The sequence below is a fragment of the Epinephelus moara genome, chromosome 14 (assembly GCF_006386435.1).
Source record: "Epinephelus moara isolate mb chromosome 14, YSFRI_EMoa_1.0, whole genome shotgun sequence".
NCBI lineage: Eukaryota > Metazoa > Chordata > Actinopteri > Perciformes > Serranidae > Epinephelus > Epinephelus moara.
In genome coordinates, this window is record NC_065519.1 from 24,499,733 (window position 1) to 24,642,370 (window position 142,638).

The 142,638-nt window shown below is 41.4% G+C and overlaps 9 protein-coding genes and 1 long non-coding RNA gene across 18 annotated transcripts in view; 5 read left to right on the forward strand and 5 right to left on the reverse strand.

Annotated features, from left to right (window-relative positions):
- Nucleotides 1-2,819, reverse strand: part of LOC126400622 (KH domain-containing, RNA-binding, signal transduction-associated protein 1-like) — a 5,433-nt gene extending 2,614 nt beyond the window's left edge. For all 3 annotated transcript variants that reach the window (XR_007570990.1, XR_007570991.1, XM_050061484.1), the window contains exons 1-6: nt 2,462-2,819; nt 1,818-1,945; nt 1,184-1,300; nt 930-1,076; nt 648-775; nt 152-419 (exon numbers count right to left, since the gene is read on the reverse strand). Coding sequence is in view for 1 of the 3 variants with exons in the window: in XM_050061484.1 (XP_049917441.1) it covers nt 152-419; nt 648-775; nt 930-1,076; nt 1,184-1,300; nt 1,818-1,945; nt 2,462-2,612 (939 nt within the window). In the remaining 2 variants the exon portion in view is untranslated. The remainder of the gene's footprint in view (nt 1-151; nt 420-647; nt 776-929; nt 1,077-1,183; nt 1,301-1,817; nt 1,946-2,461) is intronic.
- A 1,397-nt stretch (nt 2,820-4,216) lies between these two features.
- zbtb8os (zinc finger and BTB domain containing 8 opposite strand) lies at nt 4,217-7,916 on the reverse strand. The gene is made up of 7 exons (XM_050062180.1): nt 7,730-7,916; nt 7,435-7,459; nt 6,907-7,028; nt 6,722-6,804; nt 6,265-6,317; nt 5,003-5,039; nt 4,217-4,808 (listed from the first exon to the last, which is right to left on the reverse strand). Exons 1-7 carry the CDS (start codon nt 7,809-7,811, stop codon nt 4,722-4,724), a joined length of 489 nt encoding a protein of 162 aa, XP_049918137.1. The 5' UTR covers nt 7,812-7,916; the 3' UTR covers nt 4,217-4,721.
- Nucleotides 7,917-7,952: 36 nt separating this feature from the next.
- Nucleotides 7,953-14,223, forward strand: LOC126401095 (histone-binding protein RBBP4). The gene is made up of 11 exons (XM_050062179.1): nt 7,953-8,102; nt 8,896-9,043; nt 9,152-9,297; nt 9,786-9,959; nt 10,050-10,165; nt 11,221-11,381; nt 11,504-11,630; nt 11,751-11,828; nt 13,148-13,282; nt 13,370-13,480; nt 13,646-14,223. Exons 1-11 carry the CDS (start codon nt 8,087-8,089, stop codon nt 13,706-13,708), a joined length of 1,275 nt encoding a protein of 424 aa, XP_049918136.1. The 5' UTR covers nt 7,953-8,086; the 3' UTR covers nt 13,709-14,223.
- Nucleotides 14,224-14,368: 145 nt separating this feature from the next.
- LOC126401337 (syncoilin-like) lies at nt 14,369-16,882 on the reverse strand. Its single transcript, XM_050062530.1, has 4 exons — nt 16,406-16,882; nt 14,738-15,148; nt 14,531-14,655; nt 14,369-14,451 (listed from the first exon to the last, which is right to left on the reverse strand). The coding sequence occupies exons 1-4, from the start codon at nt 16,880-16,882 to the stop codon at nt 14,406-14,408; spliced, it is 1,059 nt and encodes a 352-aa protein (XP_049918487.1). The 3' UTR covers nt 14,369-14,405.
- A 2,758-nt stretch (nt 16,883-19,640) lies between these two features.
- On the forward strand, nt 19,641-60,622 carry LOC126400934 (uncharacterized protein KIAA1522 homolog). 5 transcript variants are annotated; one of them, XM_050061936.1, is made up of 8 exons: nt 19,641-20,206; nt 34,012-34,321; nt 53,090-53,236; nt 53,416-53,459; nt 53,569-53,704; nt 54,303-54,413; nt 54,585-58,634; nt 59,595-60,622. In XM_050061936.1, the coding sequence occupies exons 2-8, from the start codon at nt 34,036-34,038 to the stop codon at nt 59,654-59,656; spliced, it is 4,836 nt and encodes a 1,611-aa protein (XP_049917893.1). In that variant the 5' UTR covers nt 19,641-20,206; nt 34,012-34,035; the 3' UTR covers nt 59,657-60,622. The 5 variants fall into 5 exon arrangements, with proteins under 5 accessions (XP_049917893.1, XP_049917895.1, XP_049917894.1 ...); XM_050061938.1 differs by having other exon boundaries at nt 34,012-34,309; XM_050061937.1 differs by lacking the exon at nt 19,641-20,206 and adding an exon at nt 20,899-21,015.
- A 1,515-nt stretch (nt 60,623-62,137) lies between these two features.
- On the reverse strand, nt 62,138-65,768 carry si:ch211-67f13.7 (uncharacterized protein LOC565426 homolog). The gene is made up of 8 exons (XM_050061931.1): nt 64,870-65,768; nt 64,682-64,794; nt 64,497-64,603; nt 64,196-64,370; nt 63,978-64,092; nt 63,316-63,395; nt 63,138-63,226; nt 62,138-62,950 (listed from the first exon to the last, which is right to left on the reverse strand). Exons 1-8 carry the CDS (start codon nt 65,329-65,331, stop codon nt 62,304-62,306), a joined length of 1,788 nt encoding a protein of 595 aa, XP_049917888.1. The 5' UTR covers nt 65,332-65,768; the 3' UTR covers nt 62,138-62,303.
- Nucleotides 65,769-68,693: 2,925 nt separating this feature from the next.
- mfsd2aa (MFSD2 lysolipid transporter A, lysophospholipid a) lies at nt 68,694-85,646 on the reverse strand. Of its 3 annotated transcripts, none has more exons than XM_050062058.1 (14): nt 85,417-85,646; nt 83,670-83,798; nt 82,927-83,051; nt 78,801-78,924; nt 78,630-78,708; nt 78,392-78,543; nt 78,196-78,286; nt 77,316-77,431; nt 75,566-75,649; nt 74,033-74,116; nt 73,824-73,936; nt 71,334-71,477; nt 70,902-71,078; nt 68,694-70,638 (listed from the first exon to the last, which is right to left on the reverse strand). In XM_050062058.1, exons 1-14 carry the CDS (start codon nt 85,498-85,500, stop codon nt 70,596-70,598), a joined length of 1,545 nt encoding a protein of 514 aa, XP_049918015.1. In that variant the 5' UTR covers nt 85,501-85,646; the 3' UTR covers nt 68,694-70,595. The 3 variants fall into 3 exon arrangements, with proteins under 3 accessions (XP_049918015.1, XP_049918014.1, XP_049918016.1); XM_050062057.1 differs by having other exon boundaries at nt 68,694-70,641; nt 85,417-85,644; XM_050062059.1 differs by lacking the exon at nt 85,417-85,646 and adding an exon at nt 85,066-85,342 and having other exon boundaries at nt 68,694-70,641.
- Nucleotides 85,647-90,053: 4,407 nt separating this feature from the next.
- LOC126401397 (uncharacterized) lies at nt 90,054-91,090 on the forward strand. The gene is made up of 3 exons (XR_007571066.1): nt 90,054-90,173; nt 90,582-90,702; nt 90,996-91,090. It is a non-coding gene; the product is annotated as an uncharacterized LOC126401397 (long non-coding RNA).
- Nucleotides 91,091-108,085: 16,995 nt separating this feature from the next.
- LOC126401298 (protein L-Myc-1b-like) lies at nt 108,086-111,658 on the forward strand. The gene is made up of 3 exons (XM_050062468.1): nt 108,086-108,372; nt 108,848-109,475; nt 110,198-111,658. The coding sequence occupies exons 2-3, from the start codon at nt 108,932-108,934 to the stop codon at nt 110,791-110,793; spliced, it is 1,140 nt and encodes a 379-aa protein (XP_049918425.1). The 5' UTR covers nt 108,086-108,372; nt 108,848-108,931; the 3' UTR covers nt 110,794-111,658.
- Nucleotides 111,659-125,775: 14,117 nt separating this feature from the next.
- Nucleotides 125,776-142,122, forward strand: LOC126400789 (cytosolic 5'-nucleotidase 1A-like). The gene is made up of 6 exons (XM_050061735.1): nt 125,776-126,286; nt 130,058-130,225; nt 130,454-130,583; nt 138,385-138,507; nt 138,594-138,778; nt 139,168-142,122. The coding sequence occupies exons 1-6, from the start codon at nt 126,158-126,160 to the stop codon at nt 139,537-139,539; spliced, it is 1,107 nt and encodes a 368-aa protein (XP_049917692.1). The 5' UTR covers nt 125,776-126,157; the 3' UTR covers nt 139,540-142,122.
- The last annotated feature ends 516 nt before the right edge of the window (nt 142,123-142,638 follow it).

Sequence of the window (142,638 nt, forward strand, 5' to 3'; positions counted from 1 at the left end):
AGAAAAAAAACAAATTTATAGTTAGACAATGTCAGGTGAGTCGCGACCACTGCTATCAAAGAACCCACACTACATCAAGCAAGACATCACTACCATTCACTAAAAGGCAATCCATGTGAAAAGTAGAATCCAGGGGGGAGTGGAAACTTACATAGTCTTCATAGGCATCGGCTTTGGGCTGTGATCCTGAAGAAGGACCCTGGTGTTGCTGGTGAGACATGGCTGCAGCGGGGAGCATCCTTGGAGCCCCTGCTGCAGGGGGTCTGGAGCGGGGAGCTGAGCCTCCCCTGTTGGGAGCAGAGGCTAGTCCACCCCTACCAGATGGTGCACCTCTAGGACCGTTGCCCCGTCCCAATCCTCCCCGTGGGCCTCCACCACGCATTGTTCCTCGAGGGGCCCCACGTGGCATCCCACGCCCCCTGTGGAGAATAAGCAGAGTTGTAAAATGTGATCAACCACAAAACTGATGAACAAGAGGCTACTTGGTGATAATACAATAGCAGTGCATAAAAACAGTGTCTGCATGGTGTGAGCATTTTGGGACATGGTTCCAATGAGAATGTGTTTGCAGATATTAACAGGCCAATGCAGTGTGGTAACAGATGATTCTACAACGTGCAAGAAGTCAGTATGAATCAGGGTCCTACCTTGGTCCTCCAGCACCAGGTGGTCCACCTCTGCCCCGTCCCATATGACCACCACGCCCCCTGCCTGAACCATCCTGGGATCCATTCAGGAAGTGAGGATCCATGTATGGGTCATGCTCACCAGGTTCCTATGAACAAGACAAAAACAGTCAATTATGCATGACATTCCCCTGTGGCAGCAGGAGGAGAACATGCATATGCATGTTATATGCATGGCATATAAGGAATGCAAATCTTAAGTATTAAGTACACAAACTGTTTCAGTGATTGTGATGCACATACTGGGATAAGGAACTTCTTGACCTCCTCCATGGCATGAGCCATGCGCATATAGGCTTCTGGTATGGGTGCCATCACCTCAATGAACACATGCAGCTCCATGGCCAGGTGAGCATACTTGGCCTCACCACCCTTCCTCAGTTCTTCCTCCTGGTGAGCAGATAAAATGTAAATTATAATTAAGAAACAAAACATCACAGATTAATAGACATCATCCCTTCAACAGTGTAGCAATGAAAGCTTGTCTGTACACATACCTTATTCTTGTCCCTCATGGAGCCTTTACCCAGGACAGAAATCTTAGCGCCAGTCTCTTCCTGGAGTCTCTTGATTGTGCTGCCCTGAGGTCCCAAAAGCTTACCAACAAAGTTGACCTGTAGGGGAATTGTATTACGATTCATTACAGTTAGCAAAGAAAAGCAGATCACAGGTCAACATGATGGCAGGAAGTACAGTCTGTTCCCACATTAAATCACGTTATGAGAGTCAAATTTGGTACAAAAATGCCCTTATCGGCTCTGCAGTAGTGACCACAGCCCTTTCCTCACAAGCTGCATTTTTTTAGACTACTGCGAAATTGTTCACGCAGAAGCAAGCTTAGTAGGGCACTGAGCGCATGACTTGACTAATTCTGGGACAGCAAGCTGGAGGAGACAGGGGTGCTTTGATCAGATAGACAGGATTAGTCTGATAGTGCCACATGCTTATGCAAATTGTGCCTCCATTAAACGTGTTTAACCCAAGACTAAAAAAAAAAACAAAACAGGATGAATCAAATGTCCCACTGGGCACCAGTCATAAAATGAAGCATCCTTTGCAGACGGATAACGCCTAAGGGACACTAAACGGTGGTCAAGCCCTGAATTAGAATAGGAATAAGGAAACACTCACCCTGGGGTACTGCTTGGTAGGAATGAGCACCCGCTCTTTCAGTTTGAGATTCTTGGTGGCAAACAGGTCCAGATAGGTCTCCTTCTCTGTCTCTTTCTTGGCTTCACCCTTCTGAATCCTCTCAATCTCTGCAGGAGAAAAATGTTTGTAAGCATGTGCAGACTCAATGTCCAACTGACCTCGGGATGATCTTATAGGGGCCTGCGAACCAGTCAAATATGAATTTTTCACTACCCATCATAGTCTTTAGTGCCTTAAGCAACACAGTTTAAACGTTAATTGCATGTGTGCATTACGTAATACATAATAAATGAAGCGCCCTGCAAAAAAAACGAGCCGAATTGAAGCTATTCAGTGAACTACGGTATTAACGTAATTAACGGTAAACAAACTGTTCATTAAAAACACAAAAGTAAATCAACATCCTAAACAAAGTCGAGTGCTTGTAAATTAAACAAAACCTGGTGCATTTGAAACCAAGAGAAGTTGACCCACATCGCTACCACGTGTGTATTACACCATTGTTCAGGCCTGTACCGCCCGCTGTCGTCTCGCTCAAAGAAGAAAGAGACTAGGCCTCGCGCCATGCTAACGTTAGCTCGTCTGTTAGCTTCGATAAAACCCAAGAATAAAAATCAAATTACCTGCAGAAATGAGTTTCATGGCATGCGTGAACGATGAGTCCAGGCTGTCCTTCTCAGCCAGGAGCTCCGGCAGGTATTTGGTGTCTTCCATTTTGCTATTCTTCTGCGGGGTTGACTCTATGGCGGACTCAGAAATGCTCGCTTTGCTCATAACGCGCTAGCACGACCAGATTAACGAACGAAGCCTCGCTAGGTCCGTTAGGTTCGCTTTTATCGATACTACAACTGAGTAGATAAAGTTGATTCCGACTGCAACGCGATAAATGGTCAAAGTTGCAGAGCCGCCCGGTGTCACTCCGTCGTAGGTCGCTCCGCTCCTTTCAATGGACAAAGGCGGAATGGCGCAGCTGCATTTCAGCGCGGTGGGAGGAAGAAACACAGGAGAAGACAGTGACGTCACCACCGGAGCGCACCAAGGTTAAGATCATAGGTAAAGCCAAAGTTGGGAGGAGCAATTTGCCCCCAGTGCTCTGCTCATTTTCTTTCCAGGGATCAGGTGAGGTGGGTGCCTCTGTCACAATTTATAGTTGCAATCATAACTGCAATATCTTCATATCATCAGCAATTAACACACCTCTAACAAAGGGAGTCAGCTTGGGAGATAGGCTTATTCCTAGGTTAATGAAAATGACCAACTAATACTGTTTTCCCAAATGTTGACTCTTATCCTATTTGTGTATATATATGGAAATATTAACTAGGCCTACATATGTGCCCAACTTTGTTTTTTCCCTTTCTTTATCTACACACATCTTTGCCTCATGCATCAGCTGGAACAGGCAGCAGGGGTGTGCCGTCTTATTATGCCAGTGGCATGCCATTGAAACAGGTTGTAATGGATCCAGCATCCTCTCCACAATGGAAATTTCCACCCTGTCCTACACTTGCCAGATTCATAATGTCCTGATTGCAACCTTTGTTCAAAATCTTTAGCGAGTTGATAAACGTCACATTTTTAAGTTACGTTAGTGACAAACCCCTCAGTCAAGTTTTCTATTTTTTGGAAAGTGTCTGTGGTGGTCATCTTGAACCTTTAAAATGGCTACCACCCACACCACCCCCTGTTTATAGCTGGATCCCTCATGATAAATCAATTTGGCTTCTGAGATTAGTGGCCAATTGCCTATTTTTGAAGCCCAGGAAACAAATGAGAACATTTGCAACACACTAAACATAGAAACCGATGAATGTTAGCCTCCATAGTAGCTATGGAAGCACAATGTGCTGCACAAAGTGTGAAGTAGAAGTTGCATACACAAAATAAAGTCAACAAATGACCATAAAAGTGAATCAAATCCATTAAAACTAGGAATAAAACCTCATGAAATAACAATTAAGATGAATTAACCAATAAAAGATAAGAGACATGTGACTGAGAACTGATAAAAAATTGTTGAAATTAAATAATGCTATAAGTAGACCACCAAAATAGGATAGTACATATAAATTACAATAAATAAAATAACTAAAAACAGTATAAAATAACAGCTTAACAACTGTCAATGGATGGCCAGTATGTTATTAAACTTTATTGAAGTTACTGAGTCCTGCAGATTCTTTGGCCCAGGCATTTTTTTAATTTCAGTTTAAACATATTTGTAGCACAACTGCTTTTGTCTGTTGGCATGCATATTTACTATTTTTATGCTATTACTTGCTATAGACTCAAATGTAAAACTCTATAGTATAGCGTTATACATTTGAGGCTCCTGTTTACTGCATTGTCCTCAAAAATGACCAAACATCCACAAAATATTCAAAAGCAAGATTTTATTTTGAGGTACCAGTTACCATTTAATCATCCCGAGGAAGAAAAATAAACATCAGTAGATTTATTTACAATGACAAATAAGGCACCAGCACAACTGAAATGTGATAAATAAGAATTTTCAAAAGCATTTCCAGTAAAAGCGGGTTGACAAATGTGTTTTAAAAATGAAATACATTGTTTTACATTTACTATGCTTTAAAGTAGAGTTCAATTAATTACATGGCTTTGTGATTTCTGTAATAATGTAGTTTATAAGATATCAGTGTCATATTGCGCATCTGTATGTATCAGAGAGCTCTTCCATCGTGCACCCATAATCACAAGAAATGTTGGGAAATGCTCCTGTTTGTAAACAGTTCAACTTAAAAAGTAGAAAAGCAGATTTTACAAGTCAATAATCAGTGCCTCAGTTAAAAGGCCAGTTAAATTGGCCGAGTAGATATTCCAGTTCCATTGAACCAGGAGTGCAGTCTGCCTCTGGAGGTGTCGTCAGATATCAATGATGGCAAATATCTCTGGCTTTTCTTTATCGTGGATCTGCATTGCGGAGTATGTGATGGCTTTCACCTCAGTCCCCTGGATTTACAAGACAGGACATAACACTTTGAATAGATGCAGTTATGTGTCTTTTATTTTACATAGTTCTTCTATGAGTGTCAATGACATAAAACATAAGGTAAAACCCTCCATAGTTTTATTACATAAAGGATTATAATCTGAATAAAGGGATATTCTACAGTGACATCTTTAAACAAGCTTTAGTGTCTTACCTGTGGATGCTTTTCCAGAGAGAATTCCTCACCCCAACTTTAATAAAGAAAAGAAAAATGACCACATCAGAGAGCAGATTAAAGGAGATATATAAAACAAAAAAAATAGAAATGATAAATTATTAAAAATTAGACAGTCGAAGAAGATAACAAAAATAAGATAAAGGGGGAGGAGAGGGCAGCCAAGGTGTTATGGAAAAACTGCAGTTGCTTTTGCAGAGGAGCACATGGAAGTTTTTAAAATCTGTAGTAAAAGGTTTTTTGGGAGAGACAGGTCAGATGCAGTACTCTGATGTTTATTATCTATGCATGTTAAGTGTCCCTCCCAAACCTTAAAACCCTTTAACTTTACTAAAGGAGCAGATTTCTGGTAGGAATGCAGGTGTCTTCACAGACACTGATGTGACTGTATCAGCGTAGTCATCCAGGTTGTCTTCATTAAGATCTATGGAGTCCATGCAGCCTCTCGGACTCTATAAGGCCTTATAGGCCCATATTATATATGTTCTTGTTTCCTTTTTAGATGCTTTGAGCTTTTGTTACATGAGGGAACGAGAAGGATGAGGAAGTGATCAGTGGAGCGCAGGTGGACAACTTAAATGCTTATATACTGGTCTGCTAGCAGTTGTTGTCCGGAACTGGTAGTTTTCCTGAAGAAGGATATACACCCCAACCGGTATTAAAGAGGCAATTTCATGAGGGGAGAAAAATGGTTTGGAGTAAATACAAAGACTTTCTGGGTTAGGGGAGCATTTAGACACAACAGTCACATCAGTGCACAAACTTAGTTTAATGTAGATTATTTCTCCACCTTTGCTTTAATGACTCAGAGGAGTTGTGGACTACTCTGTGCAGAGAAGCCTGGTAGATTGACTGCAGCGTTGGGAGTAATGTACATTTGTTTTAAAAAATTTACCGGTAAGTACCTGTCTCTGAGTCGAAGCCCTTGAGCGTGTTGCCTCCTATTTACTTTGTTGTGGGTATTTGATTCATCATTATGAGCGGGGTCTGTTCATACAAATTTCTTTGGAGTGTGTAACAGATTCAGCAGAAAATTTTGTGAGAGGGAGCTTCTATTAAATATAAGTTTGTTTTCAAAAGTAATCATGGTGGAGTTAATGGGGATGAGTTTAGTAAAGAAAAAAATAACAGGACCCCACAACACTGTGGCTGCCTCTTGCGGAGTCGTTATTAAATCTTGTGAAGAGGTGCTAAAAAACGGAGGCATTGTCGTGTCAATGTGAAAAGTTAACCAAACTTACCCAATGGAGCGGATTTTGAAGTTCATTCTGTCTATGTGTAATACTTTGACCTCCTAGTGGATAGATGTAAGATATAATGGTGTTAGAGGAATAACATACAATTGACAAAAAACAAGATCTTAACATAGTCTGTCCATCAAACAACAAACAACATGCATGTTGTGTAAAATATGCACAGTAGTGTATTAACAAGCAGCTGTGGCACATGTTGTGATATAAATCTCCTTCAGGGTCACAGGGCTCTAAAGGTTATTCCAAAATACAGTCAATTTTAAGGCAAGCACAGACACACAGTCACAGAGTGTTGTACCAGTAGTGAGTTAACAGTCTGCAATCTCCACCCATGGGACAAGTTGGTAACAGGCAAACACCACAAAGAAAAGACCAGGGCCTGAATAAAACTGCGACTGTTCTTTCTTTCTTCAAAGCCACCTCATAACTGACCAACAATACTCACCCTGGGAACAAAGAAGAGATCTGCACAAAACTTGTATAACCAGTCATCTAGGAAGTGGAAAAGAAGAGACTCCATGTCGTCACCTTTTGAGAAGGGAGGAAAAGTATGCATAAAGTTTAGCTTCAGTGATCTGGAGAAAGCATGACTGAAACGATTGGTCAGTGATAAACTGGCTTTACTCTCACCCTCTGATTCAACCTCAACAGTATCAAGTGGTTCTACTGTTTCCGTGTCCGTCATGTAGCCGAACATGCCCATGGCACACTGCTCGAACGCCTCCTCTAGAGAGCTTCCCCAGGAGTGGATTCTTGGAGGAAGAGAGCAGAAAATATGATCGTGATGATTTATGAACAACAGAGTAGGGCTGCAACGGTATGAGATTTTCACAGTGCAATAACTATCGCAGGAAAAAGTGTGGTTTCACAGTATCCCATTATTACAGAATTTATATTATTTTCAGTCAGAATTAAGTTGTTGAAGTTATTTGAACAAGCATTTATTGCTATAATTGAAATTAAATTGTTGCTATAATTACTGCTTAAATAAAGGGGAGATTCTCTGTCCAGTTGCTTTTTTCCCCAAATACTGTAGATAAGCAAATGTACACAATATGATAACTGTCAACTTGTATATCACTGTATACCTTAAAACCGGTATATTGCTGCAACCCTACCACAGACAAACATTTCACTGAGATATGAAAACACACTCACTGTACATCTGCTGTATGATCCAGATCTGTAATAGTGAGACACAAGGTGACAGGATGAGCCAGAGCATGCTATTAAGACAAACTATATATGACTATATATGTAAAGTTAAACTCTGTATGGCAAATGTCACTTAATTTAGACAAACAGTTTCATTGGATTAATCAAATTAGAGCATCAATATAACATTAGCTACAGTTAGCTAACTTTAGCTGAGTGTGTAAAGAGTTTCTTATAGTTTTCTATCATAGTAAACAAGCTATGCTAGCTACATTATTCATCATAACTTCGGACTTACACTCATATTTCTTGTTAATAGGCGGGTATTTTGACTTCGTAGCTTTCTGTGCCTCTGTCAGGTCGAGCTGACGGTCGTCCATTGTTGCTGTAAGTTCGTTTAACGGTTTATAAAGTGATAACGTCTATTCGTTACCATGCTAGTTTCTTACAACCGGTTGCAACATGTATCTAAAGGAGGGCGTTCCGGATGTAGTCATGCGTTGCAATGACGACTTCCTTTCAGTTTTTTGTTGAACGCTGATTGGCCCATCCTGTTCTACGGAGTTGGCGCCATTGCGAGCCTCCGTGCTGTCTACAGAGCTGTCTCTGAAGATTTTACACTCTTTGCCGGTTTAAGTGGTTTAACCACGACACAATGGCGGACAAGGACGGTAATAGCGTTCACTTTTATGAAGTAGCTGGTTAAATATGTGTGTATGTTGTTCACAGTGATAGAAAGTAGCACTCAGGATGTACCGGTGGTTGTTGGCGCGCCAGCCAGCATCACCTTTCATTGTTAAACACCAGCCAGCTAGCTGTTAGCTGTCGTTAGCTACTAGCAGGATGGCTATGCGGGGGTTTTAATTTACGAGTTAAGTTACTTAAACACATGGAGGGACGTATTAGGCTCTCCCTCACGAGCTCAGTATAATTTTGTGGTTATTTAGTTGACTATAGCAACGTGTGCTAATGTTATCTCATCAGCAAAACAAACACTGGTGCTGGCAATTAACAAGGAAAGACTTTGCTGAGTAAGATAAAACTTTATGTCCATATCTATTTAATCCAGGCAAATTACTATGAGATGCTGAATGGCTGTTATGGATCATATTGTTACTGTACATATCATCTGTCACTGTCAATATAACTCCTGCATGCTGTGTATACAGTATGTAAATATGTGCACAACACTGTATATAATCATCCAATCTAATTTTGTTCCATTTTTATTTTCATTGTTGATGATTTTTATACATATTATCTATATAAACACCCATTTTTTTCACATACTTGTGTACATAATAGTCCTGTCTATGTTTTACCTCTGTTTGTCCAGCTTTGTGTGTCTGTTTAAGTACTTTGAGAGTAAAAGTCTTTGTATGTGTGTGGATACTTGGCCAATAACTGTGATTCTGAGAACTTTATAACGTAACTTTGTGTCGCTGGAAAATTTGACTTCTGCAGCTGCGTTTGATGATGCTGTGGAGGAGAGGGTGATCAACGAGGAGTACAAGATCTGGAAGAAGAACACCCCTTTCCTCTACGACCTGGTCATGACTCATGCCCTGGAGTGGCCCAGCCTCACTGCCCAGTGGCTGCCTGATGTCACCAGGTAAGAGGAGATTTGATTCACGTTGACATCCACCAAGACATGAGAGAGATTTGATTTTCTTACACGAACGACTATATGATATATATTTTAATTCATCCCACTTGACAGGCCAGAGGGGAAGGACTACAGCGTGCACAGATTGGTTTTGGGAACACACACTTCTGATGAGCAGAATCACCTTGTTATTGCAAGCGTTCAGCTCCCTAATGATGATGCCCAGTTTGATGCATCACACTACGACAGCGAGAAAGGAGGTGAGAGATGATGTGTGCATGGGAAGCTGTGTTGTTATAAAGATTAGAGTACACTGTATGTTGTGCCTAGCTGCTTATTGCACAAAATGAATTGATTGATGGATAAACTATGTTCTCAAATGTTAATGCCATATAATCGTGGCTTCAATTCCTTCACGGTGCCAAGTCACATAAACTAATTCACATTGCAAGCACTAGGCCCATGTAATATATCAGTATTAATATAATTCTCATCCATTGTCTCAAACAAGTTCCTGTGTTTGAATATTGTGGCAGTTCTTCTCAATGAATGAATACATTTAAATCTTGCTGAAATCTTTAATGCTTCAGAAAATATAGGTACGTATCTTTGTTTTAGATTACATTTTAGTTAATAAACTGCTATAAACCGTACTTGTATGTAGTGTACCATTAGAAGAACAAAAATTTTCTTGGACAAATACTCTTGTGCAGCAACCATCTTATCTAACTGTTGTCCTTTATTTCAGAGTTTGGAGGCTTTGGATCTGTAAGTGGGAAGATCGAGATTGAGATCAAGATCAACCATGAGGGAGAGGTGAACAGAGCCCGCTACATGCCGCAGAATCCTTGCATCATTGCCACCAAGACCCCCACTAGTGATGTACTGGTCTTTGATTACACAAAGCACCCTTCCAAACCTGGTAGGATTACAGCCACAATACATTTTCTGATGAGTTTTCAAGTGTTGTTTCGGTGCAATTTTTGAAACATTGTTTTTATTTCTATTAAAGATCCTTCGGGAGAATGCACCCCAGATCTGCGGTTGAGAGGCCACCAGAAGGAGGGTTATGGCCTCTCGTGGAACCCGAACCTCAGCGGCTGCCTCCTCAGTGCGTCTGATGACCATGTAAGCAACCTTTCACAATATACCTGAACTCTTCTGTCTATAGTCTCTCTTCCTATTTTACAGCGTGTTAACTAGAACCTTGTGTTTCCTGTGGCTCATGTTGAATATTAAAGTAAGAATGAATTTGTTACTTTTCTACTTAAAAGGAGAGTAAGGATCTTTCAAATTGGGTTGTATGTGGCACCTACCCATGGTCAATGTATTACATACAGTTTGGATAAGCAGGCAGGAGTACAGATACAGAAGTTAAGCAAAAAATTAAGTACCAGTTTAAGTTTATTATTGTTTATTTAGAATATCTTCACCACTTTACCTTGCTGCCAGACAGTAATTTCAGACCTGGAGCTGAAGACGTTATGTTGCGTTCTTCAAAGCCAGACTCCATTTAGAAAAACAGTGATTTAACGTCACTGAACACCTGAGCTGCTGAGCTACCACTGCCTCAATCAGTTAGTTTGTTTGTGTTATTGTGTGACTTTGGTGAATCTGAACTAACCATTTTAAAACACCTAAGTCACACAATAAAGCTAGATAACTAACTAATCGAGGCAGCAGTAGACCAGCAGCTCCCTGTGTTCAGCATGCTTAAATTACTGTTTTTCTCAATGGAGTCTGGTGGCATTGAAGAGCGCATAGATTGGAGACTGAGGCTGTGAACAGCTTCCCTGTCAGAACGGGATGTCTTTGTCAAGGTAACATGGTGAAAATATTCTAAATATAGCATACACTTAATCATTTTCTTTTTAAAGTGGACCTTTTATAGGTGGCTAAAATACATTTTGCAGCTGCCCCTGTCCACACGAATAAGCTACTTAGCTCCCATGGCAATGCTCCTGTCTGCTTCTCTAAACTTTAGGGGTGCCAGCCTACATCTTTTGCAGGTAATACACTGACTATGGATAAGTACTTCATGCAACCCTACTTAAAAAGATCCAAGCTATCTCTGTAACTAGTCTTTTATTTGTGTTGACCTATCTGTTGTTGTTATGGCAAAGCATTGTGTAACTTTTAATTGTTGTTAATACGTTTTCTACCACTACTCTGCTCTTTGACAGACAATCTGCCTATGGGACATCAGCACAGTGCCCAAGGAGGGAAAGATAGTGGACGCCAAGACCATCTTCACAGGCCACACAGCAGTGGTGGAGGATGTTTCCTGGCACCTGCTCCACGAGTCGCTCTTTGGGTCCGTGGCGGACGACCAGAAACTCATGATGTGAGCACCTCTTACGTTGGCAACAAAATATGTTAACAATGTGATGACTCAGAACAATGAAAGCTAAAGTTCTGTTTCATTTTTCTTTCTTAACAATGGTGCTTTTGTCTGTTTTGGCACAGCTGGGACACGCGCTCCAACAACACCTCCAAACCCAGCCATGCAGTAGATGCCCACACTGCTGAGGTCAACTGCTTGTCCTTCAATCCCTACAGCGAGTTCATCCTGGCCACTGGCTCTGCCGATAAGGTGGGTCCACTCTTTCTCTGTAGAGCTGTTACAAAGCATGTTGCCATCTGGTGATGTAGAATCTGTTCTCATCTTTTACGAGGGGAATCATTTAAAGCTGAAGCTACTTTTTATTTTTAGACTGTGGCTCTTTGGGACCTGAGGAACTTGAAGCTGAAGCTACACTCATTTGAGTCGCACAAGGACGAGATCTTCCAGGTAATAAGTTACACTCTGATCAGTTACATTCATCTGAAATAGTTTGTTGCAGAGTTATTGTTTGGCTGATCTGGAGTTATGTTTTGTTTTAAATGTTGGCAAAGAAAATCTGACTACAGCTCCAGATGGAGTAGATTCATAAGAAAGAAAAGACGACTTGTAGCTCATTAATCATGTCGTGCAGTCAAGCACACATGCCACTGCTGAATGAACCTTACACTCCAGCCTCTGTGACATCGAGCATGTTAGAGTTGTTATCCACCCGATCTGATTCCATGGAGTTGTTGTAAACACCCACAAACAAACCGGCCACAGTCAGCCAACTGTTAGACCCGTTTTATTCTTGTTGATTGTGCCTATTGTTTTTTCCTTTTATTAGTGCAGTGGGACAAAGTACAAAATGATGACACATTAGACAGATATAGATGTAACAAAGTATACAGACAGTAATACCAGACAAATGGAGATTATTATTTGAATATGGTGCAGATTTGTAGTTGTTTTTGTCGGTGGGAGTATGGTTTGTGCATGTATGAAAGTGTGTCTTATATTCATATATGCCTAACTGAAACCAGAGGTATGTGCAAGGAAGAGAAGAGTGAAATAAATAATAATAATAATCTTAATTCTAAAAAAAAAAAAAAAAGGCAGATGCTATTTGCACCTAGGGTGTAAATAGGCAATGTGGCTTTTTACATTCGGGTGTATATGACCCCGCCTCCCATGGGCGCATGGGGAGTGAGGAGTCTGAGAAGTCCAGCGCTCTTCATAAAACATTCAGGACGCCACAGTTTATTATACACTACTGAAGCTGCTCCTCTTTTTGGAACCGCTGCGGAGTCTGTAATAATTTTGCTTTCAGCCATGCTTGTTGTTTCCGTGGGTAACAGTATGACTTCAACATGTCAACAAGTTCAAATATCACGAGTATCGCAATATGATTTTTTTTATATGATATTAAAAATGATACTGGTATTATCGTGAACGAAGTGATATGGCACTCCCCTACTTCCAACCATGACACGTCAAAGCGATGAGTACTAGCCATTCACAGATCTCAGTGGGATCCATAATAATGCGTCATAGAGATGGTTGTAAATAGCCGCAGTGTGACTGTTGTCACCTGGGTGCAAATAGACACTCCGAAAAAAAAAAAATTACATGTGCACATACACTCATATGTACAGTATACATATATCACTAATAAAATAGTAAAGACAACTGTGGTTCTGTTCAGCCAGGGAGAGGCAGCCAGGCCGGGTTTTATTTTTAGTTTTTCGTTGCAGAAATGTAACATCTGGCCCATCTCTACCCAACAGGTTCAGTGGTCTCCTCACAACGAAACCATCCTGGCCTCCAGCGGCACCGACAGGCGGCTCAACGTCTGGGACCTCAGTAAGATTGGAGAGGAACAGTCACCAGAGGATGCTGAGGACGGCCCTCCTGAGCTGCTGGTCAGTTGTGACAAAAACCATCACTGTGTGTGTTTTAAATTGTATTTAAACTGCTGTACTGATCCCTCCTGCTCTGTCTCTCTTTAGTTCATCCATGGCGGACACACAGCAAAGATCTCCGACTTCTCGTGGAACCCTAACGAGCCATGGGTCATCTGCTCTGTATCAGAGGACAACATCATGCAAGTGTGGCAGATGGTAAGAGCTTTGTGTGTCACATGGGGGCGTCTGAGGTACATGAAATTATGTGGGATTATAAGGAGCAACAAGTATCAGACGCAGTAAGGATATAACATTGAAGTGCATTTATTAACATTGAGCAGCAGTTACAGTGAATATGCTTCTGAATTGTTTCTTGTACAGGCTGAAAATATCTACAACGACGAGGACCCAGAAGGTGCAGCAGATTCAGAGGTCCAGGCATGAGTCCTGTCTCCACATCTCTTCATTCAACCTGCTCATTAAAAATGGATCCATTTTCCAGCGCTGGGTGCATACGCAGTAATCTCTTTTTAAAACACATTTTGGGCAGCAAAGTTTTTTTGTAGAACATTTAAACAATAAAATGCTGTCATCACGTCCTAAGGTATTTAAAGTCTGTATTGGTGAGATCTCTTTAGATCTTTGTAGTTTCTCAAACTCCCAGTACTCAACTCTGGCTCGTGATGAAACCAACACAGATGTGTCCAGTTTTCAGGTTTGCTTTCTGATGGTTTTATTTCTTTCTTCCTGATTAGTTGTGCTGACATCATTTCTACAAAGATCCATTTTTAATAAGAATTGTACATATTGTAGGTTTTTCTGGTAAATTGCTTGATATTCATAGTATGAATTTTCCAGATTGTCTTTGTCTCTTTATGTGTTGTTTTTTTTCTCTGCATTTTTTCTGTGTTCCATCTAATCTCTTGTGTACTTAAGTATATTCATAATAAAATATTTACAGTAAATCTGTTTGCTTTGTTTCTTGGCACAGCATGCCAGATGTTAAGTTGTAGTAAGAGTCATTTCTGCAGAAGCAAAAACAAATTATGCATTATTTGTTATCTTTTCTATATCCAATTTAAATGCTCTACTGTGGTTTGGTCTGTGTGTAAGTACTCAAAAATATCCACTGGAAACAAAATCAGGGATCCTCCTCTGCAGTGGCTTCACTAGGTTCATCTCGGCCTCTATGAAACAACACACTTGTTAGTCCTGATGTCACAGTTCAAATTAAAGTAAAGAGTAAAAAGCTTGGCGTAAACCCACCTCAGAAATGTCAGCTCTTTTAAAAGGCCATTATTATAATCCTCCAGAGCTGTCTTAGATTTTCTTTGAACTTCAAACTCCACTTCTAGTTCTCTCAGGGTTTCTCTTAATCTCTCCACAGTCTCCTGCAAACAGAGAAACATCTCGGTTGGTCTCGTTTTACCAAACATCCTTTCTTGACCTTCTACTTGACTTCGGTCACTGTACCTTGTGTTGTGTGACGCTCTCCTCCCTCCCCCTCTCCATCAGAGAGATCCTTTGCTCCAGACACGCTCTCTGCACTTCAAGTCTCTGTATATCATCCTTCAGGGGCCCCAGCTTGGTCCTCAGATCCGTAGCCTGCTCCCTGCTCTTCCTCAAGGCGTCCTCCCCAACTTGCCTCCTCCTCAGCAGGGCCATGAGCCGAGGCTCGTACCAGCCCTCCAGTGCCCTCACGCTGCCGCTGAGCCGTCGCTGCAGCCTGACCGAAGCCTGCCGGCACTGGCTGACGTCGCTCATGGCCCTGGGCCTGCGCGCCTTAGAGGCCTGGTCCCTCAGGGTGTTGAGCTGGTTCTGCTGGGCCTCCTGGAGCTGGGACAACTCCTGTGTGAGGCTTTCAATGTGGGCCTTGAGCTCCTCCTATGGATGAATAAAAACAGAATACACAACACTCTGGCATAATTGAGCAAAGCAGTAAACCAAGATGTGCAGAAAAATGCAAATTGTAGAGGACATTTGTTAAAGATTTCACATAAGTCAGCAGGTGATTAAACAATTAGGCAAGAAAAACATACATATAAATCTACATCCTACATATTAATTGTATACAAGTTATTTCAAGTAACCAACATGTCTTGCTGGTCATACATTTTTATACATGTTAAATTGTTTTAAAACATTTTTAAACTTACAAAGTTCATGATTTTAGTTCCTCACTACAGCTGTTGTATAAATTAGTCACAAAAATGCATTTATTTTTTGTGCATCAAGTTTAGCATAATTTATTCTCGTATGCACAACAATTACAGAGAAGCAGTTATTAATTTAGTTTAATTTAATTTAATTTAACATTTAGATCTCAGGCTCCCTCCAAAAATGCTCTTACAGTATGTAGGAAAAGAAAATCAAGCAGTCATTCCTGATTCTTTCTTTCTTAAACATGCACATACTGCTCTAAAGCCATATCCACTTTATCTCATTTAAAAAAAACATTTGCATACCAACACATGGTCATTTATTTTTAACTCCATATATGAATTTTACTGTTTTAAGAGCTGCCAACTTTTGAAATTTTAGAGCCTTTAATTTAATCAAAAGAGGTTTTTTTTGGTTCCTGATAGTAGTTTAAGATACTCGTGGGTCTCTATTGAAGTATGAAAATATATTTCTGATTCCTCCGCACCTCTACACAATCTGTAAGGTATGAGACTATTATAAGTGAACAATATAAGATGCATAATTATAACATTTTAAACAGTATTTCTATAGAGATAATGTTGCTTTAACATGATTTATATTTGGTTTCCAGCATAGTGTGTTGTATGTTATCACTCCCAAAATTTGGACTTCATGCACTCTCTCAGTCTAAACATCATTTATTGTAAGTTTACTTTGTAGATTTCATTAAATAATAATTAGTTTTCTGCTACATGCCTTAAATTCAGTACTGACCCCTTAGGTTTGTTGCAAATATTAACTTGTTTTTTAAAATGTTGGTTATAGTATCTGCTGCAAAACTTATTTTTCACTTGAGACAAATTAAGAAAAAGGTTAAATTTACAGAAGATTATCAAGGTGGAATATTTCTTAAACTCCATACAAACAAGCCACTACTATCTGCTATGACTAGCTACAGTCAATCAGTCCTCCGGGAGTGATCAACCCTGTGGTTCCTACCTGTGTGACAGCAGACTGAGCCACCTCGTGCTCCTGTTCAGCCAGCGTCACCTGGCTCTGGATGCAGTCTCTGGCTGTGGCAAACAGTTTCCTCTTCACCTCCTTCACTTCCTCATAAACAGCTACATAATCCAGCTGAGCCAGCGTGAGCAGCCTCCGTGTCTCCTGCAGCTTCCCTCTCAGGTGCCCGATAACCCGCAGAATGGGTTCCTGGAGACCGAGGAGCTCTTCTATGAGCTCGTCCCTCTGTGTCTCCAGGTGGGACACTTGCTGGATGCAGTGGTCAAAAAGTCGCCCCAGGTTGTTCATGACTGCCTGGTCCATTTGTAATTGGGGATGTGGTGTACGCTCATCCAGGGGAATGATGGTCTCTGTGTCAGAGTCAGTATGGTTGCTGTGTGTTACATCTTCAGCAAGTTCAATGTGTGAGTCCTCAAATGCCATGTTTGTACCATCCTCTGCTGTTTGCTTGTCCATGGCCTTCTAAGAGGCTAGGAGAAAGGAGAAGGAGAGAACGACCGTTAATCAAGTGACCCAGTGATAACTGATGATATTGTGGTTTTGACATCCCTTTAATCTGCTCATTCTTTTAAGGCTGTTTTGCATCACAAAGCAAGTTAAAGTCAATTTAATCATGTTGAAACTCCAAAGATCACACACACTAGAAAACCTTAAAAACCTCCACTGTCAGAATCTGTATCTGATGAGCAACACTTCATATTAACTTATATTTCTACTTACTTTGTTCGGAGATGACAGTCCTGACAGCTACGAGCACAGCTTGCTTTAAACTTTAAGGACAGCTCTTCAGTGTGTCTGTCTCTAGCAAAACAGAGGCACACTTTGTGTTTATTAATAACACCGGAGGCATGGGGGAAACTCTATCTAAGACTCTCTCATACCCCCCCAGGGGATCACAAACTGTGTCAGTGCTGAGGGCAGACTGGCCTACATGCTCTGGATGCACCAGCTAACACATGTCTGGTCCAGCCTGGGTGGCACAGAGAGCTATTTATATACAGATGTTTGTATGTGTGTATATAAGAAAGGGGTGACATCATGACTGAAAAGTGTTTTGAGCAGTAACCTTCCTCAACTTTCTGCCTTTTGGGCCTCAGACGACTGCTCAGGGAGAGGAGGTGGTAACATTAGCCGCTCTATTCTTTTAATAGCTTTCTTCAGTACTGAGCTCAGCTGCGGATAAAGTTTGCATGGCTCATATACAGTATTTGTTTGTAGTGTTTTGCATACTGCCCATCAAATACATCACGTACAAAAGGAAACAAACACACATCGCCACACACAAGGATACGCAAGGAGGAATCTCATGAAGCAGGCAATTTGTGTCATATTTTGTATCATATAATATGCCATATTCCACATGGAAAAGAAACCCCATTAAAATAAAGATAAAGAACCCCCTGTTGGTTTATCCAAAGTGCCTTTATGATAACATGACTGCATCATCTGTGTCCATGGCAACATCGTGTCAATGTAAAGATGGACACCACTACTGGAGGTAATGGAGGACCACTGGGACTGATAATTGAAGGATTACATGCTTAGAGAGAAACTGGACTGCAGGTGACACCCTGAAATAGTCTAATATGGCTTCTCTTGAGGTGACGCAAGCATTTTATTTTTCAATTTCTGATAAGTTTCTATTTTCCTGTGTATATTGAACTGAATATGCATGTCTACGTACGATGAACTTTCATATAACCCATGTCTAATTTTTTTTTTTCATAAATAACAAATAAATAGATATTGACTTACAAAGGTGTTGAATCAAGACATACATGTAGAGACAGTGGGCGGCCACTTATCACACCACAATATGTTTCTAGTACTTGTTCAGACAAAGTCAGGCCTAATGTTTGAGACATATATGAGCTACTTCATGCAGTTCTCAATAAAAAAATCCTTCTGGGTTCTCAAATTAAAAGTCTCCATTACATAACTATTATATACCAAGTCAATCCATTCATCAACACTAGGTATTTCTTTTTCCTCCATTCTAGTTCCTCCAATCTGATCAGGTACATTGTTCAATTTTATTTTGATATGTTTATGTTATTTCCTGGTCATGTTCAGTGTTTTAATTGTTATTATTTTAATTTATTTTGATTTATTAGGCCTCTGCCCTGGTGATAGCCATGACTAAAGGCATTATGTTTTCACGTTGTCTGTCTGTGCATCCCATTCTTGTGAATGCAATATCTCAAGAGTGCCTTGGGGGAATTTCTTCAAATTTGGCACAAACTTCCAATTGGACCTGAGGATAAACTGATTACATTTTGATGGTCAGAGCTCAAAGGTCAAGATCACTGTGACCTTGTTTGCCCCATGCCCATGAACATGACATCTTAAGAACTCCTCGAGGGAATTTCTTCAAATTTGGCACAAACGTCCACTTAAACTCAGGGATGAACTATTAGATTTTGGTGGTCAGAGGTCAAAGGTCACTGTGACCTCACAAAATATGTTTGTCAAGATTTTTTTTTTTTTTTTTGACAAAATTTCACACAAATATCTAACAGGGTAAAAATTAAGTGATGACATTTTATACCCAAAAGGTCAGAGGTTAACTTCACTGTGACACCATAATGTTCTGCAAAACCACTTTTCTGTCCATTATTGAACATTATCACACAGGAACAGAAGGGAGAAATACTGAACCATATTGGTGACTCTAAACTTGGTTTGGGTATCCACCTTGAAACTGTAAAAATCTTCTGTGCTGCAGGGTTGAAGATGTGTGTGACGCATCAACATTTTAGAATGTGCAGCTTCTTTGCAGCATCATCCATACTTGAGGCATTGTCAGATGTCATGGCTACATGAGTCTGGACAGACACGTAAAATATAAACTGTAACTGCAACTTGACAGGTTTGCATATGCATATAACTGCAAGGCACTAATTCCAGCTTTTATACATATTTCCATATTGTGTTGCTTGTATATATAAAACCTGATAAATATTGTCACCCTTTGTAAAGGAAACTGTCAACTTATGTTGAAATGTGGGAAATAACCAAATAAAGAAAGTTAAAAAAAAAAGAAGAGCTAAATGCAATGTATGTCCTGTCTATGAATTAATTTGTACTTACATTGTGTGCAATATTTATTTATTTATTTCCTTTGTGTGGAATAATTTTAACTTATTTTATGTTCACAGCAAAAGTTGTCACTGCTCACTGCATTGTATTTATTTACAATGTAAAAGGAATTTAATTGAATTGTGAGACATTATTTGTCACTCATATTTTATGTATGTAAACAGCTAATATCCATATGTACATACACATTCATAGCATTTCCTCAGGGGACATTTTCTTTACATAAAAAAAGCTGTAAACACAAGCCGAGTGTGGGAACGGTAAAGTCCTCCTTGCACTGTGTCACTTGCTGTTCCGCCATCTCACCGCTAGATGTCCTCACAACACCGACCGCAGCCTCGCGCCCTCACCTGAGCGCGCCCAGGCTCCTCCAGGTGGGAGCTGCAGGTCGACACCAACTTCACTTCACTTCCTCCCTGCGGTCCACTGGAGCGTCCACAGACAAACAGCACGGGGCAGTGGGAGAAGTAACTTCAGCCTCCATCCACACGAAACAGACCCGTACCCGCGGGTACACACACATCCAGAGTCCCGTCGCTTCCTCAAGTGCTTCTCACGGAAATGGTTCACCTGAAGTTTCGGTGAAAGTTTGGGAGTTGGGGAGGAAGGAGACGCAGCGGGGAGACGCTGCAAATGGAGAGAGGGTGAATTAACCCATCTGGATCAGCAAAGTTCAGCAAGGTATGAGAAAGTTTTCTTTGTCGTTGTGTAGCCTATGTTTGAACAGAGAACTGCAGTCATTAGTAGCCTTTGATTCCTTCTCATAAAGCCTGCTAAACTTTTCTTTGGCGTGGTTAATGGTGAAAAATACACTTAAATGTTGTTTTAAATAGCTTAAATCACGGTTAAATAACATTAGGATTGACTGAATCAGCTTTCAAGTATGTCTAAGTACATTTCTAAGTGTTGTCTGATTAGTTTACTACAGTTACTGCTTTATAAAAATATATAGGATAAGATCAGACTTAAAAATAAATAAATTACTCCCCACATATTAAACCAGTGTTCCCCAGTGTAATCAGATAAAGCGAGTTCTTGATAGATGACAGGAGATCCAGGTTGAGTATAGGCATGCATGGAAAACTAGGTGTGGGAGATTTGCTTAACTTGGCCTTGAGGGATCCCAAGCAAGAGGTAATTTAAGACCTGCAGTGCTCCTCTCTGCTGATGACAATGAAGACTATTGTGTTCTTCCCCGTCACTGACCCAGCAGCATGGGGCTCTGACACTTGGTTTAATCTATGCCAGTCAATGACAGGAGTCTGCTCTTACATAGATCCATTGCTTGTTGATTAACCTGACAGAGATAACATGCTTCTGAGGGGTCTCCCCCTGTCCCCTCTCTCTGTTTGCCCGCCACCTCCTCTGCACTTTGGACTGGAAGCTTCAAAGTCAAACTTTTCTGAAAACTCTGCAGCATTTCCATCGATCAAGGGTGGTTGTTGTTGTTTTCAGCTCCATGGATTCACCTTTACCTCTTGTACCCTCTGGTAGGTGAGGCTGAGACACAGCCATTTGTTTAGAAAGGGTGTGTCTCGTACCGGTGCTCCTTCTTCGCCAGCCATGCCATGCCAGGGCTTGTACCCATGGAGATTACAGGTGTGTTATGTAAGCATTAGAGGCAGAGCAGAGCCTGGTGGATTCCTGAGATCCAGAGGAAAATGAAGGAAGAGACGAGGTGAGAGATGAGGGATGGGACAGGATAAGGCGGTTGTGGTGCAGCCTGGTAGGTTTAACTTTCATGTTGTTTACTGTGTTTATCTGTCAGGGATGAAGTGAAGTGCAGTGGAGGAAAGGGGAAAGCTGGTAGTCAAGAGGAGGAACAATCCGTGTTGTAATGGACAAAGACACATGATTATGTGTGTGTTAGGCAAGTGGAGTGTGTGTGTCATGCAGGCCTGCGATAAGAGGAGACTCCTTCCTGATGAGAGTGCTGTTAATCAGAAGGATTAGCTGATGAGTAACTAATCAATGACTCCTCATCAACACCTCTGATAAATGTAATCAATAGCTGTTAGGGGCATGATGGAGTTTGAGTGTGTGCAAACATGCCTGCTCATTTCTGATTTACTCCCTCCTTCTTTCTTTTCTTGTCTCTCTGAGAGTTCACATGAGTTCTGGTCCAAACTGGGGCCATTCTTTTATATTCCCACGATAATTTTTTCCTCGACTGCCGTCCACTCAGGCAACTGTCAGACGGAGTCAGCTGCAGATTGAAAGGATTTGAAAGCAGCTACAGAGTTTTTGTTTTGACTGGGGTAGAGCAGAGACACAGAGATGCCAGGATGTATTTTTAAACCCCCAGTGTCCAGCTGTGTTTGTTCTTCGCTGCAAACTGGTCACCGCTACTGCATAACACTCTTTCTTTTTTCACCCGTGACTGACCTGTCAGTTCAGGGGTCTTAAGCTCCACTGAGGCTGCAGTCCTGACTTAAGACCCCTGGCAACCCCTGGAAGCAAAGCAAACAACACACTTTTAAGAGCTCTGTCGCTGTCTGTGCTCGCTGTGGTCTCTTATGGTGCCAGAGAGGAGTTAAATGTGTGTTGTTTTTCTGTCCTGTTTTTGGAAAGAAGCTAAGATTAGTGGGATTCAAACAGTCACATTGGAGGAATTTTACTTAATGTATTTCAAAATCTACTTAATGATACTTGACAGAGGTTGACCAACATTTGTTTGTGCATCTATATCACACACCTAGGGATGGCACGATAAGATTTCACCACATTAAAAAACACTCACAATGAGTTGATCGTGGTGAACTTCCATTATTGGGATATTTGTCAATATCATGTCAAGACTGTTGGGCAACCAACAATAAAAGCGATCCTGCAAAAACAGGCTGCCTACTCACCAAGCTTAAAAACGCAAAAGATCCTAATACAGTCATTGGCATATTTCATATAGAATGATATGACGACGAATGTTCACCAAAAAGATGTGTCCTTTATGTGATGCAATATAAATAATTTAAAGTGATTCCAGTATGTTTTAGTGCTGTTTAAGGGTTTTAAGCATAATTTGATGATTATTTGGAATAATGGTGTGAATTGTAATCATTTTGGCCAGGATTATTGTAACATATCACACACCAGTAGATTGTTCTTCTTATGCACTGTTGACATCCACAGTATATGTCAGAAGCTAGAAATATTAGAGCTAAAATGGATTAATGGATTAGATGACGAGAAAACTGTTCGGCAATTATTTTGATCATCGATTACTCTTTTAAGTAGTTTTCAAGTAAGAATTATTTGTCTTATTTGATAGTAAACAGAATATCTTTGGGTTTTTGACTGATGATGAAATGAAACATGAAATTTGAAGATGCCTCCTTGGACTATGGGGAATTATAAAGGGCAATTTTTTTTTTTTTTTTACTTTTTTTAACATTGACAAAATCATATATCAGGAGAAATACTAGCAGACTAACTGGTGATGAAAATGATCATTAGTTGCAGCCCTAAATAAAATAATTTTAGGTACTGAGGCTTGTAATATTCACAACACATTTAATGCAACTAGCTTGAGATTAGCTGGCCAGTATATCAATATTATATTGATACTGTGATTAGATTTTGGATATCATACTATTGTTAGTGTTGTCTTTTCCTGGTTTTAAAGGCTGCATTACAGTAAAGTGATGTCATTGTCTGAACTTACCAGACTGTTCTAGCTGTTCTATTATTTGCCTTTACCCACCTTTCCATTGCATCCACATTACTAATAACTATGTATCAAAAATCTCATTGTGTAAATATTTTGTGAAAGCACTGATAGTCAAAAACAATATCATCGCAATATCAGCATTGAGGTATTTGGTCAAAAATATTGTGATATTTGATACTCTCCATATCGCTCAGCCTTAGTTCAGTTATATTGTAGGAAGTGCTGCTGGCACCAGTGTATTGATACTGCAGGAAATGAATATTGAAACCGTTTAAAATATTCCGAATCAATATTTATCGATAAATCAATATTTTTGACAGCACTACAACATGGTTAAAAAAATGAGCCAAGTTGTGTTTCTATGCTCAGATCATTTACCAGGAAAATAAAATCCTCAGTAAAAACTGTAATCTGTGTGTAAACATGTTTTTTATGCTTTGATAGATATTTTCTCACATGCTTTATTAAAAAGAAATCTGCCCTGTTTCCATAGAAATAAAACATTTGTGACTCCCCTGTTAAAAAGAAAACCTAGTGAACAATAATCTCAGTCAGAGCACACAACCCCCATGTTATAATCTTATCAGAAAATGACTCTCATGCGCCAGCCATTATCCTTTTTCTTTCATGGCTCCGTCTCCTAGGCCACTGTACTCTATGAGGGATGTGTGGCAGGGTGGGAGGGAGGGAGGGGGTGAAAGGGAGAACATGAGGGGCGGAGGAGGAGGAGGAGGAGGAGGAGGAGGTGTAGAGGGGGGTGAAAGCACATTTGGAGTGAAGAGTTCCTCAGTCGGTAATTATCAATCTCTCAGGAATGCGGCCGCTGCTCTTACCAGACAAGCTGCTGCATGGCTACAGCGGCCTCGCAGCACGCCAACTTGCATTACCCCGTCCACAGATCTCTGTGCACACACACACACGCAGCGTCTATAACCTCAGTGAGTTCAGTTACATAGCGTTTTGGTTTATTTGTGTCATTATTGTCTTACGGTGTTTATTTTTATCACTGTCATTACCTACATGGTCTTTTTCTGAAACTGTATCCTCTCTGCAGCAAACAAAGGGACCACATAATGTCAGCAAGGGCTTGTCTTTCAGTCCAAGTCCCTCACCACTGTGTGTTTATGCTGATATGTTGGTATGGAACCAAAGTGTAGGAAACTTGTGGCCACCCTGAAAACCCGGGATTTCTAATGAAATTTTCATGAGCTCTTCGGTCTCATTAGCTTTATTTCTAGTGATCCTCTCCGTCAATGCTAAACTACTTCCCTTAAGAAGGGAAATCTCTCATTGACGCCTGAAGACTCCCACAGAGCTCTCGTAAAAAGTTCCTCCTCAGTCATGTCAAAACTCCTCAAGCCGTGGAATTGAGTATTTCCAGTTTGTGCCTTGGTGGCCTTATCATCCATCACAGTACATTTCTGGTTGAGTGTTTGAGCGCCAGTGTGCAGAGCTGCAGCCCAGACGAGGGTTGCTTAATTCTGCTCCCGAGTAGCAGCGCTCGTCTTTGTTTGATAATGTCTACAGAAGACGGCCAACGCCCTGACTGATGCCTGCAGGTGCCACACAGTAACACCAGTTTTTACGCCGCTGAACACTCGCCATGTAGTCACGGAGTCACTTTGAGTGCGGTTTAAAAACTGTTATTGTCCAAACTGGCTGTTACTGTAAAGCCTATTCCGGTGACCTCAGCAGGAAGACCAGAACAGATCCGAAACTTCCTCCAAAAAACCCAGAATATTAACCTTGTTATCTGTTTTTTATGCAGAGACTAACCACATTCAGCCTGACCTTAACCTTGCTCACTGACGGCTAAATCATGCCATGTGAAACCCCATAGCTCAGGCGTAGATGTGAATGGCCTCCTGGTTAAACTGAGCCAGTCCTAATTCAAACAAAGGTGGCTGCCTGTATCACTGCCACTCCCTCTTGGCTTATTCCCGTGAGGCATTGGAGTCTGCAACGTCAGCTTCCCTGTGTGACTCACTGCAAAGTTACAGTTCCTGGAGACCCTCCCTCGTCCCCCCTGCTGCTGCCTGTGAAATTCACATTGTTCATATTTGCCAGAGTCGATAAGGGTGTGATTACACTTGAGCATGAAATCAGTATTGTGAGTTGACCAAGGTTTGGGCTTCTGTGCCTCCATGGAGTTTTTTTTTTAGGCTTTCCAACTCTACATTTGAAAGAAAAATTGAATTTTAAACACTTTTTATGACACGTTTCAACCTAATTCTTTTCCACATGGGTGTAGTTTGCCACATAAAGCAACACAATGGGTGTCAAAAGCATGTACAATCATAGGAAATTAGTTCAAGGGCAGTATAGCTGTCCCAGCTGTCTTGTGGACTAGATCCCTAAAACAAATACTGACAATTATTTGCTGTTCCTCTTTGACCTGGATCTGGCGAGGGTGTGTACATGCTTAAGTCACAGAAAGTGGTTTTCAAATATAACGAGAACTGGCTTTCCGTCATTCTTTTTACACAGCAGTTTGTCAGAGAAAAGTACAGTAGAGCCCGGTGTGAGATGGAAATCTTTGGCATGGATTTGGGTTTGGATTTGCACAGTAAGCTTCGCTGCTGTGCTGTGCTCTGCTCTGCTCCAGGCAAGGCAGGTGTCAGTGCACTGCTCTGCTTTAAGTCTATTGACCCACCTGCATAAAAAGTGGAGGACACCCACATATCCTCTGGAATTTATGTCCTTGAGCTCCACTCCAGGACATATAGCTGTTAAAAGCGCACAGACGATAGATGTCATTTTTAGATATGCTCGCAGTCTATTTAATGACAGTGTGTAAACTATTATCAGCCCCAGTTTACTTCGTGCTGATGTGTACACACTGCTGTCTATGTCAGATAATCAGTCAGTGCGGCAGGTATTGACACACTGCGTTGAGGTTTGCCGTGTTTGAGCGGTGCCTCCTGTCCAATGCGAAAGCCTGCTGTCTTTTTGTAAAGGATAAGTAAACAGCATGTTGGAACACATGCCTGCTCCGGCAGGACTGGGGCTGGGCTGGGAAACCACAGCGGCTTTAGTGTGTGTGTGTGTGTGTGTGTGTGTGTGTGTGTGTGTGTGTGTGTGTGTGAGAGAGAGAGAGAGAGAGAGAGAGAGAGATGGAAAGAGAACATACAACTTTTTTGTTTGTAAATCAGCTCAGGGCATATGACTTGATCATGATGTTTCTGATGATATGATACACCCTGATGTGGTGTACTTAAAGGATGTGGTGGATGTTTTTTAGTTAGGTTTGTGCTACAAATCCTCAAAAACAAGTCCGATTTTAAATCCTCCTTTTATGCCTATAGTTTGTGTATCAACTTTTATGAATTGAGAGGCGTGGTCCGGGGTTAAGTAATTGCTGGGACAATGAACGAACTCTGTAATTAAGTTGTCGGCCAGAGTGGTTTAACTTTGAAGAGAGATTGTGAGTCCAGGGCCGACCTTATCCCTAAAGCCATATAAGCAGTTGCCTAAGGCCCGCTGGTCTCTGGTGGCCCCCTAGAAAAGATATTTTTGAAGAGACAGTAATAAAATAGAAATTGAACTAAACAAAACAAAAACTGACAACATTTTGTGTCGTTTTTGCCAAAAATAGTGACAAAACGGTCAGCTCAGAGACCAGGGAAGTTAACTGTCACCTACAAAACAAGTGCTCCCAGGATTCTGTGGTTAAAAATAACGTTTAGCAGCTGTATAGACCGAATCACAAAGTTTATTCCGAGTATTCCGTGCTGAAAACCCCCGCATCACGTACATGAACTCAAATGACACCAAGCAAGCATTGCCAGTTAGTTAGTTTTTAGCCACGTAAAAAAGGCCTACCAAAAAAGGCCTATCAATTTAAGTGTGCACTATATGTAGAGTTTTTCACTGCCTTTGTATCAACGCCACCAGACTCCATTGACAAAAACAGAAATTTTACAAAGCAGAACACGAATGCTGTGTCGCAAATCGCGTACTTCTGTACTTACACTTACTATTTTGAGTGCATAAGTGCGTTCACACTGAGAAGTATGGAAAAATGCAGTGCACTATGAGTACCCTGATGGTGCACTCAAAACAGTCAAGTTGTTGGGTGTGGAACTATGGACACTTCTCGCACTCAATGGTCGCCATCTTGGCTACGTAGCGGAAGGGGAGGGACCACTTTTCAAACTGGAAATGGTGGCCGAGGACTGTGCGACTGTGAACGTCGCTGCATTGTACAAATACATGTGTTTTTTGCACTAAGCACCACTATACTGTTGTCGGATATAAGCCAGCAGTATGTTTATTGGGTTAATTTAGCAGTCTGTAATGATTTGGTACCACGAACGATAACGCAAATGCTAATCTTCATTAATGTGCACTGTCCCTATCCAAATGCTAGTTTGCTAACTAGCTAATTTTCGGTGAGTGCACAGTGGCCATGTTTGGTTTGAGACAACACTACCCTGTCAAAATTTGCGCACTACGCCACTGAGTACATAGTGCACATAGTATACTACATACAAGTATACTAACGGAAGTATGTGATTTGAGAGACACCATTAGTGTCTGGTCTACCATGGCCTCCATTGGTTAGTATGTAAGGCAGTGCTACTCAACCTGCAGCCTGTGGTCCGTATCTGGCCCCCAACAGGGTGCTGGATGCCACCCCAACCATTTTCTAATTCACAATAAAAATAAATTGACTCACACTGGGGATTATATTTGTACTTTTAACACTCAGAAGGTGCCAGAGTGCATAAAAAAAGTACCAAAATGAAACTTTTTTATCAAAAAAAGGTGCCAGGGAAGGATCCCCCACACCCTTTAAATCCCGGAAACACCTGTGCATACATGACTGGCCCCTGGTCTCCTGTCATTTTGCAAAAGTGTTCCCCAGACAAAGCAAGTTGAGTATCCCTGATGCAAGGAAAAGCGAAGCAAATATTCAAATATAGCATACACTAACACTGATATTTATTTTATTTATTTATTTATTCATCCACAGCGGTATGTTGCTTAGCTTCTGTGCTGGTAGATTTGGTTTATCAAAAATGGCAGCATTTAACTATGTATCTTTAAATGTTACAGTTACGGCTGAAAATGAAACAGAAATCAACAAGTCTGTGAATTTTTCTTATCTCTGCAGTTGAAATCAATAGCTACCTGTTAGTGATTGATGTTGTTAGTGTGATGTCACAGGTATTTGGCTAAATCAATAAATATGACAATAACGAAAGTCAACACAAACTGGAATAACAGCCATCGCAAGCTATTCTTTGACAGTTTGCCAGCACTGCAGCCCATAATTTCACTTAAATAAATTACGTTTGGCGGTCTGTTTAAGAGGATCATTGGAAGGGTCAGGGGGTCGCAGACACACAAACTGTATTTATGTTGTCTATTTAAAGACAGCGTTGCTGCTAATTGGTCCCATTTTAGTCTTTATGTGCTTACTTGTACATTATATGTGTTTAAACTAGTATTTACAATACATAAGTTGGTTCATTGTCGTGTGAAGAAGTGGCATGTTAGAACGAGGAGGGCCCCAAAACCTGTTTAAGGCCCCCAAAAATCTAGGGCCAGCCCTGTGTGAATCTAAAGCTGTTTTGCTAAAGAGAGGATTGTGACAGTTACCTTTAGATAAACCCAAGAGATGTGCCTTTTTTAGTGAGACAAATGTAAAAACATAAACAGACGTCATCAAACAAACAGTGAGAATTTCCAACGACACTCCACTGTCTACGTCACCTCATTACATTTGTTTGCTGAACTGAAAATTGCAGGTTGTTATGGGTAACCACAGCAATGGTGGCATGAGTCAACTCCTTGTGACTAGACTGCACAGACAGCGGTCTGCTGGGTGGTCCTCCACCGTGTCCCAGAGCTCTCAGCATTACTCTGGTCCCTCTGTGATGGAAATAATACGAGGAGCTGTTGCACTCAGAGCAGCCCCGTGGGCTATAAATGAATGAACCGGCCCCCTCTCCTCCCGAGAGAGGCGTCTGATTATTGGCGACTGTAGCCAATACAGATGCGCGGATCTTAGTCATGCCCAAATGACTGTAATTTGGAGCAGGAGAAACACAGGGCTTAGTGCGGGGAGAGGCCTGGTGCTTTTCTTCAGAGAAGATGGATGCTCTTTCTTGTTACTGGCCTTTCACTACAACTCACTCCTCATGTCTAACTCCATACTCCCTGTGCCACATTGGATGTGCAGCAGTGGATAACAAGTTCAGCTGGGCTGCATTAAGATAACAAATTACTCCTAAAACACCCACATATGTATAAAGTTTAGAAAAGCATTTAAGTACCTCAAGTAGTCATCTTAAGCCTCTCATATGGGGCTGCATACCTCTCTCTCTGGACAGGGCAGAACCAGATTTAACTCTACTTTTCAGCCTTACTAGAGGCATTGTTGAGTCTGAAATATCTCAACTAGGGATAAGAGTTGATAAGATTTTATTGATACCAGTGCTACTATGGATTCTACTTATCGGTCTGATTCTTTATCTATCCCCTTATTGATTCCTGATCAAATATCTGTGTGAAAAAATGTAGGCTGTTTTATTATCTCTGAGTCTGAACACTGTGTATCTGTGTAGCTCTAATGTTATTATAACACAGGATATTGACCCTCAGTAATGGACGTGCTGCTCGGTTGGGAATAGGGTTGCAGCAGTATACCATAGACCATACACCATGGTATTAAAATTAGCGGTTATCATACCATGTACATTTGCTTATCTACAGCACTGAAAAGTATTGCAGTCGGACAGGTAATCTCACTTGTGTGTGTATCTCCTGTCTTCCACCGCTGCTTCTCAGACGTTTTATATATACTTCTCCTAAAAGAAATGGTTTCAAGTTTCAATTATAACAAAGCATTTAACCAAAAACACTTCAGTTTCATTCCTTAAAGGGTCATTGTAAATAATAATCATAATAGGCTAATGGTCGAATATCCTACACCATGAAACTTTATTTTCTGAGACGGTTATTGTACCATGAAACTAGGGCTGCCACTAACGATTATTTTCATTGTCGACTAATCTGTCGATTATTTCTTCGATTAGTCAACTAATCATTTTATCGAAAAATGTGTTAAAATGTTGAAAAATGTCGGTCTGTCTCTCCCAAACCCCAAAATTATGTCATCTAATGTCTTGTTTCATACTCACGCCAAAGGGTTTTAGTTCACTGTCATGGGAGAGTGTGTAAAGCTGCCAATATCTGAACGTAAGAAGCTGCAAGAAGAGTATTTTGGGGTACTTTTATAGTACTTCTCTATGAAAAATAACTCAAACCGATAAGTCGACTACTAAAATAGTCACCGGTTATTTTAATAGTCGATTGGTCATCGATTACTCGACTAATCATGGCAGCCCTACATGAAACTCTTAGACCGTTTCAACCCCGGTTAGGAAGCAATGCCACTCATGTAGAGTATCAAATACATGGCGTTCTTTGAACTGAAGTCCATGTTGTGTAAAACGATGTTTCAGCATATCCTCCTGAGACCCTGTTTCCTCATATGGGGACATCACATTTGGGGTTTACTGGACCTTAAACTTCATTCTGCTTACTTCAGACCTGCTGTCCTCGTTTGTGGACACTGTTTTGTGCCATCTAGTGGTAGCAAAACCACAATACACTAATTCATGTAAAAACAGGATGGCAGCCGTCTCTGCCAAGTCAATCTGCTGCCAACCCCGATACAAAAGGGGACAAGGTCCAAAACCTGATTAAATTTAATGATTGAAATGATTGTTTGCGGTTAAAAATATTTGTAGTTTGATATGCCATACAAACTTTTTTGTACTACGAGCTAAGACGTTGTTGATTAGAAAGTACTTGTTAGGCAACATTCGGACTTTATTATCGTGTCACTTGAGGATATTGGGACTTAATTATTGTGGACAATGTTTAGTTTTTTATACTTATCAGGTCCTACTGATCCCAAATAGCTAGTTAAATAACTAATAACAGTTCAGGTCTCAGGAGGATATTGCAAGTGTTTCCATGTTTACTTGAAATGATCATTTTACAGACATTACAAACCGCACTGTTGTCATCTTTCCTCTTAAAATGAAGCCTTTGGAGTGTCTCTTTCTGTCCACCATGATTCCTTTTCATTGCAAGTTTCCAGCAGCATAAATGCATGGTTTTGATGTCATTTGCTTGTAACTTGCAACTGTTAGAAAAACATGCCAGCATCGATAAAATTAATTGATAAGCTCAAAAGAATGGATCGGTCAATTTGGAACCGGTTCAACTGCAACCTGTTCTCGATTCCGTCCCCTGATGTCAACAACTATTTGATGGATTACCATGAAATTTTTCACTAACATTCATGGTGTCCAGAGGATGAATCCTTTTCACAAATTTAGTTTGTCATCCATTACTGAAGACATTCCAATCAGTTTTTTTGTGTAGTGCTTATAACTAAATGCTGGCATGCTAACATGCTAAAAGATGTGAACATGGTAAACATTATACCAGCTAAACATCAGCATGTTAGCATTGTCATTGTGAACATGTTAGCATACATTTGCATTTAGCAATGTTGGGCCTAAGTGCAGCCTCACAGAGCAGCCGACATGGCTATAGAATTGTCTCTACTTTAACTACACAGTAAAGACCAATGTCTGCCTGAGAAACTACATCAGTTGTCAGTTTATTAGGTACATCTAGCTAAAACTAATGCAGTCCAATGCAGCAGTCCTGCAATAAATCTTTCCCTTTATGAATGCACAGTTTTGTTAAAACTGTCAAGATTTGACTGATAAAAGGTAAAGTTATGACCAATGTTGAGAATGTAAGGCATCTGGCTTTAAATAGTGCACATCTGCTTGAAAACTTTCCATACCATGCATCCAAACCAGAGTCCTCTAACTCCTCATCAGAACTCCCCCTCTGCATTACACACAGCTTTGATGATGAGAGGCAGTTTGGAAAGTCACATTTGTAGTCCTCGGAGAACATGACATAGGTTTCTGTGGTTTAGCTCCATGTCTCGTCTGGGGCAGGAAAGTATTCCTAGAGACTGTGAAGGGAGATTGCTTGTATTGAGCACATGTTGCTTGTGCTAGAAATCTGCCTGCAGTGTTTTTCATGCATGACTGTGAAGCAGCATAGCAGCCAAAAACTTTTCATGAACTTTGTCGACAGCAAATCATCCAGGGCTTTATTATAATTCTCTCACTCCGACTCGGCTCCCACCTTCCTGCAGTCTTTGTGTGTGCTTATTTACAAGCCGCGACTCCTGTCATCTTAGGAGCTTGCTCCTACTTTTAGCCTGTGATTTGGAGATAAGTATCTAATAAAGTGCGCAGCTGGAAGAAGCCCAGTGTAAGCTACAGATCCCCAGGAGCAAGGCTGGGAAACCTGCCTTAAAGTCGTGGAGTTCAACAAGGTGAAGGGGTGGAGGAAGTCGATGAGCTCATTCTACTGAGAAAAAAATGAAGGAAGACAATGGAACATAAAAGTGATCGTGAATCAAAAACTACACTGCTGTATGAATGGACACTGTTTGTTAGAAACACCTCGGTGCACACTGGCAACTGTTTATTTTGCTGTTCTCTAGCTCTTCCCAGTGTGCCGTTGTGCCTGTGTGTAAGAGTGCAGGAGCCTCACGGGTGCGGCTTTGTGAATTATGACTCCATGTTATGGAATGAAGGGAGCGGTGCCAGTTCTTTCTTTGCAGAACTGTGAAGTTTGGTTTAGAGGCAGGAGGGGGTCTGTGTAGGCTGAGTGTGTGGGTTGAGTGAGCAGTGCCCACACAGACAAACACAAACAGACATATACACACACAAATACCAACTGGGGTTGTTGAAAGAATAAGACTTTGCAAATGTCGGACGCTGTATTTATTTGCACTACAACACCTCGCTTTGCTGACAAGCCTTCTCCAAAGCATACTTTAAGTCTTAACTTGTTTTAAAACCTCACAACCACTTCTCTTCAAGATGAAAAGACTCGCCTGGAAACCTGTTTGGCATAATCCATCATCTTGAACCTTGGTGCTTTTGTGGTGCATTCAATAAAGCATCAATATCCCCTACATCAATTGCGGAAAAAGCGTGCACATAATGAGCTGTGTTGTTGGGAAGTCAAACCTGGAAGGTAGACAGTAATCAGATACAGTAATTGTTGTAAGAACACTGAATTTGGCAGCTTCCTGAGCTAGAGAGGGTTTTTTATACACCGGCCAACTCTCAAATATCGGATGTTGTGATTTTCTTGAGCAGAACAGTAAGGTTGGTTTTCATAACAGCCCCTGCTTGCAACTGCACACAATGACAGGGTATCTCTGACAAGAAATAAAGTTGACATTTTGTGTCCTAAATTGTGATATGAGCCTCCATTTAAGTGGGAATGGTAGTTTTTGCTTTTCATTGTTACTGAAAGAAATATAAAAATGATGATGATGTGACTTTTGCTGGGGTCTCTACCAAACAAGTATGTTCCCTTATGTCTAGAATATGATTTTTAGGCCGGGGCAGCTTTGTAGCACCATGATGCGTCATTTTAATGGTACCGTTGTGACACATTTTACCTTTATCAAAGAATTCTAGCTCTGGTGATTTGAATATTGCACTGCAATATAGCGATTTCAGTAATATTCTAAATAGTTGTGGAGCCCTACTGTTATGGGTTACCTAATGCAAGGTTCAGGTCTGTAAGTTGATTTTAATTGCCACCAGTGGAAGCCAGAAATGTTAAAAATCAATCAAACAATATGGTGTTTAGTATGTCTCCCTGAGTGTTGGCACATATCATGGTTTGATAATGCTGATGTTGATGGCTAAAATTTAATTTCAGCCTCCCCTCTCTTCTCTCCTCTTTCCAGGACATAGCTCCAGTGTGAGGTGGTATGTCAAACCGTGACTCGCTAGGGTTCGGGGAACTGCTTCCCCAGGATGTGGTTGATATTTTTGCCCAGGAGAAGCATGGCAAAAGGGGCCAGAAGAAGCGCAGCCACTCCCTGGGCCGGGCTCTGGGCTGGCTGAAGGGCAAGAAGAGGAAGGAGCTCAGTGCTAAGGGGCAGGGCCTGGGTCTCGGTCCTGCACTCGACTTGGCTTTGGATGGACACCCTGCTGGGCATCAGGGTGGACACAAGGGAGGACATAAGTCGGGAAGGCCACAAGGTAACGGTCATGGTAAGAGCCTACAGGATGCTCAACAACCATGTTATCCCCTTAAGTATTTTATAATGGTGTTTGGGGCTACTATCTGACAATATTTTCCATTTAAAAAAAAAACTGTTCATGTGAGCACACCATAGAAAAATTAGGTGGACCAACTCACCAGAAATAGACCACACCCACTATCATTGTAAAGGTTAACACACTTTTATGAAATAAAGCATTAATCTATTGGGAAAAAGAGCAGAGACACTCTTTGACACAGCAAAGCCATATATTTAAAGGAGCTGTATACGACATTCAGTTTATTAATATAACAGCAAACAGCTGTTTTCTACATAAAGACATAGTGAAGTAATGGAGTCCTGAGCAGAAAATGAAGTCACGCTCCATCTGTGTGTGTTGTAGCCCAAGCTTCTCTGTTCTTTTGTAGTAGATGGTCCAGCTGTGTGTGCACATTAATGCATGTGAACCCCTGTGTGTGTGTCCCATTGGCTAGCTAATCGTCACTGCTCTGCTCTGCGCTCATACGGCAGTTACAGTTGATAATGCTGTCCTGGCCCATCGAGGCAGAACAGCGTTGTCGCAGAATCATTGCACCCACCCTTCTGCTGCCCCTCCTTGTTAACACTCTTGGCTCCGTTAGCACTGTTGCCATTGTTAGCGCTGTTCATGTTGTTAGCACCGTTAGCTGCTAGCCGCCAACTCAGACAACTTCCTGTTTTTTGCTCGCTAGAATATAGCTCACTCCTTTAATGGATGTGGCTATTGATTGGGCTGTCCTTTACTTGTTTGATCCCGAGATGAGATGTGTCAAGATCTGTCGGGTGTACCGCCTCAGCCAATCAATTTTCCTGGGAAAACTCTGACATTTACTTTGTACTGTCCAGAAGGCCAGTGGTGTCATTTCACCAGAAAATGAGACTCAGCTTGCAGAGACTCGAAACCTGCTTCAGGTAGCTAATTCAATTGCAGTGAACAGTTTATTTGCCAAACCTATGTCGCCCTCGGCGTCTGTCTTGCTCATTACACAATGTAATAATAGAGCTGAGTGAAAAATAAATTGCACACCATTTTGAAAGTCGATTAATTGCTAGTGCCAGCAAGGAAGCCAAACACTGGGTTGTTTCAGATTCTCAAATGTGTAGATGTGTTGCTTTTTGTGTATCTTTTGGTCATGGGCTGTTGTTTGGATTAAACAAGGAGCTCTGGGTACTTGCAATAGGCTATTCTGTCACTATTTTCAAACATTTCTTGTAGTCTCAACAATTAATTGAGAAATTAAATAATTTACATTAATTAAAAATAAGTCATTCATTGCCCGACAAAAGAAATACAATTTCACCAGCTGGGAATTAGGTTTGGATGTAAGAGCATCTTTGAATGCATCACCAGTCTCTGCTATACAAGATAGTTACCTCTGACACATACTCAGACTCGCAAAAACCAAACCATTCAAGTAACAAATTATTAAACTGTGATGAATGAATCTCTATCAAGGCCATTCCAGTTCATTAACATGCTGTGCTGATGTGAAAGAGACTAATGGGTGCCTGCAAGGAAGGAAAAAACCTGTAGTTCAAAATAAATATTAGTAAAGTAAAGCTTGTCATTACCATGTGAAGTAATTTGTTGCTAATGAGCTAAAACCCACAAGTGGCCCCTCTGACTTCTTGTTGTCCCAAATACAACAGAAACCCAGTTCTCTTTCACTCAATGGAGAGAGGGTTGCCTGAGGTTCTTTAACAGATTTATATTTTGAGGGCTTATATGCTTATAAGTATAAATTGTTCTGGTACTTTCTAACTTGTAATTACATTTGCATATATTTTTTATTCCCTTGTCTCAGATTCCAGTGGGTCCTCTTGTCGTTAAGATGCTTTCTGTCCCTCAGGCAGGTGGTGTGATCTCAGTTTCATATGAATATATCATCTTTGGGTGTGGCCTGTCTTGCAGGGGTTTAGGGGTAACTGGGAAAAGAAGCTTGAGCTTGATGTGACACATGAATTGTGGGAAAGAGGCGTTAGTCAGGGTAAAAGCTACATCTTCACGTGCCTGTCTAAGTTAAATTCAGTTTAAGGTCCTGCATAGGGTTCATTTTATTAAAGCCAGGGTTAATAAGTTGTTTCCAGGTACAAGTGATACCCGTGGTCGATGTGGCTTGTCACAGATGGATCATACTGAGTTCGGGTTAACTTTTTTAATACGTTAGACAAAGCCCTCAATATTGCACAAGAACTTTGGAGATCCTCTTATACCATCCAGTCTCACTAATAAAGATTCAAAGGTTGTTGCTTTGGCCTCACTCATATCCTGGAGACGGTTACAGTGGAAAAGCTGGAATCCACCCATGTCTTTGTTCATTTGCCAGTTCCTATAAAAGATGGCTTCCTATTATCTCATATGTAAATACTCGTACCTCAACTGATGCATCAATGCATCCATTCTTTGATGAAAGCACCTTGAGCTTCCCTCTAATAGTACTCCCCTCCCTCTTTTACTTCATTTTATTCACTTTTTGTGTGCATGATATTTATTTTAATTAGTCGTTTGTATGCATGTGTTTCTTCTCTGCCTCTTTTTGAGAGTTTGGGATGGGTGGAGGGGTCAGTCTTGGAACCCATCAGCTATCAATCTGACGACGATAAGATTCTGGGGGCAATGGCCGATAGTTTGGGAGATCTGGTGTAGCCAGTGGATATCCAGGCCATGACTTCCTCTTCTGTGGGCTGGTCATTTCGGCTAATCTCTATAAACAGATATCTGCACATGAATGCAGATACATTGTAAAAAAAAAAAGTAATATAAAGCTAAGTCGTTGTCAGATGATAGCTGATGGGTTCGGAGATTGCGTTTCGGTCAATGCACTCCATCTCTTTACATGGACCACTGAAACTTGATACTGCTCAGACTACCTTCGGTCTACAAACATAAAATAGAACACTTAGGGTACCAAAATCTTGTCCCGTTACCCACAGATTTTGCATTTATATGATGATATGTGTTTTTCAGAGATTAGTGGGCAGTTAGAAGAAGATGATGTTTTATTTCTCTGTTTCAACACACCAAAAAGTACTTTGCGTTTGACATTGGTGTAATACCGGATTCTAGAAACAAAAATTATATGGGCAAAAAAAACAGTATGTTATTTCCATGGCCTAGGAAAGTTCAATCAATATTTGTGAACATGAGCTAATGTCTCTCAAAGCCAGAAACCAGAGAAGTCTCAAACGTGTGATGTCATAGGGTGTAAAGTCTGGAGCTGCTCCACAATAAATGGGAGCCTGATTTTGTGGATCCACAGAATGTTTTTTCTTTTTTATACCTGAATTAGCTTTATTCTAATGTAGTGTTCCTCAGATCATTACTCTGGGTGCTTTCAGTGTCATCTAGAACATTCCCAATTTATTGTCTGTGGAGCAGCTCCAGGCTTTACACCCTATGACATCACGAATTTGAGATTTAGCACTCTAGTTTTTGGTTTGTGAGAGAGTTGTTCATGTTTACCTCCATTTTTGAACATAGAAACAACATGTATGAATTTTGAAAATGGGTGTAGCTCCTCTTAAAAGACATTTCTGTAGAGAGTAGTCTATCTCAGATGAGTAGGAAGACCTTCCTGGGAACCAGTCGAATATGCTGCTCCTTGGCTCCCAGGCATGTGTGTTTGTTCACTGGGGGGATGTTTGAACAGAGTGTCTTCCTACTCCCCTTCTGAACTTAAGCTCACTTTGTTTGCCGTGAAAAGAAATCTCTGTCTGTCCTGTTCTGTGACACCATCACTTAACTTACCTGGTCTTCAGGTTACGTGGAGGGAGAAGTGCTGCACTGTGGCGTACATCCACGCAGGACACGCGTGAAGTGGATGGTGTATTTTATTTCAACCTGTGTGCAGTCACACGGGTACACATACACCCAGACAAGCAACGCTCACACACAAAGTGAATGCAAAAAAAAAAATTCACACGCTCCCAAGGAAATGGCAGCAATGTACTTTTCCCAGAGCTGTGGGACCTTGTTGAAGCTTGCACATGTGCACTCGCATGTCAGCATGCTGAACTACACCAGTCCTGTTTTCTCTTTGTGAAAACAGTTTTTTTTTCCCAGTGTGAACTCTAAGTTCTAACTTTAGTTTAACACCCTCATTAATCACACCCTGATGCAGTCAGACCTGAAACACAAAAACATCAGCCAGCAGAACCTTGTTCTACTGACAAGCCTCACACAAAAACAGAAAGGCGAACACAGTTTTGGGCCCGGGCTGTTTTATGTGTGTTTGTCTGCCAGTGTTTGTGCAGTCTTGGCTAATTGCCGCACAGACACAGAGGTCCCGCCCGGTTCTTTTGCTGCGTCTTCTCCATGTGGAACTTGTAGTTCAGCGGGAAGGGTGTCGGTGGGGATTTCCATGGGATTCAAACTCATTCACACAGTCAAACTATACCCACAACAGAATATGTATAAACACGTTTTCAGTCATATCTGTGGCTTTTGGTAGACGGTGAATGCATAGACAAGTGCGTCAGCAGTACAGTAGACTGCATTACACAATCTTTGCACTACGCTATGCTACTTATGGTTAGTTACAACAGCAGTGTGAGCCTAAGAGTTTTGTAAGAGAAAGTAAACTGTGACGACAGATAAGGTATTTCTCCTCTGCCAAGGTCAGCTCAGAGGCTACCTCCCACATCGGACTGAAGCCATGAATTCTTCTTTCACTTCTCTAAACATGCACTCAAGAAGAATTACTGAAAAAAGTAGATTTCTGAATTTTTTTAAAAGTTGGAACCAACCTTTAAACATTGTTTTTATAGCAGCCACAATGATTTTATTCTATATTTATTCCCTCAAGGTAATAGGCCTCAGGGTAGCAGAATTATGTCACCACAACACTGGAAGTGTTGCCTATTAATTGTGAGTTATGTGCCAGGTATTAACATATGCTCCCATTGAGCCCTCAGCGAACAGCGTGTTGTGTGTGGCATGCAGATTGTTGGTGCTGGCAACAGACCGCAGCAAACTCCTCGCCAGACGCTTCCTCTGATTAGAGAAGGAGCTCAGCGAATTCCCAAAACGCATCCAGAGGAAGTTTATTGCAGGAGGAGCAGGACACGGTGCAATGTAACACACTTGGCCAGAGAATTGAATACCTCCAGCTGAGCCCCTGATGATGATCTGTATTGATGCCAGAGGGGCCTCCTGCCCACTAAATGCCTGGTATGGCAGGCACAGTGCCAGTTAATTAAAAGCCATGCCAGGACTGTTACAGTGAGGGAGGAACAAGGGGTTCTGTTTTTCCTGACCCCTTCACTCCCAATGTTCCTCCTCGACCGGGACACTGGTACCCCAGAGGATCATGTGTGTGTGTGTGTGTAAGTATGAACGCCTTGGTATCAAACCTCAATGTCATCGCAGATACTAAGTATACAAAACAACATCAGAAACGTCTTTTCAAAATAGTTTTTACATGATGTTGTTTTATTCTTAGTGGATGCTGAAGTTCATAAGAGAACTATAAATCACCATAACAGACCATTTTAAAGCTGAAATGATTAGTTCATCTTTCATACACGATTAATTGTTAAGTAAGTTCTTCAGTAGTAGAAATGCCAACTGTTCCCTATTTCTAGCTTCTGAACTGTGAGGGTTTTCTCCTTTTCTCTTTATACTTGACAGTAAACTGAATATGATGAACAAATTTGGGCAGTTTGATTTAAACAGATACTGATAACCGATATTTACCTGCATCTCATGGCCGATAACTGATACGATAACCGATAATTTCACATTCTTGTATTTTAAAAATAAGTGTATAACCTGTAGACAAACAAGTAGCTGTGTCTCACACACACGCAGCCAGAGAGAGATGTGCTCCTCACTGGGTTGCCAGGTAACAATACAAATAACTGTAGCATCACATGGCTAGCAGTTATAAATAACTTTAACAACAAAGTCGAGCTTTAAAAGCTTGGTGTTGGATGTTAGCTGCTGCCGCTAATTAGCTTGTGCTAACACTTTGGAGACGGTCCTTCAGCGCTGTGTCTAACCTGTGTCGGGCTGTTGGAGATCAGATCCTCAGGGCAATCCAGTTGTCTTCCTCTGGAACTGTGAAAGACATCCACACCGTGACATGTTTGGACCTCTAGACAGTGTGCTGTAGATGTTGTGACTCTTCTCCTTTGTTTATTGGTGGCTCGCAAACCAAGTTAAAAGGTACATGTACCGCCACCCACTGTGATGGGTGTGTACATGCTGCCCTTGTTAAGTCAGTGAAAGCAGCCTGGCTTCATATTATTGGTGCTGTTTTTCCAGCTAGAATTTTAATTATCGGAATAATGCATAATTATAAAAATGTCCCATTATAATTTATCGGCCCGATATATGTCGTCCATCCCTAGTTTGATCACATCACCTTGAGCTCTAGGAAATTTTATTCATTTAATTTTGTGTTATTTTTATAATTATGTGACATTCAATATACATTTTATTTACTCAATTAACAGTGGTAAATCTGCAGATTAAGGGACAGTAAAAATAATCGTTAGTTGCAGCCCTAGACATGGATATATTACAGAATAGGTCTAACAGGCCCAGAGGCCCATAGAGCCAGGGGGATCAGGGACCCCCTAAGCCAGAGCCTCTGCGTGAAGTTGCTGTTATTAAATCAGCATTTTCCTGTCAGAGGGCTCAGTCACTCATGTCAGTAACAGAGCCCCTCCTAAAATAAAATAAAGGAGTAGCTTTAACAATTCACTTTGAAGTTCTTACAGGAAAAAAAACATAATGAAGCATTTTAAGTGAGTGTTTCGTTTCCAGTCAGTTTACCTGTAGGACTGTAGACGGGCTGAGAACTCTGTACAACATGGGCCCTTCATCTCAGTGGGGAGAAGAAACAACATGTTGTACCTGTCCTGCAGTGGGTGGGGTGGGGCTAAGGCACTAAACAATATCACCGCCAACTTTTCCAAAAACGCATCAGTACAAAGCAGCAAAATCTGTTGTCTCTTTTTTCCCCACAATATTTTTTTAAGAACACAGTGTACTCAAATCTTTTCCATTTCCCAATACTTAGGCTATGTATAACCTAATTAATAGTCAAAGTGAATCTACAGTTGCTCTTAACACATCCCTACTCAAACTGGAATTCAGATTATTGAAATTTTTGGGGGGTAAATGTATTTTCTTAAAAGATTAATGCACCAAATCCCACTCTGAAAATGGGGATTTTTCAGAGACTTTATTTTTAGGGAAAAATTGACCAATTGCAGTGTGTCCGCAGCACTGAGTATTGAAAACTGTCACATACTTAAAGCTGCCATTGAATGTCTGGTCAGATTTGTAATCTTGATTATTTAATCTTTAATCTGATATTTCCTAACTTTGGACTGATACTATTAACACATCAGACAATTGAATCTGGCCGTGTGTTTGCTTTTCAGTTTGATTTAAGGATGACAAACAGGTTGCTATAGATTTTCTGTATGGGACTACTTTACCCTTTGCTCTTGTGGTAATGCATTTTTGTAAAAAATGCATTACCACAAAACCTTTGGAGTTTGACCAGAGAGGAAACTGCACAGTAGCAGTTTTTGGAGGTGATAAACTCTGGACCTCCTGGACCTTTCAGTGTGGAGATCCATTAACTCTGCGTTGTCTTCTCTGATTACCTGTGCAATGATTCATCCTGAGCTAAAAGGCCAAAAGATTATCTGTCGTCATGTGTTTAATTTGCTTCCATTTGTCTAATTCCTTTGTTACCTGTCTGCAGATGTGGAGGAAGTTTCCAAACTACTAAAGTAAATGCCCAGTAAAAGTCCTGCATTAAAAATGTTACTTGAGTAAGACAGTATAATCGAATGTACGTAATGTAGAAAAAGTCAAAGTACTCAGTGCAGAAAAATGTCCCCTATGACGGACTCATGCATTAATGGAAAAGCAGGATTTTACTGTTGTAGTTGGTTGAGGCGGAGCCCACTTTGAACTATTTACTGCTGATTATTTTCATGATGGATTAATCTGCTCCATCTGCTGCTTAATCTACTGATTGTTTGGTGTGTAAACATTCTGCAAATAGTGAAAAATATCGACACAGTGACCCCGAGCCCAAAGCAACAGCCCAAATCTCAACATTATTAACAATATATTTAAAGTGTTAAAATGATTAAAAGGAAAAGCGGCAAATCCTCACATTTGTGAAGCTGGAACTGTGACGTATTTTTATATGAAAAATGATTTAAACAATTATAAAAATAGCTGCTAACTTATTTTCTGTCACTCAATTGCTTGACTGATAATTTCAGCTGCCCTTGTATAAACTGTTGTCGAGTTTTATTCATCACATAGCATCATATTTTCCAACTGAAATATGTTTTTTGTGTAAAAATCTTAATTTGTAAAGTACTAAAGCTTCCAGATAATTTTAGTGAAATAAGAGGTACAATATTTCCCTCAGGGATGTCGTGGGAGAGACGCAGAAGATGCCATTAAAGGAAAGACTCAAGTAAAGTACAAGTACCTCAAATTTTATGTACAGCACTTGAGTAAATGCACTTAGTCACATTCCTCCACAGCCCTTCTGACAGTGATTTATGTCCCTGCCGTGCTGTCACTTTACTCGATCCTGTGTAAAACTAGAAGATGGGCCTCTCTTACGCAACTCTGGCAGCTCAGATCTTGCCTCGGCTTCATAATGGGCTCTGAGAGGAACGGCCTTGGTTTGGTTAAATGGAAATATGGTGAAGTGAAGACTGATTAGGTCATACAGTCCCAGGAAGGTCACCTGTTACACTCCCTCGGCGATTCCTCACATTCCTGAGCGTAATAAAGATAGTTCTTTGAGGAAGTTAGAAATAGGGAGCCCTTTGTGTGTGAGTGAGTGTTTGGCATATACTGTATGTCAGGTGACGGATCACGGGAGGCATTTTATTTGACTTCCTCTGTTGAATATTTTGTTATAGACAGTGTATTTATTTAAGGTGCAGACACATCAAACAGACATCAAATATCTTGTGGCGACGAAGGCCGACACCTCACATCATCTGTCTCTTGGCCACAACGTTGCACTTGAACACACCACAAAGACTATAGCCAATGGTCAACTACGAGTACGTCCTGGGAAAAAATAACTCTGCATACAGACGGCAGTAATCTGTACTCAAAAAGGGAAACCTAGCATTGTGGATATGCAAACCATTGTTAGGATATACACATGAAACAAAGCAGTGTTGCTGACCATTTTCACACCACTCTTCTTCTGTGTTTGCCCTCTTGACTTTAGTCATTTGCTTGCTTTCCTCACTTCTGTTTCTTTCTCCCTCCAACATTCTCCACCACCGATTCAACAGGGTCAATTAGCCGAAAAGCCGCAGACTAGTGCTAATGGTGCGGGACACGCTGCAAAAAACTAGGGTCACAGACGCTTACTGAGGGCATCACCTTGACTGATGGCTAAACAGCAGCCAGGGGCCAGATGCATAAAACTCAGTGTAGATTCACGCACACCTGCATGAGCCTCATTTCCACACACACACATTTTGCCATGAATTGATGTAGAAACGCCCTTAAACATCCGTCTGCATATCGATACTTGCGCCCGCTCCACCATTCATTAGACCTGTCAGTTAAAAATACAGTTATGAGAGAGCAATTTCACTGACTGTGTTGCATTGGCGAGGTTCTCCTACAGAGCTGGAGCAGCTGTCATCGTGCACGGCTGTGGATATTTGTAGCATCTGTGTCTGTGTCACAACTCATCACGTTTCTGCAAATCATCATTGCATCATTATTATTATTGAACATAAGAAGGATGATCAGTGATTCATTCATGATACTCATGTTGAAACTGACTTTACAAAATGCTTCACAGGATAAATGATCACTCACAGGGAGATGAATCACTCAAAAATGATTTGATATTAACTTCATAAATGTGCCTTTGATTGACATTTTACAGAACACTGTGCAGCCTGCAAAACACTGACAGAATCAGTGAAATTAAAAAACAACTTAAAAACAATATCGTCTCATAATTTATATTTAATCTTGTCCATATCATATAACCCGCAGCTATCTCAGCTAAAACCGTGTGTACACCTGGTCCAAAGAATCTGTAAGGTGTGCACATTATCATGTGTGGGAAAACACACACGCATTGTTTTTGTGCGTACATATTGTTCATGCATCTGGCCTCTTTTGTGTCAGGGCCTTGATTGCATTATACCATAAATCAGGGAAAGGTGTTTTCATGGAAAATAGAACTTCATCTTTGGGATGGCAGATAGTAGAACAAGTTAAGACTGATGGAAAACTTGCAACACATTGTTCATTTAGGGAAGTGGAAGAAAACAAGGAGGCAGCAGGGCACAAGTGACAACATCCTTATTTAGATTCAGCTGGAACATACACACTGTCATGTGCAGTGAAATACACACAGGAGCTTTGGGGATTTTTATAAAGAACAGTAAGGCTAAAAGACAACATCAACTGTCGTTTCATTAATTGAAATTAATATTGCTTTAAAAAAGTGGTGCCTTTAATGTTGTTTCCAACACTGTGGTTTAGTGTGTGTGTTTGTAGTTGTGTCGTGATGATGAAACAACAACCGTAAATGGCAGGAGAACAGGTTTGAGAAAACTGGCATGTGATAACGTTTCACTTTCTTGCTCTCATGGCGGGTAGTAAACAACCAGTCCGCCTTTTTATACACTGTCACATGACGGAGGTGAATCAGTCTGATTATTTATAAACCACTTGTTAATTCTGTCATGTGTATTTGTAAATTAAAACATCATAGTGGAGTGAGGATGGGGTTAACTTCTGTCGTACTTTCAAGTACATTTTGTCACTTTGTCTATAAGATATCTGAAAATTTAGCTGACGCATCACAGACGCCCATCTGCTGAGCTGTTATTTGAGAATCAGGCTGATGCTGACGTCGTGGGAATTTCTGTACTTTCTTGACTACCTGTGTAGTAAACAGTCGCACAAATGCTTGCTTTTAATCACAGGGTTTTGTGGGCATTTACTAGGATTTTGTTTCAATAGGTGAAAAGTCACCACGCCCGAATGGCAGAGGAGATCACGTTAAGGTCACTCAAATGGTAAGAGAGGTTTGCCCTCCAGTCCCAACTGAATAATCTGCTCCGGTTTCATTTAATCAAGTTCCTTTTATTCTTTGCAGTGATCTAATGTTTGGTGTCAGTGTTACCTAACTAAGCAGGATGGCCAAAAGCAACAGTTATTATTTATGAAATCATACATTGTTTCATTGTCAAGATGTGAAGATGCATTGTTACTGTGGCTGTGCACCGACTGCACACACTGTTGTCACGAAAGGAAAATATTTGCCAACACACTGTGGCAAGTCTACAGAGAGACAGACAAATATGTGCTTGGAAAATTTTGTGAGTCACCAGTCGTGACTTTTGTAGTCAAATCAGGCTCTTTTTGAGCAATGGGGCTTACTGTAAAGACTTGACATTCACAGTTCCATTGGTGAAGATAACTTTGTTGGTTTTACTTCACTACTGAAACAGAGTTTAATAAAGGTGCACACAGAGTTGGTTGTTCATAGTTTTCCTCTCTGAGTACACACTGTTCTGACACGATGCATTCAAGGACTGGAGCTGTGATAAGCCTGCTGGTGTATAATGGAGGGACTTGCCCAGTTTACATCAGCACAACCTGGTGATTTAGTGCCCAGGGGTGTTAGGGAGGTGATCTACTTTTCATTTTTTGTGAAGATGTAGAATTAATGGTAAACAAGAGACTACAGTTGTGCTGGCACCTCTGTGAGGCTGCATGAAGGTTCAGCACATGAACCTGGATACTGGACCCCAAGATGGTGCCTATTCATTCCAATAAGATTTGCTCGTCTGGTGCATATGCAAAAAAATTTTTGCAGCTGCAAGTAGGGGTGGGGGAAAAATGGATATAGCATAGTAACACGATATTTTTGTGTGGCAGTATTGTATCGGTACACGGACGCCAATTATCGATTTCTTTTATTGTATGAATTTTTAATATTATGAGTACAAATTAAACTTTTGGTGGCCTAATACAATAATAAATTACTTTTTCAGTTCACCAGATACATTTTGCTGCAATAAAAATCATCAAAGTGAGATGGACAGACTGAAAACTTTTTATCGTATTAGATTTTGGGACACAATTTACAGTTGAAAAAAAGGTAATATATCACAATGTATTTATCGCAATACTCAGCATATTGCAGCATTTTCGATATCGTAATAATATTGTATCATGATTTAAATATCGTGATAATATAGTATCTTAGGGCCTCTGGTGATTCCCACCCCTAGCTTCCAGTTTTACTTCCAGGGTATGCTGCCCGCTGGCCCTGCCAGCGAGTAGGCCTATCCGCTCGTCCCTTGGACTTGACATTATGATAGCATCATGGATTTTAACATCACTTTTCTCTGCTTTAGGGAAGTTTTAGAAATATAAATCCTCCATAGATCAAAAATTCAGAATAGAAAACGAACAAGCTCGCATTACGCAGCGGCAGCATTTATTGGTCTGGTGCGGCACAGTGCATCCCAGTAGTTGTAGGTTTTTACCTCTTGAGCAAAGGTGAATGCCACAGTCCTTTTTTCTGTTTTCTCTGGTCTGGTCATTTTCAAAAGTATTTGCATCTTTGTACTACATAGACAGCCCACTTGTATGAAAAGACCATCTTTTACAGCAGTGAAATACTTTTTTAATGAGCCTACAGCCATGCTAGCATGTCTGTGAGGCTGAATGTAGGCACTAGGATGGGTTGAGCTAAATGCTAAAGCTTAAATACACCGAGTGTATAATTTGTGTATACTCACTCTTGTTCTACTGAACGGACTGTGAAGCTTTTGTATTGTCTGTAATCGTATGTAGCAGGGGGCCTGTAGCAGCGCTGTGCTTGTGCAAACAAAGTGGCCACCTGCAAAATAGTAGTGACGGTGTGTTGTGTGCACCTTGAGTTTATTTCTGGAGGTATCTGATACATGCAGGCTCGCTGGTGTATAGACTGTGTTGTCTGACAGTGAATTGGAGTGTAACTCTGCGTGCCAGATGATGCAGGTGTATCTGTTACCTGGATTGTTGTCCTTGTCACACCACGCTACGTCCTTCCTTTCTTCCAGCCGGGATGTTTATATTTTATTCATTGAAAACCAAGAGCGTGAAAACAGTCAATGGAGCACACAGGCTCTGACCAGGATGTGTCCAGATGAGACTGTGCATACTGGCTTTTAAAGAAACAGAGAGCCCCTCCAGCTCTTTCCCACTGTCATCACAGTGCGTCGAGTTGGGTTTGTGCTGATTAGAGAGGCTTAAGCACCTGGCAGACAGCACTCTCAGAGCCCGAGAGAATGTCTCTGCATGGCTGTCTGCCTGGTGGTGCAAAACAAGAGAGAGGGGCAAGTTAGGGCAGGGACGTTAGGTGTGTGTGGGGCATTTGCATCTGTTTGATTCCCATGAAGCGGAGCTAAGTAAGAGTCACATCACGTCAGTGGTAGTTTGTCTGCGCTAGTGTGTGTGTGTGTGTGTGTGTGTGTGTGTGTGTGTGAGTGTGGGTGCGTGTGTTGCTCCATCTAAAGCAGGAATCTTAAACTGTTGTCTTTTACAGTAAAGTTTAACTTAATACATTCTGGAGCAAACAATTTGTCTTTTCCTCTCCTCTTTTTTTCTGGCATTCTGCCTGCTTTGTAAATGACGCTGTTAGAGATGATATAGATAAAATATAGACAGCATCTTCACACAAAAAAAATCAGTTGTCCATCCCCTTTTGAAACTAGAGCACCTAGTATATGTCAGACAGAGCTGTAGCCACACTGAGGACAGTGAGGTCATGTTCTCGGCATTTTTTTTTTTCTTGGAATTTGGGGGTTTACACTCTACAATTAAAATACAATAACGTGGGCACTTCACAGTATCTCTACATCGCGTAAAGTAAAATTTGGCATCTTTTAGGTGATAAATAAATAAAAATAAAGGATTCTGTATTTCCTTACTAGAATTTTGCTGTTGGCAGTGTGGAGTGGGCTGAAGGGGACAGTTCACCCTAAAATCAAAAACACACATTTTTCCTTTTAACTGTAGTGCTATTTATCTGTCAAGATTGTTTTGGTGTGAGTTGCAGAGTGTTGGAGATATCGGCTGTAGAGATGTCTGCCTTCCCTCAGTTATAATAGAAGTAGACGGCATTTGGTTTGTGGAGCTCAAAGTGCCAAAAACTACATTTGAAAAACTCAACAGCAATGTCTCTTTCCAGAAATCAGGACCCAGTTACACAAGATAATCCACAGACCTTGTTGTGAGCAGTTTTATGTAGTTTTGTTTTTGCCGGACTACACTCGCCAACGTATCACTGCGCAGCGTGAAGCTTCCGTCTACTGTTTGCACACCTTTTTATCTTGTGCTGTCACAAGCACAAGCCATTGTCTTGTCCATGAGTAGATGCATGCTTTCTTTCTGCACTGTGATGCAATTGGTGGGTGTAGTTTGGTTGACAGAAAATAGTTCCTACATGAAACTGCTCACAATGAGGTCTCTGGATTATCTTGAGTAACCAGGTCATGATTTCTGGAAAGAGACACTGCTGTTGAGTTTTTCAGATGTATTTTTTGGCACTTTGAGCACCACAAGTCAAGTGCCATCTTGTTTCATTATATTGGAGAGATAGCAGGCATCTCTACGGACGATATCTCCAACACTCGGCAGCTCACACCACAACAATGAAGACTGATAAAAATCAGTACAGGTAAGAGGAAAAATATGCAACTTTAATTTTAGGATGACTTGTTCCTTTAAAAACCGCATATAGACGTCATGGAAATGTCGCAGAAAATATAACATTTTACAGAAATGTAATGAAACAGTTTCCTGAATTAATTAAATATGGTTAAAAGATAATAGAGACTTGGACTTGTCCTTGTCCTGGTAAATCAGGCTACTGCTGTTCATAGATAAACTGTCTGTGCTGCCCTGTTGTCACAGTTAACTAAATGTTAAATGATGAATTTGTATGCTCTGATTTAAAAGCCTTGTTAACAAAATGAAATGAAAAAAGAAGGTTAAAATACTTCTTGAGTAATTTCTCGGTCCTTCTATTCTAAGCCCAAATTGATTCAGAACTCAGTGCTCCTAATCTAAAACAGGTAGTCAGAGCTAAAATGTACAAAGCATTGCCATGGTTGCAGATCATAAACACTCTTCATCGCCGTCTGTGTCACTGGGTGTAATTTGTTTACAGGAGTTGATGACGCAACACATCTCCTGAACCCTTCTGTCTGTGTTTACTGCCAGGGAATCCATATTTCACCAAAGCACACTTACTAACAGATGTTTGCTGAAATGTTCTATTTTAAATCCATCGTTATTTACATGTCATAAAATGTAATACATAATTCCCCTCTGGATCTGATTGCACATTGTTTTTCCTCATTAGAGGCTGAAGTCTGCAACATAAATCCAGCACTCACGTAGTATCACACCCATTAGATTCAGTCTGTTTATCCAAATCCGAGATGTAAATAATCACTACTAGCCTGTTAATACGGTCAGCTTCAGTGACAGATGGTGTGTTTAATATGTCAGTGATAAATATGGACACAATTACAATGTGATCACAGAACCAGTGATAATAGGAGCCCCTCATTAACGTGCGGCCGTGCCCCACCCACCACTTCAGGCCTCTCCAGTCAGTGTGTGCTGTCATGGTAACCAGATAAGTGTTGTCCTAGACTGACTTGACCCCACACATGCATATCAACTTTCTGTTTACGTCTTTAGGTTGAAACCTGCACTTAAGGGAGTGGAGTCTGTGTGTTCAAACACCGTTTTTTTCCTATTTGTCACTGGTAACACATGCGATTCATTTCTTTCCTTTTCTCTGTAAACTGCTTTTGTCTTGAGTCACTCGCTAGGATCACGACCATGAGAATGTTTTCCATTTGTTCAGATGGCATACATTCCATGTCATGTCTGCTCAGCGCACCAGGAAGTGAACAAACCCCCTTTAGCCGCACGTGAGTTTGAGGTGTCTGAAATAGAAACTAAAAGAAAAAAAAGGAGAAGAAACAACAGAAATCAACTCAAGAGCAGCATAAAAGTTTTTTTTAATGCGTCTCCAGATCATAAGTTTAACCTCTAGATAGCAGCTCCTGATTAACTGAGTAATTTAAGATCTGTCATCCTCTGTTTTCATGCTGCATAGTAACTAATCTAACGTAATGTTGCTGGGAACAATAGAGAACATTTTTCACATGTGTGACCATGTGCTGTGGAGCTGAGGGCCTCCTGTTAAACATGGTTTTAATCTTGTTTTAGAAATAGATTTTTTTTAAATCACTTACTCCCCCTTGTGGCAAAACAAAAAAGTTATATATCATAATAAAGTCTGGGGAGGTGAAACTTCCTGCTTTAATAGGGTTCAACAGGGAAAATGGTGTCTGATCTAACAAAGCAGTGTAGTGTTATTTATTAACAGTGAGGCTCAAGTGAGAGGGAGCCACCTGTGACGCAATCATACCTCAAAATCCCTAACAACAGCTTTCCCCTCAATGTTTACACGCGTGATGTCAGTTTCATCTGTGCCCTGACTGACCAATCCGGGGCGGGCGTGCCTGCAGATGGGGGGCAACAGTGGGATGCTGGGTAGCTTGTTGAGCAGCGAGTGGGGGAGATACAGCAGAGAGGGGTGGCAGGAATTAGGCTGCTGAGGATTAGTGTCTGAGCTCTGATTGTCCATTGGCTGTAGAGACCTTTAACACTGTATGGACATGAACTGACAACAACAGCTTCATCAATAACAAGCAAGGCTGTCATTGTGCCGTGATCTTTCCGGGATGTTTTTTGAACTGACGGACTTTAGATCCTCTTTTCTTTAACACAAGTTGGGCGTAGATTTGGATTACTCTATCAGAAACTATGGTGGTGCTTCTGACCAATAACTCTAGTACTAATTTCTACTGCTTTCCAACTCTCTTCAGGAGGAAAGGTGAGTGAAAGCAGCACAATTATTTAAAATTACAAGACAACAGCCCTGATTGGTTCATGACTGAAACCAATTGCTCCTGCCCTGATTGTTTAAACTGCTATTCAAGTATGACCAGGACAGGCTGGATGAACTGGCTCGCCGAGGTCAGGCAGTAAAGTAATTTAAGTGTGGACAATCACTGCTGCTGTGGACCATAAAAGCTACTGTTTGTTATGTTTACTCCCCTCATGTATAATATGCTGTGATTTTTAGTCTCACTTTAGCAAATAATACTTGCTCTAAATTGCAGGAAAAATAGATTAAGGGTTTGGAAATATGCATATTTATAGATAACTGCGTATCAGGAGCACCTGTAATGCTGTTACAAAAGAGACAGTGGTGAAAATTAGTGGTGATCACTGAGCACATGGCTGCTGAGGCTAATTACAGCACGGTCTTACAGTGACAGCGCCGACAGTAGAGTACAGTAGGTGGCTAAATGTGGAGCAGCTGTTACATAAAAGTGTCTTAGCCAAGTGTTAGCCCGGTGATGCCAGACATGGTCGTGGTAGCGTGAGGACACCACATTGAGTTCAATCGCATGCTAGTTGGTCAGCTAATGTAAAGCTACTGTAGTTTTTTTAGTATCTATCTTGATTTTGTTTTGCATTTGAAATGTAGTAGACAGAGCTACTGTCTCAGGAGATAGAAAAAAAAACATTTAAAAACTATTTATAGTTCCTCAAAAAACACCTAAAAATTATAAATGGCAACCAAAAAAATTAATTAATTAATTACAAATTCATTAAAAGGCACAGATACAGTATCTCTTTAGCTACATTCACAATAAAATTAGCACAGCACAGTATCACTTTGGTAATTAAAATGAGTAATTACAGGAGCACATAGATTTAAGAAACGCTGTCTTTCTGTGCATGGAGTTTTCCCATTATTTTTCCATTGACTATACTCTCAATAACCTGTCCTGCTATTGATGTAGGGTGGGTGGTGGTGATTTAAGCCAGGATAGAATTGTATTTTTTTTGCCACCGATAAAAAAATATTCAGTTTGCTTTAATCCATAGCTCCATTAGGGATTGTTCCTATTATATAACACAGTGGGTCTATTGTCAAATCAGTGTTTGAAGTGGTCAGTATTTCTGTATGAATCCCCTCCTAGTATGACTTCAGTTTAAGACAATCCCCAAAAGTGTGTGTGTGTGTGTGTGTGTGTGTGTGTGTGTGTGTGTGTGTGTGTGTGTGTATGTGATCTCCAACCTGTTGCAAATGCAAAAATGACATTAATCCATTCAGAGTTTGGACTTTCTAAGAAAGGCTACAACTTTAAAACCAGTAACTCAGAGTCATTAGAAGATAATATTCAGGTTTTTGGAGTGTAAAGTAATATTTTTTAATGACGCACATGACTCAAGTGTTACATAATTAGACTGTAGCATTTTAATTAGTGTCCTCACTGTCTAATGAAGTGATACTTGGAAAAAATGCGTAACACTGAGCATACTTTCCGACAGTAGATTTTTTGATGTGATAATCCCGTCTTAAAAGTCACTGTCAGAGTCACTGGAGTTAAAGCCTGTGTGACTGGAAGGAACGAGTTCAGCCTTCCTAATTCGCATACTCTCATGTAATTAACCTGCGACCATATTTACTGTTCCTGTGCTTAAATGTCCCTGACAGACACTTGAATGCTCTCATCCTGTCCATATGGCCCGTTTATCTACTGTTACAGTAACACAGAGCTTTGAGTTGATCCAGACTGATCCCCTCTCCTCTCCCTGTCTCTCTACTTTAAGCTGTCTCCAAGCGAGATGATGATGATGACAAGACTCCGGCACCCCCGGAGTTCCAGGAGAATGTGTTCATCGAGGCCAGCAGGCCCAAGTACCTGGAGAACCTCCACACTGAGGCCCTGGAGGGATTGAAAATGATGCAGCAGGAAGGTACAAAGCACTCTAGTGATGCAGTATTACATCTGTGCACTAAATTAGAGGTGTGCCATGCCAACATGTTGACAACTGTCTGAATATTGCTCAAGAGGGTGTGTACCAGAGGATATAAACACTGCTAAGGATTTTATTTGTTATTATAAATCTGCAGTCAAATGTTTCTCTCCTTGCAGAAACCAATAATGTAGTGGAGTTCCAGGACAATGAAAGCGCGATTGTAAGTAACGCATCACAGCCAGATTTTATTTTCTTACACTTACAGCAAACACACATTTCTGTACAAGTGATTTTCATTTTTTTACAAAAATATTGTCTCTTTTTGCCAGTCGACAATAGGGACCAACACGGACAGGGAAGATGCTGGATTTATGACAGACAGTACGATTGCTGACACAACTTCTGTTGTCTCTGTACAATCATCTGTGTCCACAAGATCCTCCCGCTCTGGGCTCACCAGGCAAGGTAACCACAAGCAAAATACTATTTACATCTCGTCTTGGTCATAATACAACAAACAGTGATGATGGAGAAGGAGTGTGTAAAATTTTGGGGGATTTAGTGGCATCTAGTAGTGAGGATTACAAATTGAACAATTGATTAAAACCAATAAAAAACTGAATGGAGACAGGCTGCTAGCCTAGCACCTGCAAATGTGTGCTCACCTTTTTTACTCTGATAACTTAAGATCCAGACCTTTAGGATATCATTAACAGGAGCTGAATTACACGCAGAGATGTTTTCCTCTCAAAAACAAAGGGACACTGTGATTGAAACCAGCAAAAACACGTAAAAAACACGTTAAAAAATCAGTGCCTTTCAAATGCAGCTTGTCACAGAGGGGCTGCTAACTACGGTCGTTGACGCAAAAACACGAACACTCCTACAACGAAGCCACAGTTATTATTTCCTTTGATTATACACTAAAGAAAACATTCTCATTTTGTATTCCATTTCTGCTAATATATCCCCCGAAATCCTACACACTGGACCTGCATTAAATAGGTTAGATGTGTAGTGTATTCACTTTACATTGACTGTTTTCATGCCTCTGTGTGCCCAGGATCAACATTCAGACCCTTGAACTCTGGGGAAAAGCCTGAGAAGAGCAAGAAAAGGAGACGACACAGGAAGACTGTTGGGGGTATCCCACAGCATGTCCAGAGAGAATTGGGTATGCACCTCATCACTCAAACGTGTTACTTACAAAAGACACATGTCTGTGAATTACTAGTTTAATTGTATGTGCTACATTCAGAAACATCATGGAAAATAAATGGTTAGATGATTTGCTTGCATGTCCATTTACTTAATAATAATATGAACCTCTCCTGTCTTGTCTCAGGCCTGGACAGAGCGGGTTGGTCACTGACTCAGAGGTTAGATGAGGAGCAGCTTTACAATGGTGAATCTGATATCAGCCCAACCACTGATGGGCCACAGCAGGCAGCACAAAGGGGAGCTGGTACCAACTCTCCCAACATCAATGTCATGCATCCCCTCAGCAAAGAGAAACTTGAGCAGCTGGGTGATGCTCGTCATAGGGATGACCTGGACCTGCTGCATCACCTGAACCCTGACTTGTCAGATGGGGACAGGCCTCATTCCCTGGCCGTTCCTTGGATGACCACTGCCAACAGTCTCCAGCCGGAGCTGCCTAGTCCTGTCATAACCACATCACCCCAGGCTGCCTACATGTCCAAAATCATTCCCAATGCTGTGTTGCCACCGTCTGTCGACGTGGTGGAAATCAGCCGTGGACGGAGTCGTAACAGTGTCCGCACGGTCAGCAAGAGCAGCCTGCTGCTGTCCAGTCCAGCCTCCTCCCGTGCTTCCTCCAGAGCCTCCAATGTCACCTCCGCTTCCCGCCAAAAACCTCCCAATATGTCCGACAGCTCTTGTTGGAGCAACTCTGAGTCCTCAGATACCTTGGTATCTGACTCCTCAACCATCTCCAGGAGCAGCACCCCCAGGCAGAAGAGGTCACAGAATGGAGATGCCTCTGCTAAAGAGGACAAAAGCAGTGTTCACTCCTCCACCAGCAAGGGTTCAAAATGCACCTCCAATGGGAAGGTCATTATTAAGGAAGGCGAGGGTAAGAAAGATGGGTCGTTTGCACGTAGCCTCTCTGTCATGAAAGCCAAGAGGGCTCCTCCCCCTCCGAGCCGCTCCTATTCTCTTCACAATAAGATGAAACGACGGTCACGTGATCTGGCGGAGGTCAGGATCAACTCAAGGGAATCTTCATTACAAAACATTGCAACGTCTGGTGAAAAAGAGAAAAACAAATCAGGATCTTCTCCTTTGCCCGCCAAACCTGTAGACAGCCCTGGATACAATGCGGACACCAGTTCTCTGGAAGACTCTACAGGTTCTGCATCATTCAGTCCCCTCAGACCCTATCTGCCTGTACAAAAGACAGAGGAAGCTGCAAAGGTTGATGAATCGGATTCCAAAGATGCTTCACAAGAGAAAAAGGAACCCCTAAAGGAGAATAAGCTAAGCAAAACAATCTCTCCGTCCAGTGGCTACTCCAGCCAAGATGTTTCTAAGCAGTCCCACAGCTCATCTCCAAGGCACAAAAGAGGCATCTTTGCAAAGCTTCAGAGGTTATTTCCTGGGTCCTCTCCTGCTGCTTCAAATGCATCCTCTCTCACCAAGCCAGAGGATCCCAAACCTGACACCACAGTCGATACTGTCAGTGACAGCCCTTCTGTGAGGGCCTTGAGAGAACTCTTCAACATCCCTCCACCACCTAAAATCCATGCACCTCCACCCCCTCCTCCAGAGGTGTGGGTTCACAGCAGGCGCTCCATTGAACTGCTCCTGGGACCACCGGTCCCCGACAACCTTCAGGCCATCATAAAGAAGAATCCAAAGGACAGGAGACAACAGAGGCAGTCTCCTCCTGCATCTACAGAGGGCTCTGTGAAGAGCTTGGTGGTGGAAAAAAAACACAAGAATCCGGCTGTGACAGTGGAGTCCGTTGATGGATCATTACACGTGCAGGAGATAAAGAAAGTTCAAGAAAGTGGTATTTTGAGTGCAGAGATTCACAAAGAGAATGACGAGCGACTGGCTGAGCAAAATGTTGATTTGGAAGGAAACAGCAAAGTGACAGAAAAAGATGAGAAAGTAAGAGTAAGTGACATTATAAACGGGATGTTAGTGAAGGCTGTAGAGAAACGCAAAGGAAGGCTGGCAGCACTGAAAGAAGACGAAGCCAAAAAGAAATCCACACAAGCCACAGAGCTAAAGACTAACACAGATACGATACCTGCTATTTCATTAGCACGCATTCCTCCCCAACCCCCAGCCACTGTATCCCCTGAGTCATCCTGGCCCCCACCACCTCCACCAATAGCACCAGCGGGCCTTAATGGGCCTGATGACGTTGATTTCCCTCTTCCGCCCCCACCAATGTTCAGTGAGGTGGGGTTAGTTGTACCTGTGCAGGTTCCACCTGAGAGGACCATTCCTGGTGGTAACTCCTCTTCTACAACTACGTCTGTAATATCAGTGGTGAAAACAGAAAGTGTTAGGGTGACCACAGAGGCTGAAACACAGAAGCCCAGTACATCCGTTGCACCTACACCCCTGATTATCCCCCCTCCCCCGCCATATTCAGCTCCCCCTCCACCAGTTAAAAAAGTCTCCCCTCCTACAACTAGAATGGTCACTCCTCTGCCACCAATTCAAGAGGTCTCTCCTCCGCCACCACCAAAGGAGGTTTCTCTTCCACCACCTGAAGAGATTCCTCCTCCACCACCACCAATAGAGGTTGTACCTCCACCACCAACAATAGGGGTTTCTCTTCCACCACCTAAAGAAATTCCTCCTCCGCCACCAATAAAGTTTGCAACCCCACCACCACCAAAAGAGGTTTCTCTTCCACCACCCAAAGAGATTCCTCCTCCGCCACCAATAGAGGTTTCACTTCCAGCACCACCTAAAGAGGTCTCTCCCCCTCCACCACCTGAAGTTTCACCTTTGAAGCCCACAGAGCCCTCTCCTCCACTTGTTCAAGACATCTCTGTCACACTGGTTACTGTGGTATCTCCTTCACCAGTTAAAGAGGTCTCCACTGTGTCCACTGAGGAGGTTTCTCCTCCATCTTCTCAAGAGAATGCCTCTGAGGAGGTGACACCTGCTAGCAAGCACACTCCACCAGAAAGTATTCCACCTCCACCACCCCTACAGTCACAACCGAAGTCATCAGAGCAGGAGACTGATCTTCCACAAGAGAGCATCCCATCCGAGTCTGAAACTAACCCAGGTTCATCTAACAGTATTCTCACTCCCCCTCAGAGTATTCCCCCTCCGCCTCCCACAGAACTTCACCACCAACCTCAGGTTGTGCCTACGAACATTGATGTTCCAGCAACCCAGGAGGCTTCCCCTTCACCACCATCTGAAGCCCCCATCCCACCAGCTCTAGAAAACTCTCCTTCACCAGAAAAGGCCCAAGAACCTGATCCTTCTCCACCTGTAAACATTCCTTTGCCTCCACCCTTGCCTGTGCAGGGTCTTGCCAGCATCAAGCTGCAGCCTTGTCCTGCAAGCACAGAAAAACAAACCCCTGAGGTGACCTCTGCCCCTGTTGTACAGGAGGGATCCACTCCCATTGTTACCCCCTCCCTTCTGCAGATGGTCAAGCTGCGGTCAGTCAATAGCAGCCCTGAGCCTCCTAAAGCTCAGGAGCCACCAGAGGCTGAGGTCACGATGAGGGAGCAGCAGCCCAGCAATCCAGTCCCAACTTCATCTGCCAGTGGTGAGGCTCCTCAGAAGCCCATCAGAAGGTCTCTGATCCTCCTCTCTCCCGGACCCTTCTCTCCACCATCCACCTCTCCGCCATCCACCTCTCCACCACCCACCTCTCCACCTGCTATAGTTACCGCACTACCAGCTCTGCCCAAGTCCCAATCCGTTTTGGTTCCACCTACATCTTCTTCCGCAGTCATCTCCCCTACAAAAAAGTCTCCTCCTGCCATGATGGCTTCTCCCTCCATGAACCTACAGGAGGCCATCCGTCTGAGGACAGCAGCCAGATCCAAAGAAGGCCCTGCATCTCGCCTCAGCTTGCACTCACCAACATCACCAGTAGACCTCCGTAAGTCCCCATCCCCCTCCAGCACAGCAAGCTTTATCTTTGCCAAGAGCACCAAGAGGGTGGTGATTGATACCAAGCAGGCACCAGAGACCATGGCGACCATACAGAAGAAGGTGGAGGTTTCCTCCCCAACAAAGGTGGCGAGTGAGGCAGAGTGGGTGAAGAAGGGCATCAAGGTGCCACCACCTGTTGCAAAGAAACCCAAAACGAAGGGCAAAGAGATTGAGACCAGTGAAGGGACGGCGCAGACTGCAGGACAGGAAGCACTGGAAGAGAGTATCAAGAGTAAGAGAGATTTTTTTTTACAAACCAGAAATAAAACTCATCAGAATTAGACTGGACAAGAATCCATACAACCACGCTGTGAGGCTGTACTTTGGCACAGCATTTCTTTGAGCTAAATACTAATGTTGAATGCATGTTGACATGCTCAAAATAGCCATGCCATCATGCTGGTATTTATGTCACATTCACGTCATATAATTTTGACCATAATTATGAGCAACCAAGTCAGAAAAACAGTTCACGTCAGCTCCCAAATTGTAATTTCGGCTTGGGGGTCCTCCACCAGGAAGTTTTGAGCCACAAATGCTGAATGTACTGCATAAGGGTGAATCACGAAGTTGTGCTTTTTCTGCATCAATTTATCTTAATGCCCTTAATTTTGTCAAAATAAAAGCCCTCTGCTACTTTAATGTTTTTATTCAGGAGGGCAAATGCAGGTAACGGGAGGTTTTCCGGTTCTTTCTGCATGACAGCAGCTTTAGCAGGATTAATGTTTATCATGCTTAGTTTGTTCGCATGCTAACATTGGCTAATCAGCACTAAAAGTACTCACTATGTAGAATGGCCCATTTCTGATTATTGATACAGAATATAAATAAACTAAGTTACTAGTTGTTCAAGCTTTGAAATAAATGCAGTAAAGTAGAAAAGTATGTAGAGGAGTAGAGAAGTTGTGCTTAAGTACAATACGTAAGTAAATGTACTTAGTTACATTCCACCACTGAGTATTAGACAAATTGAAAAGAGATTAAAGTGATTACATTTCATTCTAAAGGGGGCATGAATGTGCACACTTACATTGCAATCCATCAAATAGTGTGTTATTTCATTCTGAACCAACCAAACCACGCGGCCATCTCTACAGCCATGCCACTAGCATGTCTAAAAATTGAATCAGCTTTATTGTACGGCTCCTTTGTGCTATAATAAATTAACTCTGCTTGAATTCTCCAACTTTAGATGCTGCGGAGAAAACAAATGGGACAGCAGGTACTGTTGAAGGAGGGACACCATCAGCATGATTGTAAAGACTGAGAGAGACCTGGGAAGGACTTACCTATAACACTGAAATTGCTGACAGTTGGTCTTTGTGTGTGAGAGACAAGAAACTGGATTTTGGAAAGACGAGATGCTTATTTCAAAGATTGCATTTGGAAAAGTTGTGGATTTTAAGAAAATCCTATGACTTTGATGTTAATGGTGTGGGTCTTAAATTTCTCAAGTACTCATTTTGGAGTTTTGTAAGCGTGAATTCAGCGTATTTTCTTTTGCCTGTGGGTCTTCTGAGCTTTACCGTTGCTAGAGATGGGAGTATATCGCCCTCTAGTGTCAAACATTGATTGTACCACTTTTGTCCTGCTGAATCAGAGCTTTAGTCAGTACTCGTATCAATGGGACTTTTGGGCACTCATCTGTAAATATAGCAAGATTTTGTACATTTAACACATCCAGGAGTGATGGATCTGTGCTACAGAGTTCTGTATTTTCTCCAAAAACGTTTCCACACCAATTATATTTGTTAAAAAAATGTTAATTATCTTAAGTTATTTTTCCTGTTTCCATGTTCAGAGGAGGGTCTCTACAGGCACAATGTCTTCTTTGCAGTGTTTTGTTACACCCTAATATCATTTAAATCAAATGTGTATGTATAGCTCTTAATCATTCCAAATCGATGTCCTTCTCAGAAATCCCACGTCCTTTTTATTTTGTATGATTTAAAGCTCTTTATGTGTGCGACCGTTAATGTCACCGAGGCGGTGTGCAGAAATGTAAAGCAATAGAGAGAGTCGTTATTTTGGTGCACATTTTCTGCTGCTTTTAGTTACTGAGAATGGATTAATGGCTCAAAACAGTGGGATATATCTGTGTTGAACTATAATATATTTCAAGCTGGTTTCAGACACTGTAATGTAATAAATCATTTATAATGGAATAATAAAGATTTATGGACAGATCAAAGCCACACTGACTGAGGACATCTTTATAATTTTGCTGTTAAGTCCTGTACTTGCTGTTTCATTTTCTTATTTCAGGCTCCTTTTGTTGAGTCTCAAGTTTGTATGATACAAATACAATATATTTTAAGATATGACACATGTTTTTGACATTTGTAATTACCGGTAGTAATAATATTGACATGGCTTAATTCTACAGCAATCAGCCACAATGTTAAAACTACTGACAGGTGAAGTGGATAACACTGATCTTCTTGTTACAATGCAATGATCTGCTGGGAATCATTGGGTCCTGACATTCATGTGGATGCCACTTGACCTGCACCACCCACCCAAACACCATTGCAGACCAGGTACACCTTCTCGTGGCAATAGCACTCTCCGATGGCAGTGATATGCCACACTGCAAAAACTCTTCAGGACTAGCCTGAGGAAAGTGACAAAGACCTCAAAGTGTCGACCTGGCCTCCAAATCCCCCAGATCCCAATCCGACCAAGCATCCACGGGACGTGCCTGGTATCTCAGAGCAAAGTCTGATCCACAGTGGGGCCTCCTTGGATCGTACTTGGCTTTGACCTGTTGAGGCATAGACGTAGGACCTCTGTGGTTTTCCTGTTATGTCTGGCACCAGCGCCCAGTTGTCCAAAAAATGTAATTGGAAGTCCCATGTTTTGCTGTCCAGGATCAGCTAAACCATTTTACTTTTGTGCCAGTTTTTAAAAGCAACATTAGATTGGATCACCTTGATCAACATACAAAGTTATCCAGATTTGGTAATCTGGAAAAGTTTAGAGCTAAACGTAGGATGTCTGCCAACAAACACACTGCAATTTGCAGTTATGGCAATAGGTGCCCAAAGACAACATAACAAAGATCTTTGAGATTATAACTTTAAATCATTTTCTTTGATTTTGACAGCTATTTGTGGGATATTTTCTGGGGACAGCATCTTTTTGTTAACTTTACTGTACTGAAAGGCACAATAGGTAGCCTGATGTCTACTTTATTTACTCTATCACAGCAACTGTTAAACAAATCTAGTGCAAAGTATTTTGCCAATTTAAAAGTTTTATAACATTCTGTACCTGAAATCCATTCTGAATCCAACCATCTACTAGGATTAAGATAATCCTTTTTTTGGATAAAAGGTATCCAAATCCTACTAAAGAGTTTTGAACACATACTTAAGGTTTGATCCAGATCAAACCCACACTCGATTAAGTGATATAATCCAATTTCAGAATCCCTTTTTTTCTTTTGAACAACCCATTGTCAGGATTTCTATCCGACAGCCAAACTCCAGTCAGTTTACTTCTGAACAACTGGGCTCTGGGCGTTGGTGGTGGATTCTTTGAGTCCTGTGGGTTGCAAGACGCTCTATTGGATTGGGATGCTATTTGGGAGTGTCGTTGTACTTGGTCTGTAAACTGTTTGGGTGAGTGGAACATCCACGGCACCAAAGGAAGTAAATGTTATTCACTTCACCTGTTAGTGGTTTTAGTGTTGTGGCTGATTGTTGTATGTCAGCTGTTGGAATTCACAATGTTTAAGATGCCTAAAATTTTTAATTGACTTATTTTGGTTTCCAGTCATGACGAAAGAGAGTCCATCAACTGCATTTTCATGTTTTTATTGAAACAAGTCAGAATATTCTTCTGTAATGGAGAGTTACAACAGTCTGAGCAGAGCACTGATCGACTCATTGAGCTAATGCTACCTCCATGTGAAATACCACGTCACCTCACCATCCTCTACTAAATCTGCTAAACCCTCGTCATCCTTCCACTCCACCTCAGAGGCCTTCATCCTGTCATCCTCTTCACCTCTGCCTCTACGCTTCCCATTTTCCTCCTCCCCTCCAGGTACCAGCAGCTGTAACTCTCTCTGTGGGCCGACTTGTGTTGGTAACATTTGCTCCACCTGCACCCAGTGACGCAACACTTCAGCTTCCTTCTGATTCAGATGGATCTCATCCTCTCTTCCTTCAGATCCCTCCTCCTCTTCACCTACATACCCTGACCCATCTTCTTCAAACTCATTTGAAACCTTCACTACAGACTCTTTCTCATCCTGCTCCACTAACTCATCAAAATCAGGCTCTGGTATCACTCCAAAGATTGCTCCACTTTCCTCTTCATCTTCTTCAAACGCCTCCTCCTCTTCCTCCTCATCTGTGTAGTCCTCTTCATCATCATACTGTACTACATCCTCACTCTCCCGCAGGTTCTCATCACTGTGCGGCTCATCGATGTAATGATATATGGTGGCCTCGCCTTGGCTGCTCATGCTGACTGGTAGAAAGCCGTCTTCTGCTGCATACGGCTGATCAGAGACCAACAGCGACCCAGTGCTGACAGAGCCTTGAAGTAAAGTCAGAGATGGAGCCATTTTTAATCATCACAAGAAAATGTACGATCACTATGGTAGTTATAAGAGAGCAGTCAGCTGGAGACACTTGTGCAACTGAAACAACCACAACAACCCAGTCTCTCTGAGTAGGAATGGATTATTTGAGACTAAACATTTTTTGAAAACACTGCCACATACCTTCCATCATGGCCCTCCGGTTTTTAGAGGTCACACACTGTGAGTCACAGCATTCACATATGGAGTTGTCCCCAGTAAGGGCTGTCCACCTGTAATGACAAATGGACAAATATGCTAAATCCAGAAAAATCAACTATATACCTAGAATGGAAATTTAATTTGTAGCGTCAACTCTCACCTGTTCCCTCTGTAGGTGCATGATTTGTGAGCAGGACCCGGGTCCTCAGATGTGACGAATAATCTGCAGTGAATACTGACCTAAAAAATGGAAACAGCAGCTAAACACATAGTGGTTGAAAGTGTTTACATTGATGGAGGAGATTAAAAAAAAAACCCTCTGTATTTAAAAGCGGAGCATTTAATTTTGGGAAAATCTCCAGCTACTCTTTGTCAAGATTAAAAATATCTATTCAGAGTCTTGAGAACCTCAGCACTGACACAGATAACCAAAGGATGGAAACAAAACTAACCCCCAGATCTAATAAAATGTAAAATTCATGGAGAAAGTGACTGATCCGGTGACTGGACTGGAGACTGTAACTATACTGTCATTTTATTTGATGTATAAACATGTGTACAGTGTATGAGCTGTTAGAACTTGTTATTATCTTCTTCTATTATATATTATTTTATTAAATGCCCAGTGTACCATCACACAGTTTCTCTGCTTTCTTCTGCAAATGAATGTATACCTAATTAGACAATGCCTCGTTTGCATGTTTAAGCTTTTATTTATTGTGTTTGTTAAAAAAAATAAATAAATAAATGATCAACTGGGGAACTTTCAGAGTGGTATACTAGTTAACTTAACCCGCAGCTCAAGTTATACCCCTTGCTCACCTCCGTGTCAGGGTCAGAGGTGAACTGGAAAGCCTTTAGGGAGAATCTCAGGGTCTTGTCTGTTCGAGAGATGAACTGGGAGGCCCCTGGGTCCCTCTTGCTGTCCAGCATGCAGCTATGGGTGACAACAATATCACGCCAGTCTCAATTTAATCGCAAATCAGGACACCAGGGGTAAACCAAAAGATTGTAAGTGCATTACTGTGCAAAACACTCACCCAAAATTGTCAATGATGCTGTATTTGAGAGATGATTTAAAGCCACTGGATGGCGTAGCATAGCAGGTATTGATGTACAGTTTTCCACCAGTTGGGAGATGAGGAGCAAAGACCTGGAAATTAATAGTCTTTCCAAGCTGGTACACCTGGGACTGGGCTGGTCTGCTCCATGAATCTACGAGGTTATTAACATAAATCACAACAATTGAAACCACTAAACAGACATAATCTTTTAAAATATATTTGCACTGAAAACCGAAGCAGCTCTTAATCTCTTTCATCCAAAGTCCTGTAAACATACCGTCCATCAGCTCCATCTGAAAGTCATTTGGACTTCCTTCCAGCCTTTTACGCACAACAGCAGTTTCCCAGGTGGGCTGCACAGTCAGTTGGTACACGTGATTATTCCTGGACAGGTATTGGAGGTTGTAAATAAATAGTCTTTCACACACATGATGCTGAAAATGACCGAGAGACAAGTCTAACCTTGGATAACGGCATTCAATGTCGACACTGATCCTGTGCGCTCTGCTTGGGAAACGCTTTGGCAACGGCTCATAATGGAGCACGAATTTGTAGAGCAGATAGCCGCGGGGCGCCTGTCAGGAGGGGTCAGAGGTTGTGATTTTAAGATTATGCAGGTAGAGTCTGGAAACAAATGACACTAGTCTTACCCCACGCACGGCATCGCACGCTGTCAGAGGATACATGAAGAGCAGGTCCCCGTATGGCCTGAGGACCCCGTTGCTTTTGCAGGAGCTGCCTAATTTCAGCTCCTCTGCATCTGCGCCCAGACCGTAGAAAGCTGGTTTGACCCGCACCACAAAGTCAGACGTGGAGCAGGTGACAGAAACGTCTTGGAGGTAAGCAAAGTCCGACTGGATCTTTGTCTCATGGTCCCCTGGGCGCAGGGATCGGGCTCCGAGATGAGACAATGGAGAAATGCTGGCAGGTAACCTCTGAGAGGATTTTCTGTCACCTGTCGGAGACTGTTTGATTGGTTTGGATTTTGGCGTTCCCAGTTTGAAAACCTTTTTCCGTCTGCTAAATGGAGATTCATAAGTGTCCACTGCACAGCTGAGGAGGCCAAGTGATAAAACACTCCACAAAATATAGAGATGCCACTTTGTTTTCATCGCAACAGACTGCTGTCCGTCTTCCTTTCCTTTTCTATCTGCGCGTAAAACCAGCGCTCAGCCACGGCTGGAGGTAATTAGTGGCAATGATGACTAGGCATGGATGGATTGCTGGAGAAAATGCGAAGTCATGCTTCCTTTGGTTGGTTTTTATTTTGTAAAGGAAGCAGTGGCAATTATCTTTGGCTGAGCATTTCTTCGTTTCATCATTTTCTTGATTCCAGTCACAATATCTTTATACAATCACTGTAGCTGGAAAGTTTTTGGAAACAGGCTGACTTGTGGAGAAATGAGTGAAATGATTAAGCAGTAAAAACCTGTTTCACTGTTGTTTTTGAAGTTTTATTTCTTCTAACTGATTTAATACAAAATAATCTTTCTGTGTGCACAGGAAAAGTGCACACACACTAAGACTTTACTTTTACTCTACTATGGCTTTTTTTTTTTTTTTTTTTTTTTAAATATTATTATTATTATTATTATTATTATTATTATTATTTAACTTTTTATGAGACAGGCTTCTCTACTATCACTTTTGTATGACAAAATATGCCATTCCTTTTTAAAGATATACTACACTATGACTAAAAAACCCCAAAACGTATTGACTTAAAAACTTATTAAAGATATACTACGACTTTTTACACATTTTCGACTTTTTCTTGTTATACTATGACTTTTAAAAAGAAATGCAAAACTATGACTTTTATGACATTTTTCACTTTTTATGACAAACTACACTATACTTATTTATAACATACTATACTATGACATTTTTATGACAACCTGTACTATGACTTTTTGTGACATACTATACTATGACTTTTTTTTTTAACACAACCTGTACTATGATTTTTTTATGACATACTATACTATCACTTTTTCATGGCAAACCATACTATGATTTTTTTTTTATCACATATTATACTATCACTTTTTTATGACATACTATACTATCACTTTTTTATGACATACTATACAATGCTTTTTTATGACATACTATACTATCACTTTTTCATGGCAAACCATACTATGATTTTTTTTTTATCACATATTATACTATCACTTTTTTAAGACATACTATACTATGCTTTTTTATCACATACTATACTATGACTTTTTTTAATCACATACTATACTATGACTTTTTTGTGGCATACTTTTCTCTGACTTTTTTTAATCACATACTATATTATGACTTTTTTATCACATACTATACGATGATTTTTTTTCTCACATACTATACTATGACTTTTTTTCTCACATACTATACTATGACTTTTTTATCACATACTATACTATGCTTTTTTTTGTGTCATACTATACTGTGACTTTTTTATCACATACTATATATGACTTTTTCATCACACACTATACTATGACTTTTTATCACATACTATACTATGACTTTTTTATCACATACTATACTATGACTTTTTATCACATACTATACTATGACTTTTTTTTTTTATCACATACTATACTATGACTTTTTATCACATACTATACTATGACTTTTTATATCACATACTATGCTATGACTTTTTTTATGACCTACTATACTATGACTTTTTTATGGCATACTATACTATAACTTTTTATGGCATACTTTTCTCTGACTTTTTTAATCACATACTATACTATGACTTTTTTTTAAATCACATACTATACTATAACTTTTTTATGGCATACTTTTCCCTGACTTTTTTAATCACATACTATACTATGACTTTTTTTATCACATACTATACTATGATTTTTTTTAATCACATACTATACTATGACTTTTTTTTATCACATACTATGACATGACTTTTTTTTATCACATACTATACTATGACTTTTTTTCATCACATACTATACTATGACTTTTTTATGGCATACCATACTATGACTTTTTTTTTTATCACATACTATACTATGACTTTTTTTATCACATACTATACTATGACTTTTTATATCACATACTATGCTATGACTTTTTTATCACATACTATACTATGATTTTTTTAATCACATACTATACTATGACTTTTTTTTATCACATACTATACTATGACTTTTTTATGACCTACTATACTATTACTTTTTTGTGGCATACCATTCTCTGACTTTTTTTAATCACATACTATACTATGACTTTTTTATCACATACTATACTATGATTTTTTTAATCACATACTATACTTTGACTTTTTTTTATCACATACTATGACATGACTTTTTTTTATCACATACTATACATGACTTTTTTAATCATATATTATACTATGACTTTTTTTTATCACATACTATACTATGACTTTTTTTTATCACATACTATGCTATGGCTTTTTTTTAATCACATAGTATACATGACTTTTTTTTATGACATACTATACTATGACTTTTTTCTGACCTACTATGCTATGACTTTTTTCATGGCATACTTTCCTGTGATTTTTTTTAATCACATACTATACTATGACTTTTTTATGATCTACTATACTATGACTTTTATGACCTACTATGCTATGACTTTTTTATGGCATCCTTTTCTCTGACTTTTTTTAATCACATACTATACTATGACTCTTTTATCACATACTATACTATGACTTTTTTTATGGCATACTGTACTATGAGTTTTTATCACATACTATACAATGACTTTTTTTATCACATACCATACTATGTTTTTTTTATCACATACTATACTATGACTTTTTAAAATCACATACTATACTATGACTTTTCTTCACATACTATATTGACTTTTTATCACATACTTTACTAAGACTTTTTTTTTTATCACATACTGTACTATGACTTTTTTAATTACATTTTCAATGATATTTACACTTTGCAAAAGCTTTGATTTAGCCTACTTAATATTCATATTAATTTTAGCTTCCACTTTGTAAATCTTTTGAAAGTAATTCAGTTGATAGGCAGTGTTGACATTGTTTGTACCTACCAACAGCAGTTGAGCAACTGCTTTTGTTGGGGCTATGGCAGCTCCACTTTCACAAATGACCTGCAAAATTGCAGTACCCTGCAATAGTAAGCACTGGTAATGATAACAGCAATTTGTTACATTTTTTATGATTATGATCACAGTTGCTGATGACTATTTTGGACGACAGTGCCTTGTTACCTTTTGAGGCATTGCAAACTTTTTTCTTTATTTTGTGCATATTTGAATATTGGGGAGATGAGTGTCCCCTAGAGTATGTGATCATCTTTGCCGAGCTGAGGACCGATCGCTTTTTCTTTTGGTAAGCATGTGTTTATATTCAACCGTCAAAAAAGATTAAAGAATAAATGTAATTAGAAATGCTATATGGGGTAGAGTTTTGGATATCGTAAAGACATCACACAGGTTCTTCTGTTTCAACCAACTTTATTCACAGACTTAATTACAAATTTACAGCACATTAATTTGCCCCCTCACTGCTTTATATATTGCTCATCAAGGTCAAACTTAGAAAAAAAAAGTATTTACATATTATACATAAAGCAGCATTTAAACACCATGGAGACCCAGGGTGAAATGTAATCTGCGTCATACAGTTCATTTAGAGAAATTTCAAATGAAAACTATGCAGGAATATATAAAGTTTCAAAGAAATTTCTCAGAAATCCTAATAACTTATTTAATTTATAACAAATAAGGATATCATGTGTGGTTAAATCAAGCCATCTAAAGTGAGGACAGATGTCTCCTTCACACCTTCACAACACAAAAACTGGGTTTGGGCAGTTGTTTTAAGAGTCACAACACTGTAAAGGCAGCTTGTTTATCACAACATAGCAACGTGATATTTTCTTTCTTAGAAAAAGAAAAAAATAAAACCACCATTTTGATGTTCTCAAATGTTTTCCATAGGACTTGAAAATCACTCATCCATCAAAAACCACTCACTGTCAGTGTGCTTTCACAAGAATGTAAATCCCTTAGATAATTTAAATAAATATTTAATTAAAGCATTTTTCTTCCCTTTGGGAAGTGAGAGCATGCTAGATGAAATTACTTCATACTGGAGTTGACTCCGCAGTGAAAGCACATTCAGAAATCTAACAATCCTGACGAAGATTGGCTGAAATGTTAAAGCACAAAAAGATGAGATGGAAATCCTTCTTCGTAGCAAAAAGAAATATAATCTGAGTTCAACAGACAATCTCATTGCAACTAATTACTCAAGATGTGTGTGTAAGGCAGTGATTCAGTCATACAGTACATTATACCACAAGGTGCCTTTTCCCCTTTCAGAAGAAGTACACTTAAAGTTTTTGCCTTTCTGAAATGAACTATAGGAAACAACACCAAAGGAAAAGTAGAAATTGTAGCATAGCTTCATACAGTTTCAATTAGTGGAATAGTGCTGGTATGCCCTTTATTAATAAGGGCTGATACTGTATAGTTCCTTCAGAGCACTGTCTGAAAGTCAAACACAAGTGACCTAAGAAACAGTAAACATCACAGGTAATCTCACACTCCAGTCTGATCTTGTCTGACCAGCAAATAAATACTTCATAAAAATACCGCAAATCACAAACTGTGTCCCAAATTCAACCTAGTATTTCGGTATGCAGTGTATTCACACTGGAGGTGATGAGAGTTGTTGTCCCACAATGCAATCACACTGCAGCTACAGGAACATCTCAGTAAACAAAGTCGTAACTCTTTGGAAAAACAAGTTTGAGTTCTCTTTGGTGAGTAAAACTCCACCAACTTAAAATGACCACAACGCCCATGAATCAAAAAACCTAAGTAGCTGTAGTTGGTTAAATGCTGACGAAAAAGTGTTTTATCCTCCTTGAAATGATAAGGTGATCAGATTTTACTGTACTTTCAGCTAAATATTGACAGAAAACCTCTAAAAGGAAAAAATATATTTGTGAGTGAAAGTGAAGTGAAAGGACGAAGAACAGACACTAACCCAGGATTTTGTTTCTACACTGTCTGACAAAACAATACATCGTGGAAATCTGTAAATTGTGTCTGCTTTTTAGTTTCAGCAGATGGAGTTTAATTGGGACACAGCTGGAGATGAAGGACATCAGAAAAAAATACTTGAATCCCACACGATGCCATTGGCCGACCACTAGAGGGCGACGTAAACCTGCGTGATCCATCAGAGGGAGCTGGTTAATGCTGATAGTGTTTGGGCAGCAGTGGTCTGTGGTCTCCCTCTGTTAGTCCAGATAGTTGGTGGTTGTGTCCCTCGACAGCCTGTGCAAACATGTTAAAGCAGCTGTGGTGGTTGGCTCGTCCTCTGCCGCTACACACTGCTTCCAAGCGCTGACGTTTCTGACTCAGAGTCTCTGCTAAAGGATGAAGAACAGCCAGGAGTCACACACAAAGGACTCGGCTTGTCCAGACAGGATGAATAACTCATGCCAACACTGGAGCAAAACAGTTTTCCTCAAAGGTTTCATTAAAATTTAGCTCAGGTTCATGGAGCAGAACTGAATGTAGCACGAGTCCTGCTGCACAACAGCACGTTTCTAGCCTTGTTTGGTTATCACGAATCAAGCATTAACCTCTGTATAGTAGTGTTAGGTGCTTGTGTGTGCTTTTCACTTACAGGATTTTCTGCAGTAGTTTTTGGTTGCTCTCCCTCCTTTCTTCATCAATGGGGTAGGTCTTCAATATCAAAAGTCCCACAGCTATCAGACCCACAGGCACAGGTGAAACCAGAACCTTCAGGGTTAAACTGACCGCCTCGGGTTGTGAGCAGGCCCCAGTCACATAACCAGCAAATCTGCGAAAAAATGCAGATAGAGGGAGAAATGTTGAGCTGATATGAGTACAGTCTGGCAAGACTGTAAAGTGGAGGATCATATGATTGTTGAACACATGACTGCTGGACTGATGAGCTGTAAAACGGAGCTAATCTCATATAATGTTAGAGACGTAAACTGAGTGGAGACTTAACTTTAGTAGACAGTGAGGGAAAAAATGTAAATGAAAATAATTGTAGGACAAAATGGCTACACATATGGACCAGCTAACTCACTTCAAACTGAGTGTTGAGATACCCAGGGATACTCCAGAGGCAAACTTGATGAAGAACACATAGAAGGAGTAGAAGATGGCTTCATGACCGTGGACGTCTGGGTTTTTCACCTTGAAGTCATCCACTACATCAGGAAGCATCGACCTACAAGCACAAATATGACAATTAGAGGAAAACTTGACACAGTCAACAAAGATCCACATCTGCGTACAAATCCAGGGATGGCTTCTGTGGCAGGATATACAGTAATTTTTCTTTTTTTAACCAGGAAAATCAATCTAAGTCTTGCATATCTCTCTGCTCATCGGGTGCCATGAAAATAATTCCATTCATTGGTCCGAAAAAGTGTGTGCTTAGAAGTGAAATCATGGGAGCCAACAATAGGTTATGGTTATTTTTCCCTTTGTTTTCAACTAGTCCATACCCATTGGTAGCTTTGTCACCTTCTACCTATGCCAATCCTCAATGCCTATGTACAGTTTCACAAAGACTGACCACGTCAGTGAGTAGAAAAACGTGGGACAGACAGAATGACTGACAGACAGAATGACACACTGACAGTTTCCGTGATTATGTACAGCATACCATACCATGACTTAGTCATACCAAAAATTAAAAAACAACAACAAAATATTCGTCCACAGGGGGAGCCACAGTGACCGGTTGCATTTTAGCCATTTTAAGCATTTTTCTGTTGTTATAGCGCCACCCAGTTGCCAATTAGAGTTAAATTTCTCCAGTCACCTTGAGGCGTCCTGTTCTACACCAAGTTTAGTAAAAATCGATATGGCGGTTAGGCCTAGATAAGAAATTAGCTCTCTAGCGCCCCCATTTTGTTTGATCGGGTCAATAATAGAGGGGTCCCCTCAGATTATGTGTGGTCATATGCCTACAAAGTTGCGTGGTGATGGGTGAAACCCTTGAGATTTTATACACCTTTATGTGATGAGCCACACCCTCTGCAATATTCATTGCCTTATAGAAGCTCAGTTTTGGCAAGTTTTCCAACTTCTGCCAAGAGGGAACTTTAGATATTGGTCCCTAGATTATGTTCACAGAGTTTCATGCAGATCGGTCAAACTTCCTAGGAAGAGATCGATTTTAAGTGTTTGTCAAAAAATTCAAAATGGCGGAAAATATATATAACTGGAAGTTATGGGTTCTTGAGGCAAATTTGTTCCTCATGAGAAGAGGCATCTCTGTGCAAAGTTTCATGTCTCTACGACATACAGGGCATGAGATGTGCCCATTCAAAGTTTGCAATTTCAATCGGTTGCTATAGCGCCCCCCTTTGGCCAATTGATGTAATATTGCTTCATTCGCATCCTCCCATGACCCTCTACCACTGTGCCAAATTCCACATGGATTGACCAAGTCAGTGAGGAGAAAAACGTGGAACAGACACACAGACACAGACAGAGTTTTCGTCATCATATAGTAAGATGTTTAATTTGATTTTTTTTTATTATTATTTTTTATTATTTTAGAAGAGAAATGTCCTATATTATTTGATTTAAAGGCGGTTAGAACTAATTTATCAAAGTAATTAATAAGGCCAGGTTGACCTACATTTATTTTCTGGGTTTTTGCAAATAGATTTCTTTTATTTGATCTAACAATATGTCAGTCTAAAGCTCAAGTAATTTCTTTGTGTTTATATGTTCCCCCAATGAACGTAGGCTAACATTATATTTATTTATTTACTTCTGAAATAGCATTATTATCAAAGACTGTTTAATAAAGATGGAGGACATGACAGCTCCCCAAAAGTGAAGCCAAAACATCTCGATCGCCCCCTGGTGGCTGGTTGCAGTGAAGGTCATTAACCCCGCCCCCTCCCTGTTAGAGGGTCGCACATGGGCCCAAAAGGGGAAAATCAAATTACGTGTCAAATAAATTTTTCCCAAAGATGGTTTCTGTCATTTTAAGTAGCTCTTATCACCCTGGTGTGTTCAAGTGTTTGTTCTTTCTAAAAAGGTTGGTGTTATTAACTATGTGATGCTCTAAAGAGTGGGTTTGACATCATGATTGACAGCTATGTGTGCCTATCAGTGTGCTCGCTTTCAATGGTGCTGCTCATGATTGACTGGATGGGAACTTGATACTGCAAGGATCACTGCTGCGCAGACTCTGGCTCCAAGTGACGTCACCAGAGCAAGATGGCAGCAGCTGTATCCGTGAAATTTTGTCTTTATTTTTTTATAGTGGGAGGAAGTGGGAGGAAGTGGAGATACATTTATAAGTCTATAGTTATTACGCACATGAGAATATAATGTATAAAAAAAAGCAGCCTTTTTTTCAATAGACAAATGTTTTAAACATGTCTTGATGATGTCATTCTTTATATAGCCTGCCTATCAGTTGTTTTCAAGACCAATGCACACAGATAACAGTTGACTGGAATTTCTTTCAATGAAATCATCCAGGAAACATGGACTCACACCACTTTTTCTAACGGAAACCCTGATCTGTGGATAAACTCATGCTTACCAAGGCAGAAGGAAAGCTGCCGCCACGCTCACACCTGCCGCCACTGCGACCAAGTAAGAAAGAATCAGGTTTTTCCCAACGGTGACGCTTAGGATCATGAAGGGTACTGCCCACTGTGGAAAGAGACACACGGATGTGAGCAATTCCATAAAACACACTTTTTGACTTAATGCCTTTGTTGAACCAAAAAAGCATTTCTTTTTACTCACAGCTATGCCAAAGTAAGATGCCGTCTTCTTCCCAAACCGGGTCAGAAACCACTGCCACCACGGGATGGTTAGAGTCCCCGATAGCTGGAAAAAAACGTGAGACAGAATTCTCAGTATTGCTGTTTCATTAAATCTAATTATGCATGCTTGCAGAAGGACAAGGGATGTGATTTATCTGGAATCATTGAGACACATGAAGCAGTTTAGCCTAGCGAGATTACTCATGCATACGTTCATTTTCCGTAACCTCTTATCCTGTCAGTGGTTGCGGGGTAGCCAGAGCAACCCGCGGACACTGGGCGAGAGGCGGGGTACACCCTGGACAGGTCACCAGACTGTCACAGGGCTGACACAGAGACAGACAACCATTCACACCTATGGCCAATTTAGAGTCACACATTAACTTGCATGTCTTTGGACTGTGGGAGGAAGTCGGAGTACCTGGAGAAAACCCACACTGACACAGGGAGAACATGCAAACTCCACACAGAAGGGCTCCCCCACCCTGGGTTTGAACCAGGAACCCTCTTGCTTTGAGGTAACAGTGCTAGACCAGCCATTAGCCACTAGCCAGATTAGCTTAATCAAATAAAGAGGAAAATTCTTGAGCCATATGAATTATGTTGTGTTTATGGAGCTAAATTTAACAGACAGAAATATTTATTTGCACAACTTGCAGCCTAAATGATAATTATGGTAAATAAATATTCAGTTAGCAGACATTAAAGGGATTGTGTGAAATAGCAATTTATAAAATAACTATATCCTGAAATCAACATTCTGACTAGGCTTCATTAAAATTCAGAAAAATGTGGGAAGTGGAAAGAATAAAAGCGCCCTTGCAGGAGAGGTCAGGGAACAGGGGCGCAGTTTGCTTTTTTGTTCTTGACTTGTCCCTGCAGGGGGCGGCTGACCTTCGACCTCCTGGTCAAACTTGGTCAAGCAGTGTTAAATGGCCACATTTAAGTTTGCTACTGACAACTTGGCAGCATGAGAAATAACATGAACATCAACTTTGGGCAAATATGACGGGAAATATTTCCTTCCTCCCTCTCAACTCCCACCTCTCCAAATATGACACATAGTGTCCAAAAAATGTTTCCACTCCCAATCAGAGGGAAAAGCACCAGAGCAGAAAACAGCGAGCGGAGAATGGAGAGGAGGACGCAACCAATGGTGGCAGTTCCCATGGTGGCAGTGAGAGATCGCCAGGGCAACAAAAGCTTTACTGTGTGCCTGTCTCTCCCTCGATGTCCTGCTAACGCCAAGCGAGTGTGTGACTGGGAGACAGGTTCCCAGGAGTCCAAACAACACCTCCTCTCACCCTGAAAATCTGCCCTTTCAGCCCCAGTACCATGCGTCTCCTCACGTGAGGAAAGGCCTCAGAGTACGAGCTGAAAACCCCTCAAACACTGGGAGCTTACTCTGTGCCACAAGGATAGTCAAACAAGGTTGATGTCCTCCAGATCTCACACTGATTAGGGCTCTGACGTGGAGGTAAACAGTCCTTGAGTGGAAAATAGAAACACTCACCATGATGACCAGGAGAATATTCTGGAAGTCTTTTCTATGGCCAAGAGCGTAGGTAATGAAGAGGGCAAAGTTTCCCTCCATTAGCTGTAAAAAAAAAAAAAAAAAATGAAGAAGAGTCAGTTTTATGCAAACTACAGTTACAGATAAAGGAACAGTTCAACATTGTGGGAAACACACTTCATATCTTGCTTGTTTGATCTATAAAAAGCCAAAATTTAAAAACGCTATGTTGTGGTCTTACCATTGGACTGCTGTTTCCACTTGTCTTTAAGCTAAGCTAAGCTAAGCTAAGCTAAGCTAAGCTAAGCTAAGCTAAAGGTCTCAGGGCTGTAGCTTCATTTAAAGGGTAACTTTGGCATTTTTCAACCTGGACCCTATTTTCTGATGTTTTTGTGTCTAAGTGACAGATGTGAACAACATTTTTTGAAATGGGTCCAGTGTTGAGAGACAGGGCTGCAGCTGGCAGCCACGTTGTGCCTGCTATGTAGCCAGATGGGGCAAATGTGCACCATCACTGTATGTCCAGGCTCAGATTTTTATCAGAAGTGTCTGAAGTGTCTTTACATTTTGTGTTGCTTCCCTGCAACAAGTCTCATTCTGAGATCTAATAAGACGCAAGTGAAAGGGAATAGTGTGTTGTGTCAGAGTACAGAAAGTGTTTCTTATTGTTATCTTAAAGATTTCCAGTGTCGTGGATGATTATTTAGCTAATTTCAGCAATGGGAATGAGGCCTTTGAGCTTCTACTAATTTGTCGAGGGGAGGAGGAGAGCGAGAAGCAGAGGGTGAGCCAGCTGCTGCAAGGCCATGAAGCTCAGGAAACTGGTGGTGTAACTGCCACATGAGATTTCAGAACGAGACTTCTCCTTGATTGAGACTTAGATGCAATAACAAACATTCAAGATCAAGCAAAAGGTGAAAGACACACTTCAGACACTTATAATAATAACTGCGGTCTTTCTGTGGAAAAAATAATCACTTTTAATGGACATTCAGTGACGGTGCACAGTTGCCCCTCTGCTTTCATTGTGCGTCTGCCAGATGAGAGTGAGACAATAGCATGACTTCAGTCTTCTCCTCTAAAGGCCTTTGCACACCGAGTCCTTTTTTTTTTACCTCAGGTTGTGTCAATCATGTTCGCACACTGAGTCCGAAACCTTCCTCCTTCATAAAACTTTTTGGAACAAGTTCCATTTTCTGCGTTTTTCGAATCTGTCAGAAGTCTTTAGAGAGCTGTCTGACCAAGAATCAGTGAAGACAATGTGGCAGTGGGACACAGTTACAACAAGACAGAGGAAAGGGGCACACAGAATCATCAGTTCACTTTGAACAGGTCAGATAGTAAGATTCAGGTGGATGATGATAAAGAGGAGGAGGATGTGGACTGCACACAGAATGTGGAGGACAGAGAGGGAGGACAGCTCTGTCCCTCTCATGCAGCTGCAGTGCCAAATGAAAGACAGGGAGGGAGTGATGACAGCCAGAAAGGTAACTTCAGTGGAGAGAGGCAAAAGAGGATGTGTGTCTTTTTATTTTGTCACGTATTGCAAATTTTTGCAACAAATAGAATAAATCACATCGGAATCTTTCGAAACGATTTTTTTCCCGGATGACAGATTTTAAAAAAACGCATCCTGAAAAAAAAGGACTCGGTGTGCAAAGGCCTTAACTCTTGATAACGAGGCATAGATATTTCCCAAAATGTTGAATCATACCTTCAACTAAGAGTTTCATAAAAACTTTAATATTACCATGAATGCCAGAGAGGTGAAGAGGAAGGCAGTGACCAGTTTGACGTACGGTCCGTGACTCATCACCAGCCACAGGCCCTGACGGAAGGTGAGCGGAGAATTTTTCCGCCCGCACTCTGTAATCAAAGGTGGAGGAAAACAGAACAAAGACAGCTGAAAATATTTGCTGTAAGAAATTCAATGCACAATGCAGAGCCATTATGATGAGAAACAATGTTCTGGTAAATGTCTGATTAATTTCATGAATTCTGGCAGACATTTAGTGTCTGCCAGAAATGTGGCCGCCACTTTGACATTTTTTTGAACAGTTAGTGATAAGGAAACAGTGACAAATGTCTCCCAAGGAAAACTGATACAAACTTTACATCAGAAATGGAACGTCATGGTATTGTAAGACACCAGTAAGACTCACATTTTGGCTATGAAGTCCTGAATCCTGGTCTTTAAGTTTTCATTTTAAGTCCTAAACAAGTCATTGTGCAGCCATCACTGATGCCATGCTATTTGTGTGATACAGTCACAATTATTTGCATTGATTTGCCCCAAAAGTTCTGCATCCTGCAGTCTGAGTGATGATCTAAGGTATCTGTCATCTGTCTTTTAGTGTGACTGCTCATACAACATGATTGGCTGCTGTCAGATTGATTCAGAGTTATTTCAGGAAAGTGAGATTTAAATCCAAGTGAAGTCATGAGTCATTGGTGTTCAAGTCTTTTTTAAATTTTATCAGGTTGAGTCTAAAATCCTCAGATTCATGACTCAAGTTTGACTCCAGTCCAAATCTGTGTCTGAAGTCCACAGCTCTGCTTTAGACATTTAAAGTATTCAGCTTTGGCACTGGCAAATTAAGAACTTCTCCTGGTATTTAATGGATTCATACCTTTTTGCTCCTTCACACCCAAAAACAATATGGCAGCACAGGCGATGTAGATGATGCAGATGACCCCTGAAGCAACCAAGTAAGCTTGTTTCTGAGGACAGAGAGGACAGCATTAGCTTGGACAAACACTCATGCAAACACTCTATGTAAATATCATCATTTATCTGAAACAATGCAAAAGACTCCAGAGGCTCACCGTCTCTTCCAGTGAAACTCCGGTCGCGTTCATTACAGTTCCGTTTCTGCTGTTAGGCTCATCAGGCTCAGTGGGACAATTCGCCGCACCACCTACTATCTGTCCCGGGATTGCGGTGCCCAGAACTGTGCCCAGCACCTCCACCATCATACCTGAGAGCAACACAGAAATTGAGCGTCAGTTCCTGAAAGATAACTCACATGTAAAAGCGTTTGATCTCACAGGAGAGCTGACGTACGGTAAGCAGTGGCAGAGTCCCTCTCCTTCTGGTTGCTGCTGATGAACATGGTGAGAGCTGAGTATGGTACGTGGAAGCACTGCAAATGTACACAAACACAAAGTTAGGCTAGTGTACACACTGGGACCAAGGGGGGAGAAGTACAACAGAGTGTCAACATGACATACTAACCGTCTGCATCGACTGGAAGAGGCAGTAAAATATCAGATACCAGATGACCTTCCCTTGCTCGAAAGGAGGCACGTACCAGATTAGGAAGTAAGTCAGCACCGCAAACGGAGTAGAGAAAAGGATCCTGGGAAGAAAAGAGCGGAGGATAGGAGACAGTTTGATAAATTTATCAAGTTCATTTGTATTGTTTTTAATAAGCAAATATGTATTTTTAGACAAAGCCAGAGTATTTTCCTCTCATTTGAAATCACTACAGTGTGGTTCCTCTTTACATTCTGTACTGTTTGGCTTGAAACAAAAAGTGTGATCAGCCTGCTGTTTAATGAATTCTGCCAACTGTTACTGCAGCTTTACCCCCGCTTTTCATTTTTCCTCCCTTGCAGCCACTTCTTTGCTACTTTCTCCCTGCCGCTTTGTGAATAATCCCCCTAATCCTGCCTTGTTAGAGCTCGTGTGTGGAGAAAGGGCTCAGTCTGGGCTGCAGAAGGAGATGAGGGTGGGCTGAACCGACGGTGAGGCCACTCTGGCCCACCTTGCTCTCACCCAACTCGGTCTTAACAGCCTTTTCCTCAGCTTTGTACGTCCTCCAGCTGACCTCAGTCAGAGAAGCTGGTGCCACTACAAAAACTTGTTTTCAAAACAGACTACAGTCCAGCTAAAACTCCCCACGAGCATGAGGATATCATACTGTGTTTCTTTACAGTCTTACTCAGTCTTTTGCTGCAGGGCAGTAAAGAGAAGCAGTACAATAATTTTTATTTTGTGCCTCAACACACCCTATCAGGTGAAGCAAAGCTGAAATAATAAGTCAGTGATTTTATTAGCCCAGGCTTTCCTACATATTCCTTTATTTGTGGCAGCCCGCCACGATTAAAAAATCTGCCACAGTTTTGGTGCTAAACTGTTCCGCAGGAGTGCTATTGGAATATGCACACGTTAGGTTATTTATAGGACCATGCTGTCGGAGTGCAGAGCGCACTTGTGGCAGAGGTGGAGCAGGAGAAAGTCAGGAGTATTGAAAGTGAAACTCCTTAACTATCCCTTTTGCTGGGCCTAAAAGTTTGCATTCACTTGCAGCAGCTGCTCCTCTCTAATCTGATCAGCTCTGAATGGCTTCGACAGGCCAATTATCCACTCTGTAGGTCACTGCTGCTGAGGAAAAAAGAGCCCCGTCTGTGCTGTGTTCACAGATCTGCAAAAACCTCTGAATTTAGAGAGCACAATAGTGCTGCTGTAATGTCTGTAAAATGATCATTTCAAGCAAGGGTGGAAATACCAGCAATATGATAAAACGTCTTCACAATGTGGGATTAAACTCCAAGAATGCCATGTGTTAGACACTTGAGTGCCACTGCTTCCCAACCAAGCAGCACGTCCGTTACCGATGGTAAATATCCGATGTTTAAATAAATAACATTAGCATTACGTAGGCAGGCTCAGCAATCTTTTCTTAAAGAAGAAAACCTAAATAAAAAAAACGAATGCTGCACAAAGAGATGAAAAGTCCAATGTGTAGGATTTGTGGGGATACATCTGCAGAAATGCACTTTAATATAATAAGTATGTTTTCTTAGTGTAAATTCACCTGAAAATAAGAATCATTGTGATTTCGTTAGCTTAGAATTGCCTGTTTATATCTACGTAGGGAGCTGGTCCTAATAGCCCAAAACAGACAAACCAAACACACTGGCCCTTGAAGTGCTGAGTCTCCCTGAGAGCCACGTCACTGAACACAGGGGGTTGTGTCTTGATTGAACATGACACTGCTGCACTCGCACGTGGTCGTATAACCCACCCCGCCCCCCTTCTTGTGTGACACATTTGGGAAACAAGAAAGAAAGCACCTCCTGATTCCCTCTAATGTCTGAGTGAATTAGGTTAATGAGAGCTAATTTATCTGGCAATGGAGGCCAGGTTGCAACGGTTTTGCACACTGGCGTGAGATATTGAACACACACCACAGATCAGACCAGTAAAGCACTGGAACATCCACTAAACCAGTTTAAAAGCAAAACCTGTTAATGTTTAATATGCAGACAATGCTAAATGTCCAATTCCGGTGTCACGTAACAATATCTTTCTGCAAAACATTTTTAGCACAGAGGAGCGAGTGAGGACATAAAAAGGCATCTGTGTGTTCTTATCTGACAGCTGGTTGTTTCCCTTTAATTTGAGAAGTAACCCCAACTGCACAGTATCATGTACATGTTTCCCTTTTTAACAACGGCCTCCATTATTTCCATGAAGCATGCCTCTTGACCCAAGGTAACCTCTCTCTGCTTCTGCAAAAAAAATCCCCTCCCATACAGCAAAGGAAATCTCACACACACACACACACACACACACACACACACACACACACACACACACACACCCTTATTGGTTTGAAGCTGATGGTGTGTTGTGGGTTGGACCAATCACAGCAGAAGCCGGTAGAGTCCCCTCCCCCACCTCAACTGACAGCGTGCAGCACAGCCGGCATCTCTGACTCAAATACCCACGATGCTCAAGATATCACCGTGACATCATGTGAGAGAAATGCCAGTAAAATATTTCAATCGGTTCCTGTGCAAATCATGGCCTGAGGCGACTTCTTCTGAACCAGGCGGACTTGTAACACTGCCACATCCTGCCACCGTATTTCATGCTCTCCTTCTCCTCCGACACACACACATTTATAAAAGAAACTGCGTTCTATTTCACCGCACAAGGAGAACCTCAAGATCATCTTTCATCCATTTCTTTACAGACGGACTCCCTCAAGCAGACCATTTGAATTCTACAATTTTAAAACCTTTCCCTTGCTTTGTGTCGAACTTGTCAGTGCTTAAGGTAAAAATATATGAGAACATATCTGGTCTGTTCAGGGTTGCAGGCAGATCAAGCCAATCCCAGCATGCACTGGAAAGGGGTAGAGATTCCCTTGACAGGATGCCAGCTGGTCGCCACTTGCCAGTGAGTCACAGGGTTAACACGTACAACAGTTAAACACATTCACACACTGAGGATATGCTGCACACTGTGAGACTGCTCATATATACTGTACATCTTAAATATCTTTAGCTGTTAGATCTTTGTAGACAAATCAAATCAATGAGCAGAAATGCTTCAAGGGAACAATTAAATTTTGGCTTTAATGTGACTTAATAAATATTAGATTTCTCATTGATCCACTGATGGAGGTAACACACCGAGAAACCCAGCGCTGTGCTAACAAAGACCATGAAGGAAACCTCCTCCGGCAAGTAAACATGGTTGTAAATATTTGGCTAAAAGCTTAAAAGTTCTTCCAGCTGTTCAACTAAAGGCTTCAAGATGCTAGTTAGCCGGTTAGCATGTTAATAACGCAACCAGACATGAAAACAAATTATATTTACTGTGCGCCAGCAAACAATAGCACAAAGAATTACAGTGTGTTTATGCTAAATAGCCCAGTAGCTAAAAAACAAATCCTTCTTTGGATCTCATGCCCTCTTAACAAATGTTTGTTTGCGTTCCTCACTTTCCTTTCTCTTCTTGTGCACTAAGCTGAAATGCCAGTTAGAGTGATTTCAAGTCCCAATAGGCTCTGCTAGCTCCAACGCTGAATCAATAATCTGAACCGGCCAAAAACAAACCCACAAGGGCCAACTAGTGTAGGACACACCGCAAAATCTAGTGCGACAGACGCTCACCGATGACTCAACATTGATGGAAGGCCAACTGTCAGCTTGGTGTGTCAGGACACTTAACTGTACTAATGCCAAATCAATTCAAAAAAATGAACCACATTTCTCTTTACTAAAGCTAAAACAGCTGCACATATCTGCGTCTAGAAAAAAGTGAAGACGAACTCTAACGAATGCCGCTGCTTCAGCTGCTGTTTGCTCATTTTAAAAGGTCATACTGATTTCTGATGCACACATTACATGCACTGTGTTTCATACAGACTATATTCTCACACTGTTGCCACTCATTATTCCTCAGCAGCCAACCCTGTTGCCATGGCTACTGCCAACTGCTCGTGAGCTAATTTTTGTCAGTACTTTTGCCTCACCATTCTCACCCCACTCAATATTACCTTACATTATCCTTTAATATGTGTGAATCTAAAATGCACGTGCTGCTGTGACATTCAGACACCTACCACGGCATCATGCGGCCAATGCTGGTCCATCTACTCCGGCTCACAAGGAAACCCACCGTGGGGTCTGTGACCGCGTCCCAGGCACGGCCCACAAACAGAATGATAGAGGCATGGAAGGGATCCAGCTAAGGGGGGGAAATAGGGAAAAAAAGAGTGAAACCAAAACAAAAAGAATGCCAAATACTACGTCATGTGGAACAGCTTGTGAATGAGTCAAAGGTGCCACGACACCAATGGGGTTACAGAGACATTTCAAGGCTTTAGAACTGCAGCGGTGAAATAAACAACTGTGTCGTTTGTTTATGAACAAAGTGGCATTCAAAGCCCCTGTAATGCTCTCATCTCTGGAGCTGAATGGCCTCTATTTAAGGTCCTACTGTGTACAGTGGAAACGTCTAATTTCCTAATTGAGTAACAAAGCAAAGCAGTAGGAGTCCAGGTTAATGCGCTTGACCGGCCACTGCGGGGTAAAGACTGATACAGGGCTGAGAAGAGCGAACACACACTCTGGCCTTGGGGTTAATCAGTATGCACAACTACGGGGAAAAATGCAAAGATAAGGAAATGAGTCTCTAATTTGGGTGCTGCAGAATCCACAAATGATTTGTTTTAAAGAATGGGGAGTATAAAGGGCATGCAGTTTGCAACTTTAAGTATTCCTACAACTTTTTACAGTTATACAAAATGACTTTTTATACATGCACGTGTGCTTTTGCTCTATTTGTGCGTCTGTTGTCAATCACCTGAGCCACATCCAGCAGGTAGATCTGGAGGAAGAAGCCCAGGGCGCTGCCTGTGATCTGGTATGGAGCCCCACCGATGGCATAGCTCACTTTGTTCCACACAGACAGACCTTTCCTCTGCTCCTTTGGCTGGAAGACAAAGAGAGGGGAGGACAGTAATGGAGTTAGTTTGGCTTTATAACAGTTTGTGCACATTCCCAGAGGAGCTTTCAGGTCAGGTAAAGTGATGCGGACAGTGTGGACTCTCTTCTGTGCTCTGGAGTTCATTTAATCTCCATTTTCTGCTTCATCCATCCCTCTGTCCAGAACTCTTTGAATAACTGATGCCGTGTTAAACAACCTGTTACCACGAGGGACCGAGATTGGCTAACCTCCATCACCCCACTGCTCAGAACGGCAGATTAGAGACAAATCCCCTGATGTGGTCCTGGCCATGTACACCACAGTCAGACAGTGGTGTGAAACTGCGGGGTTACTACAGTTCACACACACTACACCACAAAGACTCTGCTATTGGCTCTGGCAATAGGATGTTTGAGGTAGTGTGACATTTCATGCTGAGTTGCCAGCAGACTGCTTAGAGTCTTATCACATCCAACAGCCACAGCCAATCACCTGTACAGGGCTCCATGATGTCAGCAAGGGAGTCTCTACACTCTGATCCACGTCCGCTTCAGACACAGAGGCAGCATCACCTCATGTTGAGAGCAAATCGCTGCCTCCTGTTATCTCCACCCGGATCTTTCAGCGTGACAAGTCCACGCTGGCATGACTATCATGTGGGAATGAAACTAAAGATACATGAAGGGGTAGAGCCTGTAGGCGACTGGGAAAATCATGGGCAGTGTAACATAAAGCAGTGGGCAGACAAAACTACACAAAGATTCTGGATTCAAGTAAAGAAATATAGAGAGACAATACATGAAATGTTTTCTATTTGAATAAGAGCTGTAGATTGGACTATTTTCTTGTTTATATCCTTAAAATTTTTGTCCACAAAATGTCTTAATGCAGTAAAAATGCTAATCAAATTTCTGTCAGCTGTATTTAAGGTATATTTGTACAATCATTTACAGACAAGTTTAGATTGCACACGCTCTAAGCATTTTGTACAGGTGAAATGCCCTGTGATCTAATATTACTATTTAAAAGGGGCACAACAGAGCAGACATGATGTAGATATAAAAAATAAAATGCAGTGCTTCCACAGTTTTTCATATAAAATACAAAAACACACAATCATCTGCAGACTATTAGACACATACAGCTGCTAATAAGAGTCCCTTGAGGCTTTTAGACTGGTTTCAAGTCTCTGTAGAAGCACTTAAAGAGATGATCATTAACAATACAAATCCCAGTGTTGAATGCACGCTTAATTTGAGACTTTCAAACCAACCGGATCATGCATCATGAAGCTCTGGAGCTGTGGCATCTCGTCCACGTCACGCTTCTGCAGCACATCTGTCATCACTACCAGGCTGCTGTTATAGCAATACTGTCCGGTTTGGATGAGACGTTCAAATACGATGTGGTCCCTTTAAAGTCGGCACGAGGACAGGTGGATGGACCGGGTGAAATTCAAATACCGAGGACGAGTCAGGGGGGCGTTTGAAATACACGCCGAGAGGAAGTAACCCCATTTATCAGATGTTGCTTCAATTTAGGCGCCCGTTTAACGCTCCCGAATAAAGCGGGGACACCTTAAAATGAAACCATAAATGAAAAAAAAAAGAGTCCTTCCTCTTACCTTTGCTGTCTTGACTTCTGTATTTATAGGCTTGACTGGTAGTAAACCCGCCGTGTACTGCTCTGCGCCCTCTCCTCGTGCCATTGTGCTCTCAAGTCGATGAAGTAATTAGTATTTTTTTTAGGATAAAGTAATATTTTAAAGTATCAGAGGAAACAAAATGTCTCACAGCTTCATAGTGTCTCGTGTCGCTCAGTGCTCTGACTGTCTCTGAGTCAAGTCTCTCGCGCTCGGTCTACTCATTCATACTCTACTATGCCGCCTACGTCATTGACTGGCGTGACGTGTCCATCGTATGTTGCGGATGCTGGTATAATAGCTGAAGGGCATCGAGCCCCGGTTGGATGGTCAGACCAAGGAGACCCCGGGATAACGTGTATGTGGGCTATTGTCCTTCAGTCAGCAACACATTGGTGAATGAGAGAGTAAATATCGGACAGGAAAATGCGCCATTACATTCAGAATCAGAATAAGGTTTATTGCTAAGTAGTTGTTGTTTTTTTTTTTAAATTCTGATTCATTAAATGTTACACAATTTTTGATTTAAAAAAATCATGACCCAAGGCTACACATTTTCCATCTAGCCTGTAACTGGGCGAATTTAACAAAATGTAATTGTAGGCTATGTACAACTGTATATTTTGTTTTATTGGAAACTGGAAAAAAATGACCTTACAATTAGCCATTAAACACAGCAGCAAATCAAAGTCAAAGTTACCTGTTTTTTTTAAAATATATATATTTAAATATTTATTTTTTTATTTGTTAATTTCTTTTTACATTTTTAAAAAAATTTATTTTATTATTAATCTGTGTTGCACAGAGAGTTTATAGTTATTGCTCATTTTCAGCTCTTGTCCCTAGTTGGGCTTTAACATGTAGACCTAAAATGTTATTTCAATAAATAAATAAAAAGATATACAGTTTAAAACATCACACAACCCCAATACACTATGAACATGGAATGGACAATACACATACCACAGTGCATATACCACAACACATCTACTACAATAGACATAGGCTACCACTATACACATACCACGATACATAGACTTAATACCACAGAACACCAAAACACTAATAGGTACAATATATATGTATAGATTTTACAAAGTCAGTTTGCTTTTTGCCCTCTCTTGGGATAAGACATGGCAGTGTACAATATTGCATAAGCAGTCAATCACGAGGCTCTAGTTGCGTTAAGAGACCAATATTTTTGCAGGGGCAAACTAAACCATTTAGTGCCTTTAAGGGGGGATGAGAGGGGCCTATGAGAGCTTTCATTGTTTTTTATACAAAGTGTAGTCTTTTAACTGATTTATTTACCCATTTTTAATTTAGTCATGGCACCTGTTTCTTAGAAATGTAAAAAACAAACGCAAACAAAACTTTTCATTCAAGCTGTCCCTGCCCCCTTTCCACCCTTACCCCCCTCCACTTCATGCCCCTGAGATAGATAGATAAATAGATAGATAGATAGATAGATAGATAGATAGATAGATAGATAGATAGACCAATAGACCCACAGACCACCGACAGACTGACGGACGGATGGATGGATGGAAGGACGATAGATAGATAGATAGATAGATAGATAGATAGATAGATAGATAGATAGATAGATATTAACTTGTGCACAAGTATTTTAAATCAGATTGACAGTGATGACATTTCAATGACTCAGAGTTGATCCACTGCCTACACATTTTTGTTCATGCAAAAAAGCAAAAATATATAAATAATGTACTTACACACACTACACACACACAGGAGTAAATATCATGACTCATATGACTCTAATATTGGACAGTTCATAGTTGCAAAGATAGAGAGGGGGTGACATATAAAAAAGGTCTCCATCCACTTTTGCTTACAGTAAGTTCTATGCATATGTCAACTTTTTACACTTTTACACTCAGTGCCAATACACAGTGAGAATGATTTATCATCAATATAGCTTCTGACCTGCAAAGAGGGTGTCTGCTGTCTTTACCCTCTCTGAACCAGTGTCACCAACAGAGCCAAAGTGGGTGCCAGACCAGTCAATCTAAAGACCCTTTCAAATGTATCATGCACAGTATCACATTGCACAATAACTTAATATGTTTTATCATCATTCATTATGCATAACCCAAGAGAATAACATTTTTTAACTGGTTAGAAAACCCTGGAAATGAAAGAAGTCATCAGTAAAAGTATAAAAACTGGACCATGTGGTGATGAAGTCCTATCTTGCTGATCTGATTTTTGATATACTGGACAGTATAAAGAGTCTAGGTAAGTGGAGAGAGGGATAGCTTGCATCTATTATTAGCAGTGGGTCAAACTGGGGGGCTTCTTTGAAACCAGATAGCACCAGGGAGCTTCACTTTTGACTCTGCGATACTAAAAAGGTTTGCAGGTTGCAGTGCAGCACCTTGGTGAAAGTTTCAAGAAAAACAATGTGTTTCCTTTTCAATACTAGACTGAAAGTAATGGATTTTATGTAGGTTATGTTTAGTCTTTATTTTACATAGTGCTTTGAACACCGCTGCCACAGTATCACCTTTATTTACCTTGATGTTTGTAGACCGAGCCATATTCCCCAGGCTATTTATTGTAGCATTTTATTTGTCAATTGCATAATTTCCAAATGGGTTGCATTGTTTTCCCAGTTTCCCCAATCTAAATATACACAAACACGCAATCGTTTGCTCTATTTGCACACCCACTTCAAACAGAACAGAGTAGGCAAAGCAGCTAAAACAAGATGTGCCTTCCCTCTCATATTATATCTGTCTCATTCTGAAAGTTAAAACACGATGCCACCTCTTGGCTGAGGCACTGTGCTGCTTCTGCTCCAAACAAGACAAGTTAACACTAAAACAGAGTTTGTGCCAACACAAACTGTTGTTCACATTCAGCCTTGAAAACATGACTGAAGGAGGAAAGCATTTGAGGCGTGTGTGTTAATCAATCAATCAATCAATTTTATTTATAAAGCCCAATATCACAAATCACAATTTGCCTCACAGGGCTTTACAGCATACGACATCCCTCTGTCCTTATGACCCTCGCAGCGGATAAGGAAAAACTCCCCAAAAAAACCCCTTTAACGGGGAAAAAAAACGGTAGAAACCTCAGGAAGAGCAACTGAGGAGGGATCCCTCTTCCAGGACGGACAGACGTGCAATAGATGTCGTACAGAACAGATCAGCGTAATAAATTAACAGTAATCCGCATGACACAATGAGAGAGAGAGAGAGAGAGAGAGAGAGAGAGAGACAGAGAGAGACAGAGAGAGAGACAGAGAGAGAGATGCAGGTTAATGTGTCAAGATGAAACAGAAAGGGAACATGTGTCTCATATAAATCCTCTATCACAGTTTTTGTATTGCTAAAACACATTTCCTGAGACCTCCACCCATTTTCTCAAAACCTTAATAACAAATCCTAAAATTCAAATTTTCTATCACAATCAAACTATCACCTCAAAAACAGTTATCCTGTGTTCAAAGCCAAACAATGTGTTCAGATCATACACACAGCACGTAAAAATATATTCACACCAGAGCATTCGTTAGACACTACATAAAATACTGTAATTTAGGACACAGCATCCAGGGCATGTAGTTACAGTTTTTCTTAACCTCTCTAACTCCACTCCCCCCTCTGTTAAATGGTATCTCACAGGCACACTACGTCATCAAACCGCGTGATGTTTGGTGTGGAGACTTACATCTTTTATAAAAGGCAAGAGTCTCACTCCTACCACTATTTTTGGCTGAGATATACCGCCTAGAAAGTGGGATCACAACTTTCACGTTTCATATGGCTTTATTTGGTGATATTTTATGGTGTTTCTGTGTCATAAACAACATCATTGTTTTAATTTAATTTGGGTATGTCATTTTAGGCGTTTTCGCTACAAAATGGGGGTGGAGTGCAAGAGGCTGCTTACTGTACACATACAAATCAGAACTTAAAGCACAATGTGCATAATCCTTGACTTATGTACCAGATCACTAAACCGCTTCTGCTGAACTTCAAACACACACATCTACTTTAAGGTGCGGACACACCAAACTGACATCAAAGAACTAGCGGCGACGAAAGCCAACTGTTGCGTCGTCTACGTCGCCTCACGTCGCCTCACGTCGCCCTGTGTCAGTTGCATTTGAACACACTACATGGACTACATCTAACACGTACGCACGTGGCACGTACGTTCTGCACCTGCTTGAGAGAGCAGAGTGACAGAGTGGTACATCCTGACAGCCGAGGTGTTACCTATCTGTGCACCGCAGCACCTCCACAGACTGTTACATTCAATCCCGGTGTTTCCTCCGCAGGCTCCACTTCACTCAGCTGCCCGACAAACCCGCTGCTTTTTCCCACTTTAACCTTCGAATTCAGAAACCGGGTTATGCCCTTTTCCCAGTTTCAAGAAACCCGGTTTTGCCACCTGGAGTACTCTGATAGAAGCCAGGATACTGGAGCATGTATACGCCTTATCCCGGTGTCTGATGGCTGCCCGCCGTGTGCGCAGGTGCCAGAGTGACGCACCAGATATACAAGCAACATGGCGGCAACGAGAGCTTCCCATTTTTGGAGCAATGAAGAGACTGAATTTTGCCTGAAAATGATGAAAGAACTCAACATAACTACATGTTTAGACGGCAGAAGATAGAGAAATGACGACCTATTCAAGTCTGTTGCGGACAAGCTATGTGATGCTGGTTTTTCACCTCACTAAGCCCGCTAGAAGCCACAGAGGTCTCATTTTTGTCTTACTTCTAAATATAATAAATATATCACATTTCCCGTTCAATCTGTTGTAAACAAAAGACGTAAAAGACGTAACACACGCCTGCGCAGATAGGATGCAGTGATCAGAAAACGGGTTACTGGTATTCATCATGTATACAGGGATATGAATAACCGGGTTTCTCTGTGTTCCATGTAAACGTCATATCCCGGATAAGCCTCAAAACCGGGATACTAAACACCTTGTAAACACAGTCAATGATTACTGTAGAATATAGTTTTGTAAGTGGACCGTTGTACTGTGCTGTAAACAAAGCATGTTCTACAGTATGGCACATATGTATGAGATTGGGAACTGCATTCCTACTTTGTCTATACAACACGTAATGTATGTTGCTGTATCTGGATCTTTTGCAGAAATGAAATATTACCACAAGCAGGTGGGAGGGCACGTCTGCTCACAGCTCAGAAGGAGACTGCCATTGTGAACATGGTTCTGGAGAACAACGCTATCACCCTAAAACAAATCCAAAGAAAGGTGATTTAAGACCAAGTGGTGTTCCAGACCATCAACTCTGTCAGCCTCAGCACACTGGACCGTGTCCTACGGCGCAATGCAGTATGCATGAAGCAAGTGTATAGGGTGCCCTTTGAAAGGAATTTGGCCAGGGTCAAGGAGCTGCGCCATGACTATGTGCAATTAAGTCCTATATCCAGCACTGACACAGTATTGCACCTGTAATACTGTGTGATGCAGTTACAGTGTTTCTTTACATTGTCTCACACGATCATGTATTGACTGCTCTGATACTGTCGTGCTGTCTGTTTCAGAGAGTTCTGGAGCTGGATGCGGCTGCCGAGAACCATGAATTCCTCTACAATGATGAGGCAGGGTTCAACTTGGTGAAAAGAAGGCATCGGGAAAGGAATCCAAGAGAAGTTTAGCAGTTTGTGTGTGTGTTTTTGTGGTTTGTGTGTAGAGTTTTGAGAAAAGGAGGTCTTCCTCCAAAAAACGTGTTTCAGCAATAGAGAAAAATAGTAACACTAACGCAGAGTTTGTGCCAGCACAAAATGTTGTTCACATTCAGCCTTGAAAACATGAGTGAAGGTAAAAAACTTTTGAGGCGTGTGTCTTAGTGTGTCAAGATGAAACCGAAAGGGAACAATTTCCTGAGTTCTCCACCCATTTTCCAAAAACCTTAATAACAAATCCTAAAATTCAAACTACATTCACAAAACCCCAGATTTTTCTATCACAATCAAACTATCACCTCAAAACCAGTTATCCTGTGTTCAAAGCCAAACATTGTATTCAGATCATACACATAGCAAGTAAAAATATATTTACCATAGAGCCACTCAGAGTAGACACTACATAAAATAATTTAGCACCCTGGGCATGTAGTAACTGTAAAGGTGCGGACACACCAAACCGACATCAAAGAACTAGTGGCGACGAAAGCCAACTGTTGCGTCGTCTATCTCACGTCGCCCTGTGTCAGTTGCATTTGAACACACGTGGACTACACCTGACGGCCAAGTGGCACGTACATTCTGCACCTGCGTGAGAGAGAGCGGAGTGACAGAGTGGTACATCCTAACAGCCGAGGTGTTACCAATCTGTGTAGCCGAGCACCGCAGCACCTCCACTGGCTATTACATTCAGACGGTGTTTCCTCCGCAGGCTCCACTTCACTCAGCTTCACTCAGCTGTCCGATAAACCTGCTGCTTCTTCCCACTTTAACCTGAATAACAATCCAGGGCTCGGTTCTCAGGTTGGATCCAAACGGAGAGCTGGGGCTAGCTGGGAAGCTAGCGGAGGCTAACTGGCTGTGCTTCCTCCGTCATGCTGTGCTAGCTGCTCTCAGCTAGCCCTGGCTAACTCGCTGTGCATCCCTCCGTCATGCTGCGCTAGCTGGGAAGCTAGCGGAGGCTAACTGGCTGTGTTTCTCTCTGGTCATGCTCCCAGCTAGCTCCAGTTTGTTATTCAGGTTAAAGTGGGAAGAAGCAGTGGATCTGTCAGGCAGCTGAGTGAAGTGGAGCCTGAGGAGGAAGCACCGGTTAGCCCTGGTTTCACTACAGGCAGATACAGGCGAGGGAATAAAACCTAAACAGCCGCTCACAATGATCTCTTTCACTGACTAGCTCCGCCGCCAATTCAACATGCTCAATCGGCCGAACATCGAAGGGCCGACGGTGCAGGACACACTGCAAAAACTAGGCCGACAGACGCTCACCGACGGCCCGACTTTGGTCGACGGCCGACCGTCGGCTTGGTGTGTCAGGGCCTTAACAGAAAATGTTTAATGTAAATGCATTTAGCAAAAAAATATCAGAAAAAATAAAAAAAATAAATGAAAAGCACATTACTGCGCAGTCAAAGTCACTGAGATTCATTTTCCATCATGTATTTTTGCGGGGTCAGGCAGAGGACTTCATCCACGTCACAGGCAACATTTTCCCTTGGCAGACAACGGGGGAAAAACACTCTGGTGTGCCAAACCCAGCCTTGACAAATTCCACAATTATATCATCACAGGCCTGTTCAGTTGGCTCCAATAAAGTCCCCCTGGTGTAGGACTCTCGGTCACACCCACAGAAAAACTCTTCTACTGGATTCAGGAAGGGGCTGTAAGTTGAAAGGAAAACCTTGATGAAACGCTGGGTGTTGGTGAACCACTCACGTATCAGGACAGCATGGTGAGAGCTCACATTGTCCCAAACTATGACATATACAGGATGCACTGCTTGCTGACCCAGCTGCTCACATGTAGCCGTAATATCCTGGACACCACCACGCAGAAATAAAAAGGAGATGTTCAGTGTTATATGGCCCCAGGTTTGCATGACGGTGGAGAACCCCCCCCCAATTGCCACCATGCCAGCCAGGGACTTCCACAATGGCACGTTGACCAATTATGTTCCTGCCTCTCCGCCTCCTTTTCGCCAAATTGAACCTTGCTTCATCTATGAAAATGTATTCATGGGGCCTTTCCATGTGTGTTCCATGAGTCCAGTTCAAACACTCTCCATAAAAATAGACAAAAAGTAGTTTAGTACAGAAAGTGATACAGAAAGACAGACTTCTGCAATAGTGTATTTACAGTATGCACATCAGATTTACCTACATTACAATCAAGTTTACAGTCCTGTAAAAGTAGAAACTGCAACACTTACCTGCACATACTGATATCTTAGATCTTTGACTCTTGCAGAGTTGCACTCAAAGGGTACCCTGGAAATCCAGAGTTCTCGCTAGAGCACAATTTGAATTTGCTCAGCGAGTCACTCTGGCAATCAGTAATGATGCTCATTACCCATGCCGTTGGAGCCGAGCTGCACCAATCACATCGGTGTATCTGATATAGGCGGGCCAGAGGCGAGCTAAGCAGACGACGACAGCGCTGCAACGATGTCGTATGCTGTAAAGCCCTGTGAGGAAAATTGTGATTTGTGATATTGGGCTTTATAAATAAAATTGATTGATTGATTGATTGATGAAGTCCGAAATCAGTCAGTAAACATTGCAAGATGGCTACGGATGAACATCAGTTGTTTGAAACGGCTTTGGCCGCTACAATGAACGAGTTAGACTTGGATTTTTCTCTAAAAAAGGAACAGAAGACGGCGCTCGAGTCTTTCCTTTGCAAGAAGGACATTTTTGCTGTTTTGCCGACCGGATACGGCAAGAGTCTAATCTACCAGTTAGCTCCGCTGGTAGTGCTCTGGATACGTCACCCCGTGTATTGTTCTGATTGGTTGTAGTGTTATCCAATTGCATACAGTGATATTTTCAAATGCATGCTTGGTGCCGCCCCTCGAGTTGGGCCATTTGCATTACTCATAGGATTTCCAGACTACTCAAAGGGTACTCTATATACTTGTTTCATGCTAAGTCTGTTGCGTTGGAGGACACGATCAATAATTGACAGAGACAGATTCCATCAAAGTTGACATTTGCTGTGTCTCAAATCGCGTACTTCTGTATTTACACTTGATATTCTGAGTGCATAAGTGTTTTCACACTGAGAAGTATGAAAAAATGCAGTGCACTATGAGTACCCGAATGGTGCACTCAAAATGGTCAAGAAGCTGAGTGTGGAACTATGGTCACTTCTCGCCCTCAATGGTCGCCATCTTGGCTACGGAGCGGAAGGGGAGGGACCACTTTTCAAACTGGAAATGGTGGCCTAGGACTGTGTGGCCGTGAACGTCACTGCATTATACAAATATACATGTGTTTTTTGCACTAAGTACCACTATACTGTTGTCGGATATAAGCCAGCAGTATGTTTATTGGGTTAATTTAGCAGTCTGTAATGATTTGGTACCGCGAACGATAATGTGAATGCTGAATTTAGGGTCGTCATTTCCGGTAAGTGCACAACCACGGTGTTTGGTTTGAGACAACACTACCCTGTTGGAATTTGCGCACTACACCAATAAGTACATAGTGCACATAGTATACTACATAGAAGTGTCTCGTTGGGAGAAAAGAGCAGTCCTTCCACCCTCATTTGGTCGTCTTTCAATTCTACAAAGGGAAAAATGCACTTACAAACATATGCAGCCAGTAAGAATAGTATTGTAATGAACATTACAGTACTGACAGTATAGTATTCTGTATGACAAATGTTGTACAACCAGAAACAATTACCTCTCTGAATGTCCTGATGATGCTGGCCACCGAGAATCTGCTCAAATTGGGATGGACTCTTTGTCCTGCTTCTCTCATTGTCACTGATATGTTACATTTGCACATTATTATGTAGTGGACACATTTAAACTTTATGTTTCAACAACACTGTGGTTAACCTGTGGTTAGGGTCAGGCACAAACCCCATTTGGTTATGGTTATGGTTAGGAAAAGCTCACGTTTGGCTTAAAATACTTGTTTGGGGGGGCACTATTCCAGCAGGAGAAGCAGCGGTGTCTCAGAAGAAACACAACCACTGTTCATGCCTGAAAAGCTGCTCAGAACAAAGCAATGGGTGCCTAAAGAACACCCATGTTTGGGGGCTAAAAGCCACAGGAAACACAGCAATGACTCAACAAATCATAACTAGTTTTGTTGTTTGTTGGGCTCGAACACTGGTCTGCAGCTTGGCACACCATCCATCCGTCTTCTGCATACCTTGGTTGTAATGAGCAGTTATTTGAGTTACTGTTGCCTTTCTGTCAGCTTGAACCAGTCTGGCCATTCTCCTCTGAACTCTGGCAGCAAGGCATTTTCACCCAGAGAACTGCTGCTCACTGGATATTTTCTCTTTTTCGGACCATCCTCTGTAAACCCTAGAGATGGTTGTGTGTGAAAATCCCAGTAGATCAGCAGTTTCTGAAATACTGGCACCAACGTTTCACGTCACTTAAATCACCTTTCTCTCCCATCCTGATGCTCAGTTTGAACTTCAGCAGGTCGTCTTGACCATGTTCACATGCCTAAATGCATTGAGATGCTGCCACGTGATTGGCTGATTAGCTATTTGCGTTAATGAGCAGTTGAAGAGGTGTACCTAATAAATCGGCCAGTGAGTGTATTGAGGAGAGGAGAGGAGAGGAGAGGAGAGGAGAGGAGAGGAGAGGAGAACGCACTTACCCTGATTTTTGTGACTGAACACAGGCCAACTTTGTAGTTTGGAGGGATTGGTTGGTTTATTATTTTATTAATTCAGAGAACGGCATTTTTCAATTATGTGTTAAGATTTGTTGATTGTGATGGTTATTTACTTTATAGACCACAAAAGGATGCACAATGTGGCACTGTTTACTTTGTTGTTGCCTGTTATAAGTAAAAGATAATTGTAGAAAGTGAATGTGTGTGTGTAGCAGTGGCTAATTTTGTATATAGTATAGCTATTTAGACACCTCACACGTAAGCTAGACAGTCGTTTCACCAGCTCATTACTGTGCACAAATTTATTGTATGTACTTAAGCCTTAGGCTCGAGAAACCCTCTGATGCTGGCAGAAACCTCCCTGCAGGGTGCATTTCAGGTGCAAATATTTTGTTGAAAAAACAAATTGTGGATAGTATGCCTGTTTTTCCACTTGAGCATCTGTGGGGCAAAATGTCTGTGCACATCACCGCTGATATGATACGCATGTAAAATAACATATTTGTGGCAGAAATGTACAATGCCAGCATTTTCTTCCGAGATTTGTCAGAATTTTAAAGTTTCATTCACTTAAATCTCTATTGACAAAAGATTTACAACATAAAAGTGACAATATGTAACTTTTAAGAAATAATAATCGTAAATTACTCTCTTGAATGTGACTTCACAAGCAATAAAACAGACCCTGGATAAATTTAGTTCACTAAGAGATCTGGTATGACCACTAGCTTATGATGGCCAGTGTTAGCTAATGTTAGCAAACCATTTGCTGTGTAAATGAGATTACAAATTTGTGGAGTCAAAGGTTTTCTATGTTGTGAATTACTAAAGAGGTATTAGAAGGATTCAAAGATAAATAAAAGCATAGTCTAAGTTTTCATTAAGTGTTTGTTGCTCGGTGTGTAGGTGGACTCTGAAAAAATAGTCAAATGTAGCCTACATATGCCACAAGTACAAGGTAAACTAGAATTTAAATTTGAGCTCAAGAGCAAATTTGCAGAAAAGTTTAAATTTACAATATACAAAGAAACGGTTCTGTATGCAAAGACTTAAAGTAAATAGCCGAAGCATGAGCAGCAAATGCATCAAAAGTAAAAATGGCCATTATGCAGGATGCCCATTGTCAGTGTGTTATAAAGGGAACACTTAATGGCCACAGTATAACACCAAGTCAGTTAAACTTCAAGGATATCAATCTGTCCATATAGGAAGCACAAGTCATTGTGAATCAGTTTCACCTGCAAATGAAAGTTACAAGTGGCAAGATATGAAAGAAGGTTTGCTGTGTCTCCCAGCACAGTCACAGTCTCCCAGCACAGCCTGTTTCTAACCAAACTGTCAGAAACAGACTCCATGAGGGTGGCATGAAGGCCCAACGTCCTCCAATGGGACCTGTGCTCACAGCCCAGCACCGTACAGCACATTCACCAGAGAACACCAGAATTGGCTGGTCTGCCATTGGCGCCCCATTCACATTGGTTTACAGCAGGTTCACAATGAGCACATGTGACAGGTGTGAAAGAGTCTGGAGATGCCATGGTGAACATTATGCTGCCTGTAACATCAATCAGCATGACCGGTTCACTGGTGTGTCGGTGATGGTCTGGGGAGGCATATCCTTGGAGGGTCACACAGACCTCCATGTCATAGCCAGCGGTACACTGACTGCTGTTAGGTACCAGGAAGAAATCCTCAGAGCGACTGTCAGACCTTATGGCCCTGACACACCAAGCCGACGGCCAAAGTCGGGCCGTCGGTGAGCGTCTGTCGGCCTAGTTTTTGCAGTGTGTCCCGCACCGTCGGCACTTCGGCGTTGGCAGCTTTTCGATCAGATCACTCTGATTGGCTGTTCAGGTTTTATTTCCTTGCCCCTGTAGCGAGTGAATCTGCCTGTAGTAAAACCGGGGCTAACCGTTGCTTCCGCCTCAGGCTCCACTTCACTCAGCTGCCCACAGACCCGCAACTCACAATAATGTTAAAAAAAAAAAAAAAAAAAAAGGCCAGTTAAAGCAAGTTAAAAACAAAACAGTTTAATCCAGAGTATCAAGCCTCAACACTGCAGTTCATTACAAATGTAATGTGCTCAAATCAAACAGCAGTCACTGTAAACATCTGAAAAGTAATGTACAGCTCTAATGTAATGAAATGGAAATACTCAGGTCAAGAACCACAAAGTATGAACAGTGGGCTGGAGTAACTGTACTTTCCACTACTGGAGGCTGAAGAGCAGTTTGTAATGAGGTTAAAACTTTCACCATGGCGCCATCTACTGGACATCAGTGTACACTACAACGTGCTGTGCTGTAACAAGGACTGCATGCCGGGCTCTGTAATTTCAATAGCAGATTAGATAAAATTCTTATTCGTCTGTATGATTCAAGTCATGTGTATTAAAAATAAACATTAAAAGATATCAGACAGTAGTAACAGTGCGTAATACTGAAGGCTGAGCTTGATCACAGTGATTTTAGTCACAGGGATTTCCAGAAGATCTGAATTCTGTCTGGTATATTGTCAATACTAGCCATATGCAGAGGTATGTCAATCTTTGTGAGATCTTTAAAAACAGTGATACTCAGCTTACAGCCCTTGGGTCAAATCTGGCCCATGTTAGGGTGCAGGGTGGCCTAACGACCATTTTCTAATTTGCAATGAAAATAAACTGATTCATTGCGGGATTTTTCATTTTATATACTTTGAATGTAACTAAGGTGCCAGAGTGGATATAAAGAACATAAAAATAAAGTTTGTTTATCAAAAAAGGTGCCAGAGGTAGTTTTCCTCATAAAAGTCCAGGCTACACCCTCAAATCCTAGGAACACCCCTGCGTACACCCGATCTGTGCACCCCTGCTGCTACTGGATTTGCCTCTTGGCAAAGATAAGTGGGTGAAGCAAGTGCTGAAAGGTTGAAAATGGGCATTTCATTTATAATATGCACTAATAAATATTATTAATCTGTGTTCATTAACTGGCCCCTCTCCTGTCATTTAACAAAGGTGGCTCCCAGGCAAAGCTACTGAGTATCCCTGTTTAACAGTCTGATCTGTCATGATCACTCTTTGAACCTTATCTGTCTCCCTGTTTGTCACACTGGAGTCAGGTCATTCCAGTAGTTGAATATTACTAAATATATTCTTTCAAATACTACACCTAAGCATAATTATAGAATACTCTTACTTTGAATATTTACTTGGGTTTCTCCTTATTATTTTTTCCCCTTTATGTGTGTACTTTTTGCTCCATTATAAATGTTTGTCAGCATATTTATTTTCTTTGCTGATTTAGTTTTCACATAAATACACTCATGATTGTCTTATAAAATATGATGCACTGCTGGGGATTACTACTTAACAGTGAATCAAGAATGTAAAATCCTATTTACACAACAGCAAGAATTATCATCATTAGCAATGCTAATAAACTAATTCTCAGAGGGCGCATCTGCACTTTGACTTTTCATACTTTAAGTACATTTTGCATATAATACTTCTATGCCATTTCCTGTTTTGAATGCAAGATTTTACTTGTTATAATTCTACTTTTACCTATGTAAAGAATCCAAATACTCCCTCTACCACTGGGCCATTCACAGCAGTATGTGAGTAAAGACATCAGCTCTTAGCTCAGTTATTTACACATAGCAAACACCAGGTGGCAGCCCAACTTAGTCCACATGTGCTGCAGTGAGGGCTGCACTCAGAATGTGGCTCTTCAGCTGTTACTATGTTTGTACTTCACATGATGAGCTCACTCCTTTTGCACATGTTATTCAGAGTTTGTTGATCTCACACCTTGATCAGAAAACATTACACTAGTGTGAGAAACCAATGTATTGATGGTATGAACATGTTCCGTATTTACCATGAACTGAGAGGTGTGGTTGTCCTGTGAACATTCAAAAGGACAGATCATCCCGAAATGAAAAATATGTTTTTCTCCTCCTACCTGCAGTGCTATTAATGAAACTACACCCACCAACTGTATCACTGTGCAAAATGTGCATCTACTGCTAGCTAACCTAACATAACTGAGCTAGGTAACATTACAAATACAAGCCTCTCGTCCATGAGTAGATGTACGCTTCCTTCTCCTTCTGCTATGATACTGTTAAATGGGTAGAAAGAAAATGGTACCTACATGAAACTTCTCACAATAAAATCTGTGGATTATCTTGAGTAACAGGGTCATGATTTCTGGGGAGAGGCATTGGTGTTGAGTTTTTTTAAATGTATTTTTTTGCTGCTTTGCGCACCACAAGCCGAATGCCATCTAGTTCCATTATATTCAAGAGAAGGCAGACATCTCTACAGCTGATATCCCCAACACTCTGCAACTCACACCAAAACAATCTAGACTGATAAAGAGCACTACAGGTAAAAGGAAAAATGTGTATTTGGGGGTGAGCTGTCCCTTTAACAGCAATATTTTAATGCTAAAGAAAGGTCAGGACCTTAGACTGTAGGCGTCTCATATCTAATGATATTTGCTGTAAACTTGCACTTTGCTGAGGAGGAAATAAAAGATAAGTGATAACATCAGCAGTTAAAGCTCAATGCATGCACTGCTAGATATAGATCTTTGGTGCTTGAAAGCTGTCAGCAGGTATAGCTGGCACCCTGCCGATCACACTCTCATGGTACTTTAGGAAGGGGGCTGTCAGAATACGGTGTGTTACATCCCTGGGGAGCAATAACACTTGTGTGAATCATTTACGTCGTCTCCCTCGTCTGCATGGCTTTTCTCTGAGCTCCGGGTGACTGGTCCCACTTTTGCTACAGATTGTATTTTTCTAAATGGGTGGAGGAGGTGAGAGGTCATGGTTAGGGGGATCCCTGTGTCACTGAGGTCGTGGGGAAAAGAAGGACGCCCCCTTGTATAGCACACGGGGTCAATTCCGCACACAATCCTCGAAAAACCATCCAAATTCCTGCACTGCATTGTGCCCGATATTCTTCAGGCGGCTGAGTGGGTGTTGCGGACAACATGAGGACTCTGCTGAGGTGGATCCCGACCCCCCCGCACCCCCTTTTTACCATCCTCACACATATGCTACTATGACAATAAAGGACAATGGCGGGTACTTGAAGTTAAGCTGGGAGATGACTTGGGGAGCAGGCTATTGTTGGTGTTAAGCATTGTTACCCCAACAATGTCCCGTCTGAGGAAAAGATCTCCATGTTTTAATGAAGGAACAGAAGAGAGGAGAGGGGGGAGGAGGAGGAGGGCCTCATCTGAATTTTATGGGACCAAAGTTTTTTCTTTCTTCTCTTTGGCAGGGACAAAATACTCCCAACATAGCAGACCGAGGGCTGGTCCGCTGTGTAATTATGGGATGTGAAGTTACAGGATCCACAGGCTATGATCATTGCTCTGTGGGCAAAATAACTCCAGAATCACATTGGTGAAGCTTGAAGTTAGCCAGAATATGTCTCTTTTTGAACTTATTTTAGATTCAGAACACTATCCATTTTAGACTGATATCACTGCTCTGCATAGACGCTACAATTTTTAATGGTTCCTATAATAGTCTCGCTAAGATTAAAACCTCTATCTAAGAGAAATTGGCCCAAGAAGGCAACATTAGAAAATTATTACAACAATAAATTCGAACACCATAAACCGGCTTTGAAAACTGTCATAGGCTACAAAAGAGTGGAGACAACTTCCTTACTAAAATGACTGAAGATAATTAATTTTGAAGCAAACCTTTGAGCTCACTCCAAAGTTGTTGAGTTAGAAGATAAACAGACTTATAGTCATGTGTGGGAAATGAACATCAGTGTTCCTGCAGCAGAAAATGGATTTCCAAAATAATTCTGAGTTTGCCTGGTCATTTGTGGAGCAAAATCACTCTTATGCAAGTCACAGGTAAGTCTCAAGTCTTTCCTTCAAGATCCTGAGTCCTAACTCCAAGTCTCTAAACTATCTGTTTCAACTGAGATTGAAAGGTTTAGTTGAAATGTACGTTTTTGTAATTTTATGCAACTGGGCAGATCTTGCAACACGATTTAAAGCTCCTTAACAGCTACTGAATGGACTTTGGGGTCAGAGTGTTTGGTCACTTTCTGTTTCCAAGCTTAAGAGTGCACTTTAAATCTCTATTTTTAAGCCAACGTGGACCAGAAGGCCAAAGAGTGTTCTGAAAAATGGAAATACGAACATCTATGATATTGTGGCAACTGGGCCAACTGCTGTGTGTGATTTCAAAAGCTTCAGAGCAGCTACTGACAGTGTTGCAGTACTCGACATTGGTCTTCTTGAAGGTCTCCGTCTCATTTCAAATGCATTTTTACCTGGCCTTGTGTCTGTCTCAGACTAAGAGGGCTCAGGAATTTACTTCAAGACCGGTCAAAACACAACTGCGGGGATATCACTAATAGTCTGTGCAAAAAAGGAATGTTTAACAAAAATGGTTCCGTTAATTTTAGCTCCTTAGTCTTTGTTCGTATTTGTTTGCTCATGGAAAACAAAGGTAAACCTCTGAAATGCCTTTTGACGATTTGATCTAGACATTTCTCATTCTCATTTCTACACATACATTACATTACAGCAATAAAAGAGGTGAATGAAGGGGAATCTTCATTTCTTTTCTGTGGGCGTTTTAATGGAAATGTAGATCTTTCAGATCAATGTGCAGAGTGCATATGGTTAGCATGTTCCATATTCTAAGTGTGTCATGCAGAGGGTTAGGGTCTCACACCAATCTAGTCTTGAGAGTCTCAACCCGTCAGTCTGGTTTTGTCTAAGTTTCATTACTCTCTAGTCTTGGTCATGAATTGGTCCAGGTTTAGGTGGTCTAGACTATTACAATCACTACTTAATGATGGGAAAGTTTTGTCAACTTTTGTTTTTGAGTCCTTAGCAAGCATCTGACGGTGTAACCTGCCAAATGCATGTTTCCCTCCTGCTCGTGCAACATGATTGGCTGCTGTGGAGTGATTCAAAGTGTATCTGTTGTCATGAAATTGGAGGTTTGATATCCCTGTACACTTTAAAAAAGCATATATTTTTTGTTTTTTGGCCTTGGGCATGTTATCAAGTAGGGCTGCAACTAATGATTATTTTCATTGTCGACTAATCTGTCGATTATTCCGTCGATTAGTCGACTAATCATTTTAGCAAAAAATGTGTTAAATGTTGACAAATGTCGGCCCGTCTCTCCCAAACCCCAAAATTATGTTATCTAATGTCTTGTTTCGTAGTCACACCAAAGGGTTTTAGTTCACCGTCATGGGAGAGTGTGTAAAGCTGCCAATATCTGAATGTAAGAAGGTGCAAGAAGAGTATTCTGGGGTACTTTTATAGTACTTTTCTATGAAAAATGACTCAAACTGATTAATCGACTACTAAAATAGTCACCAATTATTTTAATAGTCGATTAGTCATCGAATAGTCGACAAATCGTTGCAGCCCTATTATCAAGTCATTCTAGTCAAACACCAGATTTGTGACTCAGCTCTCTTTCCCGTCTTTGTCTGATACGATATTGATTGATACTGCTTTTAGTCCACTTTAACCACAATACACACTTAAAGAGGCCAAGCATCAGAGGCCTCAGGCAGACCTCAGGCCGGTCGCTGACAACAGATGCCCGTCACTAATCAGTGTCATTAACTTGGCCCTAATATAACCAGGGATACTGTTTTTCTTTGTTTTGTCCACTGAGATGCTTAATCAAGGAGAAGGCGTGCATGCTATGGACCCAGCGGATCAATATGTTAGACGGGAGGAGGTTGAGGTCACGGATGGTGTATGATTTTGACCTGGCGTTGTCTGCTCATGAGACGTTGGAGAACTTTGACCTTTTGCTCGCCAGTGAGGATAAAGCATTTGTTCACGCCAGACAATATACAGACAAATCATGTGTCTACTTAATCATTGCCTTGTTCAATATGTTCATATCACGGTTAAAATAATTTAATGTTCCAGGTCGTTGAGTGCACATACAGGGGTGGTCTTTTCTTTCTCTGGCGGAGCTGTTATTGTGGCCTGTAAACAAGAATTTAAGACCCAATATGGTAGTGTTTGCTTAACACATTAACATGTTTGTTTTCTCTCACTGTAAAAAAGGATTACTTACTTCACCACCACCTGCAGACAGCTGACACTCCACTGTTTGTGTCCTCGTTGTGCTCTTTTGTGTTAAAAAGCAGGTCATTCAAACATGCGCTCCACCCTTCTCTGTGGAGATGTTTCGCAGCTTGGAATCGAATACACCTGTGTTAAGATACTGAATATGGAAATGAGGAGCCATCCGCACTTAATTTCAATCCTTTGTGATACAAATGGTAGAGTTGATACTGTGAAACAACTTTTCACACCTATGCAACTTTATGAAACTGCTCTACAGCTGCTATTGTCTTTCTTTCTAACTGATGTCCTGAGCTGAGCTGGTTATGGGTAATAATTGACAGACTGAAAAAGGGACACTGGAAAAAGGGCGGATTGGAAATCTTTTCTGAGGTTTACCAGTTTTAACAGGATTAAGGAAAAGAGGATCATCTTAAAACTAATGTTTAGCCTCAAGGTCGAGACATGTCAGCTTTACCTCAGGATGAGGGAAACAGACTCGTATAGCAATGCGGAGACGTCAGACTAGAAAAAATTCTGTCAAAATTCTGTCCAAAAAAGGCTGAATGTAACAACATTGTGGAATATTTCAAATGCATTATGCTGTTATAGTGAAATATTAACTCAGCAACATGTGTTAGTGATGCTGGGATGCAGTGGTGGGAGATGGATCTTTTACTGGAGCAAAGCAGCAACCCAACAATGTTAAAATACTCCGTTACAAGTACTACATTTCAAACTGTAGGCTACTTACAAGTAAAAGTACTCATTGCAGAAGAAAAAAAAAACACGTTTAATGTGTGAAATATCATAAAATAGTAAAAAAAAATCCTTGTCACAATTTCCTAAAAGCCAAGCCGACATCTTTAAATGTCTCCTCTTGTGAAATCAAAATATTCAGTTCACCAGACGCCCGTTCAATTAATCAACTCTTTGCCTCGGCTCTATTATTGCATCATTAGCATTGTGACAAAGTTGTTTCACTGCTGCAGCAGGACAAAGAGGAACTGAGTCTTACTTCATATATCGCTGAGTAATTTGATCTATGGCCAGTGCTGGAAAGGTTACTTTTGAAATATTATAGGTCACAGATTACATGTTATTTTTATTTATTTATTTGTTTTTTTAAGTTTTATTTACTTTATTAATCCCCCTGAGGGGAAATTCAATCCTGAAATTTATCCTGTTAAACATACAATATGTCATGCCACTAGTTTAATTACTCTATAAAAGTCATGTAATTTATTACATTTGATTACTTTTTGATTTCTAACAAATGTTTTAAACTGGACAATAGTAAAGCTAAAAAAAAGGGGGCCAGAGATAGACAGTGCCAAAAGAACAGTCGCGGATGAAGAAGCAGAAAGCTACACTTGTGTAAAAGTATATCTTCACAGGAAACGTCTCTGGTAGAAATTAAAGTCACCTAGAATATTACTTGAGTAAAAGTCTTAAAGAAGACCGGTTGCACAAAACACCATAAGTTTTCTCCTGAAGTATGACCGTTAAGGCTTAATTTCTTTTTACACAGTTGCAGAGAATACCTTAAAAGGTTTCCTTAGTTAAGGAAAAGCGTTAATTCATTTACTGCTGTACTACTACTACTGTAAAAGTTTCCATGGAGATAATTTGTTTTATTGAACTCACACTTGTGATACCTGTTATTGTCTCACAAAGTCGGCTTAAAGTTAAATAGTGAAAAAATGGCAGAAGAAAAGAAGACAAGAAAACCATCTTGGTTAGAGGAGGACAAGATTACACTTCTGGAGGAATACAATCACAGAAAGCACAAACTACAAAGTAAATTTGATCCCCAAATACCAGAAAACTGGAAACAACTGCAGGAAGAAATTGCAACAAAAATTAATTTGGTGAAATCTTTAGTGTAAAATCAAAAGTGTGTCCATTGGGCTCTCCTGGTTGCACAACTCCTCTGTTAGTTTTTCAAGTATCATCATAAAATCAGTCGTGTGGCAGTAAAGATACGTTTACAGGTACCTTAAGTTGTTTTTTTTGTTTTTTTTTTACATTGCTTTGGTTGCTGAGGTCTTTTGTGCAGCCGTCTAGGGATTCCTTAAGTATAAGACCAAGAGAAGGAGAAAACCATAAATAGTTAAGTGAACATTTTAAGGAAATCTTAAGGAGAAGACTTAAGGGTGTTTTGTGCAACTGATTTTTCTTTAAGGAAACTTTAACTAGGACTTTAAGGAAAAATCTCAACTTAAGGTGTTTTGTGCAACTGGACCCTGATATTTACTGTACTTAAGTATAAAAGGTAGTTTGATGATATTAAATGTACTCAAGTATTAAAAGTAAAACTACAAATGATGTTAATAAAAAAGCAAGCAGTCAGAATTTGGAGAATGATTAAGTTTGTTTTTTCTTAAAATGTACACCACCTTAAAAATGTCACTCTTGGAGAAAAGGTTTTTTTTTCACAACTTAAAGGATTTAAAGAAAAAAATCCAGCTTTTCCTTCCCTCCCATAACTCCATTCATCTGTCCATCCATCCCTCATTTCTTCCTTCCCTATTTTGTGGTAAGTATGATGCTTGGGGGAAATGTATTGGAATAAATGTACAGTTCTTGTGCTGATCATTCGCTCAGGCTGGCTCCATGCATCATTAATGGCATTTATTAATGCCTACTTAGAGGTCAAGAACAGTTCATTTGTGTCTTTGATAGTGTTTGATAGAATAATAGATATAACTGTTTATGGGCAACTTATACTGTAACAACATAGAAATGAGACCTGGATGACTGGAAACAAAGACACAGCTGTGTTTGCATTGGTTGTCAGCCATTTTTAATACTGATATAGGCAGAATGAATCTGCTACGAATTTCCAATCTTAACAATAAATATCTTTCTAAAATTTCAGTATAAGTGTGTCGTTGTTGTTATAGGCCAGTTTATCAAAGTAATCTAAGCATTTACTGGAATTGTAATCTATTGAACCATTTTATTTTACAGATTTTACTGTAACTAAACATGAAAATAATAACCTATTTATGAGGTAAATTTAACCCAACATTCCATGTTATTTAATTCAGTACATATTCCACAAAGTTTGGAGATTACTGATTAAAAATCCAACTTGTAGCAGCAACATCAATCAGATCAATGTGATGGCACAGAGAACACAGTTATTGTCAGAAAATTTTCACAAGACAACTTACAAATGTTCTTATTCCAACCAACACCATTTTCAGTGTTTCGTGTACACAGCTTTTTTATTCTTTTAAGACTAGAACTAACTCGTATACTCATTCACCATTTACTGTTCTTGTCTAGTGTGCAAGCTGCTATTCAAACTGTTGAATATTTGCACATTTACATTGAGTGCAGTTACATCTTTGCACGACTTGGTTGCTCTTATTTATTTTTATTTGTAGTATCACCTCTATTTTATACTTATCCTTTTGAACTGTCTGCATCGTGGGTCAATTCAGAGTGAAGCGTTGTTTGATTCTCTATATGCCTGTACATAACTGTGGAATTGACAATAAAGCCTCTTATATCTTGAAATGTTTAACTATAAGTGGTAGAATCGTCATTGTATCGTCTGTTGTATTGTTTGGTGGATGTTTAAATTGTCTTTATTGTAATGTCCAATGTTATGAATTGTCTGAGGGTTTTGTCTGCAGTGTCAAGTGTTTGTATTGTGGTGTCTTCACTGTAATGTTTTATGTATCTTTTTCTGTTTTCTCTGTCGGCCACAGACACAAGAAAAATTTCCGAAAGGACAATAAACAATATCTATCTAGAATTAACCCAGCATTGTGGTGATTGTTGCCCAGCATTTGGGGAGACTTTTCAACCCACTGTGCTGGGTTAGATTCAATAGCTACCTAGCAGTGTAGGTGAAATTTACCCATATAGGGTTGTTGTTTTTAACCCATGCAGCCTTTTAAGGGTGTAATAGTGTGCTCTTAAACGTGGCAGAGTAGAATCAGAATTCAGCATATAATGGTCAAGCAAAGCAGGCTGAAGGATGGGAATGTAAATCTCAAAGGAAATGCCTGCAACAATAAACACATTGTTTCCTTCTACTTCCACTGAGAGCAACAAATATTGATAACAAAGTCTGTCAGTTATTGTGACCATAATAGGTGTTGTAGACGGGGCGGGGCTGTGCGCCTCCACCCGCCTCTGATGCAAATGAAGGGGCTTACCCGGATCTACCGCTGCAGATATTTCCGAGGCTCCTCCCTGCACTTTTTTTATCGCCTTATAACAGGATATCTCACTGGCGCGAAAAACGCACTGTGTGGCTCTCTATAACACATTGTGGGGCGGATCTTGTGTGTGTTGTTTGAGCCCCGGCTTTTTTTTCTTTTACTCAAGACTAAAACAAAAAAGTTTGGACTGTATCGCAGCAGCGCGTATTTGTATCCAGCAACAACTCGGTCAGCTTTTATCCGGTTGATCCCGGTGAACCGTGGACTCTTTGCTCTTTGGCTGCCGGGGGATTTTCAATGCCCTGAATTTCACTGTGGGATTTTATTTTCCGGAGAGCCGGTGAGTACTTTACCCATGTGTGTGCCTTTGAAAGTTTCCAGTGATTAAACAGAGGGCTGTCTGTGCGCGTTAACCCACGCTGTGACTTTTCTTCTTCGCCGGTTCACATGATTGCTGCCTGAAACAAAGCGCTGCCTACATTTCAGGAAACGCAGCCACAGCGCGTTACTTTTACGCAGGATAGTCCTGTACAAGTCTGCAGCCCCTTCCTCTGTATTATACATTTAATTATATATATATACTATAATAGGTTATGTAATAACCTTGTGTGCCCGGACAGTTTGTCCATCCCTGCAAGAGGAGCATCCGCAAGATGCAATCAATTATTAATGTGGTCCCATTTGTAGAAAGTAGGCTGTTAGAGGGATGTGATGTCCTAATAGCCCATTAGATGGACACTTGAAATGTGATCTTACATCTGATGGGAGCCACTTTAAAAGGATCATTGCTAATCACTGTGATATTCCCCCCTCAGGTTGTACAGGACGTTCTTCAGAGGCCACTGGTGTCATTTGATCATTTCTGGGAATAAACTCTGGAGGATTTATTAACTGGGAACATGGAGTTCGACTGTTACCAGCACTATTTCCTCGATGATTTCGACAGAGAGGAGGATTTTTACAAGTCGACCGCACCGAGTGAGGACATATGGAAAAAGTTCGAGTTGCTGCCCACCCCTCCCATGTCTCCCACCCGGACTCTGAGCGGTGGTGCCCTGCACCTCTCGCCGGGAGACAAGCTCAACTGGCTGTCCAAAGTCCTGGGGCAGGACGAGGAGTGCGAGGGTCAGTTCATCCCGGACACGGAGGAGCTTTTCGGCAACCTGAGCTCCATCATCATCCAGGACTGCATGTGGAGTAGTTTCTCTGCCAGCAAGCAGCTGGAGAAGGTCAACGGGAGAGTGTCGGCTGCGGCACAGACCGGTGTCTCCCCGGTGGCTCAGATCTCCGTGAGACCGAGCAAAGCGCAGTGCGTCTCTCCCAGTGGCCCGCACGCCGCCTCGGCGACAGACTGCGTCGACCCCGCGGCTGTTCTCACCTTCCCGGCAAGCAGCTGCAGAAAGCCGGCGTCGTCTGGCTCTGAGTCTCGCTCTGATTCCTCTGGTAAGGAAGCAGTCATGCTTTAAATTGCCCCACCCTTACCCTGCCTCAGGATTATATTGCCCTCTAACAATGCGTAATTTGGATAGCTGGGCTGCTGTTGCATAACTGTGGTCTGTGGTGCAGAGGGGTTATCAAGTACGACACAGTCAGTCACCTTAAAGCTGGATTTTTTACCCTCACTTTGACAATGCGCCACATGCTCGCTCTGAATTCCCATGCAGTCTTTTAAAAACCGCGCCCCCGTCACTTTGACTTGAATTTCCCCCTTTCAATATCATCCACCGGCTCTGCATTACAATCAGAGTGCGGTAGAGGGGCGGGGTGACCGGGTCCTGGTGATTTATTACTACTACACACACAGCGACACACCGTGAGAGTAACTCTTTCACATTTTCCAAATTAGGGTGTGCCCCCTGCCAGCAGATCTCCTCATTTAAATTGTTGATGAATGCTCAGTGTTCAAAGACAAAAGCCTGAATTCCTGCAAGCTTTGGCATAGATGACCACTGCTGTTAACACCTCAGCTCCTGCTCTGCCCTCCTCAGATGGGGGAGTAGTGATCTGCAGGCTTGGCTGAGGAATGCACTTCCTTGTAGTCAGTTTAGTAACATTTTCATTCAGCTTGACTGGCCAGTAGAGTATTTGGGAAAGGATGGCACTGAAACATGCCTTTAAAACCTTTATTCTACATGTATTGATGAGTACTTCATATGTGATTCCAGATGATGACGAGGAGATCGACGTGGTCACCGTGGAGAGCAAGCAGAACCGGGTGCGGCTGGTGAACGTCAGAAAACCAGTGACCATCACGGTCCGGGCCGACCCCTGCCCCAAACGCTTCCACATGTCCGTCCACCGGCAGCAGCACAACTACGCCGCCCGCTCCCCAGACAGCGAACCAGAACCCGAGGAGGAGGAGGAGGAGGATGAAGATGAGGAGTATGAAGAAGAGCCCCAAAGCAAGCGTTCCTGCACAGGATCCAGTCATCAGTCAGGCTCTTCTGCTGGTGCCTCCCCGCCCGGCTCCCCCTCAGATAGTCCCCAGAACTCAGACGCAGAGGACACTGACCGCAGGCGGAACCACAACTTCCTCGAGAGGAAGAGGAGGAACGATCTTCGGTCCCGTTTCCTCGCCCTGCGGGATCAGATTCCTGGTTTGGAGTCGGCAAAGACTCCGAAGGTGGCCATCCTGACCCAGGCGACAGAGTACCTGGCGGACCTGCACACCAGAGAGAAACGGCAGCTCCAGGAGAAGAAGCGCCTCAAATCCCGACAGCAGCAGCTCCTCCGCAGACTCTCTGAACTGAAGCGCTCTTGAGACGCATACAAACTGTGCTTTTTACATGAACTGCCTCATTATTTCCAGTCAGGAACTTTACTCTCAAGTTACCTGTCACTTTTGGAACGCTCCAGTTTTTATATAACAAACATGCCTCATGTAAATAGCTGTGAATATTGTTTTGGAATACATTCATATAGCTGTGGGCTTCCTATGAATTGAGTGTGCTGGCCAATGAACCTGATATGGGGAGGAGGAGCAGTTAGTGTGCCGTGTTTTATCTTTTCTCTGGACAGTGTGTTAGTTGTGAGCAGGGGTGATGGATTTTTACAGCTATGACTAAGACATTTCCTGGTATGCTGTGATGGGAAATAAGAACTTTGTTAATAGTTTATCAGTGTGATGATAGTGAGTATAAGCAGCCTTCAGGATGTGTGTTTGAGATGTCTTCATTTCATCATTGCACACTTAAAAATGGAGTGAAGTGTGAATGCCTTTCTGTGTGTGTGTGTGTGTGTGTGTGTGTGTGTGTGTGTGTGTGTGTGTGTGTGTGTGTGAATGAATGAACAAATGAGTCAGTTCTGGTTTGTTTGGTTTACATGACTGAGTGTTTGATGTACAAAGTGTTCTGTAAATAATAGCTTATTGCTCCCGGTGAAGGAGACAAAATCAAGAGTCGTCAACGAGCTTTGCTCCTCTTTATGACGTGCCATCAGGCATCGAGGAACCTCTATTTTGTTAAGAAAATAGGAAAAATGGGCAAAAAAAAGAGTAAGTAGCACTGCTGTACTTTATATTCACACGTCACTTTGTGATTTCAATGCTTCTCCTGATTTTAGTTGATTTTTAAAGCATGCTAACATCGACAGCAACATTAAATTTTTATACAATATTTGCATACAAACCTGAAGTCTTTGTGTTTTATTCAAATGCCATACACTGCTAACACACAAGTTACCCTGCCATCAAATTAGTTCCAGTCTCCTCTCAAAATTACCACCACAGCATCTACTAGTTTCCACTTCCATCACAAAGAAACCATGCACCAAACTGAACCTTTAATTTAAATGTTTAAGGCAGAAGTAACAAATGACACAGATTCATCCTGCCTCACACTGGTGGTGTGGGTAACATCCACCACATGCTGCCGTGGTATTGCCCCTCCAGAGAGAAAACCTACTATCAAACACAAATCAGCTGTAAATGAGGGCGGATCACAAACAACCTGCTTGATTTCCTCCCCTCCGTGTCACTTTGCGGAATCTGTCGAATGAACGAGCATGTCTTGTGCACCAGCTGCTGGTCTACAGAAGGTTAGACTGAGCGTGTCCTTGAAACTTGCCCTTGAAGAGTGTGTGATACTGTTGTGGATCCTCCCCTCTGCAGTGGCTGCTGCACGCTGGGCACCTGATGTGCTCTGAACTAGGTTACCCACACACACACACACACACACATACAAAAGGTATCTTTAGAATAGTCCCCGGTGGTTTGGAGGCAGAGGTTGTGTGGACTGCTACTTGGATCCAGTGCAGCTATTCACACAGGTATGCAGCTGGAGAGCAGCGCTGCTTCATGTAAGTGGCTGTAAAGTGGCCTGTAAATGGAGAACAGTTAAATCTCTGTGTGAAAATCTCTCAGTCATTTCTACATTATTGGATAACACTACCCTCTTGTCCCTCCTCATAAGGCTTACATTTGTTATGTGACATGCCTTTTACTGCCCTTTGTTATATATTCCATTGCTTTGTGGTCCATGTAATTGGTGGGTGTTGCGTGCCTGTAAGACTCCTAACATGCAGCTGCTATCCCCCAGAGAGCTACTGGTGTAGGTATAGCAAAGGGATCTCGTAAAGATGGATTTCATCAAGTCCTTTCTTCACTTTTGATAAATGAAAGTGTCTGTTAGCAGCAGATGCCCAGTTTAATGCAGTTACCAACAATAATTTCTTAATGTGCGGCCCGAGGGCCAATGGCAGCCCTCAGACACATTTTTACGGTCTCTGAGCATGACATAAAGTGCATGCATTATATTTTAATCATCCGCTGTCCATTTCAATTTCTTCATCTTCAGTGGCTTACATTTAATACACTACTCAGCCTTAAGAGCGCCTGTCGGGTTAGGTATGACTACTTAAAGAAAGCTACTGGTGTCGTGGTAACAAATGGCACCTCATAAGTGTTGTTTCTGTAATCAGTGCTAGTGCTGTTAGCTAAAGTTTAATGTGGAAGTGAGATGGAAAAGATACTTTGTTTAATATATGCATATTTGCTGTGCAACCCCCAATCATATACTGGCTCATTAAATTAGCACTCTGTCATAGAAACTTTGAGAAGCCCTGGTATAGTATGTCATAAAAAGTGTGTTTAAAAAGTAATAGTATTTTATGCCATAAAAAAAAATCATGACATAATATGACATAAAAATGTCATAGTATAGTAAGTCATAAAAAAGTGCAAAAAAAAAGTATATGAATAGTATGTCACAAAAAGATATAGCATAGTATGCCCCTGAAGGATTTTTAACCCTGTGAGTAAGATCATTACACTCTCATATATCATTAGCAGAATGGTAGTTGTGAGCACATAATGCCCTATGTTTAGGAGGACTACAGAACAACAGAGTTAATGGAGCAAAAAATAAAGAGTATTCTAACATCTGAAAGTTACCAAAACTTTACTGGACTGAATAAAGCCAACATTTTGATCCTAGCAGGCCTTCATCAGGACACACTTCTTCAGAATTTGAGCAGGTCAACAAGCTCCCATCTGCTGCCTTTGTCGAATTCATTCTGAATAAATCTAACGAACATATAATAACTTCTTTCATGTATGAATTCCTGTGCGATGCTGCTGCCCCATCGATTACCTCACCGACGAGTCTCTGCAAGCCTGGATGACTAAGGTTTGACTGGGAGTCATTTGTTTAAAAAGCTCAGAGCAACCATTTCGTTCAAGTACAGCCTGACAGACGAGCCAGGCACACCCTGAACTCCAACTGTCTCACACCTCACTGGCCTTTGTTACGGCTGGGATAGCTTGGTGTTTCACCTGCCTGTGTTCACTGTCTGGGCCCCATTGTTGGCCCTGAGGGCACTTTTTTCTGGCACAGTTGAATATTTCCTTTACAATATCAGCATTTGGTCTCAGGAAGCTTATTCGAGGGGGTAAAATGACCCCATCTACACACAATAGATGACTGAAACTCTCTGCAACGATATTGTGTTTGCTACATTTTACTGAGAGATCTCTAATATTTCTGCAGAACTTAGTGCTTTGTAGTCCTCATATTTACTTGGTAAACTAAGAACAAGTCCACATAGCATATCAGGTAATGCAAACCTGAGTGAACTTATGATGAAATGAAGTACAACCTGAGGTTGACATCAGCTGCAGCTGTGCTGTTTGTACTTAATACAACACCAGGAAGTGAAAGCAGAAATCAGATATCAGGTCCTGGACCAGATAGCAGCGACCTGTCTCATACATTTCCTGTTACCTCTTGACCATGAAATTCATCTTAAGTGATGCAGCACAAGAGTAGGAAATCAATAATTAACTTGATAAGGTAGTCAAGGTTCAAAGACTTTCTCCAGGAGATCTACTGTTAGCATAGTTGCAGGTTCATTTCTGGTCAATGCAACGATCCAACACCAACATGCAAAGTATTAAGTTTGTTTCTAGGAATGCCGACAGAGAATATTGCTGAAGTTTGGGGAAAGATCATATCTCGATGATGTCACTTCTTCAGGAACTAAAATAAAAACAGGCTTGTGTTAAAAAAAAATAGGCCCAACATTCACTTGAGTTAACCCAGTGAGGGTTTTTTAAGGTCAGCTGTCAGCTGAGTGTTGAGATAAAAACACTAAAATTGTTCTCAAGTTCTCAACAGAAGCGTGTGCATGTGTGACAGTAAACACTCCGTGATTATGGCGCTCCTATGTTTAAAAAAAAAAAAAAACAGGTTTTCCCTGCAGGAAATAATGAGGTAAGAGGATCTCTTTTTCCTGTGGGATGCTCTGCTCTGTTCTGACGGTTAACTTGCCAAACCAGATTTTCTGCTCTCAAGTTCATGCAACGCCCACACCGAGCTGCGACTTCTCAAGTGCACGTGTGATCACTTTCACACACACACACGCTCATACCGTGGCTGTGTCCTCTTAGAGTGTATGTGTTTTATCTCTCACACATCTGCGGGCTACATCGTTTTTCCACAATAAAGTAAGACTTCTAGTCCCAAACAGCTGCAACCTGTTGCCGTTCCCTTTGCTAAATATCAGGCGTGTGTAAGAGGAGATCCATTCATGGCTGTGTCATAGAGGTCTACATATTCCCAGGGTACACGGCAGAATGTGACAGCTTTACTGGTGGTCAGGCAGAAGCGTGTGTGATGTGTGCGATCAGGGTGGGACTGTGGAGAATTGATGATTTGGCTGGGTGGTGCTCAGCCTCTCTCTGATTTATACATCCTCCCCACACACACGCTTGTCTTATGTAAAAAGCAATCTCATTAATCTTTTCTTGCCTTTTTGAGGCAAGCAAAAAAAAAAAAGAGTATATTTCTTATGTTCTTTCCACATGGTACCTTTGGCACATAATTTCATCACCTCAGAACAAAGGCACAACCTTGTAAACGTTGGCAGAGAAACACAAAAGCAGATGAGCATGCCTTATCTTCGCCCTGAGGAGAAACACTACCAGTTAAACTCGTTGCTCCAGCATTTCTTGCACCATCGAGGTCAAACTACTGTGAATGTGCAGTTTGAAAAAAAAAAAAAAATAGATAACTGAAACTTACCTTAACAAGCTTTTAGTTGAGCAACATACGAAGTGCATCTGTTTTCCTGGAAAGTGGGAGGATAAACTTTCGCAACTGTTAAGATCCCCAAGCTGTCACTGTAATGAATCTCTTAACTCGGCACTTTAAAAGAGAGAAAAAAAAACACAGACACACAGGCACATTGAGCAATATTTCCAGCATGTTAACTGGTTGGCTTCTGACCGGCCTGGTTTGTATAGCATGTATACATTGCGTGTTTACACAGTGGGGCAGAGGAGGAAATGGACCATTAGCACACTGCACTGGTTTGTGATTCTAAGAGCATGGTTGAACTGGCTGCTTATCTCTGACCTACATGTGGGTGAATATAGGACATAGAATATGGGCGGAAGAGAAATGGGCTTATCTTAGGATAACCTTATGATCTCCTGTGTGAGAATGAGCTGTGGTAGCATTGAATCATCTCCCATTAGGAGGCTTGGTTCAGGTTGTGCTGAGAGGTTTTGAGCTGTTGCATGCTCAGTGGGAATCAGCTGGTGAGAGGAGAAGTGGACTCACTGTCATCCCTTCTCTTACTCAACAATCAACACACACCCTTCCCCTTATTCTATTTTTCAAGTGGCTGACGGTCAAGAAAGATGGGGAAAACATAAGCGGGAAGAGACGCAGATACACACGTCTGCTTGTGAGGGCACACACACACACGCACACACACACACACACACACAAATCCTTGCAGGAAACTTTCCCTGGTCGCGGTCCTCTATCTCTCTGCCTACTGACCCACATTCCAGCCTGGTTGTGTCACTGGAACTCAGCCGAGGCCGTGGCGGCTACTGTCCATCTGATCCTAATGAGGCTGTGAGCCTACCACTGAAAAACCACACGCATGTGCTGGCATGCAAGATATCACATTCTTTAACTCCCTGTTTTCTTGTTTCCTATTGTCTTATTGTTTCCCTATCTCTCTCACTACACCCCTTCTTCCCCGAAAACCCCCCTCAGACACCAAACTGTACTGTCCCCCCCGCTCTCTCTCAGGTACTTATCTCCACCATTTGCTGATCTAGGTCAGTCTTCTGAGCTCCGTTTCTCTTTCCCTCTGTGTCGCTCGCCCTCCCCATCCTAAGGCCAGTGTTACATAACAGCGATGATTCAGTTGGAACATGCTGTATATGTTCTTCTCTCTCTAGATACATCTGGCCCTGGCTGACTGGTGTCAAACCAGTGTTTTGCTTTCAACTGAAGCCAGGCCAGCAAATTGGGCTTCCTTAAAACCAAATAAACACACGAGGTGCCGGGAGTTCCTGTGCAGCACCTGTTGTACAACACAAAAGCATATGTTGCTGTTGTTGTTTTTTTAAGTTGTTGCTCCTCCACAAGCACCTTCCTTAACCTCAGACAACCCCATCACTTGAATAAATGATGCATCAATGAATTAATTTTTAACTGCAAACCACAGATACATTTGTACATTTTGTAGCGGATATGTTTAAACTTAACGTTTCTTTATGTTTCAGTTTTAAATGTCACGTTGTGACAGCACTGTGGTGAATGTGTGGTAAAGGTTTAGGCACACTCACTGAGTTAGGGTTATAAAAATATCATGCTTTGTCTTAAAATAATAATGACATATGTTTGATCACTACTTGGACATGTCATGAACTGTCATTAAAAGGACTCGGTTGCTACAAAAACGGCTGCCCATGCACCTCAATGATTTTTGATTTCACATATTTTTTTTAGCATTTTAGGAACTATCACAAAACCATTTAGTGACACGAGTATTTAAACATTGAACCCCCACCCACCCACCCCCACGGCGCTCATTCAAGGTTGAGAAATGGCAGTAAGAATGGCAACATATCAGTACATAAGAGCAATGCCTGAGGTACATTACTGTAAAGCAAAGGGGAGAAAAAAGAGTGACAAATACAGTTATAACAAAAATAAAAAACAATAATAAATTAATACAATTACATTAAAAAAATAAAACACATATGTATCTATAATAATAAAAAAAAAAAGAAATTAAAAATAATAAAATTAAAAATAAAAGAAATTAAGAGAGGGGTGTATATGTATGGGGCACTGCAGTGCATTGTCTGTTTTCTAAAACAATCGCTTTTGTCACTGCAAACGTGGCTAGACATGTCATGAACTGTCGTTAACAGAGACCCGGTTTGGCCACTACAATCACAGCTGGACATGTCCCTCACTGTCATTAAAATGACATGCTTTTGTTGCTAAAAATGTAGCTGGACATGTCCTGAACAGCTGTTAAAAACACCCACATTCATGGTGCCCAGTAGCTCACCTAGTAGAGTGGGCACCCCACTTATCAGGGCTGTGTCCTTGCCAAAGCGGCCGCAGGTTCAACTCCAACCCACGTCATCACCTCTCTCTTCGCCTTTCGCTCTCAAGCTGTCGTATCAAATAAAGACAAAAACCCGAGAAATAAAACATCTGCTTTTGTTGCTGCACTTAAACACAACTGGACATGTCCCTCATCGTCATTTAAAACACCCGCCTTTGTTGCTGCAAACGCTACCGGACATGTCCTGAACTGTCGTTTCAAAGGACCCGGTTTGTTGGTCTCAAACAATAACCTGCTGCTGTCTACTGCTTGGCAGCTGTCTCGCCTAGGTGCCACACCATCCACCATCCCCTACTACTCCTGACAAGAAACTCAGCTCACTTACATGTAATCTGAACTACATCATATGAAACGTACAAAGGTAACATATCTGTTGAATGCAGAAACGAACAATGGCAACAATTTATTTCTGCGACTGGGCCGCCTCAGCTGACAGCTATACATTCTGTTGTGGGTTAGTAGCAGGTTAGCATGGGGCCAGGCGGCCATGTCGTGTCAGCGGAGCAGGCCTTTCAACTCGCCTGTCTAATCTGGAGCTAATCCTAATCCCGTTAGTGTAAACACTGCTGCCATCTGGGCCCAGACACACCAGAGCTCCGATTATAATGAACCCATCAAAAGGTCTTCAGACATCACACTGCGTGAGCCATTGGTGGCTCGCGCTAAACTCTCTGACCTGGGTTTATGACACAATCACACCGAGGACGGACAGTCCAACAGTTGATGGGTAAACAAACAAATGCATAGCCAACACTGTACATGAGCTGATGTTAATGAAGTAGGCAATTAGGATGAGAGACTAGAAAAAAGCCAAATAAATTATGTGTAAGAGTCTACAGACACAAACATGAGTAACCTGCTTCTATAGGTTGTTTGGCCAGTGGAGATGTAAGAGCTACGGTGATGTAACCATGGTGCTGGTTAATGGATAAGCAGAAGGAGGTGGGGGGAAGGCCTCAATAGTGACAACTGCTGTGCTACCCTCACCCTGGCAACTCCCTCACCACCACCCCTCCCAACACACACACTCAAACACACACACTGAATGGGTGACATGGTTTGTGAGTGAGTCACCAAAGCTGGCAGTATGCTCCCAATGAGTATGTTTACATTCACACTACTATCTCAATGTTGAGTCTCACTCTGTTTTTAATTTATATTGAGGATCTGTTTTTATTTATTTATTTATTTTCACTTGACAAGACATAATATTTGCCTCTAATTGTTCTTGCACTGACATAATGTCCATCTCTCACCAAATGGAGTTGGTCATAAATAGCTCTTGGTTTTGTCATATGATGTACGTTATCACATAAACTCAAAAGGCTCAATGGTGTCATTCACAGTCAGCCACCCTCGAGTACGATGTAATAGTATGAAGTGAAACCTTGTTATTTATGTTTGTGTTCATGATTTATTGGCCACGGTTTCGTATCGTCTAACTCTGTCCAGCCATTGTTTGTTTTTTCTGCGCTGACTGAGTAACCTTGGCAGGTGAGGACAAACACCCCTGGGTTTCTGGCCTCCTGAACTTGGTCCATCTCTGTGTTGAGTTTGGCTTCTTCATCATGTTACCAGTAATGAAAAACGAGAGTGACAGAGTATGCTTAAAGCTGCTCTAAATATTTTTTTTAATTTATACAGGGCACTTTTATTGACACTAGTAAAGGTTTGTTTGTTTGTTTGTTTGTTTGTTTGTTTATTAAGACCCCTATTAGCTTTTGCACTGCAGCAGCTAGTCTTCCTGGGGTCCACACAGTTACATATTGACAATACTAAAAGTGCCTTCACACTACACAACACAATACACTAAATAACACATCATGATACACATCCACTGTAGAGGAAACATTAACAGCTGACATAGTTTACGTAACACTGAATCGGCTCCGACTGAATCCACCATAATCTAACATATAAATATAACATATATATACATATATATATAACATATAACATACCAGAAGGGCCATAAAATATTTACACTCCAAAGAATACTATTTATTAGTAAAGTTTCTAAGTTTCTAAAATAATGCTCTTTTAGCAATTTTTTAAAACCACATATATTATTTTGTTGTATAATATGATTTGGAAGTGGATTACATTCTTGCATTGCTCTGTATGTTAGAGGACTGATGTGGTTTGTGATTTTGCTTAAAGGAAATGGCCACTTTAGAATGAAAATACAGACAGTACTTACTGACCCTCATGCCGACAAGAAGTCCAGTGTAGTTTTTTAATCCACAAAGATAACAGCTACACTTGAAGTGCATGGAACCCACATTTTGAAAATGTAATAAAACTCTGCTAATGCATTTCAAAAACGTCAGAACAGCTTGTGTGTCGTAATCCAAGTGCTCTGAAGCCGCAGCATGCAAAATTGACTTGAAAAGACGTAATTTACTCCACTTTTATAGCATCATTTCTCACCGTGGTCAGTTAGCCTGCCCTGCAGGCGTGCTGTGTTTACATGGCAACTCGCGCGAGACTCAAGAACTAGCACCACCACTAGCCATCAGCTGGTCTCGCGACGATTACGACGGACGAGCCGTTGTTTTTGAAATGCAATAGTGGAGTTTTATTACATTTTCAAAATTTGGGTTCCATGCACTTCAAGTGTAGCTGTTATCTTTGTGGATTAAAAAACTACACTGGACTTCTTGTCAGCATGAGGGTCAGTAAGTACTGTCTGTATTTTCATTCTAAAGTGGCCATTTCCTTTAAGGTAGCAACAAGCTGGTGAACAAAGTGGAGCATTTAGCTGTTAAAGAGGCTAACATTACCTCCGTGGTTGGTGGAGACCAAAACAGAGCTAAAATGAGAGTGAATATTTCACTACAGTTCTTCAAGTGGGACTTCAACACAACCCCAAATTGATAATAATGTTTTCCAAACAATGTTGATTTTGGGTTTACAGCTTGTTGCGCTCTCACAAAATTTAAAAAAAAAAAAAAAAAAAAAAGTTAAAAAATGCATGTAGATCATCACTGCATTGCTTCTGGGCATATATTTGGGTTTTACTGTCTAACTACTCTGCAGGTTGAGGATGCCAGACAGCGATGAGAAATCTCGGTAAGATGTTTATATGCCACTGTATCTCCCAGCTAGCATATCTCAGTTTCTCAAATCTAGGATAAATTTACTGCACATGTGCCAACCGTGTGTGCAGCGTGTTGCATTCGCTCCTGATAGTTTCTTTTTTTTTTTTTTACCAACTTTTACCCTTCTTTGTACTTGTTCTGCAATAATTGGAGCAATAATTCAACTGCCACAATACTCTGTGTGCACATTTCTTATGTTTATTGTTATTCTTGTCTTTATTCTAGTGATGTATATACTGTAGTAAACATTACAGCACAACACATATTCTATATGTCTGAATGTAACACTAGTTTATACAGTGTGATGTAGCACAATGCATGTATATGTATATTTTTACACACAGACTCAGCACTATCTTAAGTGCTAGTGTTAACATTGTAGCATGATGCAGATTTTTATTTCAATATATGATATTTATTGAATGTAATACTTTATATTTAAGTGCTACTATTTCATATTCTTACTTCATATAATTCTCTATTCTTTACATCAGAGCGATTGTAATGACTCATTTCCCGTCAGGGATCAATAAAGTATTTCTGATTCTGATTTATGATTCTGATAAGGACCTATCTTTATCTAGGATGTGGTGTTTATATGCACCGACACATAACCTGGCCTCTGCAAAGACTAGATCAAAACTGGGTTACTTGTGAATGCACTATTTGACATAGATAGCCTACTGGCATGTTCCCAAACTGCTTTCGAATAGAGTCAACTTCCTCTAAAATTTAAAAGCACATTTAAAAGACCATTTTATGCTTTCAAAAAAAAGTGAAGCAATCTAGTCAGGTTGCCAAAGGAAGTGAGACGATGCCAAGTATCTATGATCTCAGAAATATGTTGTAACCTGTTGCTACTGTTGGGGGTTTCATTTGCAGAGCAGCAGTCTAAATCAGAGTCGCTACTGCTCTCACGGCTCTGTCAGCCAGCAGATGTTCCATTGTTTGGCTCTGTGGTGTAAGGTTGCTTCAGTTGAAGTTGGGACACTTGCTGCATCTTTTGAATTTAGCCCCATTGAGTGCCGTCAACACCAACCCCCACCTCCTTCTGCCCCCCCAAGCTACTCAGAGAGGGGCTTTATCCCTCCCCCCAAAGTCCCCTTTAACCCCCTGCAGACCTTATAGTCGCCCCCCTCTAGATCTCCACTTTAGTGCTTGTGCTCTTTGTCTCCCCCTCAGTGAGGCCTCCAGTAATCAGCACCCCCACCACCACTCTCACACACACACACACACACACACACACACACATCAAAAGCCAATTTACTGACCAATTACTGCAGTGTGAGAGTGTATGTGAAGAGTGTATTTGCATCAGTATACATTTAAATGCAAAAGTACAGATTCACACACACACACACACACACACACACACACACAGCTGCGCAGTGTGTGTTATCAGATTGTCTCTTATCAGATGGTGAATGCATAGTGTATAGATGCCTCTGTTTGTCCTGCATGGTTACAATTCCTTCTTTTCAGCTTGCGTCTGAATGTGACTGCTGTTGTCGTCAGGGCCTGAGTGACCACCACTGTGGGGCTTATGTAATAATCAGTGCCCTGCTTTCCTCTTCCCCGCTATAGGCCTGTGTGTGTGTGTGTGTGTGTGTGTGAGAGAGAGACAGAGAGAGAGAGAGAGGCTCTGTTATAAGGCCTAGGAAACACACAGGCAGCGCAGACTTCCTGTTTTTGTGTCGAGCCCATTGGAGGCAGGAAGTGAGAGGAACCGCTGCTCTGCTCTTTTTTGCTCTCTGATGGGTGAATTTTGCCAGACGAAAAAGATGCCGGTGCTTAGTCAGCTGCCACTCACTTACAGATTTAGGGGGGTGGGGATGAATTGAGACTGTTGCCTCTCTGAAAGCCAATAACAACAAATCCAATAATGTCACTCGAGTGCGGTGTGGCTGTTGTTAATGGCCTGCGATGCCACTTCAGCAAATGACCTTCATATGAGTGCTTTACCTTGGTGGTGGATGATCGCCAGCTCTTATTTCAGCCAGACAAGGAAGAGGGCTTCATACTTGTGTGCGGTAATACCACGTGGCTGTGGGTTTTCTACATGGAAAATGAGGAAGGGTTTGAGCCAAAACTAAGTGGAACCCAGCTAGAACAAAGAATCTGGTGGTGGCAAACATGCCTGAGTGGTTGCTTTGAAGGACTGATTAAGGTTATAATAGTCATCTGCCTTGCCTGAAGCCCTCAGGCTGTGTGTTGGGGGGGGGTGGGGGCTGATAAGAGGTAGGGGGGGTAGTCCAGGCTGTTACCCTCTTTGTTCTGGCCCGCTCCACTCATGCCTGCTTTTGTCTCCACCCACAGTCTACCACTGAGAGAGCATTATCTCTCTATCCGTCTCGCGCTAAAACAGAGAGGGGGGCATGTTGCTGTTTCTTGTCCTTTCTATCTCTCTGTCCTTTTTTTCCCCCCAAGGTACATTTTGTATCTGACGTTTCCAGGGCAACCCGGTGACTGCAGGTATAGAGAAGGTGTGCCAAAGCAGCCAGTGCAGTCCCCTTCTCTTTCACTCTATTTCTGTGCCTCTTTCTCTCCAGCATTTCCCGCCACTCCAGGGTGCGCGGGGAGGGGCATGGTGTCACAGCCGGTATGAAGAAAGGCTGGCTCCTCTGAGCCTCGCGCCAAATGCCGGCGTTATTCAAATCAGCTCAGTGGGTGCGGCCCAACTGTCTCCATGTCCTGTTAACCCCCTCAGAGCTCCAGACTAGAAAGCGGAGACACAAAGGCGGAGAGCAAATGTGGGCTCAGCTCTCAGCCACATAAAGGGTAAATGTATCATTGATGTTCCACACATGCAGCAGAATGTGAAGTCTTTACTTCCCCCTATGAAACAGATTAAAAACATGTCACTAATGTGAGTTTGTTGCTGTTCCAGAGTCTATTTTTAGACATGAAATGTGGTATTTTTACATTGAGTGAAGCTTTATATTATCACATTTTTATCAACCCTTCTTTGACAAAACAGGATGTAGTTCACCCTATAATAAACCTTAAAAATATAAGGTTTTTTTTATTAAAAGCATTAGTTTTTAGATCATTAAAATACACATATACACTTAAAAGTCTCTCCAGGGAGGTGTATTTGAGCCACAGAGCAACTATCCCAAAGTTAAAGTGGTTCAAGATACGCAAAAACTCAGGTTTTCAGATCAACTTCCTCTCTCACACTCAGAGAGTTTCTCTTTCACGTCCTCTTTGTCTGCACAGCCCAGAGCGGTGAATAAAGCAGTAAAGCATTCAGGACCACACCGGAAGGCTGAGAGGCTGATCCTCTACCACGCTCTAGTGGCTGTGAGCACGAAATGCAAGAAATAGCTGACTTTCAATACCACCTCAGTGAAGAGAGACTCTCAATGAGGAAGAAACTCAACTGTTTAAATAAAATATCCTGGGGAAAAAAGTCCACAGGTCTCAGATTTTTAGACACACATAATTGTTTGGACGTACTAATGAGCATGCAAGTTTGAATTCTAATCATGTCATGAAAATAGATTGCATGCATCTACAGTTCCTCTGCATCCAGACAATGAAAGACACACAATCCTTCAGCTGTCCTCAGTCGATCGATAAAGGCTCTTTGTGGCTGGTCTGTGGAGAGCCTGGAGGAGAGTGTGTGGCCACAGCCAGACACATTATCCTGACAGTAACGTGGGCACAATTGCAAACGGCACTTTGCACTGTCAGATTCACGTGTATTGGACAGATAGGTGTAATGGGCGCCTGCTGTTTTGTAAATTGATACAATCTTGATGTTAATGCCTGGAAAGCATAGAAAGCAACACTATAAATTTACAACGAAAGGTGGTGAAAAAGATTTAACACCTTTTTAAAATGTCTGTTTGTCACTTATGGTGTTAGCCAATGTGTTTTTACATACATAACCTCGATGTCAACAGGCAGTTTGCTACCTCTGTAATGCTGGCAGGTATATAGAGATGATGGCTGTATGTGCCTGTCAGGCTGTGTCTCTATTATCCTTTTGTTCCTGGAGTCCCTTCATGGATGTCTGCTCAGTATCTTTTCTCCAGAAAACGTCTGTAGTTGGCAGAGTGCCTGTTTGTTGTCATAAAAGCATGCGCTAATATCATTTATGATGTGTTTGTACTCTTGAAAGCGATACCTTTCATCTTGTGTTTCTGATTGATGCCGTGTTTGGAGGGCTATATATACAGTCCAGTGTCCCCACAGCCAATCAGATCCTAGATACGGGTGTCCCAGCCAGCCTGACTCCCTGGCCGTTGCCTGGCAACTGGGACTGCTGCTCTGTAATTCAATCTATGGAACGATCCTGCAGGGGTTTACACCAGGCAAGAAGAAATGATCATTTGATGCACAGGGGGAGGTAAATGACCCAGGATGGACTCCATTTCCCACACTGCTGAGCAGGAAGATGAAGCAGTGGTGTACCATTGAGAGTAGTGAGCACACAATGCCCCCAAACTGTTTTTCCCAGTAATAACACCCAAGACAAAACTAATAATAACCATCCTCACTTTCAATGACCTGACAGCATTATGTGAGAAAACAGACATCCATCTCCACCTCTTCATCGGGAGAAGTGACGCGCAAAGGCATTACAAGCATCATGACACAGAGGTGCTCTGACACGCCCGCCTGTTATGTCCAGTAGGGTGCATCAACCAGTTGTCACATACATTAAATCACATGCTCTCCTTCAGGAGATTATACACCGAAAGGGTTAAAAAGGGGGAGGATGCAAAATGGCTTGAAGTCAGCAGTGTGTATGTGTATGTGTGTGTGTGTGTGAGACAGAGAGAGGGGAACAGAAAAAGACAAGCACAGAAGGGCTGAACAAGGAATACAGTGCGTGATGCTTGAGATAAGAGGAAAACGAACAGCTCCTCCTGAGTCTCTCCATCTCTCTGCAACATCTTCTTCTCTTCCTTTTTTTTTAAAAGAAAAAGCATTTTGCTAAGTGCCTCTGCAGCTGCAGTCAAGAGAGATCTCATCTCCTGAGTGCACCAGGACTGAATTCAAATGGTGAACAGTGAGTAAGGACTTTCTTGGGAACTCCTACCAAAGGGGAAGAGACTCGATAAGAGAGCTATCAGGGGACACACTGGGACTCAGTGTGGGCCTGAGGGAGAGAGGAGAGTTGTGAGTCGAAGAGGTAAGATGAGTCTAAACAACGGTCACGCTCTGACCGCAAGTGGACAGGACTTGACCAGCAGCAGCAGCCGGGCCCCCTGGGAAGATGCTAGGACGGCGTTGAAGCCCTCCACCCCCAGCAGGAAACCTAAACCAGTGAGTATCCCTACAGCCTTCCTTATGCAGCATCCATTTACAGGTGTAGTTTCCATGCTTTGGGAAAGTATCAGCGTTGTTGACAGCAAAGAGCGTCTTTGCACATATTGCTTGTGAACTATGAAGTCAAATGTAATCTTGCTGTCATCACTTCGGAGCTGAATTATGTCGCACTTACTTGCTAGCTAAAGCCTGCCAAGACACACTGGTGTTCACCACTTGAGAGCTTATTTCACAGTGGCCAAACACTGGCATGATGAATGACCGATGAGAGAAGACAGGCACTGCGACCTCTCAACTTTATCAAAGCTCAGCCCTGGTAAAAGCAGCAGTGGGTTAATAATATCACGTTCAAGTGCTGCATTTTGAAGCCTTAGAGAGATGGAATTATGTGGAGATGTAGTAAGGTGAAATGGGACACAGAGGCTCAGCGAGGCTCCATTATGTTAGTGGTAAACTCAGAAAACAGAGGGCTCTTGTTTCAGATCATTTTCATGGTTCTCTGTAAAGGCTGTCGACTCGTTTGGATTTCTTACCCGGAGAGGATGCACCAAAACACAAACACAGACACAACTCCAACTACAAGGACTTGCTGGATACAGGGAGTAGTCTCGGTTGTAAGTTTGGGACGTGAACTCTTTGTTTAATACTCCTTAAGTACTGGAAGTTTTCATCCTGTACAAGTTTTCTCCCCAGGTTTCAGGCTGAAATATCTGTTTTATAGATACAACATGTCTTTAAAGTGGAGATGAAACAGCCATCTGTCAACAAGCTAGCTGGTGATGTTACGAAAATGGTTTTTCACGACAGTAGGAACACTGAGTACAATGTGGTACTTAGGACTAGTTAAGTGCTGATAAAATGGAGTTTCAGTGTTTTGATGAGACACAAAGAATGATGGACAAAGTTAAAAACCAATTGCCTGTGTTTTTTTGAGCTAATAAGACCAAATATAAGACCGGATAGCTGGTGGTGCCAGTTTGGTTTGCGTTCTTGCACTCATCCTATTCTCGGTGTAAATAATAGAATTATCGTGGAGACACTACCAAGATCTTGCTGGCTCTTTTTTCGGAAATGAGGTGCTTCCTCCTCAGCAACAGAATCGGCTTACAACGTCAGGATGGTTGATGACGTCAGCTTCCCCTTAGATCATAAATCAATAGTTAACTCTGTTTTCTCTCCTCACCACTTTTATAATGGCTCCTCTCCTGGTTCTGCATAGCCATAAAAGTAATCCCAAGATTAATTTTTTCCATCGAAACAGCAAGTAGGGTGGACCTGCGGCCTACACTTGCGCTGCAACTGGGATACCGGCGATATAATGTGTATCCCGCCTCTTAGGTGCGACGTGACTTCCTGTACATTTGTGCACTATACTCTACTCGCAATAGGCAACACGATGGTGCAGTGGTTAGCATTGTCGCCACACAGCAAGGGAGCCCTTCTGTGCAGAGTTTGCATGTTCTCCCTGTGTTAGTGCAGGTTTTCTCGAGCTTTCCTTCCACAGTCCAAAGACATGCAGATTAGGCAAATTGGGGACTCCAACTTGTCCTTAGGTGTGAATGTAAGCGTGGTTGTCTGTATGTGTTAGCTCTGCGATAGTCTGGCGACCTGTCCAGGGTGTACCCAGCCTCTTGCCAAATGTCAGGTGGGATAGGCTCCAGCCCCCCTGCGACCCCCAACAAGATAAGCGGTTACCAGTGAACAAAACAGTCGCCAAAGGACGAAACAGTGCCTTACAGTACCAAGTTTTCCAAGCCTACCTCAACAACCCTGAGACAACAGAGACGATCCATTCTTGTAATGTCTCCAACCAGCTTGTTGAAAGATAGCTGCGCCCTGCAGGTGAAAATATGAAATACAATCTAGTATTCTAGAAAATATAGAGGGATATGAAGTTCAATTGCCTGAGGTAAAAATGAAACGAACCACAGTCATATTATTCTGTGTGTCATCTCCTCTTCAAGGGTCCAGTGAGTAGGATACAGAAATGGAATAAAATATTCATAAATTAGTTTTCATTAGTGCACCAGGTGCTAAGAATTGTGTTTTTGTTGCCTTAGAACAGGCTGTTCATACCTACATATATTCCACAGACTCTGCCATGTGTTTCTACAGTAGACTAGAACAGACAAATCAAATACTGGCTCTAGATAGGGCCATTCACATTTTCCATAGGCTGTATACTAAAGATCAGCAACATGACACCTCCCCCAGAGTGAAGCTAAAACATATTAATTGGCCCCTGGTGGCTGGCTGCATGAAAGGTCATAAACCCTGCCCCCTTCATGTCAGCAGATGGCACATGGGCCAAACTAAAAGATCAAAGTACATAGCAAAAAAAATCAAATTAGATTTTCCCAAAGATGGTTTCTGTCATTTTAGGTTGTTATCATGCTGTGGTATGTTCAAGTTTTTCTAAAATGTGAGGTTATTTGCTATAAAAAAAAAAAGGGGTGTGATGTCATGACTGACAGCTGTGTGTGCTAATTGGTGTGTTCACAATCAAAGGGGCTTCTCTATACCAGCTCACAATTGGTCAAACAACAGGCACATGATTCCACAAGGATTGCTACTGCACAGACGCTGGCTCCAACTGACCAAATCCAGGATATTTTGGCTTCATTTTTGCACAGTGGGAGGAAGCTGAGATGCATTGTGCATCTTTATATACAGTCATTGGTGTTTTCTCATTGGCTATTGTAGTTCTCCTACATGCTTGGCACATGGGAGATGTTCCAGTTAGTTGCAATAAATCCAACACATTCTCCCTCCCATCTCGCTATAAAGAAGCTTGGTCAGTGGCCTGTCACATCAATATATAACACACTAGGTGCCCCTCCTCCGTCAGTTTTGAAACGTTCAGTGATGGCGTGTCACTTTACTCATTACATGCATCAAAATAAGTACGCTTGTATAACGTCATGTGACACATCACTAGCATACTATGTTGTTACTAAAACAACTTGATTGATTTTTGGTTTTCATGGGACATGAACAGCAGGCTCCCAGGTGAATGTCAGAAGTTTGTTTGACCTATCCACCTCCCCTTCCACCAACCCAATGTGGATTTTCTTGCTCTTTATACTATGGTCGTTGCCCGGAACCTTGCCTGGAGCATCTCATACCACCGCTAAAGATTGCCTCTTTGTATCAATGTTTGACGCTGACAGGTTACTGACTGAGCGTTAGTATTTCATGAATCAGGAGTAAGACTAAGTTACTAAATCGTACAAACTAGACCTTTAAATCTTACTGAAATTACAGTAATATCTATTTTGAGTTTGGCCTTCTCATAACCAATTAAAATGTATTACAAAGCAAGAAGAAACTCAAAATATGTCATGGTTATCAGTCAAAATATGATAGTTCGAGCACTGTTAAAAAGTGTGCTGTATTTTGTGTTGTTGCCCCAAGCTCCACACCAGCCAGTCTGGTATGTGGGCCTGCAGACGAAAGTATTTCATATCACTCTATCACTTCTATTCTGTCACATTGGCTCACTCAGTTTATCCACTGTTGGCAATAAAGCCAGCTTTATTAAAGCATTCCTTACTACTGGGAACTGTCTGCAAACTAGCAAATGATTTTTCCATTATCTTTGTGCTGCTGCTCAGAATATAAATAAAGTACTGTATATCTGCAGGCACCAGTTACAACTCTGAGCCTGATTGGATACCAGCACTCTCATTCTTAAAGGGTGACTGTATTGGTGAAAAACAAGTCAAAGCTGGATGTAAATGAAGCATTTTTTAAACTCTTCCCCTCCAGCCCAAGCCACAGAATGCCATCACCATTGGTGTTTCTGCACGAGTCCTCTTCAACATGGAGAAGGAGCAGCATATCTACGAGCAGCAAGGCCTGGAAGAATACATCAAGTATCAGGTGGAGCATGAAACGCAGCCTTTCAGCCCCGGACCTGCCTTCTCCTTTGTCAAGGTCAGAGAAACAATTGCACACACACTAAATCAAACCCAATGCAGAGTGACGCTTTTGCATCAGTGATCGGTCGTGACTCTGGAGGCGGTGAATGAGTACAAAGCATGAAACACCAACCCACTCAAACACACACACACACACACACACACACACACACTTCCATCCCCATTGCAAAGATATAATATTGCTTTTTTTCTTACTGAGATCAGTGTTTTGTTGTGTTGCCAGGCTTTGGAGGCTGTCAACACTCGGCTGAGGGAGCTTTACCCAGAGAGCGAGGAGCTCTTTGATGTTGTGCTCATGACAAACAACCACGCGTACGTTGGTCTGAGACTCATCAATACCATCAATCATCACCGTGAGTTACTAATACACATGAACAATGAAAACGTATACGGCATACCTGTGAAATATTCCTTTGTCTGGTGTATATCCTCAACTAGCATCACTGATTTTATCTTTTAGGTTTGCTCTTTAGAGCAACAACATGTAGAATTTTTATGTGGTTATACATCTTTCAAACTAGTTGGTGGTGTTGTTACACCTCTGTAAGGGGAGACGGAAAGAAATGAAGCAGAGACTATAGCCCCATTTCCACCAAACACTTTTCGGTAAGGTACCGTTGGAACCAAAAGTAACCCTTCAGACATGGTACCTAGACCCTAGGTCTGCTGAGCGTTTCCACTGCTCCGTCCAGCACTCACTGTATTTCCTCATCACTGGTGACACAGAGGGAAGTCTGCACCTCATTATGGTCAGCAGAGCGATGTTGCACACCGACATTTTCAGGACGAAATAAGACAGGCTGCAGTGAGAGTCTCTCTCGATATCGACAATACTGTTTCAATCCAAATAGACAAATGGACATCAGACTTGAATATATACCAATCAGACAGTAACCATAACCAGCAAACCATATGTAACAATACATTCTCAATATCACCCAACTCAAAAATTCAGCTAATTAAATACAAGGTTCTTCACAGAGTTATCACCACCCACAAAATGCACCTAATGGGCTTCACTGATAACAACACCTGCACACACTATCCCTCTGCATAGACAACCACTTCCATGCATTCTGGCTCTGCACACCTGTTGAACAGTTTTTGTTGGAGGTTATGGGAGAGCGGTACAAGATCCCCGACCGCAGCATTCCTCTCTCCCCCTCCATCACTCTTCTAGGTGATCCCTCCTCACTCACAATCCCATAACATCTAAAGACTTTCATAATAGCGATAACTTTGGCCAAAAAAAACACATTACTCAACTGGAAAGACGCAACGAAATTATCAATAAACCAACGGCTTAATCTGTTGACAGAAAAGCTCACAGCAAACCGAAAAGACAACCTGACCCCATTCCATAACACCTGCTCTCTGTTTCTGCAGTTCATTCAGGGCTAATTCCTCTTTATACTGTTTCACTCACTCACTTCATCCTCCCAATACCAATATGACAGCTTAAGTTTGTTCTGTGTTGTTTGTGTCATAATGTCTCGCTTCTTTGTTTTGTAAATGCTTTTGTTATGTAAATATGTTTGTTATGCAAAGATGGTAAAAAAAAGGGTTTATAAAAGGAAAACAAAAAGAGAGTCTGTCTCAATGGAATATTTAAAAATAGCGGGTTTGTGCATTTAGTCTCACTCAGGTAAGAGCAAGTGTTTACTGTTGATGTTGTACACAGGAACGTTCTCCGTGATCCCTTTTCTTTTCTCCAAGTGAGGATTAGAATAGTTCACATCTGTTCGTAATTAATACAGATATTTTAAGCGCTTGAAGATCCAGATTGTCGTATTGAAATTTAAGGTGTGCTGATGGATTCACACCATCAACTCATGCATTGAGTAACATTCCAAGTAAATGTTCCATCATAAAAGTTGCCGGCAGTCGGCCCAGTGAACTGAGTTTTTTTTTTTTTTTCTAAGAATACAGCTGCTGCGAGAGGCAGCAAAATATCCTTTATTTTTATAGGTATAGTTTACTATTGTAAAACTTGCCACAGTATGAACAGTGGTTACATGAGCTTCAAAACCAGCAACAACTCAGCCCTGAGCAGAGTGACCGTCCGCTATTGACCAATCAACAGACTGCAGTGTTCACAGCTCCACCTTTTAGTACCAGATCTGTGTGCTAGGTACCCCAGCAGAGGGGGGACCAAAAATGGGGACGGTACAAGACAGTTCCATTGATTCCATCCATTTTTGTAAGCTTAAACCATTTCCCTCAGTGGAAATAAAGCTTTTATTTGCTTTTATTTCACAGATAAAAAACACTGAATTGTAAAGACAGTAATGCCTCCACAAAAATTGCATTTTAAGTCTTGTGTGTGATTTATCCTGGCTTCATATGAGCAGAGGAAATCTCTGCTAATTGCTAGGTTAATTTATACAATGTAAAATGCCATAGGCGTGTGCTAATAACGATAGCATGTTGAATTTGTTTGGAAACATGTTTAGTATGACAGTTGTTTGGTCGGTGAACCTTGTGAGTTGTAATGGAGCCAAATTATGTACCGTTACCTTTGTTAAATGTTGCTGTCGTCCCTGGATTTATATGAGAAGAGAAGATCGCCGGCTGCTAGGCTAATTTATACAATGTAAGATTCCATAGGCTTGTGCTAATAACGTTAGCATGTTGCATTTGTGGGGAAAATGTGTCCAGAGAAGGACAAGTGTTTATCTGTGAATGCTGCGAGTTATAGTGAAGCTGATTTGTGTACTTGTGTTTGAAAATGTCTCTATTAAGTCATGTTAAATGTGTGTTTTGAATCAATGCCTCTTTACTCCACTTCATAGAAACCCCACCACCGACTAGTGTTTTGGAGGTGTAACTGGAGAGTGACACAGACACACCACCGCACAAGTATAAATGCTCACATTGGTATAAATGCTCACATTGGCGTAGGCCACGTGCATAGGCTACGGCATAGGGTCTACCACACGAGTATAAATCATTGTTTCAGCTAACTAAATTACCTTGCTTAAATTACTTTTGACACAGATATTTAACCACCAGTGCGTTCCTTGTAACGCAGAAAATATGTGTACACAGTTAGTAAACATATTATAACCACTGTTCTTACCTGAAAGGCGAGGTAAAGAGAAATGAAGCAGACATGATGCTGCTGGCTTCAAGTTCGAAGTATAATGATGCAACACACTCCCCCTCCCCTACAGGAAAAACCCAGAAGTGCTGTGCAATGAAAACATCTCTATACTGAAACAATGGATTACAGAGATGAAGTGATAATTCAGCTTAGAGAGACAAACATTGAAAATTGTTCTTCAACACATCTTTTAACACGTTAAAGGAATCAAATTAATGTGCATTTTCAAAATGTTTTTTTTTTCTTTTACAATTAGTGCACATTTTTATATCCATGACAGTGACCTAATATTTTGTTTGTAGAAAATGTGACAGCTCAAGTGAAATTTTGTGTAGTCCCATATTGCTTTTCTCTTATTAGTTGCAAATGTGTAATTTTTGATAGCACCACTTGGGGTTGCCAAAGTTGAACATTTTTACACCACACAGGTGGCGCTTACAGAGTCAGCAGCAGAACAGATCTAATGGGGGTATAGGGTAACCAGCAGCGGCACAAACAGCCATTCAAAAACTCAATATATGATGTAAATTCTTCTTTATATGAGTTTGCCATGAACAACCAACACACCAAACCTGCTCCAATTACAAAACATTCTGCAAAGTCGCTCTTTTTAATGCACACTCCCACACAGTGTACTGCGCATCCAAACTGCAAAAAAGGTCAACGTGCAAGCCATGCCTCTTGCTCTTTTTCCCTCCGTCACCCTTTGCATCTCTGTCTCATACAACACACACATAATCCACTATACGCGTCATTACAATATCGTTTGAGACGATGAATCTCCAGACTCACCCAAACATTCCACATTTTGCGTACTAATGAAAGCCAAGGCTGGCGCCAAGAAGTGAATTAAATGCATGTCTTACCTTCAGAAGAGTTGCAAGCGGAGACTGTTGGTGCTGAACCTCCTAAGAACAGTGTCCTTCCACTCAGTTGTACACTTTCTGGTTAAGTCCCTGTCAAACGCAAGCTGAACCAAGTGGGCTTTTCTTTTGTGGAGCATTACGTGTCTGTGGTCTGAGGGTGGAGAATGAGTTCTCACACATGGCTGTGGAGGCTCCAAATGTTAAAGCATGTTTGACAGCAGTCAGTACACTGGGCATTGCAGTGAGATGCGATGGTACTTGGAGATGATGTGCTGTACAGTCCACTCCCCCTCGACTGGCTGCGATTGTTTTTGCGAGATGAAAAATTGTTTAGCAACCTCGTACTCCATCTCAACAACAGGTGATCGTGTCAAGTCTATAATGTGTTTCAAAGCCTTCACAACCCGGAAATGTGTCACTTTCACTTTTCTCTCAATGCAACAAGTGCACGGGCCAACTCCGAGTTGCACGCACTGAATCTGTGGTCCATATCTCCAAGTACTGAATCAATAGTGCTGTAGTACAGTCTCTTCAGTTCTGTTTTGTCATCATCATCCCTGTGTCCTGTGGTTCTCACAACGACATACTCATCCATATAAGCTGCCAATTTGCATCTCAGTTTGGAAATCGTGGGTCTCAGTGAAGCGCATCCCACACTTTATTTAGCTCCTCTTCTCAGCGGAGTTTCCGCGCACACAGGATGTTGAACTAGCCAGGATACTTAATCCTGTCATCAAGTCAGCGTCCTCTCTCTGAAGAAGCTTGTTTGGTGGATCCGGCAGGGCAAGAACTGTGTGCACCAAGTTAGCAATGAAAAAGAAGCTGGGCTTGGTCATTTCGCACAGCAGGCCCACAGCCTCCATCTGTACCTCTGTGCTAAAGGCTGGTACAGTATCAGTCAGGTCCCTGAAGGATTTCCGGATGACTGACACAGTAGCAAGTCCTGTCCATCTCTGTTCCAGTGGACGTTGAAGGTGCCCACCTTTATAGTGCGCAGCAACTGTCAGCTTCTTGCAGAATTTGTAAAGGGCATTACACACATGAAAAAAATCCACCACAGCTGTCTCTGCAGACAGTGTGTGCTACCACCAAGTGTAGCTGGTGGTTCAGACAGTGTACATAAGGTATGTCACGACCGAGGTTCTGGACACCAACATGTTTACCAGACATCAGAGCAGCTCCATCAAATATCTGGCTAAGAATCTTTGATGTGTCCAGTCCAGCTCCATTTAGCTCCACCAAAACAGTGTCTGTTAATGTCTGTGCGTCACCTTTGACAGCGGTTGCTATGGTTAGCAGACGTTCTGTGACCTAATATGACTCATTTAAAAATCTGATGACAATCGATATATTCTCACATCCTGCAGGGTCACGGGTCCCATCTACTTTCAAAGTGTAATAGGAGTCCCCTACCACCTCCACTGTAGCCTCAGTCACCACACTGCTCAGTGTATTTATGAGTTCTAAATTGCCAACAACAAAAACAAAATGCTGCATCGGCTTTGATGCTGTATTGAAGCCTCAGTTATGATACCAAGCAGGGACAAATGAACGCTTCCTTCCGCTGAAAATGCTGGCAGGGTACTGCTGTAAAACAATTTGGTTGGGCTGGTCGGTCCTGAGTTCATCCATGGGTGCTATTCCACAGGTAGCACTTATGCTTGCAGGTACATTGCTAGCTAGCTTGCTAGCTAGATAGGCAGCGGTGCATGGGCCAGGCACATTTGCTCCCTCTTCAGTAGATGGAGCTTGAGGAGGCCTTGAAGAGGCAGCACCGTGTACCCACTTTCTTATATCCATTCTCCGTTCGAGTTGTTATTTCAATGTGATAATAGCTAGCTCTGACTGTGAAAAATGTTTGCGCCGTCTTGCTAACTGATCGCGCTCTCTCTTGACATCAAACCAAATCAGTAGTCATAGGTCAGGCATTGGACCAATGAGCATACATCCCCAGATGTGATGCCAATGTAACCAACAAATGTGTGTTTTTTTTGTTTTTTTTTTCATTTTTCTTTTCATTTACCAAAGATGATTTCATGGTCAATATGATAAATTTAAAGTAATTATTAAAATACAAAGTTTGGCACCAAGGCTCGCCCTGCTTGTGGATCAGTGGAGGGGGGGCACAATGACAAATCTGTAACGCCGACCCCGGGCTCTTACTGTATTTCCACTGCATGGTGCAACACGGCTTGACTCAAGTCAGTTAGCTCATTTTTGGTTTTCTTATAGCAAAAGTTGTAAATGGTACTTGGGACTATTTTGGTACCACCTTAGTCGAGGTTCTAGGCAAGCTGAGCTAATACTAGTAACTGACTTTAAACACTGCAGACCACTGATCCAACACATTCTCACCCCGACCTTGTCACATATCGACATTTGGTCATGGACCTTCCACATCCAGATTTGACGTGGAAGGTATCCTGGGTGTGTTGGTTGTTGACATTGTGGGACGCTGTGTCAAGTTATGCCTGTTACATGCATTGTCTTCTTTCAAAATACACTTCTGTTTTACCAGGAAATTTATTGTTTACATACTGTCTTTTTCAAATTAACACACTACATCAGTACAACAATGTGAGATGATGTTTTTATTTCCTCCACCAACTAACACACGTGGTTGGGTTTGGGCAACAAAAACACATGGTTAGGTTTAGGGAAAAAGAACAGGGTTTGGCTTTATAATCTTACAGGACACAAGCACCGTTCTCCTGGGAGAAGGTCGGTGTTTATTGGACTCAGGTTTTTTAAATAGGCAGCCTGCAAAACTACGCCATACACTACACCGTACAACTGACAAAGTGCAGACATTATTGCAGATGACATTGCTATGTGCAAAACTGATACCAGTCTCATGCCTGTACAGTAGCCTAAATATGAAGCCATCATACAGTTAACTTCGCGCAAAGGCTGGAAACATGGAGCCAGCCTGGCTCCGTCCACAGGTCAAAAAGTGGAGTCAAAAAATGACATGCTACAATTATGTGGCAGACTATTTCTTGACATGTTAATTAGTGAGTTTTAGACAAGCTGTGAAGTGGAAACCTTAAATTTGGAACATTTTACCACAGACATCCATTAATAAAGCCATTGATCACAACTTATACACCTTTACAAAGTTAGCATGGAAAGTTAGCAATGGAAATTGATTCCCAAAGATACAAGTACATGCATATCAATTACTAATAAGGAATTTGGATTAAACAGCAAGTTGTGTCTGATGAAAAGAACTTGTACTTCTGGTCAGCCTTTACTTTGATTAATTACAGAATAAAATAAATAAATAAAAATGATAAGATAAATAAATACATTTTCTGGGAAGGAAGTTGGAAAGTCCAGTCAGTTTAATTCTGAAGTGTCAGTTAATAATCAGTACAGTTTCAAGTCTGTGCTGCTGAGATGGTTTCTTAAAGGCCAGCGGGGTTGCCCTTTTTATCCTTTTTGAGATCGTTAACTGTAAACTGAACTAGATAAGCATACTGTATGTGTGGATGCAACACCGCTAGTCAATATATGATATACTTTGGCAGTTTGCAGGTATTTTAGGTCAAGTTCATCATCATCATCCACCAAAATAACCTCTTCATAAAAAGCTTTGGTTTTCATTGGGTGATCTCCTCAAATAGCACAAGACCTAGCACAAGTCAATGTACTGACACAAACACACTGAGGGTGACACTAGCAATGTGCTGTTGCCCTGTGTATTCTTTAGCTGCTCTGCACAGCCGGTCATCTCTATTCTCACACTGTGATTGACCTCATGACCCAGTGTCCCTCTCCAGGTCACACAGACATGCAAGTATTCACATGAAGTCCACTCAAGACATCATAGAATTCTCAGCTGACTCAGCGAGAGGAAGATAAAAAAGGAAGTGGCTATACGAATCTATTGCCCTTTCTTGCTTCACTGTTCGGCTGAAGCTATTTTGTTTTTCCCTTTGTGAAGTGTTGACAGACTCCCACTCATTTTACGTTTTATGGTGGGATCTTTCTCATGGTCCGCACCATAGTATGACCCCTGGGGATATGTGGTGGGAGTTGGGGATCTGAAGTCCTGACCGCTTGCAGGGGTTTGGCAGTCCAACACCCAGCGCCCACTGAATTAGTCAAACCATGGGGAAAAATCTCAGGCTTTTTCCCTTCACTTCCCTGATTCACTGATCTGTCGATGTCTCCTCTCTGCAGATTTGTTCATCGAGCGCTTCTGTATGACAGGGGGAAACAGTCCCATAGGCTACCTGAAGGCCTACCACACGAACCTGTACCTGTCTGCTGATCCAGTCAAGGTTCGAGAAGCTCTGGAAGAAGGTACATATTCCTGACAAGCTGTAATACTACACTAAGGGCTATGTTAGACATATTTTACCACACCTGCTTCTCAACAACACATTCAGGTATAGCAGCAGCCACCATGTTCACCCCAGAGAAGATGACAGAAGTGTCGGAGACTCAGCTGCGTGTCGCCTTTGATGGTGACGCCGTCCTCTTCTCTGATGAGTCGGAGCGCATTTACAAGGCCCATGGACTGGACAAATTCTTTGAGCACGAGAAGGCGCATGAGAACAAGCCCCTGGACCATGTACAGTATACACATAGTAGTATTCAGAATTTTAACTATTTGCACTTCCTCCTGCAAATAAATGTAGCTAATCTGGAGGTTTGATTTAAATATTTTCTTGCCTTGTTAATTTTTTTTTTTTTTGTGATGCCACCCAATTTCCAGATCTCAGACACTAACTTAGCTATTGCAGTGTTATTATACAGATAGAAATGGTGGCCAATACTATCAAAGTAAGACCCAAGTTACAATAAAGTGGCTGGTAAACACAGCACAGTTTGTTATGAGCTTTAACCTTTGGCCCAGATTCTAACAATGTCGTAGATTTTCATGAGTAATGAGCCACATATAAATATAGAAACTACCGAATGGAGACAGTGGTCTTAATGTAATCCTTCTTCTCTCTGCAGGGGCCACTGAAAGGTTTCCTGGAGGCTTTAGGAAAGCTGCAGAAGAAGTTTTACGGCAAAGGCCAGCGTATGGACTGCCCCATCCGGACCTACTTGGTGACGGCTCGCAGCGCAGCCAGCTCTGGTACCAGAGCCTTAAAAACTCTGCGCTCATGGGGTCTGGAGATCGACGAGGCTCTCTTTCTGGCAGGGGCACCCAAGGGCCCCATGCTTGAGAAGATCAGGCCGCACATTTTCTTCGACGACCAGATGTTTCACGTGGAGGGGGCAGCAGAAATGGGGACAGTAGCATGTCACGTGCCCTATGGAATAGCTCAAAGAGTTATCAAGACAGGATTTAATGACAAAGAGACTTCTTCAGCACCCAAGTAGCCTGAACATCCCTGACGATGCAGCTGACGATGATATAACTGTGTTTAAAACTATGACAGAAAATGTCCCAAAAATGGGTTTAGAATGTAATAAAACCCAGCTGATGCAATATGACTAGTATATTATATAATAGTGTGATTATAAAGCAATGTTATGTTATTAAAACATTAATCAAATGATTTCTTTCATTAACAGTTATTATTAGTTTACAAAGAGGTATAACTCTCTAATGAGGGCTCTAATTAACCCTTTATAAACTGTTTATAAGTTGTAACAAATGCTTTATGAATCATTAATAAACCATTTACAGCTTTATAGATTAGTTATAAGCCATTCAGAACAATGTTTGGGTAGGAAATATCTTTGACTGATTGGACCGAGGAAAAGGGCTGCAGAGGATTTAGACCAAACCCCAAATTTGTTCTTAGAAATGGCTTTAAATGTTCTGTAAATCGTTAATAAATCATTCTTGAACCATTAATAAAGCCTTAAGTCACAATTTATAAACCCTTTATAAAGATCGCCTTATTAAAAAGTGGCACTCAATGCCGCTTGTGTTTAAGACTTTCATTAGCAGTAGGCCGAAGACATTTATACGGGAGCCCTGAGAGGCAAGTCAGAAAAAACATTCGGGTGATCCATTTTTAAATGTGATCTAAACTGTTTTATCTCCTGTGTTCTCATTCAAGAGCAGGTGAAAGAAACATTTTTCCAGGACGATCTTCATAAGTTTCTTAATTTTTTTTTCCATGTGTGAAACAGGTTGGGAAAAAATGTTTGCCAGAATCAGTTTTCCAAGTTGGGTTTTGTTCATCTGGAAAACAGATGAAAAGATACGTTTTGGCATGTGATTTTTTTTTTTTTTTTGGTCAGGATCCTCAAGATCAGTGTTTGTTGTTGTAATACTCATTTCAGCCACAGGAGGCTGAAATGCATGACGACCCTACATTCTAAATAAGACTAAAAGCATTGATGGGTGATTCTCATGAACATGATACAACTCCAAACAAAAATTACAGATCATTGTATACACATATTGTTTTTCCTATCCAATTTCACTCTTCAATTTAAGCCATGATAACTCAGCTAAAAGACTTATATACAGTAGATTAAATAAATTAATAACTTTTAGAGAACATGATATATTACATATTACGGTAATGTTCAACTATGGTGTGGAAATAGGGATGCATAAGGATAAACTTCACAGTTAACAACATTGAAATATGACAAATAATCTTACCTTGCAGCCATCTTTTGTCTCATGTTCTTTGTGGTGCATCATGGCTAAAAAACAAAAACAAAACTTAATCAAAAACATAACAAAATCAAAAAACAAAACACAGGCCATGAACAGTTACGAAATCAGCATGTTGGGACACTTAGTGATCCAAATATTTTTTATACATTGTTGGAAACCATTATATCTGGTTATAGCCTGTTAAATCATACAGTTTTAAACAAGTTAAAATTTATTTTAATAAATTTGCTTGAATATTTATTGTGCTAAATTGAGGGGAAATCATGAAATTTTATTCAGGATGCATTACGGTAGTGAATGTGTGACTCAAAAATCAGTTAAAAAACATATAAAATACTACTTTGGTACCAAACAATAACCTCTGCCACGTAACAGACATGGTATACTTTCAGATAAAAGTTAATTATTTCACTGTCTAAGTTTCTACCTGTTTTTTTTGTTGTTGTTTGTTTGTTTTGTTTTGATGTTTTTCTCCTGCCTCTCAGGGCCTCTGTAATACCAGCAATCTTTTCAATTTATATATTTCATATTCACATCCAAAAACATGGTATAACCCTACAGAAGGACATAAAATACAATAAAAATAAAGTATATTTAAAATAAAGCAGAACTAAATGTCAGAAATATAAAACAAATTTTAGGCAATATTTCTTTAGACGCCAGGTTACTAAGGAAACATCACTATTTTTTTATAAAGAAGGAATTTAAACGCAGCCTGATCAGAAAGGACATGGCTGCACTGAAGAAATGCAATCAGTCACTTTATGCAGACACTCTATTTGAATTGATACAGTTTTATCACTTTACTGTTTGTGTGTATGTGTTTAAGGGTTTTTAAAACCGGTGCCTTTTTTTCCACTATTTTTGGATTTTTTTTTGTTGGTCTCGCATGTTGTTGATATGTGTGTTGTGGATGTTTGATCGGTGTATGTAAATGTGTTTAAAGTTTGCAAATTGGTGGAATTGGAAGATTTTACTTTATATTTATAGTATTTATTCATGTTCAAGACAGTAATGATAAGTTTGAACACATGCATTTATTGACATTCATCATGTGCAACTGTGATTTCAGCTACTCATCCCTGAAGTGCCGGAAGTTCAGTGTCTCCCTTGTTGTTGCCTGCCTGTCTTATCCTGTCCTTTAGGTGTGTTGTTACTATTATTGGCACTGTTGCTGTACTGTTCTGTGTATGAGTGTGAAGCATGATAGTACTGGATGAGACCAAACTAGCTCACATGTGGAATCTGGGTAAATCTGGGCCAAATGAATACTGTGGACTCTTGTGCAATCATGTTTTTCTGTTTCAATAAAACAGACTGTATGAAGAAAAACACTCTTTCCTGTCTTTATTATTATTCATTGTTTTACAGCAATGAAATAAAGACTTTCAACGTCTCACTCTCGATCAAGAATTAGAATAAAAAGAACGGGATGAGAGTTGATGGTGGCCACAATGATCTTTCCTGTTCACAGCACACATGTCCAAACTCTAAGTGAACTTAGAGTAATTTTAAGGTATGTCTTGACCACAGTAACTTAACCTACCTAAACCTAACCTATGGAACTTTACGTTAAGGACGTAATGGGGCGCTAATTCTTTATTGTTAACATTACACTATTGTTTAAGTTTCAGTCTTAGAAATAAAAAAATTCTGGTGTTGATGATGAAAGAATGGAAAGAACGTGACGAATCTGAGTTGCGCAAACATGCGAACAGGTTAAACACCTTCCTTTAAACTCAGATAAGTCTCACCTCAGACACAGAAGGCACACGCTTCTTCTCAAAGCTGACATGGAAGTACTTTGTGAGTATACATGTTTCTTTGGCCGTACTGTT

What these genes read in the sequence shown, in the direction of transcription:
- mfsd2aa (XM_050062057.1), bottom strand. Translation starts at nt 85,500, where the DNA reads ATGGCACGAGGAGAGGGCGCAGAGCAGTACACGGCGGGTTTACTACCA. An exon ending in CAGAAGTCAAGACAGCAAAG is followed by an intron (nt 83,799 to 85,416) that starts GTAAGAGGAAGG and finishes TTTGTCTTCCAG; the next exon opens with CCAAAGGAGCAGAGGAAAGG. An exon ending in ATCTCAACACTCAGTTTGAA is followed by an intron (nt 71,079 to 71,333) that starts GTGAGTTAGCTG and finishes ATTTTTTCGCAG; the next exon opens with ATTTGCTGGTTATGTGACTG.
- LOC126401095 (XM_050062179.1), top strand. An exon ending in AAAGCACCCTTCCAAACCTG is followed by an intron (nt 9,960 to 10,049) that starts GTAGGATTACAG and finishes TTTCTATTAAAG; the next exon opens with ATCCTTCGGGAGAATGCACC. An exon ending in ACGGCCCTCCTGAGCTGCTG is followed by an intron (nt 13,283 to 13,369) that starts GTCAGTTGTGAC and finishes GTCTCTCTTTAG; the next exon opens with TTCATCCATGGCGGACACAC.
- LOC126401298 (XM_050062468.1), top strand. Translation starts at nt 108,932, where the DNA reads ATGGAGTTCGACTGTTACCAGCACTATTTCCTCGATGATTTCGACAGA. An exon ending in GTCTCGCTCTGATTCCTCTG is followed by an intron (nt 109,476 to 110,197) that starts GTAAGGAAGCAG and finishes ATGTGATTCCAG; the next exon opens with ATGATGACGAGGAGATCGAC.
- zbtb8os (XM_050062180.1), bottom strand. Translation starts at nt 7,811, where the DNA reads ATGGACGACCGTCAGCTCGACCTGACAGAGGCACAGAAAGCTACGAAG. An exon ending in TATTAACAAGAAATATGAGT is followed by an intron (nt 7,460 to 7,729) that starts GTAAGTCCGAAG and finishes TCACTATTACAG; the next exon opens with ATCTGGATCATACAGCAGAT. An exon ending in GATCATACAGCAGATGTACA is followed by an intron (nt 7,029 to 7,434) that starts GTGAGTGTGTTT and finishes TCTTCCTCCAAG; the next exon opens with AATCCACTCCTGGGGAAGCT.
- si:ch211-67f13.7 (XM_050061931.1), bottom strand. Translation starts at nt 65,331, where the DNA reads ATGAAAACAAAGTGGCATCTCTATATTTTGTGGAGTGTTTTATCACTT. An exon ending in TCAGATGGAGCTGATGGACG is followed by an intron (nt 64,371 to 64,496) that starts GTATGTTTACAG and finishes ATAACCTCGTAG; the next exon opens with ATTCATGGAGCAGACCAGCC. An exon ending in TGCACCTACAGAGGGAACAG is followed by an intron (nt 63,227 to 63,315) that starts GTGAGAGTTGAC and finishes TTGTCATTACAG; the next exon opens with GTGGACAGCCCTTACTGGGG.
- LOC126401337 (XM_050062530.1), bottom strand. Translation starts at nt 16,882, where the DNA reads ATGGACAAGCAAACAGCAGAGGATGGTACAAACATGGCATTTGAGGAC. An exon ending in CTCAGTCTGCTGTCACACAG is followed by an intron (nt 15,149 to 16,405) that starts GTAGGAACCACA and finishes ATTCATCCATAG; the next exon opens with GAGGAGCTCAAGGCCCACAT. An exon ending in AAAGAGCTGACATTTCTGAG is followed by an intron (nt 14,452 to 14,530) that starts GTGGGTTTACGC and finishes GTTGTTTCATAG; the next exon opens with AGGCCGAGATGAACCTAGTG.
- LOC126400934 (XM_050061936.1), top strand. Translation starts at nt 34,036, where the DNA reads ATGTCAAACCGTGACTCGCTAGGGTTCGGGGAACTGCTTCCCCAGGAT. An exon ending in AGGACAATGAAAGCGCGATT is followed by an intron (nt 53,460 to 53,568) that starts GTAAGTAACGCA and finishes TCTTTTTGCCAG; the next exon opens with TCGACAATAGGGACCAACAC. An exon ending in CTCTGGGCTCACCAGGCAAG is followed by an intron (nt 53,705 to 54,302) that starts GTAACCACAAGC and finishes CTGTGTGCCCAG; the next exon opens with GATCAACATTCAGACCCTTG.
- LOC126400789 (XM_050061735.1), top strand. Translation starts at nt 126,158, where the DNA reads ATGAGTCTAAACAACGGTCACGCTCTGACCGCAAGTGGACAGGACTTG. An exon ending in TCGAGAAGCTCTGGAAGAAG is followed by an intron (nt 138,508 to 138,593) that starts GTACATATTCCT and finishes CAACACATTCAG; the next exon opens with GTATAGCAGCAGCCACCATG. An exon ending in AGAACAAGCCCCTGGACCAT is followed by an intron (nt 138,779 to 139,167) that starts GTACAGTATACA and finishes TTCTCTCTGCAG; the next exon opens with GGGCCACTGAAAGGTTTCCT.